We start from the raw sequence: 144,179 nt of genomic DNA, 5'->3' as shown, positions 1-144,179 counted from the left end.
TCTTCGTTCTAACCCTCAATTTCGTCCAGCTCCATCTTCTGCGATTCCCATGGAGATAGGACGTTCCAAATTATCTTCAGAGGAGAGGAAACGAAGAGTAAAGAATAGACTCTGTATCTATTGTGCTGATTCTACGCATATGCTCAGCTCTTGCCCTAAGAGATCGGGAAATGCCAGGCCCTAACTAGTTCTGGAGAGGTGAAGTTAGGGTCCCTGGAGTCCTCTCCATTGTCTATGAAATCTAAAGTCTGCGCTTTCGATGTTACGATTTCCTTTGCTACCAAATCCTTTGAGTCACAGGCATTGATTGATTCCGGAGCAGCAGGAAATTTCATTTCTAAATCACTAGTGAATCAATGGTCCCTACCAGTGATCACTTTAAAAACACCCATTACTGTGACGGCTATAGATGGATCACGCCTCATCAATGGTCTCATCACCCAGAGTACGTCTCCAGTAACCCTTCAGATTGGTGTTCTACACCATGAAGAAATTTCGTTTTTAATTCTTCCAGTTACGACAAGTCCGATTGTCTTAGGCCTTCCATGGCTTCAGTGTCACTCTCCCCAGATTGACTGGCGCACCCCTCAAGTTACGTCTTGGGGGTCTGAATGTCACCATCGTTGCCTCTCTCAAGTTATTCCTCTTAAAGTACAGCAATCTTCCATCTCATCTTCCTCCCCGGGACTCCCTCCTCAGTATGCTTCATATGCCGATGTCTTTGATAAAGCTCAGTCTGAACGTCTTCCTCCTCATCGTTCTTGGGATTGTCCGATCGACCTTCTACCTGGCAAGACTCCTCCCAGGGGTCGGGTCTATCCTCTCTCGTTACCTGAAACTCAAGCCACATCTGAGTACATACAGGAGAATCTCCAGCGTGGGTTCATTCGACCTTCCACCTCTCCCGCTGGAGCTGGGTTCTTCTTCGTCAAAAAGAAGGATGGATCATTACGCCCTTGTATAGATTTTCGTGGACTCAACGCCATTACTATCAAGAATCGGTATCCCATTCCGCTGATCACTGAGCTATTTGATCGCATCAAGGGAGCTCGGATATTTACTAAATTGGATCTTCGTGGTGCCTACAATTTAATTAGAATCCGTTCCGGTGACGAATGGAAGACCGCGTTTAACACCAGAGATGGGCATTACGAATATTTAGTAATGCCCTTCGGGCTGTGCAATGCCCCCGCGGTTTTCCAGGGTTTCATCAATGAGATCTTTCGGGACTTATTATATGTATGTGTCGTTGTCTACCTGGACGACATATTGATCTTCTCACAGGACCTGCCTTCTCATCACCAACATGTGGCAGAGGTCCTCTCCAGACTACGGAAAAACTCGTTGTTCTGTAAATTGGAGAAATGTTCATTCGAGTTACCCCAGATTCCATTCTTGGGGTATATAGTTTCCGGAGTTGGCCTGAAGATGGATCCAGACAAAGTAAATGCTGTACTACATTGGCCTCAGCCAACTACTCTTCGTGCCATCCAGCGTTTTTTAGGTTTTGCCAATTACTATAGACGCTTCATTCAAGACTTTTCATCCATTGCATCTCCCATTGTGGCCCTAACTCGGAAAGGGGCTAATACTAAGCAATGGTCATCTGAGGCTCTCCAAGCCTTTCAAATCCTCAAAGAGTCCTTCTCGTCTGCTCCCATTCTGCGACAGCCTGATGTGACACTCCCCTTCTTCCTAGAAGTAGATGCCTCTAATGTGGGCTTAGGAGCTATTCTCTCCCAACGCTCGGAGCAACAAAAATTACATCCTTGTGCCTTCTACTCTCGGGGTCTTCTGCCCGCAGAGAAAAATTATACTATCGGGGACAAGGAGTTGCTGGCCATCAAAGCTGCATTAGAGGAATGGAGATACTTGTTGGAAGGAGCTCGCCATCCGGTGACGATCTTCACGGATCATAAGAACTTGTCATATTTGCAATCTGCTCAATGCTTGAATCCTCGTCAAGCAAGATGGTCTTTTCTTTTCCCGTTTTGAATTAATTATAACCTTCAAACCAGCCGCTAAGAACAAGAAAGCTGACGCTCTATCTCGAGCTTTTGTGACGTCCTCTGATGTAGAAGAGGTTCCCAACCATGCTATTCTAGATCCCAAATGTATTTCTCTGGCTGCTTCATCCACCAAAATGCTACCATTTGGGAAGACCCTTGTGCCTCCTACTCTGAGGAGGAAAATCCTTTCGTGGTTCCATGCCTCTCGTTTTTCTGGACACGCCGGTGAACACAAGACCTTTGAGATTCTCTCTCGTAGTTACTGGTGGCCTTCAATGAGGAGAGACGTCAAAGAGTTTGTTGCTTCCTGTGATTTATGTTCTCAGTTCAAATCCTCCCGCAGAACTCCAGCAGGGTTGCTGCGACCACTACCCATTCCGTCCAAGCCTTGGACCCATATTAGTATGGATTTCGTTACTGATTTGCCACCAAGTAAGAATCACAATACTATTTGGGTAGTGGTAGACAGATTTTCGAAGATGGCTCATTTCGTCCCTCTGTCCGGTTTACCTTCCTCGTCTACTCTGGCTGAACATTTCATTAAAGAAATCTTCCGCATCCATGGATGTCCATCTGAGATTGTGTCGGATAGAGGAGTACAATTCGTTTCCAGATTCTGGCGGGCCCTTTGTAAAACCTTGGGCATACGATTAGCACTCTCATCTTCTTACCATCCGCAATCTAACGGACAAACGGAACGAGTCAATCAAGATCTTGAGACCTTTATTAGGATGTTCTCTTCAGCCAACCAAGACAACTGGGTAGAATTGCTCCCTTGGGCTGAATTCGCCCATAACAACATGTACCATGAGTCATCATCCAAAACTCCATTCTTTGTGGTCTACGGTCACCATCCGTCTTTTCCGGAATTTCCTGCCCTCCCGCCCACCCAAGTTCCTGCTGTGGAGACTGCTTGTCAGACCTTCAAAAATATCTGGTCTCAGGTCAAAACCTGTTTAAAGAAGACATCTAACAAATATAAGTCTTTCGCAGATAAGAAGAGGCGGGCTATTCCACCACTAAAAATTGGAGATCGTGTCTGGTTATCCACCAAAAATATTCGTTTGAAGGTTCCATCTATGAAATTCGCCCCTCGTTTTATTGGTCCATATAGGATCATTCAAGTTATCAATCCAGTATGTGTTAAACTTCTTCTTCCTAAGAATCTTCGGATCTCCAATGCCTTCCATGTGTCCTTGCTCAAACCTCTCATCATCAACCGTTTCTCGACTCCTCCCTCAGCACCGCAGCCAGTTCAAGTTCATCAGGAGGAGGATTTCGAGATTACTGAGGTATTGGATGCAAAAATTTCGTGAGGAGTCCTCCGTTTCCTCGTTCATTGGAAGGGCTTTGGTCCTGAAGAGCGTTCATGGATCAAAGCTGAAGATCTTAATGCTCCTGCCCTTCTGAAGAAGTTTTATTCCAAAAATCCGGACAAGCCCGGTTCCAGGCGTTCTGTGCCCACCTTTAAAAGGGGGGGTACTGTCACTCACCGGACTGTGAGTGCTTCTTCCCGGACATTTAGGAACCGTGGCCGTCCTCCATCCTGAGGGACTGCGCATGCGCAGCCCTTTCCATACCTCCAGTGTATGTTCCTTTAACTAAATTTGCAGATCAGGCAACCTCCCTATATTAAGCACCTGTGGTCAACACCACGTTGCCTGATCTTGGAGTCTCATCCCCCATGAGTCTCTGAAGGTGTTCCTGTGTTTCCTCGTTTATTCAGCCCAGCTGATTCCTGTGGTTTCCAAACCACTTCTACCTCTGTGGTTTCCAAACCACTTCTACTACTGTGGTTCCCATACCACTTCTACCATCTACTGTATCATCGTGACTGTGAGCTGATTCCTATCCGCTGCCTCCGTGCACTACAGTCTTCTAATCACTTCAACTCTACCATGCATCATTGGGACTGTTAGCTGATGCCTATCCGCTGCCTCCGTGCACTACAGTCTTTCATTCACATCCACTCACCTGTTCATGATTGTGACTGCCAGCTGATTCCTATCCGCTGCCTCCGTGCACTACAGGCTTCAACCTGCAACTCGTCTGTGTTTCATCATCGTGACTGTTTGGCTGATTCCTATCCGCTGCCTCCGTGCACTACAGTCTTCAACCTGCAACTCGTCTGTGTTTCATCATCGTGACTGCTAGCTGATTCCTATCCGCTGCCTCCGTGCACTACAGTCTTCAACCTGCAACCCGTCTGTGTTTCATCGTGACTGTTTGGCTGATTCCTATCCGCTGCCTCTGTGCGCTTCAGTCTTCAGCCCTTGTCAACTCTCCCGTGTTTTCTTAAGTCTGCTGCCACTATTGCTACCCGCTACTCTCCGTGACCAACTGTTCCAGTTCATCTCTGCTCCGGTGTCCCATCGTTACTGCACCTGCTGGTTGCTATTGGCTACCTCCGTGTTCCCGCAGAGACCCGCTGCTGTTACTTCTCAGCGCTACTCATCCATCTACTGCTGATCCGCTCTCCACGCCTTCCTGTGTTCCCTGCTGGTCTACCTACCTGTGCGCTGCACCTGCTAGACCACCTCTTCACCCATCCAGGGACTTTGGATCCTGCCGGCCTCCTGCCCTTCAGGTATCTCTGCACTTCTGTCTGACTGCCTTCTCCTGAACCACGGTATGCATACTTCCCATTGACTGTGCTGTGTATTGCATACCTTGCTGGACTGTGTTGGTTCTCCTCTGGAGTGTACTATCCGCTGAGTCTATTGCCATCATTGACTGTGTCGGTTCTCCTCTGGAGTGTACTATCTGCTGATTCTATTGCCATCATTGACTGTGTTATCTCATGCTGGATTACTTCAAGAGACTTTCTATATTGGCAGTATTGTTCAGTCATTTATACAGTTATATTGTGCATATTACTGTGGATCAAAGTCAAGGTGCCCGTGTATATATTGTGCATATTACTGTGGATCAAAGTCAAGGTGCCCGTGTATATATTGTGTTGCAGTCTCTCCCCGTGCACCTCCTCACATATATATTCAGTGGTACAACTTGCTAGTAGCAGACCACTGACTCCTGTTTACAGTTTCACCCGTTCCAGTATCCTCTCACATAGCAGTGGTACAACTTGCTAACGCAGACCACTGACTCCCCGGATACCTCCACTTGGATTCCATTCCTTCACTCAGACAGCGGTACAACTTGCTATCCGCAGACCGCTGACTCTCATCACCTCCTCGTTTCTGTTGGACATTCCTCCTCACTATAGCAGTGGTACAACTTGCTACCGCAGACCACTGACTACCTTCACGTGTCCTTTGTCCATACAGTTCCTCGTGTATTACTACTTCCATATTGCCAGTGCTGCTAGTCATAGACTTTCCTGAGCATCTCATCATCTGCTATTTCCTGTTCCGTGATCACCCTGCTACCAGAGTACCATATTACCACCTATACTGCTCTGGTAAGCCTATCACCTGGTGATCCCTGGGTAAAGACTCCTAGTGCCCGTGACAGTAAGATCAGGCCATGACAGACCCAGATACGGAACCTACCGCTAAAGAGATGCTGCAGCATCTGGTCAGCCGTGTGGAGCAACAGGATGCTCGCCAACAGCTGTTACTTCAATGTTACCAATCTTTAACCTCCCAAGGAACATCTGGACAGACCGTTACAGCTAATGTTGAAGCTCCTGTGCTTTCCTCCGTTTCCCCAGTGCCATCCCAGGTGTCTACAGTTCCTACGCTACACCTGCCTACTCCGTCAAAATATGACGGGGACCCCAAAACTTGTAGAGGTTTCCTTAACCAATGTTCAGTCCATTTTGAACTTCAACCTCAAAATTTTTCTACCCATCGTTCCAGAGTGGCCTATCTTATCTCATTGTTTTCTGGACAAGCCCTGGCTTGGGCCTCCCCTCTGTGGGAGAGAAACGATCCAATTCTACAAGATAGTGCCAAATTCATTTCCACGTTCCGAAGTGTGTTCGATGAACCAGGTCGTGTGACCTCCGCTGCTTCCAGCATTCTTCGTTTGCGACAAGGCTTCCATACAGTAGGACAGTATGTTATTCAATTTAGGATCTTAGCCTCTGAACTTCAGTGGAACTCTGAAGCATTAGTTGCCGCCTTCTGGCAGGGGCTTTCCGATAAAATTAAGGATGCACTGACTACCCAAGAACTTCCTTCGTCACTAGAAGATTTGATCTCTCTTTGCCATCGTGTAGATATGAGATTTCGTGAAAGAGAGTCTGAGAAAACAACGGCTGTCAAAGCACCTCTTCGTTCTAACCCTCAATTTCGTCCAGCTCCATCTTCTGCGATTCCCATGGAGATAGGACGTTCCAAATTATCTTCAGAGGAGAGGAAACGAAGAGTAAAGAATAGACTCTGTATCTATTGTGCTGATTCTACGCATATGCTCAGCTCTTGCCCTAAGAGATCGGGAAATGCCAGGCCCTAACTAGTTCTGGAGAGGTGAAGTTAGGGTCCCTGGAGTCCTCTCCATTGTCTATGAAATCTAAAGTCTGCGCTTTCGATGTTACGATTTCCTTTGCTACCAAATCCTTTGAGTCACAGGCATTGATTGATTCCGGAGCAGCAGGAAATTTCATTTCTAAATCACTAGTGAATCAATGGTCCCTACCAGTGATCACTTTAAAAACACCCATTACTGTGACGGCTATAGATGGATCACGCCTCATCAATGGTCTCATCACCCAGAGTACGTCTCCAGTAACCCTTCAGATTGGTGTTCTACACCATGAAGAAATTTCGTTTTTAATTCTTCCAGTTACGACAAGTCCGATTGTCTTAGGCCTTCCATGGCTTCAGTGTCACTCTCCCCAGATTGACTGGCGCACCCCTCAAGTTACGTCTTGGGGGTCTGAATGTCACCATCGTTGCCTCTCTCAAGTTATTCCTCTTAAAGTACAGCAATCTTCCATCTCATCTTCCTCCCCGGGACTCCCTCCTCAGTATGCTTCATATGCCGATGTCTTTGATAAAGCTCAGTCTGAACGTCTTCCTCCTCATCGTTCTTGGGATTGTCCGATCGACCTTCTACCTGGCAAGACTCCTCCCAGGGGTCGGGTCTATCCTCTCTCGTTACCTGAAACTCAAGCCACATCTGAGTACATACAGGAGAATCTCCAGCGTGGGTTCATTCGACCTTCCACCTCTCCCGCTGGAGCTGGGTTCTTCTTCGTCAAAAAGAAGGATGGATCATTACGCCCTTGTATAGATTTTCGTGGACTCAACGCCATTACTATCAAGAATCGGTATCCCATTCCGCTGATCACTGAGCTATTTGATCGCATCAAGGGAGCTCGGATATTTACTAAATTGGATCTTCGTGGTGCCTACAATTTAATTAGAATCCGTTCCGGTGACGAATGGAAGACCGCGTTTAACACCAGAGATGGGCATTACGAATATTTAGTAATGCCCTTCGGGCTGTGCAATGCCCCCGCGGTTTTCCAGGGTTTCATCAATGAGATCTTTCGGGACTTATTATATGTATGTGTCGTTGTCTACCTGGACGACATATTGATCTTCTCACAGGACCTGCCTTCTCATCACCAACATGTGGCAGAGGTCCTCTCCAGACTACGGAAAAACTCGTTGTTCTGTAAATTGGAGAAATGTTCATTCGAGTTACCCCAGATTCCATTCTTGGGGTATATAGTTTCCGGAGTTGGCCTGAAGATGGATCCAGACAAAGTAAATGCTGTACTACATTGGCCTCAGCCAACTACTCTTCGTGCCATCCAGCGTTTTTTAGGTTTTGCCAATTACTATAGACGCTTCATTCAAGACTTTTCATCCATTGCATCTCCCATTGTGGCCCTAACTCGGAAAGGGGCTAATACTAAGCAATGGTCATCTGAGGCTCTCCAAGCCTTTCAAATCCTCAAAGAGTCCTTCTCGTCTGCTCCCATTCTGCGACAGCCTGATGTGACACTCCCCTTCTTCCTAGAAGTAGATGCCTCTAATGTGGGCTTAGGAGCTATTCTCTCCCAACGCTCGGAGCAACAAAAATTACATCCTTGTGCCTTCTACTCTCGGGGTCTTCTGCCCGCAGAGAAAAATTATACTATCGGGGACAAGGAGTTGCTGGCCATCAAAGCTGCATTAGAGGAATGGAGATACTTGTTGGAAGGAGCTCGCCATCCGGTGACGATCTTCACGGATCATAAGAACTTGTCATATTTGCAATCTGCTCAATGCTTGAATCCTCGTCAAGCAAGATGGTCTTTTCTTTTCCCGTTTTGAATTAATTATAACCTTCAAACCAGCCGCTAAGAACAAGAAAGCTGACGCTCTATCTCGAGCTTTTGTGACGTCCTCTGATGTAGAAGAGGTTCCCAACCATGCTATTCTAGATCCCAAATGTATTTCTCTGGCTGCTTCATCCACCAAAATGCTACCATTTGGGAAGACCCTTGTGCCTCCTACTCTGAGGAGGAAAATCCTTTCGTGGTTCCATGCCTCTCGTTTTTCTGGACACGCCGGTGAACACAAGACCTTTGAGATTCTCTCTCGTAGTTACTGGTGGCCTTCAATGAGGAGAGACGTCAAAGAGTTTGTTGCTTCCTGTGATTTATGTTCTCAGTTCAAATCCTCCCGCAGAACTCCAGCAGGGTTGCTGCGACCACTACCCATTCCGTCCAAGCCTTGGACCCATATTAGTATGGATTTCGTTACTGATTTGCCACCAAGTAAGAATCACAATACTATTTGGGTAGTGGTAGACAGATTTTCGAAGATGGCTCATTTCGTCCCTCTGTCCGGTTTACCTTCCTCGTCTACTCTGGCTGAACATTTCATTAAAGAAATCTTCCGCATCCATGGATGTCCATCTGAGATTGTGTCGGATAGAGGAGTACAATTCGTTTCCAGATTCTGGCGGGCCCTTTGTAAAACCTTGGGCATACGATTAGCACTCTCATCTTCTTACCATCCGCAATCTAACGGACAAACGGAACGAGTCAATCAAGATCTTGAGACCTTTATTAGGATGTTCTCTTCAGCCAACCAAGACAACTGGGTAGAATTGCTCCCTTGGGCTGAATTCGCCCATAACAACATGTACCATGAGTCATCATCCAAAACTCCATTCTTTGTGGTCTACGGTCACCATCCGTCTTTTCCGGAATTTCCTGCCCTCCCGCCCACCCAAGTTCCTGCTGTGGAGACTGCTTGTCAGACCTTCAAAAATATCTGGTCTCAGGTCAAAACCTGTTTAAAGAAGACATCTAACAAATATAAGTCTTTCGCAGATAAGAAGAGGCGGGCTATTCCACCACTAAAAATTGGAGATCGTGTCTGGTTATCCACCAAAAATATTCGTTTGAAGGTTCCATCTATGAAATTCGCCCCTCGTTTTATTGGTCCATATAGGATCATTCAAGTTATCAATCCAGTATGTGTTAAACTTCTTCTTCCTAAGAATCTTCGGATCTCCAATGCCTTCCATGTGTCCTTGCTCAAACCTCTCATCATCAACCGTTTCTCGACTCCTCCCTCAGCACCGCAGCCAGTTCAAGTTCATCAGGAGGAGGATTTCGAGATTACTGAGGTATTGGATGCAAAAATTTCGTGAGGAGTCCTCCGTTTCCTCGTTCATTGGAAGGGCTTTGGTCCTGAAGAGCGTTCATGGATCAAAGCTGAAGATCTTAATGCTCCTGCCCTTCTGAAGAAGTTTTATTCCAAAAATCCGGACAAGCCCGGTTCCAGGCGTTCTGTGCCCACCTTTAAAAGGGGGGGTACTGTCACTCACCGGACTGTGAGTGCTTCTTCCCGGACATTTAGGAACCGTGGCCGTCCTCCATCCTGAGGGACTGCGCATGCGCAGCCCTTTCCATACCTCCAGTGTATGTTCCTTTAACTAAATTTGCAGATCAGGCAACCTCCCTATATTAAGCACCTGTGGTCAACACCACGTTGCCTGATCTTGGAGTCTCATCCCCCATGAGTCTCTGAAGGTGTTCCTGTGTTTCCTCGTTTATTCAGCCCAGCTGATTCCTGTGGTTTCCAAACCACTTCTACCTCTGTGGTTTCCAAACCACTTCTACTACTGTGGTTCCCATACCACTTCTACCATCTACTGTATCATCGTGACTGTGAGCTGATTCCTATCCGCTGCCTCCGTGCACTACAGTCTTCTAATCACTTCAACTCTACCATGCATCATTGGGACTGTTAGCTGATGCCTATCCGCTGCCTCCGTGCACTACAGTCTTTCATTCACATCCACTCACCTGTTCATGATTGTGACTGCCAGCTGATTCCTATCCGCTGCCTCCGTGCACTACAGGCTTCAACCTGCAACTCGTCTGTGTTTCATCATCGTGACTGTTTGGCTGATTCCTATCCGCTGCCTCCGTGCACTACAGTCTTCAACCTGCAACTCGTCTGTGTTTCATCATCGTGACTGCTAGCTGATTCCTATCCGCTGCCTCCGTGCACTACAGTCTTCAACCTGCAACCCGTCTGTGTTTCATCGTGACTGTTTGGCTGATTCCTATCCGCTGCCTCTGTGCGCTTCAGTCTTCAGCCCTTGTCAACTCTCCCGTGTTTTCTTAAGTCTGCTGCCACTATTGCTACCCGCTACTCTCTGTGACCAACTGTTCCAGTTCATCTCTGCTCCGGTGTCCCATCGTTACTGCACCTGCTGGTTGCTATTGGCTACCTCCGTGTTCCCGCAGAGACCCGCTGCTGTTACTTCTCAGCGCTACTCATCCATCTACTGCTGATCCGCTCTCCACGCCTTCCTGTGTTCCCTGCTGGTCTACCTACCTGTGCGCTGCACCTGCTAGACCACCTCTTCACCCATCCAGGGACTTTGGATCCTGCCGGCCTCCTGCCCTTCAGGTATCTCTGCACTTCTGTCTGACTGCCTTCTCCTGAACCACGGTATGCATACTTCCCATTGACTGTGCTGTGTATTGCATACCTTGCTGGACTGTGTTGGTTCTCCTCTGGAGTGTACTATCTGCTGATTCTATTGCCATCATTGACTGTGTTATCTCATGCTGGATTACTTCAAGAGACTTTCTATATTGGCAGTATTGTTCAGTCATTTATACAGTTATATTGTGCATATTACTGTGGATCAAAGTCAAGGTGCCCGTGTATATATTGTGCATATTACTGTGGATCAAAGTCAAGGTGCCCGTGTATATATTGTGTGGCAGTCTCTCCCCGTGCACCTCCTCACATATATATTCAGTGGTACAACTTGCTAGTAGCAGACCACTGACTCCTGTTTACAGTTTCACCCGTTCCAGTATCCTCTCACATAGCAGTGGTACAACTTGCTAACGCAGACCACTGACTCCCCGGATACCTCCACTTGGATTCCATTCCTTCACTCAGACAGCGGTACAACTTGCTATCCGCAGACCGCTGACTCTCATCACCTCCTCGTTTCTGTTGGACATTCCTCCTTACTATAGCAGTGGTACAACTTGCTACCGCAGACCACTGACTACCTTCACGTGTCCTTTGTCCATACAGTTCCTCGTGTATTACTACTTCCATATTGCCAGTGCTGCTAGTCATAGACTTTCCTGAGCATCTCATCATCTGCTATTTCCTGTTCCGTGATCACCCTGCTACCAGAGTACCATATTACCACCTATACTGCTCTGGTAAGCCTATCACCTGGTGATCCCTGGGTAAAGACTCCTAGTGCCCGTGACACTCAGTCACACTTTTAAAGACATGTTCCAAAGTGGCATCATTAAGTTTGTCCCGAGCAAAGTCCTGCAGAGGAAACAAAATTGGTATTGCGGACCAGTCTATATCCTCACTGACAGGCAGGGTGGGCTCATCTGCGACATCACCGACCAACGCTAGTTTGGACTGTCCATGTTTCCCCGCAGGTGGATGCTTTTGTGGAACTCCTGCTGTGACTTCCAGGATGGCATTACGGTTTGGCGGTTCCCAAAGATCGATGTCCAGATGTTGTGGATTCTTAGGCGTTCCTTTAAGACCGGACTTCCGACCGTTGCATCAGTTGCCGGCATATCCGGCCAGATCCGCTCATTAAACAGTGGGAAGTCTCGCCCCAAAATGAGTGGATATGGGAGTTTAGGTGCTATGGCAGCTACCACCATAACGGTTTTGTCTTTAAGTGTGACTGGTAGTATTGTTCTTTCATACTCCTCTGTCGTGCCATGTACGCAAATAACCTTCACCTTGGGCAACCGAGAAGTTATGGTTTCGGGTAAGGCAGAGCTGGAAACCAATGAGAGTTCACTCCCAGAGTCAACCAAGGCCAGAACAAGGTTTTGGTTGATTAGCACAGTCACCTGGAACAAACAAGGACTTCCTGATGTGGGACTCATGGTAAAACAACTTGGAAAAGCAGGCCCAATATGTGCCACAGAACAGTCCATGGCTTCCTGTAGTTTAGGACACTCTGCCTTAAAGTGGCCTGGCTCACCACGTTCGAAACACTTCAGATTAGACAGCTTTGCACCTGCCCCTCTGTCCGTAGCAGTTTTGCCATTGGGCCCTGTGGCAAGGACTGTCAAACCTGGCTTTTGGTGTGGCAGCGGCTTTGGCACGAATGCAGGTTCTTTAGTCATTTGCTGTAGTGCACAAAACCTTTCTACCACGGTGGCAAGCTCTTCATAAGTTTGTGGGTCTGATTGCAGCACTGTCACACGCCGGTCCCATATCTAGATGCTGGCGTTGTGACTTGCCCTTTAAGAACTATGTTGGTGCTTGCTCTTGCTTCAGAGTCACTACCTTTCCATATGTGTTCCTTGTTATGTTGATTGGGACCTCCTTCCGAAGCCTATTGGTCTCAGAGGACTATTTCAATCTCCCGTGATCAGGGACTCATTGCCTGATCTTCGTGATACTCACACTGCTGTGGGTTCTGGCTGCATATCTGACTTTCTGTTTATCTCCTGGATAAACACATATGTATGGCCCAAATATATGGGACTTTCATTGTTTAGAGTAGGACCATCCTATTAGCAAAAGCGCCTTGGCGTGGCGGATGGCTTAAACATACATTTGCAAATGTGTGCAACAAAGACTTTTGCATTTTTATCTACAGTAGAAATGGCAGATCTGTTGCTGGCTACAGCAGTGTGCTGGGGGAAAAAATGTTGTGTGTATTTTCCTTGCAGGATAACCCCACCCTTTCAAGCACCTGTTATGGCCTATAAATTGATTTGAGCAGCTTCCACTTCTGTATTTACCTCCTGGATATTATCGGTTGCCGAAGTAACCTGTCATCATTTCTCTCCATCGGCTCTGCTGTATGCCAGTTCGTGGTTCATCTACAAGCTAAAGTTATTTGCCATTGTTCATCTGCACACAGAACTATTCGTGAGTTGTCTGCTACACCTGCGCTCATATTGATTGGCTCAAGTACTACTCTACTCGGCTGTCTATGTTGCGGTATTCTATATTGAACTACAATCAAGTTTTCTTGTCATCTGTGGTTCTGTGTCTGGCACGGCTATTATTACTCTGCTGATTATTATTGCTGGACTGTTAATATGAATATATTGCTAAGCCGGGAGCCATTTCCTCAACTCAAGTTGTGTGCATTATCCGCTGTTGTCTATTGGTGATGAACTCACGCTTACCTGTTAACCGGATCATCTGTGACCTGTAGTTCCACGATCAGTTTGGATTTCGCTTATCACGCTGTTACTTCTAGGCAGCACCTTATTGCATGTTACCAGTTATATCCAAGTTCTTGGACAACACATAACGTTTTCATTTCCGCTAATATGAACTATTGTGATACCTATAACCACCTGCTAATGTGAATCATATTATGTTTGGATCAGCCAAGTCTACATACTACTCTCATTGGACTTTCAGCTGTATCAGTGGTTCACCTTCATCTGCTGTGTGTTTCGTGTAGGATCCATGTGTTCTAATTATCATCTCAGTGTTGAACTGTTATATTGCTTATTTCTCATGCTGTTGCCATTGGTTACCAACTGAAGTAACTTCTGTGATTATTGCTGTATTCTATGAACTGCCGTGTGCTCAGCTCTGCTGAGTTGTACATACCTTTTATTACTACTGCTGCTGTACCATCTATTAATATACCAAGTTGCAACACTACCATCATCGTTTGTGTTATTGTTTCCTGTGATGCTCTCAAGTTAAGAACTTTAAATTCCATCATGTTCTGTCTCCACCACCCTCTACTAGCACCATCTAAGTAGAGGCTGGGGATCCATAATTATTCATAGCCGTGACAAGCACCCACCTTTGCAAATCGCGGTTCAGCCCCCGGATGCAGTTATCGATCGCCAGAACTTCAATATTCCGAGAAGGCGAATTCTCCTCAGGCTGCAGCCATTTCTTTTAAATTTTAGAAAGCTCAGCCACTTGCGCTCTGACCGTTTTTTCTTTATCATAGCGCCATTGGTGATAGCGTTGGGCTCAGCCTGGCCCGGAAACCCCAATGTGAGCCAATATCTCAGACTTTAGATACAAATAATCAGAAGCTCGGTCCTCATCTAGATCCATATAAGCTCGCTGAGCTTCCCCAGTCAGATACGGCGCCAGTCTCTCAGCCCAATCTTTAGGAGGCCATTTTGCCCTTTTTGCAAGTCTCTCAAAGGACACCAGATATGCTTCTATGTCATCAGCAGGTGACATTTTCTGCAGAACCGGACCAGGTGGTTCATTTCTGTCATGCCTCACCTGGCTTAACTCTTCTCTTAAGAGCCTTGTGTTTTCCACCTGTGCCTCGGTGCATCTGAGCTTGCTGCTCTTGCTGCGCACCGGCCACATTCACGAGGGTTCTCAGTACTTCCTCCATGTTGATGTCTGCGCGGGTTGGGTAGCGGAAACTTGCTTCCCGGAGTATCCCGCTCCTGACACCACTTGTGGCAAGAGCCCGCTACTGCTGAAGCACACGCGAACAACTTCTTCCTTTTTATGTAGTTTTATTGTCAGGATGGTAAATGTTTTGACACCGTACAGATTTCACAGCAATTCTTGGAGACCCTAAACGTTAGCTAGACATAGACCGGCTCTCTCAAGACCAGCCAGCTTCCCCAGCATTGGTCCCCGTGAACAAATGACACAAGCAAGCTTTTATGCATGAAACTCCTCCCCCAGCCTTAGCTTGATGGGCAGGTGACCCACCCACCTTCCCTTTAAGAGGAAACGCCCATCACTGGCTCTGTTTGCACTAACAGACACACCCTGTCTGTTTGCTGAGAGGAAGGAGCTTTCAAATCATGTAAGTTAACCAAACTTTAAACTATACATAAGTCTTTACCTGGTTTAAACTCAATCTAGGTGCATAACTGCGCCAATGTCTTACTCTGCTTGTATGCTTTATCTGCATCTTGTCAGGTAAATGCCTCCCTTTGTTACAAAAACACACTGGATACAGCTCATCTGTATCCAGTGTGTTTTTCAATACCTCTTGTGAGTGCTTTTGTTACATTTTATTAAATCTTTTATATGCATACCAAAATATCTTCCTTTTTTTTCAATCTTATGCATTTTCGCCATCTGGATGAGGTTGTGACTGTGAAGTCATTGGTGTTGCACATGTTTTAATATTCTCCAGAAGTGGGACACTTCATGATATCTGGTACGCAGATTTAGACGTTTTTTCTATTACGCTTATATGGGTGTCATTTAATTGGTAATCTTGGGATACCAATCCCACACACCCCATAGGATTGTGGGGATTTTGGTGATATTGCCCTCATCAAGAATACTACAGAGTTATACTATGTTTGCTTTTTCCACATTTTTGTACTGATCGGTGGAGATCTGGAGGACTACAAGTACAGCAAAGACTACTCCACTATCTATTAAAAAGACCCATCGTTGTTTTCATCACGGTACGCATGTTATTGCTCTATTCCACGTTGTATATTTGATATATAACTGAGAGGCACCCTGCTTGTTCTTTTGTTGCAATATATATTATATATATATATATATATATATATATATATATATATATATATATATATATATGTATCGTCTCGGTTGACAAGGCTGGATATTGGATCCCTAGGCTCTACTGGGCATTGCTAGACCCACTCACGGGCACAGAGTCTAACAAGCATATTGCCAGCTAAATGCCTCCTTTTGTTACATATCCCTCCCCCTAGTGTCTCCAAGTAGGGGGACGCGGACTTCGCGAGGAGCGCATATTTTCGTGACAACGCATCTGCATTTTTGTGTAGAATCCCAGGCCTATGTTCTACTGAGAACTTGAAAGGTTGTAGTGCCAAGAACCAGCGGGTTACCTTGGCATTTACCTCCCGGTTGTTCTGCATCCATCTTAATGGTGCATGGTCTGTTATTAGGGTGAACTCTCTGCCTAGAAGATAATAACGCAGAGCTTCTGTAGCCCATTTTATGGCGAGACATTCTTTCTCCACAGTGGCATATTTTTGTTCCCTTGGAAGCAACTTACGACTTAGGTACAGGACAGGATTTTCTACTCCATTCTTCTCCTGTGACAAGACTGCACCTAAGCCAACACCAGAAGCATCAGTTTGGAGGAAGAACCTCCGGGTAAAATCTGGTGCTTGTAGAACTGGAGAGCTAACCGAAGATCAGACCAGGCGGTTTCTGCAGAGTCAGACCAGGTTAATCTATCTGGACTTTAGACACAGATAATCAGAAGCCCGTTCCTCATCTAGATCCATATAAGCTCGCTGAGCTTCACCAGTCAGATATGGCGCCAGTCTCTCAGCCCAATCTTTAGGAGGCCATTTTGCCCTTTTTGCAAGTCTCTCGAAAGACACCAGATATGCTTCTACGTCATCAGCTGGTGACATTTTCTGGAGAACAGGACTAGGTGGTTCATTTCTGTCATGCCTCACCTGGCTTAACTCTTCTCTTAAGAGCCTTGTGTTTTCCACCTGTGCCTCAGTGACTTGTAGCATCTGAGCTTGCTGCTGTTGCTGCGCAGCGGCCACATTCACAAGGGTTCTCAGTACTTCCTCCATGTTGACGTCTGCGCGGGTCGGGTAGCGGAAACTTGCTTCCCGGAGCATCCCACTCCTGACACCACTTGTGGCAAGAGCCCGCTACTGCAGAAGCACACGCGTACAACTTCTTCTTTTTTATGGTTCTTTATTGTCAGGATGGTAATAATGTTTTGACACTGTATACTTGCACAGCAATTATGGAGACCCTCACTTACTATACATAGTCCAGCTCTCTGTCCAGATCAGCCAGCTAGCCCAGCGTTGATCTCCCTGAACAATGAAACAAGCAGGGTTTTATACCTGACACTCCTCCCACAGGCCTAGCTTGATGGACAGGTGACACACCCACCTTCTCTTTAAAAGGAAACGCCCATCCCTGGTTCTGTTTAGACTATCAGACCCACCCTGTCTGTTTGCTGAGAGGAAGCAGCTTTTAAAGCATGTAAGTAAACCAATTTTAAACTACACATATGTTTTTACCTGGTTTAATCTCCACCTAGGTACATAACTGTGCCAATGTTTTACTCTACTTCCCTGCTTTCTCTGCATATTGCCAGCTAAATGCCTCCTTTTGTTACTATATATATATATATATATATATATATATGTGAACATATATATACCCATTTAATGTTTCATTTTAACCACATCTTATGCATAATAATCCTTAGCAGATTTACTTTATCTTAATCATGAAAAGTTTCTACTAATTAATTCACAGGATAAAATACATACTCAGCAATACAATGATATTAAATATTAGTAGTTTTAGTATGATTAAAAACGTAATTGATGCACAGCCTTTTTTATTCGCAAGCGCAGAATTATCACAAAATTTAACAACCTTTAGTCTCTTAGATATGTGAATTTCCAGTACCCCTAATACATTTCTGCCAATCTAACAAATCTGTTTTTTTTTATTAAAATTACATTTAACTATATCTGATATACTAAAGCATCCCCTGCATTATCTACTGGCTACTTCTGGTATTGCAGCCACTTTCTATTCAATTATTTGTATTGGAATAATTCTCCAGCTATTTTATTTTTATCATCATCATCATGTTATTTATATAGCTGTACAGAGAACTCATTCAAATCAGTCCCTGCCCCATTGGAGCCAACAGTCTAAATTTCCTAACAAACAGACACACACACACACACACACACACACACACACACAGAGACTAGGTCAACTTTGATAGCAGCCAATTAACCTACCAGTAACACTTGTTTAAAGCTCCTAATAGTATACAGTCCTTATCCCTTCCCCATTGCCAACCAATACTCCATAAGAAACTTTGTTTTCTGATTTTTTCAACTTCTCAATTTCTGTTTGCACATTATCCAAACTATTTTTTATCAAAGGACCCTGCACTTGGAAACTGATTATCATAATGATTAGTGATAGTCATAAAGCCTTGCACAAATCAGTAAAAACATATATTTGTAGCCTCACAGTTCTGCAAAGACAAAACTGATTTTTCTATCTAAACCTATGGACAAACTATTTCTTACACTTCACTGAGGATTTATCTCCCGCAGTACATAAATTGCTCATTATATTTTATATTACTTTTTTTTTTAAGGATTTGACCCCGCAGTACTCAAGTCGAATTTTTTCAAGTTAAATGCATCCCACAGTGTGCAATCAATTGATAATGGCCCTGCAGTTCCGCTATCCAGAAAGTCCTTTAGGCCCCATGTCTGAGAAGATTTAGATTTATTAACTCTTTATATTTTTTCTTAACTCCTCAACACTTATTAATACACACACATACTCAGATAAGCAGTTCACAAAACAGCTTCCCCTGAACTCAGGCAAATATTATTTATATTGTCTACACTCCAATAACAGAAATATATATGATGTACTGTTTAGCAAAGTGGCAGACAGAAGTATATAACACTTGAAACTCTGACTTTTAAATTGTAAAACAGTTACTATAAACAAAAATAATAAAATAAAAGTTCATATTTAAGCAACACAGATTTCAGTGGAAAAAAACACAAAATAACCAGTCTATGGTGTATTATTTTGTTTGTTTTTTTGCAAAAGAATCGGCAATAACTTACCTTCCTTTAAAAAAGAGAAATGTCCATTTTCCACCAAATATTGCAACAATAGAAATCCAAATGTATTTTCCAAAGCAAACTATGTAGATAAATCTCAGCATGTGCCTCCACTTTTGTAATAATTGACTTTTGTCAGCAAAAGAAACTTTAAGGATAAAAAAGTAAAATTGTTTATTTACAAAATAAAAAGCTTGCGCTGTGATAAAATTATCATCAAGCTTCACATTTGAAGCTCTGCTTTCTATACACCAAGAAGACCGTTTTAACAGAGAGGAAATAAACTAGGTTGTATTACAATTCAAATGGCATACTACAATTGGTTGAGAGAGAATATGGGAGTTTATTGATGCTTCAGGTTCCTAAGGATGAATTGGAATGGTTTTAGGAAACTTGGAATGTCTTTGTACACTATTGATTAGGAACATCTGTTCTTCGATTTAACCCTTTTAAGTGCTGCACACATCTCAGCTCACACGAACAGACCAAAAAATACCATATCAAGTAAAACAAGACAAAAGAAATATATTAATATATTTCTTATTAATATATTGGGTTCATCCAAAAATAACTTTGATATATAGCAGGTGCAAAAGATATGCCTCCTAAAAGGCGTATATACGCAAAACTTCTGATATGCATGAGTCTGTAACGTTGACACAAGGAAAGATGAATTCAGGGTTTCATGTTGTTTACACCATCTGCATGTCAGAGAAATCAGTATTTGTCAGATCAGGCAACGTTTTTTCAATCTTTAACTGTCTATTTTTGGTTAGCCTGTGCCCACTGTAGTCTATAGTTTCCTGCTCTTAGCTGACAGGAGTGGAACCCGGTGTGGTCTTTATCTGCAGCAGCCCTTCACCTCAAGGTTCTATATGTTATGCATTCAGAGATGCTACTCTGCATACCACTGTTGTAACACATGGTTATTTGAGTTACTGTTGCCTTCCTGTCAACTTGAACAAGTCTGGCCATTCTCCTTTGACCTCTCTCATTAACAAGGCGTTTTTGCCCACTGAATTGATCCTCATTGGATAGAACTAAAAATTGTACCTTTTGTTCGGCGCTAACAATCAAATGTAGTGAACCCCTCATGGATCTCTTCCACAAAATATACCAATAGGAAACAACAATAAATTCAAAGGAGGAGTTTCTAGAGCTTATGATACAAAGTGTTCCTTTGAATAGTACATAAAAAGGAGTCAAAATCTCACAGTACTGGTGATCAAGGAATTAAGTGTTAGGCACTGTCCACGCATACCTTCTTCTACGTGTGGACGGACGCCCTCTCTCCTGTTCAGGCTGCCGCGCCTTCACTGCCTGACAATGGGATGCACTTTTCCCTGCGCTATCACTGCCCACCTAATTTGATCCCCTATATAAATCTGACTCTGGCAGCCTATTGATGCCAGAGTACTGCGTCCATTCAATACAGCTCCAGTGTTGTTCCTGCATTTTATCTGCTGATTCTGTTTTTGACCTCTGCTACTCTTGATCTCTACCTATTTGGATTCTATTTTGGCTCTACTGATTACCTGGTTTGCCCTCGGATATTACTGACTACTCTTGCTGCTCTGATTTGAGTCATTGATTCCCTGGCTCTGACCTTTGCTGTTCCTGACTACGCATTTGGATTTGGGTTTGGCTCCAATACTCCCATATGGCTTGATCTCGGTTTGTCTGACCATTCTATTCTCCTTGCTGCTTCACCAGTGACTGACATTAAGGGCCGCAACCTGCACGTCTCACTCAGCTAATCCCATACCTACATGCGGTAAACACCTGTGGAGTGTTAAACTTAACGCCTCTTTACTCAGTCGTTTCAACTACTGGTGAGCAGCTGCCATCGATTCCCTTGTGAACGTGACATGAAGACTTTCTGTTTGTACCAAATTCCAAACAGCTTACTGCTTTATAATAGATCTTCTGACTTGTATTCAATATACCATGTTAAAAAAAAAAGAATACAGTCGTACTGTAATATGTAAAAGATTCATACTGTTTTCTTAAAATCCATAACTTGAAAGTGTAAGTGAACTGTGAAAATCAGAAAGTGACTTAATTAATTATTACTAACATAACATAATCAAACATTTTAAACAAGTGTTATAAGTTATAACAATTAAATCTGCTAATAAAGCAGAAATGAGCTAGGGGCTGCAGGTGAAGGTACCCATATATTTATGGCATGTAATTAAATGGTAAACAATGGGGTTTGGGGTGTTTTTATTTTAAGTAAATTGTTTTTAATACTGTGTCATTTTTAGATATTATTACGGAGCTACATGTTTCAGCAGGCCCTAGGTGCCAAGTGATGCAGATGTAGTTCCACATGCTCCAGGATGCTCGGCAGCCACTGGTATGGTGATGCTTGCAGTTTTCTCAGTTGACAGCATGCTCAAGCAGTCAATGGATGCCAGATATCTGATTTTCACTTTACACTATTACACTGGCTCCCTCCATCTCAGGGGTGCTATCGTGAGACCTTGTACCATGCCCAAAGGTATAGTGCTAGTTCATTTGGGAGAAAATAATTTTTTATTTATCTATTTAATTAATTAGTAAATATATGTGCTGATGTTGTCATCATCAGTACATTTTAATACAACAAGTCTTTGGTCCCGCAATAGATTTGCTTTACTTAAATAAGCAAGCCCTATTGTATTGAAAGTGCACATGCACGTCCTGATTTGCCTTTCCAGGCATAAGGGGCTGCAAGTGCATTACTTGCTATGTTAAATATGTCCACATTTTTCTACGCATTTTGCCAAAATGCATTTTAAGCTCCACAGTTGGACGTCCGGCCAACTCTAAATTAGGGCTTTTGTGTTTGAGTAGTTTGATAGCTTTACAGTTGCTTTACCATAAGTATTTGTAAATGTATCAGAACCATGTTTTTATTGTTGATTTATAAAGGCTAGATTTTATTTCTCAGTTATTCTGTTTTATTGGCACTATTTTTGTCTATGTCCTTTCATTAAATAAGAAATTCTCTAAAGTTTATAAAAGCACATTTATTATCCTGCATAATATTAAACACCAATTCAGTGTCACGCTGTGACAACTGTAATTATAAAAGGTTGCATGCCTCCAAATATAATGTATCATTTCCTGTACTTAAGTGTAATTTGCTCCCAGAATTGTCATGTACTGTAATTTTGTTAGTGTAACATATTTGCATATTGAATTAATGAACTGGATTTTTCCTGTATATGATAGCTTATGCAAAAGCAAATAAATAATTTGACTTTGATAAAAAGAAATAGATGGCCATGTGTTATCACCAAATAGAGTGACATTTGTGGTTAAATTACTATTTTATTTTTGTTTCAATCAATATATTATGCAGAACTGTACCTGCATACAGTGTACAGTGGGTAAAATCAGGCTAACAACACGGCAGCACTGAGTTAATTTTTTTAACATTTTGAGCGGGAAGCTAAAGTATTATTTTGTGTCTCTGTTGCTATTATTGCACTGGTGAAGAACAAGAAAAATTGTTTTTTGTTTCCTTAATGAATTTGTTTTTTTCTTTATTTATTTGAATGTGGTGAGTTCAAAAATAACCATTAAAAAATGAATTTGCTAAAGTACTAAAAATACCCCTCTTATATTGTTAAAATTAAGTTACACGAACCTAGAAATGGGCAAATAAAGAGTATCCAAAAATATATTGGTCTATTTGTAATTAAATAAGGTAGTTATACACGGTTCAAGCACAGATAATCCCTCTGTTATTTAGAATTAAAGATACAGGTGTCTGTAATTGCGACTAGTATACACTTCTCATACATCTGTAATGCCTCTCACGTCTCTTCTGATGACCTGAATAATGAAAGTCAATCCATCAGTTTCCATTCCTATAGCTACTTAATCTGCATTGATTAAAGCACAGAGTACTCCCCAATATCCAACTCGGGTCCCTGAGCACCCAACACACAATTATATAATTATATAATCTAAGGAGAGGGCAAAAGAGAGGTTTAAGAATTATTGATAGTGATGACAATATTGTACATGTTTTTTGGTCAAAAGTTAGTCACTATTTACATTTCAATTATTCAGGCCAACAATGCTATAGTCTTCTTACTCCTGTGTTTTGTGGTGGAAACCCATTAGCAGAGTGTTGCTATGAATGTGATACTTTTCACCTGCATATAGAACAAAACATGACTCATGTAAATTTACAAATTCACTAACATTGCTTTATGTAGAACATGTTATGTTACAATTACTAACCAGCTACGTAATATCTATTGAGACAAATCGAATAGTACTCACTGCAAAAATGTCTTAGAAATCCTAAATCCACAAATGTCTCTGCAACAAATCATTCACAAATAGCAGGGATGCAGGAAGAGCACAGCTGCCTCTAAACACAAATTGAATTGCGATTACAGGTGTACATGTCTCATCTTAATTGCTAAGCAAGGAGTACACGTCTCATCGCTTAATGTCCATACCCCTCCTTGCTTGAACTATGGTTGACTGACAGGCAGACACACAGGTGTAGAAAAGATCTGCGAGTGACGTGAGCTCGCCCGCACGTGAGTGTGATTGATTTAGAGGAGAAAATGCAATCCAGCATGTTCGCAAGACAGGAGCTGAGGGTGCTGACCAAGGGCATGGATAGCATGCCCTCTAGTCAGTACATATCCAATGAGGCAAAGCTGCGGGTGTACCAAAGAGTGCGCCGCTACATCTGGCTGCGGCACGGTTGTGCAGCTCCAGCGGTGCTGGAGTGACCTGCGCCATCCCCAGCTTTTGGCAGAACTGTGGGAGGAGCAAGTAAGACGTGAGTTATCTATTAATTTATTAAAATACTGTAATACAAACACTTGCTTTATTTTTATGAATAGTTTGCCAAGGAGGTGCCCTAGCCCAAATATAAATCTGTCTCCAGATTAGAAATGTAACTCCCCCTCCAATACAACATGCTTTGGCTCATGTGTCATTATTTTATGGTGGAACATTCACTTTCCTTACTGATTGAGGCCCAACTCTAGACCAATAAGTCATGTTTGGGATTCAAGCTCCTGGCCCCAGGGCTGGGAGGCTGAAGTGCTAACCATTAAGCCAACGTGCTGACATGAACTATCAGACACTTAGAATATAACAAAGGCAGATGTGGTATCTTGCAAATATATTTGTACAGCATTTTTGGGGACAACGCTCACAGTTGCTCCAAGCTGTTTTTCACATATTACCGGGCCTTACCCACATATCTCCTGTAATATGTCTCCCTAATCTGTCACTATTTACATTATATATTTATCCAGAAAAATACAATATTAATGTATAACTTATATTTGGTTTTAAAAATGTCAGTTCTACATCCCTATGTAACCTAAGGCAAATCTAAGATTTTGTACAGTCCATCTAAAAGTGTTCTGTGTCTCGAATTTTGAAGGTTTGGGGTTTAAAACACCCCATTATTTCTGTTGCTAAATACATGTTTCACAATGTCTTCTCACATTATTATCTGACTTCATGTATGTAACTATGAAACAGGAAGAACATTTTGCAAGAAAATAATGAGTTATTTTATCATAAATAAATAATATATTTTATTATCCAACAGTCCGTCAGAGGCGTGAGGAGGCGGTGGAAGCAGCTACCGTGATGCCTGAGTAGGAGGAGGAGGTGGTGGCGGCAGCTGCCGTGATGCTTGAGGAGGAGGAGGAGGTGGTGGAGGCAGCGCCCGTGATGCCTGAGGAGGAGGTGGTGGAGGCAGCGGAGGAGGAGCAAGAGGAGGTGGTGGAGGCATTGGTTGATGGAAGTATTAACATTAAAGGCTTTACATAATTTTCTCCCATTTAGACATTCATTGTACTGGTAATAAATCCCTGATTTCACACATGTTCAATTAAAGTAGACATACTTATAAATGTCACAAGTTTCCAACATGATGGGCCTACAAAGCATTTTTTGAAAATACACTCTCCACCCCCCTCCTCCCTTTCCTGACCACAACAGAAATGGATATATATAAATCTGCAATCCACCTTCAGTGGCGGAAATTTCCGAGAGAATCAAGTGCTATGTGTCGAAAATTGCCAAGTATGAGAAAAAATCAAGCAAGAGTTGAAATTATTAAATGATTTGTACAGTTGTTTTTGATTTTAATTATTTTACATATGTTTTTCTATTTATAATTTTTCTTGTTAATATAATGCAATCAAACACAATCATTGATGTGTGTGTCTTTATTAATATATTACAATTGCACAACATGTGGCTATTGTCAGGATCTGCCTGCAAGCTTATGCATTACATGCTGCTTTGCCTGGCAGCTCCTGCCTTTTGTCCTTATTATTGTATTGCAGCAGTAACTCTGATTACCAGAGGTGCTGCTATTGTGCCTTTCTTGTTTGCATTAGGGGTTAACCTGTTCACCAATCATCCCATGCACCTGGGTGTGTTCTCATTTCCCCTATGAATACCTGTCTACCCCAGCATTCATTGCTGGTTATTGATGTTACACTCTGTGGTAACTTCCTCCTGCTGTGCTCCTGGCTTTATGCTGCTTGAGATCTCTACTTACATTCTTCTGACCTGTTTCATCTGTGAACCTGGTATTTACCTCTGCATTTCCCTGTACTTGCTGCCTGGAATCTTTCCACACCTCCTGTTTACCTGCAACTGCTGTATACCTGGTAATTATGGCAAGCTCATTATTACATCATCTGTTCAGACTCTTCAGCAATAAACGTGAATGTTTTTTCACCTTATTCTTGGCTCCTTAGCTGTATTCCTGCATTGATTCGTGACAGCTATTAGGCCAATAAATAATGGAGATTATTAAAAAAAACATGAATAACATTTAAGCTAGATTGTTTCGTTACTACTACATCATCATTGCAACATTTATTTATATAGCACCACTAATTCTGCCTCACTGTACAGAGAAGGAAATCTGTGCCAACAGAGATTACAATGTAAAAGCCATAACACAGACAGACTGGGGTCAATTTGTTAGCAGCAAATTAAGCTACTAGTATGTGTTTGGATTTTGCAAGCCAAACCACACTTACATGGGGAGAACACTAACTCCACATAGATAAGGCAATGGGCAGGAATCAAACTCATAACACCAGCACAGGAAGGCAGAGGTGCTACACACTAAGCAACCATGCAGACCCAGTGTTGGCTGCAGTGGTTTTTCTTTACAAGATGGGGACATAACATACAAGCAGGAGATGATGAAAAGAAGGTTGGCAGTTGCTAATTGCATTTCACAAAAAACAACCGGTGCCCTCAACCAACAACAGCCACCCCCCCTCCAAAAGGTAGGCCATTCATAGTAATATCATACACATAAGGTACCCTGGGAGCCCGGATCATTAAGAAAGGTATATGCCAATTGGCAAACCAAATTAACACCTTCCCAAAACCATCTTGCATTGAAGGGGGAGGTAAATGCTAAATATGAGGTAAGATTAAAATTAGAAAAAGAGCAACTTAGAATGTCAGAGTAAACCCACACAAGCATGGAAGAGAACATACAAAGTCCACACAGATAAGGGCATGGTTGGGAATTGAACTTATGAGCCCAGTGCTGTAAGGCAGTAGTGCGAGCGACTAAACCACCAGTGCTGCTCCACTGTGGCCTGCATTGACTTTTGGTAAAGCTGAGTACATAACACATACAAGCCGTAGATGGCGAAAAAACAAGTTTTCAGAACAATGTTGCAGTTTACTCCAAGAAAGTCCCCTCAAAATCAAATCACCCCCCTCTGAGTCTTAGGCAATTCATAGTAATAGATGTCAGCATGCACTTCAAAGTCATTGTCCCAGGTTATATAAACATGTAAGTTTTAAAACGAATAAAAAGGTTACAACAGTACTGCATAATACACTCAGATTGTGTTTTTATATTTGTAAACAAACCCTTTGCACCTCCCACATTTGCCTTTGTGTAACACTTGCTTATCTTTAATTAAGCAGATCTTAAGAAGCTAATCCTAAAACGGACTAATTGCTTAAAATCCATTGCATCTTATTTTCCATTGCGTAAAGGACTGAACGTGGGCGTGTCTTTGAACTTTCTGATCCTTGTTGAATTGCGACTTTCTTATCTACCTGTTTGTTCTTAAAATACTCATCGCAACTTCTGCACAAGATAAGACCAGTAATGAATCAGGCCCTAAGTGAATAATAACTGACTCTTGGGTTAAATAAATTGGACAAATAAGGCATTTGGAATACAATAATCCAATGAACTTTCCTGGCCTGTTTTACGGACTTGCAGTAGATTTAACAAAATTTTAATACTTAACAAGCACAACTTTTTCATTCTTTTTAACCTTCTCTTTAAATTACTATTTCGCCTTCAAAAATACAATTAAAAACATAGGTGGGATCTGTTGTACTTCCATATTTTTTTTTAGAATGAATAAAAGAAAGATTTAATATTTTAATTTTGTCTATATCAGGTTGATTGTAGTGACTAAACAAAATACATTTCTGATATTTTAGTCTGTAATTAGCCTTGCTCTAATACTGAAACCCCTCTAATAACCAAACAGAACAGTAAAATAATTTGAAATAATGAGATATAAAGGTTATTGGTAATAGAGGTTGATCCATGTGTAGATAAATCTACTACCTACATTTAACAGAGTCTCCTGTATATCTGGATCTAGAGAGACTCATAACAAGTCTGCATCAAATGTGCACTGGTGGCATAGTTAAAAAAATACATGGTAAAAAAAAATGACAATAGGGTCTGTATGTGACTGACAATGCAGTGTGCATAGCCACATGTTCAGCATTCACTGTTCACAATTTATGCCAAGGGTCCCATTGTTTTTTCTAAAACCAGACCTGCCCATGCATTGGAGTAGCCATGAGTCATTTTTATTTTAGCAGAAAAAAATATGCCTGCATAAGGTGAAAAGCTGAAGTTGGGGTGCAGGATAATGAATAATTTTAGTTTCATTTGGTTACAGTTGAAGGCAAGGGGTAAGCAGTTTTCCTTCTTGCCGCAGGTGCCAAAATTCTAAGTTACATCTCATTGACCACAGGTTCAAACATATATTGATTGTTCTCTAAACAATGCAATGCCATTGATGACAAACTCATAATCAGAAGATCTGGAGAAATCCCAGCTATGACAATCAATAAGGGCAATTTACAAATCTCAAAGTCTTGTGAACCTGCAAGGCTTGTAGATATATTCCAGTGTGCTTAGTTGTCCTAAAAACACATTTCATGGAGCACGCAAATTATACGGTCAATGTAAAAGGATTCTGCAGCTCCATATGTGGTTTGGCAGATAAACCTGAAAAAGGATGGGAATAGTGAAAACATCTCATCAAACCCCAACCTACTACCACTTTTGATTACCACCTTTATTCAATTAACCTTTTCAATTTCTTTTCTAAAATACTGCTCAATTTAGTTTAATTGATGACTAAACAGGTACTGGAACATCGTTACTGTCTTCATTACATGTGGCATTTTATTTGCTTGAAGATTTTTACTACAAAGGTTAAACTGAATCACTAAATGTGCTTTCATGTGCAACTGGTAAGTGCAAAGTGCACCCCATTATAATTACTGGCACAAGAACTTATCTCTGGCAGAAAAAAAAAAGTGTCACTCATTGCAAAGTATTGCCCTTGTAAATGCACCTTTTTCTTTCCCTTTGCCCGATTTAAATATTCCTGTCCCTCAAATGAAAAATAGAGCAAAAGTAGGCAACTTAGTGTTAGCAAGGAAATCTCTTGATCTACTCATTGGCCAATGCAAGCTTTTGCACCCTTAAGCTAGGTGCACACTACAGAATTTTCCACCAACTTTTTATGCCGATCGATTTTACATGCGATCGATGTTCCGATCGCTTGGTCCATGGACTGCATACACACTAGCCTTGTTTAGGACGATAAAGGGAAGAGCGGACGTCCCTTTAGCGACTTTTTACAGCCATGTTGTCGTGAGCAATGACTGTAATTTTGTACTCACTGTTGTGGATCGGGCGGAAGTTTATACACACTACACAACTGATACGAGATTGGAACTAAAATATTAAACGGTACAACCAACCAAATGAGGCGACAATCATCCATTTGGGCAGACTTTCGACCATCGTGTCACTGCACACAATGACCCGACTTTTGAAAGAGCGGTCGTATGTCGGCTGATTTAGCCGATTATTGGATGAAAACTGTGTATTGTGTACCTAGCTTAACAAACACCGTCACAGGGTCCTAGACCCACAGATTAATGACCTTCACCAGGTCTAAGCGCAAACGTAGGTGCGTGACATTTTTTAAGTTCTGTGCTTAGTAAGATAGCGTTAATCATACTTGCCAACTTTTCCTCGTTGGATTCAGGGAGATCGCTGGGGAGGTGGGTGCTTGACGAATCACATAATTTTGCCCCCGCCCCCTAAACGGTTGTCACAATTTTGACCAATTACAGCAAGGGGAGGGGCTAAGATGATACAATATTTGTCATTAAGCCCCGCCCCCATCATTTATCTATTGCCGGGGTGAGAACCAGGAGGTCGCCCTGCTTTCCTGGGAGGTCTCCCAGAAATGCAGGAGTCTCCTGGACATTCCGGGAGAGTAGGCAACTATGCATTAAAGAAAAGCAGCTAATAAATCTCTAGAGACTGAAGTGTCTTTTGCATTTCTGTCTCCATTATTGAAGTTATGTTGTCTTACCTGTCAGTCTTTGGTTAAATCTTGGTCTCCGTAAAAATGGCCACCTCCATAGTCATCAATACATGGACATAGGACACAATTTCTGAACAGTCATCATGCCACAGATGGCAAAGCCAACCACATCTTGTACTGGCTCAGCATCAGGGAGAATGCCAGACTTTTAAGGGAGTGAGGGAGATCACCCCTATTTCAGGGAGTCTCCCTGACATTCAGGGAGAGTTGGCAAGTATGGCGTTAATGCCTGTAAAAACTTAGCTGCAGTAGCAAACATTATATAAATACACGCAAATTCTAGTGGAAAAATGAACTCTAGATAGATTCTATAGGCCTATATGAGATATAGCAACCATTTCACATGTCAATATACAATAAATAATTCCTTCCTGACGTTCGCCATTGACAAAATAAAGCTAATTGAAAAAAAACACCAGGAAGAGGGGGGGGGGTTTCCGCGCATGCGTGTCGAGCTGGAATGAAGGGTACCGTGACTAGCAATAGGTGACGTCAGCAGCAGGCAGGAACACGGTGGTAGTTTAGTATCAGTAAAGCTGTGCTTAGGCTCCCCGGATCTTCCCAGGGGGGGACACAGCATCTCGTGATCTGCCTATCCTCAGGGCCGTTGTTGGAATGGCGGAGGCGCAGCCATCAGGTAGGTGTAGAGTGGTGGTGCTGCATATCCATGTGAAATGTTGCTTGTTAATTAGGGATCTTGGGAACAGTGGTTCACAGTGTGCAGTTAATGCCATCTACTTCTGGTCAAACCAGTGCTGGGTGTATTATTTGGAGTATTATTGTACGCTCTTAATAGCCTGATTTTGTTCACATTCATCTGCTCAGAGAGCAGCAGTATCTAGTATCACAGCCACAATGCATGTCAGTGTCGTGTCAGCAGATTCTGCGTTTGCTATAGCATCATGACCATGCAGATTGTTTCTCCATAAGACTCCATAGTTTGTGGCATATTGTGAACATTGTTACAGTTTGCTGAAATGTTAGTGGCAATAATGTCAGACAGCTTGTGTTGATTATTGTAAACAAAAAAGTTATACAGCAGTTACTCATGGCAATGAACGTAGCTAAAGTCCATGCTTAGCTTGTCTGAGTCATATGTAAGTGCCAAGGCATGCATGGGAAGATAATCGTTTAAGAGAACATTATGCTTGTTAAAATGCTTGTAACTATCTCAAGGATTAGCTCCTTTTATAAACCGTTTAAATGTATATATGCCTGTACATATTAATAAGACAAAAGAAAAATCATTTATAAGTTTAGATATGTGTTTTCTCATTGTCTCATAACATTACTGTGAAGGGCTTCTCTGAATTATTATTTTCTTTTTATTATCATTAAGGCTAGGATAATACTATAAACTGTGCAGTATATTGAGACTATTATAGCCTTTTTGTATAGAGGAGAGCATAACCAATTAATTGTTTTCAGAAATGAATCATCTTCTACATGGGATAATGGTGTTACTCACCAAGTGTAAGCAAACTACATATACATCCATACACCTGTCATTAAAAATAATTGCTGCTTAGATTTGATATTAATCTTAACCTAGCCAAAAAAGTCACCATTCCAGTTGATGAAATTATAGTCTAGACCAGAGGTGCTCAAACCCAGAGAGCTATTAACAGGTCATGTTTTCAGCATTTTCCTCTATAGAAACAGGTGGTATAATTACTGACCCAGAAAAATAGATAAAAAAAAAAAAAAAGAATCAAGTCACTTAGCATGATTATAGAAGTCATAAAAACATGAACTGTTTGCTCTTGCGGACTGAGTTTGAGCACCTCTGGTCAAGACCCTACGTTTTAAACCTGTTATACATGTACTTCAAGAGTTGGCTAAAGCCACACTACAGGTATTTTATCCAAATATTGTGTTGATCACACATTTGATAAAATATTGCATCAGTGTGTGCTCCCATGATCGTGTTTTATTGTACCAAAGTGCATGGTATTGTTTGGTTTGACTGTTAAAAACTTCCTAAGAATCATGATCAATGATGGAGCAATGTCAGACAAACGTGGAAGTGTGTACATAATCACGACCAACAGTGTAGTCATATAAAGTGTGAAGAGTCAGTATTTTCAGCAGATGGTTATAGATCTGAATGTAAACTGTAGGTGTATTCACACAAATCTACATGCTCCTCAGGACTTTCAGTCATTTGCAGTAATCCTCTGTAGTGTGTACCCAAATTAGGATTCACTAGGTACTTTAGTTTGTTAAATATAACTCTTAATAATGTTACATATATTGAGTAAATAATTAAACAAAGCAAATGAGAATATATTTAAATGTGTAAGGAGTGGCTTAGTATATAAATTTATTGACATTCTGTGGTACTATGAGTAAATTTACAAACATAAGGGGGTACTTTAGTATAAATTTATGGGTAAAACATTTACCATAACCTGGATTACTTGTGTGTATATATATAATCAACACTTATTAACATAGCGCCAGCAAATTCCATATGTGTGTGTGTGTGTGTATATATATATATATATATATATATATATATATATACCCTCGATACCCTCCTTTCTCCCCTTTCCTCCCAGGCCTGCCCCAACCAGGCGGTCTCCCTCTACAATCACACCCTCACCTCTGCTCTGGACGCGGTCGCCCCTGCCCACTCCGTCCACCCCCGCTGCTCCAAACCCCAACCCTGGCACTCCAAATTTACCCGCTTCCTCCAAAAATGCTCCCGTTCCTCCGAACGTCACTGGAGAAAATCCCGCTCCCTGGCTGACTTCCTCCACTTTAAATTCATCCTTTCATCCTACAGCTCTGCCCTCTCACTCGCTAAACAATCTTTCTTTAAATCCCTCATCTCTTCCCAGTCCTCTAACCCCCGCCGCCTCTTTGCCACCTTCAGCACTCTCCTGGCCCCCTCCCCTCCCCCCACCCCCTCCTCCCTGACTGCCTCTGATTTCGCCTCCTTCTTCTCCTCTAAAATCGAGGCCATCCGACTTGAAATCTCCTCCTCCACTCTCTCTTCCACCCCTCCCACTCTTCTGTCCTCCCCCCCCAACCACCTTCCCCTCCACTCCTTCCGTCCCACCACCGGCGAGGAAGTCCACTCTCTCATTTTATCCTCCCCCCCCACTACCTGCCCCCTGGATCCCATCCCCTCCCACCTTCTTCGCTCCCTTTCCCCCACCACCTGCTCCCACCTCGCTCACCTCTTTAATCTCTCCCTCTCCACTGGCATCTTCCCCTCCTCCTTCAAACATGCTCTCGTATCCCCCATTCTTAAGAAACCTAATCTCGACCCCACTTCTCTCTCGAACTATCGCCCCATATCTCTTCTCCCTTTTGCCTCCAAAATTCTTGAGAGGCTCGTCTGCAGCCGTCTCACCTCCTACCTTTCTGAATACTCCCTCCTTGATCCTCTCCAGTCTGGTTTCCGCCCCCTCCACTCCACTGAAACTGCCCTGGCTAAAGTCACCAATGACCTCCTCTCTGCAAAAGCCAGGGGCCACTTCTCCCTTCTCATCCTCCTTGACCTCTCTGCAGCCTTTGACACCGTTGACCACCCCCTCCTCCTTCACACCCTCCAGTCTTTCGGCCTCTCCGGCCCAGTCCTGTCCTGGTTCACCTCTTACCTTACTCACCGTTCCTTCTCTGTCACCACCTCTGGGTCTCTCTCCCCCCCATCCACCCTTCCAGTTGGGGTCCCTCAGGGCTCTGTTCTGGGACCCTTACTCTTCTCTCTATACACCTCCTCCCTGGGTGAACTCATCAGCTCCTTCGGCTTCAGCTACCACCTTTACGCTGACGACACTCAACTATACCTCTCCTCTCCTGATCTCTCTCCCTCCCTCCTCTCTAGGGTGTCCGCCTGCCTCTCTGCCATCTCCTCCTGGATGTCCTCTCGATTCCTCAAACTTAACCTTGCCAAAACTGAGCTCATAGTTTTTCCTCCCTCTCATACCCCATCCCCTTCTGACCTCTCCATCACTGTCGACAATACCTCTATCTCGCCTGTCCCCCAACTTCGCTGCCTTGGTGTCATCCTCGACTCCTCTCTCTCCTTTGGCCCCCACATCCTCTCTCTTGCTAAATCCTGCCGCTTCCAGCTGCGCAACATCGCTCGCATCCGGCCCTTCCTCTCCCAAGATGCCACCAAATGCCTTATCCACTCTCTGATCATCTCCCGCCTGGACTACTGCAACCTCCTCCTCACTGGCCTCCCCCACTCTCATCTCGATCCCCTTCGATCCGTCCTTAACGCTGCAGCTAGGCTTATTTTCCTCTTTCGCCGCTCCTCTTTTGTCTCCCCCCTCTACCTAGCCCTTCACTGGCTCCCATTCCCCTTCAGAATCCTCTTTAAGCTCCTCACACTCACCTACAAGGCCCTCGCCAACTCCACTGCGCCCTACATTTCCACCCTCCTCTCTATTCATGCTCCATCCCGCCCTCTCCGTTCTGCCTCTGACCGTCGCCTCTCTTCCCCCCTTATAACCTCCTCCCACGCGCGTATCCAAGACTTCGCCCGCGCTGCCCCCCTCCACTGGAACAAGCTCCCTCCCTCCATCAGAACTTCCCCTAATCTGTCCAGCTTCAAACGGGCCCTAAAAACCCACCTTTTTCTTAAAGCCTTTCTGTCTCCCACTTAACTTCCTACCTTATCTTCTGCCTCTGTCCCCCTACTCTCCCTCTCTCCCCTGCGTCTCTCTGTCTGTCCACCCCTCCCCTTAGATTGTATGCTCCTCTGAGCAGGGCCATCTCTCCTCCTGTTTCCACCACTTCTAACTCTGCTCTCCAGCTACTTAGCCCTCCTCCTGAAAGGTCCTCCACCCCACGTCCACTTTCGCTCCCTCCTCCCCCCTGGGGGTCTCCCTGTCTTCCGCGCCCCCCTTCTTGGGCCCCGTCGTTTTCGGATCCTCCCTCCCCTTTCCCCGCCCTCTCTAGCTGTGCATTGAGCGTACTGAGTTGCTGTGTTTACTGTACTGTGCTGTCTCCCATTGTATTGTGATTTTGTTTGTCTCTGTACGGCGCTGCGGATGCCTTGTAGCGCCTTATAAATAAATATTAATAATAAATATTAATTAATAATGTGTGTGTATAAAACCCTTGTGTAGGCTATTACGTTTGATGTATTATTTCTGAGAACTCTTAATGCTATGTTAAAGATTCCCATATTCTGTTTTTTTTTTATTTATGTGCATCTGAACTTGAGTATTATTACCCTGCGAGCATTTCGGCACTAGTAAAAGCACGTGAATGGGTATGGGGGTGAAACCTGTTGGTTGCTATGATATTTTATCCACTTCCATTGGCTGTTGGATTGGAAGCAATGGAATAGCAGCATTTTCTGGACTGTCTGCTCTTATAGTTGTGTTCATTGTCATAGGTATGATTAGTCTGAAAGTGCAGTCATTTGCCTCAACAGAATGGAAAGCTATTTTTACTTTGTAACAAACTAAGTATTTAGCATAATATTTTCTGTATGTTGTCAATAGCTTTTAACCCTTGCTGACAACAAAGGCTGATTTTTAACAAAACAGAGAAGAAATAAACCTGAAATTAAAAACACAACCGTAGAATGTAATTTTGATATGGCTCCGTTAAGAACATTTTGCATTGATGATGTAGGTTTGAAAATGAACAGACATATCATCAGCAACGTTTATTTATATAGCGCCAGCATATTCCATAGCATTTTACGATTGGGAACAAACAATGTAATAAAACAATACTGGGTAATACAGACAGACGGTTGGGATAGTCAAGTTCAGCATATGTATGCGTTATTTACTACAGCAAATGCAGTTCTCTAATGAATAACTCATTAATTTAAACTATGTTGGTATTTCTTTTTTAGGGCCAACAAAATACAACCCTGAAGCAGCTGACTTTATTCCTAGAGAGCAACTAAGTCATCACTCTAATTGGAGAAATCATGGAAGACCTGAAATCAACAGAAATTGGAGCAGAAACAGTAACTTGCCCAATTCTCATCAGCATCAGTCACCAAGAGAGAGTAATCCTGACAGCCCATCACAGAAAATGCATACCTATAACAGTTCTTCCAAAAATAACAATGGAAGAGGCCAGCAGGAATCCCCCGAGACCACAAGAAAACCTGTGAAGAACCACAGCTTTCAGAATCAAAGATGGCATCGATCCAGAAGTGAAAGGTCACATACTAGGAACCACCCAAGGCAGCCCCTCTCTGACACATCAGCAAGACCATCTTTTGTTGGAACCACACCACTCGGTGATTGGCGTGTAAGAACAAGAGATCCCAATGATTTATGCTCCTCAGAAAGCGAGAAGGAGCTTGGCAGTGCCGACAGCCGCGGTGCAAAACCAAAGAGATTAACACATGTGTCAGGGGGATCATTGAGGGGACCTCGTGACAGAACAAAGCATTCTTATGAACGGGAGAAACGGGTAGCACCCAAACAAAAAAACGAGGACATGTTTGAGAACATTCCACCGCCAGACATTGTGAAATCAGGGGCACCTAAGGAGGACCATTTTAAATCTAGAATTGATCACCATGATGGGGTTGAACGAAGTGAAGAGAAGCACAGACATTCATGTCTTGGTAACAGGCCTTCACGAGAACCAGATTGGAAAAAGCCTCAGGATGATGTTCAGGCAAGTAAGCAGAATGGAACACAAGGAAGTAAGTCGTTAAGGCCTGACAGAAATCAACCAGTAGCTTTTATATCAAAAGAGAAGAAAACTGATCGGAAAAAAGAACCTCCTCTATCGAACACATATCAAGAGTCAAAATTTCTTGGGCACCACTGGACTACTGATAGTGACAAACATGCAGGAAGGAAGCATCCACCTCAAGACCGTGCTTCTAAATCATCTATGCAGCCAGGGCTCAGCAGGCAGTGGAAGAAACAAAACATACCAAAGAACAAGGAAACACATACAGGTAAGCTGCTTATAAAGAAATTAGAAGAAAATGTATTTTTTTACAAGGTGCAAGTGCTTGGACTTTTTATTTATTTTATTTTTGAAGTTCATAATATGCACCATAAGGTCCAAAAACAGCTGCTGTTGCGTTACACTGCAGGATTGCTTGTCTATTTTGGGTTAAAATAAAACAAAACAATATAAAGGGTCCATACCTTTGTGCAGAACCTATGATTGTTACCTCCCCCCCCCAGCCTTTTTTGCTAAGTGGGATTCATTCGATTCTGACCAGGCCCTATCTATGTGGAGTTTGAATCTTCTCCCATGTGTTTGAATATGTTTCCTCCGAAGGCTCCAGTTTGCTCACACAGTCCAAAAACAGACTGGTAGGTTAATTGGCTTCTGACAAAATGGACCCTAGTGTGTGTGTGTGTGTGTGAGTGATAGGGAATTTAAACTGTAAGCTCCAATGGTGAGCGGACTGTGAATTACATAGTCTCTGTACAATGCTCTGTAATATAATCGTCACTCTATATATAGACAATAATAATAAGATGTTTGAACAAAAAAGGTAGTCATTTATTTAACTATATTGAAATAAACTCCCACATTTTGAAAATCTTAAGTTTATTTTATCCATTTCTATATTTTCAGTCATGTCCAGCAAGTCTGTGTTATAATAAAGGATCTGCCACCTTTTTGACATCTGGGGGTATATTTGTTAAACTGCGGGTTTGAAAAAGTGGAGATGTTGCCTTTAGCATCCAAACAGATTCTAGTTATCATTTATTTAGTACATTCTCCAAAATGACAGCTGGAATCTGATTGGTTGCTATATGCAACATCTCCTCCTCTTTTTCAAACTCGCTATTTAGTAACTATACCCCCTAGTGTAGTGAGAACGTGATTTCATATTCAGGCACGCTAGTGCGTATTTAAGGTGGTGTGTGTGCATAATGTAAAGAAAAGGCAGATTAAGAAAAATATACTTAATCAGTACTGATCATATATCATTTTCAATCTCCTGAACTTCAAAGTGTATGTATTATATATGATCTATTTGTCATTAGAAAATAACGAATCGGTAAATACGGTTTTTTTTTTTTTTATTTGTTTTTTTTTACTAATGGCATATTTAAACACCCATGTTTGATCACTCCATAATCCAGTACCAAACTTGTCTTGACTGAAAAACATCTAATATAACAGAGATATTTGTGGATATCCCAGAGACTACAAGGTTTCAATGATATATTTTGCGAAGTATGTTATCTATTAACATTAAATGCTCATTTTAACATTGCATAGAATAATTAATTTGGCAGGTGCTAGTTATACATATTGTAAAATTAATATTATGGTGTGGTACAATGTAATTGTTGATATCGGGCAATTAGCCCGGTATTGCAATGGGTGCTGTCCAAAACTGGCACTTCACCCAAAATAGCCATGTAGAAATCAATGGGATCATTATTGAGCATATAGGGAAATGCACTCAGAAGATGACAGCTATTGTCTTGTGTGCAGTTGTCCTCTGACTGTTTTAACAGGCCTCTGTGTAAGCTGGATGTGAGCCATACTTAATTTATTTGTTTGACTTTAAATAGCAAGCATTTACTTTAACTCTGTTAATCTTAGTATAGGAGCTGAAATGCACTCTAATATGCTTGTTTTTATTTTACCTTTGTATTTGTCTAATGGACATTGCGATGATACCAGGATGTTAGGATAGGAACCCAGAGGAAAGTCCTGGTATCTAGGGGTTCAGGATCACACAGTCAAAGAAAAGGTGTGGATACAACGGCATCTTTATTACAGCTAACTGCAAACAATAGCTTATATATATCAAACAATAATTTAAACAACACCCAGTGTTCACCAAACTTCAGCCATCACCCAGTAACACCCCAGTGTTCAATAACCCCAAATTGTTTATAACAAATAGGTTTTCTTTACCAGTCCAAGTTATAGGGTAATGATGTTGTCCGTGATTAATAAAATAAGCCAGGCAGAGCAAACAAGTCTGCAAATCCAGAAAAAGCTTGTAATCCAATAGCCACAATACTCCCAGGCAAAATCCTCAGCACACGGGCAGCAGCTGAAATTCCAACGCCAGTAGCTTTTAGAAGCAAAATCACACACACCCAGAAGTCTCTCCTGCAGGCCTTCTTAAAAGGGCAACATTTCCCGTGCGGGGAATCCCTCCCTGTAAGGTTATCCACAGGTTACAGATGCTGGGATTGATTGGGACGTATTAGGGGTATGGAGATGGGATTAGAGAGCTGTCATCCCCTCATGGTTTCCCTCATGCTGTATTCGAGACTAGGGGGTAAATGTACAAGTTGCCGGAAATCGGCGAGTTGACAGCTAAAATTTAAAGCGGCACTGCTTTGTAAAGGGAAGTTTCCCTTTACAAGGCACCGCCGCTTTAAATTTTAGCTGTTAACTCGCCGATTTCCGGCGACTTGTACAACTTGGAGTATGATACATTTACTCCTTGGAGTCTGACACAGTTCCAGGAAGAACAATAGCTGCTCCAACCAATTGCTGATTGACTTAATCCTGGTTAAGTAAGAGAGCCTCCTTGTTTTCACCCCTTCCAGTCATTTGTGATAGAGGGACTCCAGCTGCTTTCAGCTTCCTGTCTGTAAGAGGGGGTGATGCCTTGATTAGGAAACAGTACATCAACCATGTTGTAATCCGATATGATCAGATGAATACATGTATCCCACCTGGCTTAATTTAAGAATAATATGGTTAACTTAAGTCCATTTTACAGGTTTTTATACACACTTAGATTATGTAACAAATAAGGTTAATAAATTAAAGCAACCCAATGTTCAACAAAGCACAAGCAACTTTCATTCTAAGGGGCATATTCAATTCCGATCCGCGGTAACGCGTGTTACCGCGGAAAATGCGCAGTACTGCCGGTAATACGGTATCGCAATAACGCGGATTTTCGTACGCAGCCCTATGGGCTGCGAAAGAAGATCCACGTTATTGCGGTACCGCGGATTAGGTTTGCGGCCGTTCCGGCGCGATCCCGCGAATCGGGATCAGAATTGAATATGCCCCTAAGTGTTTAAAATGACAGATGTGGAAAATGATGGCTGTCAGACCCATCATGTCAGACATAATTAGATATAAATGCACAATAATATGCTTATAATAAAGACTTTTCCTCCATTTTACATATCTAGCTATATTGATATTAGGGTGGTCGGTTGATGACTGGATATATAGTTGGCTGCATTGTTTGACTGAATGTATGATTTTGGCAGTCTTCCTGTGCCCATAATGGCAGTGATTTGCATTCTCTTAGGTCTAAAGTGCCAAATTTGGTTTAAGGCAGCGTATGTATGTGCTGGTGTGTAGAGTATAAGAACAACAACCAGAATTTGGAAATATATATAATTAATATCTATCTGCAGCAGTAATTAGGGCAACGTAGTACCCTTTTGTGGTTACAGCTGCTGATTACCTGTCCATATTGCAGTGCCCTTTGATTGTAGTTCTGAAGTAGCAATTTAATAGCACAAGCTGGTTGGAATACATACAAAGTAGGTCTATTGTATAAGTATAAAAGCAAGTTGCTATGGGAATCGAATAGTGAAACAGTCCTAAAGCTGTTTTATCTTATTCAGGCAATGACAATAGTGAAACATTTAATTGAAAACACTCTTTATTGTGTTACAATTTCACGGTCAAAACCCATCAGCACTGGAAGATGCAGTTCCTTATTATTAGTCTCATGTGATTGATAATACAACTATGAACTCTGTGGCTGGGGAGGTTTGACACTGCTGTTTATCGGAAATGTGTTGGGTACACTCATTGTCTTATATCTTTAAAATAACATGGGCGCTTAATCACCAATTGTGTTAATTATTTTCATTTACCAAGTATTGTTGATAAAATCTGGTTTCTTCTTGTAGTTTCTCCCATTCACAGTGTGATGAGGCTAAATGGAATTAACCAGTTTACAGTATTGGTATCACTTAGGAAATTCTTCACTTGCAAAACAATAACTGGAGATTTAAATAACTCAATGTAATCTGATGTGATTACCCTGAGCCAATGAGATGCTTTTGTTATAAAATGAGTTAATGGTGCATTGTAAATAAGTTCCCTAAATAGTAGTATAATGCAAAGTTGGATGTATCTGTAGTGCTACATTCCTATTATACAATGGGTCCCCTTGGAAAGTTCAGTGGGTCTATTTATGCTCTCTATGTTGACCAGAGTCGCACTGAGGGGTAGAGACCCTGGTTTACAGGATTACCGAGCCATGGGTGAATCCAACTTTGCGTTTCACTATGACTTTGTTAGTGCAAGCCAAAGCTAAATTGTACGTTTATAGGTGATTTCTCCTTCTACTCAGATATCTGTGTAGGTGACAGGTTCATTGAAATAGAGGACCTATCATGTGTGAATATAGTGCACATTTTCCACAAGTTACTTGAAGGACACATTGCCCTTTAAATGACCTGCTCTCCTCCGGGCCAGTGATAAGTGGTGCCATGTTTAGTGATGCTAGCAATGGGCTAGTATCTAAAAATCCATATTGAGATACCGACTAAATGCAAGCACACTGGTCCTGGAGCACATGTGCAGCAGACTAGATGCTCTAACGTGTTTCTGACCTCTTGTGAGAACACCAACTTTGTTAAAATTCAGCTTCCAGTCTAATTTCTGGGTATTGGCCGGGTAGTCAGAAGCCAATTAATCTACCAGTATGTGGTTTGGTTTTTTTGGCTATGGGATTAAACTGGAGCACCCTTTTGAGAATCATGCAAACATGGGGAGAATACACAAATTACGTGCAGATGGTGTTCTGGTCAGAATCAAAGCTATGGCCTCAGTACTGTCAGATTACAATGCTAACTAGTGGGCAAGTGATGATGACTAACCCACATAAAAAGTGCTTAATATCAATTTCTGTGAGAAGGAAAAAGTACATTTACTTTATTTTCCTATGGTAATTATCTAATCTCTTACATATAGCACTGACTTTCAGTTGTCACATGGCAGGTAATAGAAATTCTTTTCTTTTGTCATTTTGTAAAGTAATGTCATCTTTAATAAAACAGATGGGCCTAATTAGTTGTCATGTATGAATTCGGATAAAAGCGCATAATTCTAATATTGCTCATTGATTGCAACTGAATAAAACTGTTTTTTATTAGTGTCTTTTTCTTGGTATAACCAAAGGATAAATGGTGCATCAGTTCTCTATGTTAAAGTTCAGATTTTGGTTATATTACCTCTTTATTTATTTATCATTTATTTTATGTGGATTTTTAGAAAATGTCAAGCAGCATAATATAATTATTTAACAATAGAGTATTTCCCCTGGATTCACTTGCCTCCCCATTTTTGTTTTCTCATAGATATCCAATTCTCACCTCCACATTAGGGCTTGTGCACACGGGAATTGAAAACACTAGTTTAAAGTGTAGACAAATCTTAGTTTTCTCTTTAGCAGAGCGTTAGAAGCACATTCTTAAATGCGTCTCAAACTTCCCTGCATCATATTGTACAAAAGGATGGGTGTCATTCCACATCAGATCACCCCAAAAACCATGCAATATCCACCACCCATCTCAGATTTATTTGAATTTTTTTTAGTTATTTATTTGAAGTACCACAGGTGTTTATTAAGGAATCGCCACACAATTTGGACCCCTAAGGTACCTCTTCCTCCTGAATCCAAAAATCCAAACCAAATTACTTTATCTGCCTCATGTTTTGCATTTGAATTCTATTAAAAAAAAAAACGTGCATTTTTGCCGTAATGCAAAACATGAGGCAGATAAAGTAATTTGGTTTGGATTTTTGGATTCGGGAGGAAGAGGTACCTTAGGGGGTCCAAATTTTGTGGTGATTCCTTAATAAACACCTGCGGTACTTCAAATAAACTGAATAAAGAAGCCACGATTAGTAAATTTATTTAATAAATTAAAAAATCAATATTTAATCAACTAATTGTCAGACAGTCGAGATATTTGGCAGAAATAGTTGTTTTGACATCCTCTCTTAACTAAACAATTTTCGTAGAAATCTGAGATGGGTGGTGGACACCCCTGGTTGAACTGACATGGAATGACCCATGGTTGTTTTGATTAACTGAACTGTATTACCCAATCAGAAAGCCATGTGCTGATGCCAATGCTAGATATTTTGGGCAGATGATTTTTGTTAACTTTTTGTTGTTGTTGAGAATTTATTAAGATTCAGATGCATATACTGTAAGTTTAGTTAGTATACATTGAAAAAGTTATCATGCTCCTATATGTACATTACATGCCAAGGCCCTGTTCTCACAGCATTTTTGAATGACAGATATGTTGTGTTTCAAGATATTTATGATACATCTGACTTTTTCATATTCCTATTTGTTACTTTTTTAATTAATTTCAGTATTTGCTGCAGTGTTTAAACATGCTAAGATCTTGACCACTTGTTTTAAGGCCCTGGATATAAATGTGAATGCTGTTATTGATTGAGCTGTGGGAGCAAGTGATTCATGGCCTACAAATTGTCAACTTAAGTTCTGCTTTTCTTACCAGTGACATCTGAGTTGTAATTACAGTTCTGCTTGCTACAGTGGTTTGCCAAGACCAGCATGGGAAGCATGTGCGTTTAGCACAGCAGAGGGAAGGCATATTAAAGTGCTGGGCAATTTATATAAATCTATGCAGCAGTTGAGAGAACACCAATCAGCAGCACATTCATGTGTTACCAGAGTGTGCTATTTTTACTAATCATGTTGTGAATGTACCTCTGTGTAAGTGATCAGGTCAGGACCCATACACCCTCAGTATGGATTTGTATTAATGGCTATATGCAACACATTGCTAGGTTAGTTGTAATATTTTAGTGTGAACGTTTATTTGAAAGCTTGTGTTAAATAGGGATCGAGAGGTGTACTTTATAAAGATATTGTATTGTAAATTATTAGAACTATATTTTGTATATAGGGGATTGTCCCCAGTGTGCCTGTTGGTCTCCTTTTGAGGCAGTGTTCTGGTAGGAGCTGGGCAATGAAAGGTGCAGGAGCTCTTCAGGTAGAGCTATGCTTGACTAATATGTGAGTCATATTATCATATTAACTGATGTGTGTACGTTAGATCATTCAAAAAATATTTGGTAATACCAAACAAGTATTGCATAATTTTGTTATCTCAAAGGACCACTAAGCAAACAAATCCATTTGTGCAATTCAGGGGTATATTTACTAAACTGCGGATTTGAAAAAGTGGAGATGTTGCCTATAGCAACCAATCAGATTCTAGTTATCATTTATTAAGTACATTCTGCAAAATGACAGCTATAATCTGATTGGTTGCTGTAGGCAACATCTCCACTTTTTCACACCCGCAGTTTAGTAAATATATCCCCCATATGTGTCCGAGCCCTATGATCTAAATGTTGTGCATCCCTAATGGATAGTAGTGAAGTGCTATGCTGTTATTTTCAGCACTTGGGTAATGAATAGTAGTTGAGGTATAGCATGCCATAAATCATCCAGAATGTTTATTGTGGTGTGGACAGAGGCTGAATAGAGGCTCCGCATACCATGACTAAGGGAGCCAATAGCTGTTTATTCTGTGTGTATAGCCTTGTTAAAGGTAAATGGGATATTATACTGGGGCATTACAGATGTTGGCAATATATTTTATATAGCTGAATACACAAATCTACATGTAATGTTCAAAATATACTTTTGGCGAAGTTGCCATCTAACCAAGGTTTGGCATCCTCATGTTTATAAACACTGGTTCATCAAGTTATATGTTTTAAAGCTAATAGTAAAGTAAAATTAGCTTTACTTGTAAGTATAATATATTTTCGCTTTTTAATCGACATTCAATCCTATAAGATAAATAATGGTTACCATTTGTTTTGCAGTGTATTGTGGAGGGGTAGTACAATATTGGTACACTAGGATGCAAAATTATGATAGTGTAGGCCTGTGTCACTACTATGGAACTCGGAAGCATTTCTCTATTTTATAATTGCTTTTAACTAGTTATTATCCAGGTAGATGCTCTTTGTATGGTCCACATCATAGTGAAACAAACAATTATAACAATTTATATAGTTTTCTCTAAACAGCTGTGATTTCCAAACATTTACCTCCTAAACAATAATTTTTTATTTTAGTGTTTTTTATTTTTTATTTTGATTTGCTCATATATTCAGCCAATCTTTTTTACATTTACAGGGTCTCTGATTGAGCAGCTGACTGCGGAGAAGTATGAGTGCATGGTTTGCTGTGAAGTGGTGCGAGTTATGGCCCCGGTCTGGAACTGTCAGAGCTGTTACCATGTTTTTCACCTCAACTGCATCAAAAAATGGGCCAGGTCTCCTGCATCACAAGCTGAAGGTCAGTACTCTATTGATATATAATAATAGATTATATTTCTTATATTATAATTATATTATATATTCATCCTCATTTATCACTACCACTAATTCCGCAGCGCTGTAGAGAGAACTCACTCACATCAGTCTCTGCCCGATTGGAGCTTTGTCTAAATTTCCTAATATACAAACACAGACAGACTAGGGTCAATTTGATAGCAGCCAATTAATCAACTAGTATGTTTTTGTATTGTGGGAGAAAAACAGAGCTCCCGGAGGTAACCCATGCAAACACAGGGAGAACATACAAACACCACAGGAATTGAACTCATGACCCTAGTGCTGTGAGGCAGAAATGCTAACCACTATGCCACCGTGTTGCCTTTGAAATGGAAATATTCACACAATGAATATTTCAAGGACCACTAAACCTATAATATGAATACATTTTTTAAAAGAGCTCCTAATAATAATCTGAAACATATATACATAAAATTTGACATCCCTTGAGAGAACCTTTAATACAGCGATGGTTAACCAGATATAGTTCAAGGGTCGCATATTATCCTTAATTTCAAGAATGAAAACATCATCATCATCATCATCATTTATTTATATAGCTCCACTAATTCCGCAGCGCTGTACAGAGAAATCCTTCACATCAGTCCCTGCCCCATTGGAGCTTACAGTCTAAATTCCCTGACATACACACACAGACACACAGACACACAGACTAGGGTCCATTTGATAGCAGCCAATTAACCTACTAGTATGTTTTGGAGTGTGGGAGGAAACTGGAGCACCCGGAGGAAACCCACGAAAACACGGGGAGAACATACAAACTCCACACAGATAAAGGCCATGGTCGGGAATTGAACTCAGGACCCCAGTGCTGTGAGGCAGAAGTGCTAACCACTTAGCCACCATGTTGCCCAAAAACTAACTTCACACCCTACATCATCCCAAAATGCTACCACATGCCATCCCACTCAGACCTCTTGCGTGCCTCAAAATATCACCATATGCCCTCAGAACCCCACTTGAATAAAACAGCCCACATGCACTCAGATCCCACATATACTCCAAAACCCTCCCGCATTCCCCCCGGACTTCCTCACGTGCCTACAAATACCTTACCAGCCGTATTCTGCAGAGAAAGAATGGAGAGCACTTTACTCTTTCTTCATCCTCTAGATGTGTAGCGTGACCTCCTTGTACAGAGGCCATGTGACGTAGAAACTGGCTACTCCCGTTCTCTTACTGTTTGCTTTATAACAAAGTTTGATCAGGAGTTTCTAGCTAGGGGTTGCAGGCAAAGGATCCCCTGGGCTGCTAGCAGCCAGTGGGCCGTCTGTTGTCCGTCGCTACTTTAATATCTAACATTGTGTTTACATTTGCTGTGCAAATTAGTTCAAGCTATTCTCTGGTATTGTCTATTTTGTCGCAGGTGCTTCAGTGTACTTGGTATTATTAATAGAAAGTCTGTTGCTCTCCAACAATCCAAACAAATAGACCAATTCTGATTTACCTTCTGAATGTTTTGCATACACCTTTTGTGAATGTTATCAGCAGCTCTTTTATAGTTTCTAACTTGTCTTCAGGATAACCGATCATTTAATTGGTTCTCTTATTAGCGTTGTTCTATAAAAGTGACTCCACACACATTGAGCCTCATTTATAGTTAGGCTTAAGGGTTCAAATCTGCACGTGGACAAACCATGTTGCAATGCAACAGCTGAAAGTGTAATTTTTTTTCCTTTCTTTTTTTTCATCCCATCCTTGTTTTGCCAAGGTACAAAATTGTGCATCCAATGTTGTAGGAATCAACATGAGTTTTTTTTAATGGTTTTCTGTTAAATTGTAATAATTAATCTGACAATATTTGTCTCATATTAAGTACAGTAATAGTGCAAATACTGATTATTGTAGTTTTAAAGTTGGCTGAAATGAACTCCATTGGTGGAACTTGGCATTAATGGCTGTTACTTTTGGCCATTCATTGAATGCATTTGAACTTCGGGGGGAAAAAGTATCCCACCTCCACACTCCAACCCGTAATTTTCCAAAATGTGCTGGGGAATGTGAATCAAATAACCATTCTGACATGGCAAAAATAATACAGCTGAAGTAGGTTACTTGAACTATTCCTTATATGTTGTGAAGGGATAACTGCACTAGATACAGTATTAGAGAGTAAATCTAATTATTTATTCAATGTAACTTTTTTTTTTTTCCCTTTTATTGAAATTACTCGTTTTTAATTGATTTTCTTTTTCTTGTAGAATAAAAATTGGTGGCTATAACTGGGTATAATGGCTTTCAATATGTTTAGCCTGAGCTGCGGTCACCGCACCTCGAAAATTTGTCAAAGCAGTGATCATTAATCACTATTTTGAACACGGTAAACATTATCACAAACGCTTGTTGTGTTCATGGTCCATCAAGAGTTTGGGTAATTATCAGCATTACAAATATTGCATACATTATAGAGATTGGTAATCTTTGTTTTTACTGGCATTCAAGCTTCGGTGACATCAGCTCAAGCTTGAATATACTGTGAGCATGTAGAAAGTGCACGTGCCCTTATGGTGACCTTAAACCACAGATGTTGGCACAACACTTTCCACGTTCAGCAAATTAAGCCAGATTCTTGTAGAGGCATTGGAGGCACATTCACAAAATGCTTCCAGGTAATTTTAAAACAGAGCGTAAATACTATAAGTTAACAAATTAATTTTGTGATATTAATTACTGGACACTGCTTTATATGTATAAACATTTTATGTCTGTCTGAGATTTGTGTCCACAAATGTACTGCTCCATTGAGTAGCTCTAGACAAGGAAGAATGTTAAGTTGCTTATACAAACATCCATTGACATTTCACACTGGCTAGGCTGCAGTCTCCTCTATGTTTTAGTCTGATCACTTATTAGTTTATCTGGTAATGTGATGTTGGTCTTCTTTATGACCTGCTGCTTTTCTTTGTCTTTCCTCACGAGAGAAGAGTGGCATACTGTACGTATAACCAGGGAGAATTTGTTAATAGCAGTGCATAGATAATGAGCAGCACCCAGCATGATACGCACATGGATCCAGACTTCTGTATTTACACATGGTTTTTTTTCAGCTTGATGTTTGATGACCTTACAGTACATTAATAATTATAGGACAAAAGGCATTCATGCTTGGCATCCTGTACATTGTAGCATTTTGAAAAATAGCTTTAACAACATGTTTGCAAACTTTGGTCACACAAAATCCAGAGACACAATTTTGTTCGAAAATATGTAAATAGTATCTAGCATTGAGGAAAACTTTTGTGGAAAGACCGTCACAAAATGAAGACTCACTCTCTATTAGAACAGTTACTTTGGCATAAAAATGAATATATACAAAATGCGGGTAGATTTTATATGCATGTGTGTTTTGGTGAATGCGATGGGTGAAGTTTTTATTTTTAATCAGTGTTATATTTCTATATCCTTAATTGGCGATCCTACCATTAAAATACCAACAATAAAAAATAAAAATGTATGCTACAATGTAAATGCTTATAAATTGATGGCTAAAATGAATTCAAAATACGCACACTGTTTAAAGCAGTCAAGTCTAATCTGGGTGTTTATGGATCCCAGTTTGCCATAATTCATATTGGTCTCTGGAAAGAAGTAGGACTGAGTCCAAAGCACTAATAGTTTAGTATTTCAAATGCCATTTTAAGAATAAAATATCAAAATGTGTACTTGGTTACGTTTTGTAGACCTACATTATAGAGGGCCAAATAACATAAGGAATGCAGTATTACGGAAAATAGCATGCATAGTATGCAAAACTATATAATAAGCTACTTAACATGTGATACGACAATAAGACATTTATGTGCTGACTGCAAAAATACACACCACATATAGCGCCATGCCCAGCATATACAGTTTGCGTATGTACTTGAACTAGGCCCCCCCCTTGTCCATTTAATGGGGCCCATCAATAGAAGGGAAATTTTCATCCAATGAAATTGTATACAATAAATATAATATATTTAAAAATGGAACAGCCCGTCGATTACTTAAGCAACTAACATCAAAGCACGATCAGTAACATTATATATATATATATATATATATATATATATATATATATATATATATATATATATATACATACATACATACATACATACATACATACATACATACATACGCTGAATTACAAAGTTGCCTATAATTAGTATATGGGTGCAAGAGGCATCCTCAGTGACTTTGAAAAAACTGTGTTTGACAAGACTGCTCAACTTGCTAATGTTTCACGAATAAAGGGCAGCATGGTGGCTTAGTGGTTAGCACTTCTGCCTTACAGCACTGGGGTCATGAGTTTGATTCCCGACCATGGCCTTATCTGTGAGGAGTTTGTATGTTCTCCCCGTGTTTTCGTGGGTTTCCTCCGGGTGCTCCAGTTTCCTCCCACACTCCAAAACATACTAGTAGGTTAATTGGCTGCTATCAAATGGACCCTAGTCTGAATGTCTGTCTGTGTGTGTGTGTATTAAGGAATTTAGACTGTAAGCCCCAATGGGGCAGGGACTGATGTGAGTGAGTTCTCTGTACAGCGCTGCGGAATTAGTGGCGCTATATAAATAAATGGTGATGATGATGATGATAAAGGTGTCTAAGGTGTTGTTATTATGGAACGCCAATGGGAAGACATTATCAGCAAAGGGCAACCACTAACAGAATTGTGTATTCTAGGAGCAGGATAACAGTGCTTTAATTCAAAGTGCATAGCAAAATAGATGAGCAACTCTAGATCAACGGGAGCAGAAAGTTTAATTTAAAAATGGTCCAGCACGAATTCCACAAATCAGGATATCATAGTTTGGTTGTACTGCATAAACCGCTCGTCACAACTGGCAATGTATGTTTGCCAGTTCAGTGGTACAAAGAGCACTGGAATGGACTACTGAGCAGTGGAGGACTGTGATCTAGTCAGATGATTTATCCTTCACCATATTCTCTCTTCATAGCATAGAAGTGCTAGTGTGGCATCAATTCAGAGAACTTTACTGATGGAAAGAAGTACTCAGGGCTGTAAAGTGTTCTTGTGATTCTGTAATGTGGGGAGCATTTTCCTGGCATTGTTTGGATGTAGTTATTCCCTAAGATGGAAAGGTCAGTGCCTATTGCTACTTAATGGTACTGAGTGCTCATCTTCACCTTATGTTGCAGTATGTCTTTTAGGATGATAAAAGCCCCTATCCTCAGAGCATGTGTTTTCTCTAATGGTTTGACACTGATGTTATCCATGTACCATGGCCTTCTCAGTTGACAGATCTGAACCCAGTTGAGAATTTATGGGATATTCTTGAGTGACGCCTGATACAGTATTTTCCACCACCATCAACCAGGCGTTGTTGCGTGAGCTTCTTGTGGAAGAATGGTACTGCATCCGTCCATCATAACTTCAGACATTAGTAAACTCTGTGCCATAATGCATGCAGGCCATACTGGCTGCAAATTGTGTCCCAACTCCCTATTGATTTTATATTAATGTTTCTATTTTGTTGGCCACTACATGTATTTATAAAATTTAGTAATTTACAAATACCTTCTAAAGGAAGATACATCTAATTTCCTTTTCACCTCAGATGGAAACAGTGGTTGGAGATGCCCCGCCTGTCAAAATGTCTCCTCTCGAGCTCCAAGTATATACACCTGCTTTTGTGGTAAGTATTTTCTAATCTCTTGAGTGGTGAATTATTTGTACATGGTCGCATAGAGTAGCGAGCCTTCTGTGCTTTCCATCAATACCGATTACGTTTTCTGTATATTATAGGTAAAGTAAACAACCCTGAATGGAACAGAAATGAAATTCCTCATAGTTGTGGTGAGCTTTGTGGGAAGAAGCGCTCCGGCCTTGATTGCCCACACACCTGCAATATGTAAGAAGCTTTTCCAAGTCCTATGTAGCAATGACTTCAATCAGCTAATCTTTTATGTGAATGCTTTCTTTAAAGCTGCCAATATGATAGCCCTACAGCTGTGAAGTGCTGTAGACTGTGGAGTACTTTCAAAGAATTATGCTGAAATACCACATAGCCCCAGCTAATGACCAGTATACCATGCAACGCTCATTTATGGTGTCCTGTATACAATGCAGAGCCCCATGATGAGCAATGTTTTTACACTGGTTGCTTATAAAGTAGACCCTTTAGTATACCGGGCAACAGCATGTGGCAGAATTAAAGAGAATGAGGAAAATATGAGGATGTTGCTGTGAGAGGTGTGTAAAGATGGTATAATGAGAGCAGAGGGAAAAAACGAACATAAAAGTCTAAATTAGGAGCAATTTTACATTAGTTGCGAAAATATTTTTGTGCAGATACCAAAGCAATACTTAATTTAGATCCAGTAATGTGTAATACACAGGAAGAATTTAATAGAGGTTTTAACTGCACCAGCCGCCAAACAGATTGGTGGGTCATTAAATCTGTGGGCTGGACCAATGTTCATGAGAATGCATCCTATAAATTCCTAATTAATCTGCTACATTACTGAGACTTTCACTTCATAAAGAATTGCATTATCATGAATATTGTTTCAAAGTGGCTGCATCCACTGTGTAAGATACATGTACACTTCAGGCTAATGTCACTCGAGTGCTTAAACCCAGTGCTTATATTCCGTTTGTCTGCACTCATCGTTGAAAGAGTATATCAGGTGCAGTCTGTCTGGAACTGTATACTTCTCTCCAAATAGCAGGCCGTGTAAATGCAGAGTGTAAGTGCTGGGTTTTCTTGGGTGGAGATACAAAGGCGCTCAAAGCATCTGTGTGTGCCATGAGCCTAGGGAGTGATAGAGTTCTTGTATCTAATAGATTTACATGATCTGAGTTTTAGGAATGTACTCCCTCTCAGTTGTATTGCTATGTGTTTTGAGTTTCCAAGTATGCATCGTATACATAAGCATCAATAGAAATATAATTTTTTTTTGTTTGTTGCATTCAGCCTCTGTCATCCTGGACCTTGCCCTTCCTGCCCTGCCTTTGTGACGAAAACCTGTGAATGTGGAAGAACCAGGTAAATGAGTCAACTGCAATATACTAAACTCGCAGAGAGGCCATAAGTGCAGGTCTTCCTGGGTGAACCAACAGTGAGTTGATATTTTGGTATCTGTAGAAATAACCACCAGGGGAGATATACATTTATTAGTAGATCAAGTGATCTCAAGGAGAAAATTTCTAGTCTGCTGCTTTTTCCTTTAGCAATTCAGGATACTTTCTTTCTTGTTCAATTATCATACAGGTTACATAGGCATTTTTTTTGCAAGGATTCTATTCTAATGTGTGGATATTGAAAAATAATATGTTGTTGCAAAAAAGAAAATCACATGTTTTATTTCCTTTTAGCAAAGTATTAATAGTATAATAAAGTGGTGAGCAAACTAATACAGTTAATAAAATATGTGCATGTGTGGTCCCGTAACACACGTTAACCTTAGTGTTCCGAATAAGTTAATACTATGCGTCATACTTGCCAACTTTTTAAATCTGTACTCCAGGAGATCAGAGTACAGATCAAGTGCCAGAGGATAGGAGGGGGCGTGACGGCGTCATTACGTCACTATAGCCCCGTCCCTACCATAAAATACAAAAAGTCACTGTATTAGCGCGGGAGGGGCATAATGATGTAATGACTATTAAGCCCCACCCCTCTCTGTTCAATGCCGCAAATTGCCGCATTTTACAAAATCCGGGGTTTGCCTACTTGTCCGGTAGAACCCCCCTCCCCGAAATTCGGGAATCTCCCAGAAATTTCGGGAGAGTAGGCAAGTATGCTACACATTTATTTTAAAAAACTGACATCAGTCAATAATATCTGCAGAGATAAACTTTTATAGTGTATAATAAAAACCAAATCTGACAATTCAATGTGATTTTTCCACTGGCCTTTGAAAGTTAGACTTAAACAGGCACAATGCAATTCAGCAGAGAGGTTTCCATCCGCGGAAACTGTTGAGTTAGTTGTTGAGAATGTCTGTTCATATGCGTAAGTAAAAATAAACAACAACTTTGCAGGACACTGGTGCATAAATGCTTGCCTAAATAATCCAGACTCTGCTGTAATAATGTAAGCAGGAATCGTTCAGAGGAAGAAGGAAAATCATGTTTGTACACTGCACATTCCTTCTCTCTGATCTCAGATCTGCTGCTGGCATTCTGTAACACCCCCCTCCTGCTTTGTGCCAGCCAAAGAATTACATTGTGTGCTTCTCTTTTGACCGATCTGCGCTGTAAAGCTGCTGGAGCCCACTGAGCACACAAAAGAGAAAGTGATAGCCGGGGCATAAAGCAGGAAGAGCTGGGAGGTCACAGGTGAAAAGGTCAGAGGATAAAAAAACAAAACGCATATATATACTTTTTCTCTAATCCCTAACTACTAAATTACTAGATCAGCAAATTTAAAACCTACAGATGCTGATGCAGAGTTGGACACAATGGGAGAAAATAGCTCTTTGAGAAAGGAAAAAGAAAACGCAGAAAACTGTTGGATTCCTGCCCGCACGCAGAGTGGTGCGCTTCTCAAGATGCATCCACCTAGCATCCGTATCATATGCGCTTGGTTTACGATAAGTCATCATAATCAACGCAAGTTTGCAGTTGACTTATAGCAGGTGTAAACCATACACCTACAACAGACGTATTTTCATGAACATGCCTTTAGTGTACTCTCTCTGTTTGGATACCCCTTCCCTCTCCCATTCAACCCCTTTGAGCACGGGCAGGCCTAAGTGCCAGAATCGCGCAAGACTCTTTAGGGGTATATATTTGTGCGCCCACTTTCTGGCTATGTGCGGATTGATTACAGGCGAGATACACTGCAAATTGGCATGCATCTCACTCTGCATAAGCTCCACAATCTTACAACACATTGCTAAAATAGTAATTTGCCCCATATTAATAACAATGCTTACGCCAGTATGGGTTTCTTAGTTTGTTAATAAAAATAAATCAAGCATTACTTTATCACTAATCTGTAGTTTCCTTTTATATTTCCTACCCCCATTAGACATGAATAGAAGATCTTTACTATTCATGGGACACATTCAATAGTTCTGCAGTGTGTATGAATCTGTATATCAAAATGCTTTTTTATAGTCATTTTGATTAGTTTATAGAGCGTTCAATATCCATGCTGTCTCCCCCATGTAATAACCATATGGAGAATGTGCATTTGTTTCCCTTGGCATCCTAGCAGTGACATATGACAGTGTAATGAGTAATATGTTGTTGTCGATCCTCTGAGAACAAGTTTATTTAAATTTGAAAATGTCTTATTAGCCCCATATTTACATGCTTCAAGTTTTCAATAACTAGTTTTCTAAAATGAATGTATAAATTGGCTTTATAGACACCTATATACTTAATCCTTGCAAACATAACAGCCCTTGAACAGTACAAATAACTTTGGAGTATGGTATTCTTAAATATGCTTGCTCACTCTCTTGTGTTTGGTATACTCTTTGCAGATGCATCACTCTGCAGAATGTAAAGCTTTCTGCTGTAAAACCCCAACATGTAAAGGAAAGCTTTTGTAAAAATGGTCACAAGGTCACGTTGGCTTCTCCAGTTTGTTTGCTTGTGATAAATGCAAATTAATGTAGCAGGCAGCGTTTGGGAAAAATGCAATGCTCACGAACGCTAGTAACATCAGGATTGGATATAGAGTTAAAAACAATGCTTTCCATTTCCTTGGTTACATGCGTTGTTCTAATATGCACATAGGCCTATATATTATCCATATTGCAGAGTGCTGTTTGCTAAGTATTTTCTATAGGGATGGAAGAGACTGCTACTGTAACTTGTCATATTTAGTTGACACATGTCTGCTGAAATCTCCTTCCACCAGTACAATCCACCTTTCCACTTTTGGACAATCCCTTTTTAAAATAACAGTCCACCCTAACATGTAGCATATAGGGGTGCTCTTTCAAAGAATCCCTGCCTTACCTGACAGGGTGAGCTGGATTATATGACAATCTACTCATTTTGCTGCAATGACACTGCAGCTCACAACTTTTATTACAATCTGTCCAGTGCTCATTAATAGATCTCTATTGTACAGACTGGACTGTTTCAGTCTTCCAGAGCAGTTAGCTCATGGTGTGATCAAGCTCCAGGTTTGAGGTTGTACACCTGGGGTTTTGTATTTGCTACATGGTGGGGAGTCTGTTATATCAAGGGTGGAGTACAAAGCGCTTTTAATATATGCTGTTTTTTACCATATGGCAGAATAAAAGGTAATAACAATTTGCAAACCACCTTATCAGTTGGAGGATATTAATTACAAAAAAACAAATGTGGAGCACCCATTTGTTTAACCCCGTCAAAGGCTTAATACATTCTTAGTACTACAAAACATTCAATACCTATTGTACAATAACAGAATGCTGTTACTAAGTTGAGTTTGTTACCGAGAACAACTCTCTGTTCTTTTTACAGTCAATCTATTCGATGTGGGCTTTCCTCTACTATGCACTGTTCAAATGTTTGTGGGAATCAGTTGAACTGTGGAGAGCACATCTGTAATCAGGTGTGTCATGCTGGGAAGTGCCAGCCTTGCCAGCACAGCATACACCAAGGTAAGAAACGTAGCTTTTCTGTTTGATAAAATTTAATTGGGTTTTTTTTAGTCTGTGCCTGCACAAGATATGAATTTCGTTTCTGATTTCTTTGTTTCATGGACTAGCAAACAAGAAGCCTTTTTACCATTATTTGTAAAATGTTAATTGAAATTATACTATTTTTGTGTCATGCAATTTCTTAAGCTATTAAATAAAAGTTAATCGTTTTAATGCTCAGGATTAGTGTGTGTGTATATATGTGTATGTATAATTAATATATATTTACTGCTTTCCATTGGATGGAAGTATGGTGGTAAGTATTTTTTTGTTTATATTTGTATCTATTGTAGGCTATAAGATCCAGACCAATTCTATTGTAAACCAACTGGTAATAACGTTGAATAATATAGTTTTCATCCTCCATATACTATGCGAGTTACCCAAGAGTTTAGTTGGGGCTAGGAGGATCATTTCAAATGATGAGCAGTTTGATAGAGTTAATGTGTGTGGGAATAGTTTTATCACAGAGCTGGTTTATCCTGGGTGCGGAGGCTGCATATTTTTTGTGGGACTGACCTCTTTAGTGAATTCAGCCCTGTGCTGACCGCCCTAAGTCATTTTGCATGTAGTTAGAAAGTAATTTAAGGCTCCTGTACATTTTCCCCACTACTTCTGTGAGATTGACACTATAGAGTTCACTTGCTGAGCAAAATATCCTTTTACCTTAGAATGTTCTGCCCCAAGCAGGTGGAAAAGATGTCTGTAATTGGGATTCTCTATGAACACTTCATGTCATGTTTAGAAAACACAGTGTGTTAAGCTTTGATTTAAAAGATATATGTGAATAATGTTTTTAGAAGTGACAGCTTATGTAATTATGTTGCTTATTTTAAGATATTAATATAAAAGTGATGTCTATTTTAATATATTTTATACAAATTCCAAAGGACATTAATGGTAACATTGGATAAAATATAAATATTGCATATTTTTGTTCAAAAAATTGTCCGCTTCAAATTAAAATGTTCAAAGATAGCAGGTCAATTAGGGGATAGATGTATAAAACTGTCCTTGTTAGCGGACTTTAGTGTGTATGATGCAGAGCTCACCATACAGGAGAAGTTCCATTTGTTGTCTTCTCTTCCCCATAATCCTTTTAATTTCTCCCAGGGCTCTGTTCTTAATTTTATTAATGTGTGATCTTCTCCAAATACAATAGATTGAGGATATGGTACTGTGGCAAGGATATCAATGCAATATTTAAGGGTGGGGTATGCTATTGGTGGGCATGTACAATTAAAAAGCAAACAAAAAGGTGGCAGTTACAACCCAATGGGTTTACTCATAGCCTACACAGGTGGCTAACTAGTATATACAGTCAACTGTGCTAGTCTCAGTTAAGCAAAGACCATGTTTGAGGTTACAGTACATTTATGACATAATCCATCTGAGTCTATTCTTTTACTTAAATAAAATTTAAGAATGAAAGAAAATGGCAGGTTGCTAAGGTTTACAGTACTGTTTTTCACAGCTATTTGTGCACTAGTTTCTTATGTCTGCATTTGTGTTTTAAACAGTTTACATACATTTGAAAGAGCTGTCATGGATTTGCCAGATGCAAACCTGAACGTTTTGTAACTGACAAATATTGTAATGTAGATACCATCCATAATATCATGAACTCCTGTGCAATATATTTGTTGCCTAGTATTTAATGTGTAATAAGAAAAGGGTCTTCAGCAAATGAATGATTTGTTTTAATATCTCTCAGCATGCTATTGTGGCGGAAGCTCTCGAGATGTGTTGTGCGGGACGGATAAGGATAACTACGATGGATTTGGAAACTTTTCCTGCCAAAAGCTCTGTGACAAGTAAGCTTCATTCATTCTAATGCCTAGTCTTTGCTGTTTCCTGGTCCGTTCTTGCAATCTGCACATGCACGATGCAAATACAAGACACAATACATTGATGATGCAATGGGGTTTATTATAATCCTTTATTGTACAGTGCTGGACATACATTAGTACTTTATAAAGGGCAATATAAATCCTTTCTTAATGCGTTATTTTTATGTCTTTACAAAATATAAGAAGATCCTGCTTGATGTAGTTTGCAATCTAATAGAAATTTGTTAATTTTCCATATTACCATCATATGCTTGATTTGTTTGCCATGCTGATGGTTTCTTTCAGTCTTGGCAATGACACTCTGTGGCTCTACCATATTGTAAACTCTTTCACTGGATACTCGGGACCCCGCAGCTGTTAAGATTTGTATTCAAGAAATTACTATTCTTTAGTGAGGAATTCAATTTTTGCTCGCACTTCTATGGGGCGCGAGGAAACAATTCTAAGGAACATCGCGGCTAATTTAACGCATTATTTTTTTGTATTTACAAAAAAATAACGCCCCCCCCCCACTTAGAGGTAGAGAAGACTATTCACATACAAACTTAAAATGACCTTTTACCCAATTATCCTTCATGGTTCTTGGTATTATACTGTGTACTTCCTAGTTTTGTACAACTAGTCATTTGTATTGAGTCTGAACTCGACTAAATTAGATGTTGCTGAACCTGTGTTGCACTGTGATTTAGTGTATGGCTATTGTGACATCATTCTGCTAAGTGTTGTTTGCCCTCAAGAAAGGGTTAAACAGACATTTATAGATGGTCTTTGATGATTTGTCGCTGATCTATGTCATTGGCATAGCATACACGTGCATTCACACATTCTAAACGTAGATAGTTGTAGTTGGCCCTGCTAAATATAAAGGCAAAGTGCTACAATAAGGGTGTACATAGATACAGTTGCTAGAAATTCACCCCCATTTCACATGTTTTTCTTTTCAGTTACATAGCACACTTGTTGATCACATAACTCTTCACCTCCTTGTTTTAGTAATTGGTAATAGTACCTTTAGCTGCATTTGCTGCTGAGAGTCTATTTAAGTCTCTACCAACTTTGCACGACTGGACACTGCAACTGTCACTCGCTCGATTTCCATCTTGTTGGTTAAAGTGTGTTGATTGATTTGAGGCCTTGATTTTGACTGTGCCCCAGGATATTGTTTTTTGCTGCATATTTTGGGTCATTGACATAGGTCTTTTGCAAGCTGCAGCATGTTTTACACCATGATTTGTCTATATCTTGATCCATCTGTATCACCCTCAATATTGATGCATTTTTCAGTCCCTGAATCAGTGAAACATCCCCATAGCATTATAATCCCACCACCATGTTTCTGAGTAGGCATAGTGTTCTTGGGATGATGTGCAGTGTTATGCTTAGGTCAAACTTGGTGGCTTGTATTGAAGCCAAAAAGTTGGTAGTCCTTAGAATATTCCTCCACTTGTACGTGGGTGTCCATCGTGCTTTCTAGTAAACTTTTATTAGGGTTTTCTCTTGTCGCCATCCTATAAAGTGCAGATTTGTCAAGTCTCCTGGGTTCGTGAATAGTTTCTCCTTTCTTTTCTATGGAAGACATGCAATTGAAACGCTTTGATTGGAGTCTTCATCTTCCTGTGTACAGTTAATTATGTGACCTCTGAAGACAGGGTTTATTTAATACTTGCCTTATCAATTATTGTCCTCGAATTGTAACTAGGATTACATTTGTGTGGTTTTTTTTTTAACATTAGAGTATGAATGACAGACCTTTCCTCACTGTCCAGAGAGACCTTGAGGTTGCGTTCACATGCTTCCTTGTGGGGTGAAAACCTTAAAGTGGGTGGGGCTGTTATGGAACGGTATTGAATTGAGATGTTCTCTTTGCTACCTACAGAGTAAATGCAGTTACGTTCAAATGGGAAGAGAGCACAAATTTTCTTGTCTGAGATTGGGTTTGGATGTATCTCCGGGTTTGTAGATATTGAAATTGCGTGGGGGGAGGTGGTATTTAGTGCATATTTCTTCATAGGATACTCAGGCAGATTCACCCATGCCATGGATGACACTGTCAAACTTGTACGATTTCTACAATTTAGCGAATGTCTGACTGGCACTGAGGAAATAGCGGGTGGTTCCGAAGAGCTTGTCAGATTGGACTTGTAGTGGGACAAATTAAAGCGACAGTTAGCCAAGTCCCACGTTGATAAAGTGAATGAAATACAGGGGCAGGCATACACCGAGGCAGGCCTATGGGTCCTGGGAAGCCAGGGGAGGTAGTCCAGGGGCATGTCTGAAGCCAGGGCATTCTCTATATTGACCCAGGTTAATGTGCCATGAGATGACATGGCTGAGTTGTGTGTCAAGGTAGTTTTGTTAGTATAGTTTATTATACAGGAATTAACAATACAAAAGGGTCATTCCACATCAAATCAACAAAATTTTATACAAAATTCTACCTTACATTCTCTAATTTCAATACAATTTGGTATAATAAATGCTGCCATGGGTGTAAAGAAAACCCCCAAATCTTAGGCTGATATATGCATTGGTTTTGAAGTTATACGCCTTTAAAGTTGCACTTTTTTAATGAAAAACTTGCTTTTGATGTTTTTTTAAATTGTATTTGTCGCTCACCTGATTGAGCTAGAAGTTGGGCAAGTCCTCATTTTGAACCTCTTTTATGGGCTTCCATATGATACAGCATCATGTTTCAATAAAAATTAAAAATATAAAAATTTCAAAATTAAAATTTTCTCAAAAAGCCATATTTAAATTTTTTTGAAAAACATCTCAAAAATTGTTCATATTGGTGTTACTAAATCCCCAAATTGTTTTTCGGGATCATGATGGGATCATCTGCTACAATAGCTTTGTTTTCAGTGATTTATTAAAATTGTATTTATTGAGGCAGTACACATCTGAGAAAATCAACAAAACAATATTTTTTCCAGTTCATTTGATTATAGGAATGCACGTTCCTCTTTTAGGTGTGTTTGGGGACAAGATTTTACAGACAACGCCTGCTCCTACTTCTGCGCAGGTGTGTTAACTTATGTGGAAAGATACTCTTTGTAGAAAGACACTTCAGTTGTGTTGAATAGGCCTGCCTTTTACAGGGACAGGTTAGGTTTGGGTGGGCTTTAATTAGTGAAGAAAAGCTCTTTGGTCACTAATTTAAGCCCATCCAAATCTTACCTGACCCTGGACCTTTTGTATCACATTTGAAAAAGCGGAGTGTTTAATTACAGTAGAGTATCAGACTGGGAGAATGTGTTCTGGGACTAGGAAGGAACAGCAACTTGGAGAAGGGGTGCTGGGAGGGAGAGACCCAGCAGACTGGGAGCAACACTGTACTCACAAGAAGAAGCCTTAGTCACCCAGTCAGGCAGAGAAGAGAAGGCACAGCCCATGAGGCTGCTTCTGATCTCCATGGTCAGAGGAGCATGTGATGAGCTCCACCAATCAGAGCTCAGCACATGCTCCTATCACCTCTACGCAATGTCTCATAGAAATTATTTCCCCAACTCCCTGACAAAAGAATAACGATGGAGGAAAGTGACAGGTACCTAATTGTTTCAAAGCATTTAAAAAGGCTAATTATACTTCTAATAAGAAGGGGTTGAGAACTGTTTCAGAATGGATGTGTAAATTATTTTCTGAAACACCAAAAGTTGCAAAAGTATGTGCCAGCTGCAGAACACAACTTGGGACACTTCAAAAAGATCAATAGGGTCATTGTTCAGTTCTTCAAGATAATGTAGTATCGGCTCCCATTTGCTGACATCAGTGGGTATGGTATGTAACTGCTGTCCATGATAAGAAATGGTGACTTGCATTTATTCTGGAGAAAGATGAAGCTGAAGTGAAAGCGATGTTCCTCCATCCATCTGGTCCATCACCATCTTTATCATACCCAGAGAGGCTGAATGTTTTATGGATTATTATGGGTAGATGTTCTGTGTAAAATGAATCAGTCAACTCCAACAGGTCGAATGTACACACTTTCTGAAATGGAAATACTAAATACAAACAAAGACTTCAGCCAGTTCCAACCCATCACGTAGCATCATCCATCCAAAGCAGAAGCACCGAATGTTAGTGATCTGTAGTAAGCTTTCTTATAATATGTGAAAGACATAAAATTAAAACAAGCAAATGAATTGCGCAGAATAACCGATTCTAAATTTATTGGGAATCTAGCTAATACATATAAAAACATATATCTATAAGAGTGAGTGTTAACTCTCATGTAAATACCATATAAAAGTTGTTAAATATCACGCATAATTGAATATATAACACAATGCGGCATAAACAGAAGGCAATTGAAGCTATAAGTTAATCTTCACAGAAAATACATTGTTAGGTAATTAGACAAGGTAATGAGCATCACACATATCAAATTGGTTAATCAAATGTAGAGATCTGGGTATAAAAGTGTGTACACTTGTTCTCATTTAATGAGAATTATGGATGTAAAAGTTACTCATTTATGAGATAGAGACTGTCCATTTCGTTATAATCCGGATAATGTATTGTTATAGCCAGTTGAAAAATAAAGATAAAAAAGAGAGTGTATCTTTATCATATATTCTTAGAGTTATGGTATAACTCCACTGGAATAAGTGTACAAAATTGGTTCCTTTAGCTGTTCATACGGATCTTATAGTAAATAGATCACAGGTTTCTTAATAGTGCTTTGAAGCTGGAATGGTAAAGATAATGAGAGCCCAATTGGTATATCTTCTTACCGCTATAGCGGCTAATTGAGAGTAAGAATCACCAAATATATCCAGAGAAAATTCATTCAGACTCCGGATTATAACGAAATGGACAGTCTCTATCTCATAAATGAGTAACTTTTACATCCATAATTTTCATTAAATGAGAACAAGTGTACACACTTTTATACCCGGATCTCTACATTTGATTAACCAATTTGATATGTGTGATGCTCACTACGTTGTCTAATTACCTAACAATGTATTTTCTGTGAAGATTAACTTATAGCTTCAATTGCCTTCTGTTTATGCTGCATTGTGTTATATATTCAATTATGCGTGATATTTACCAACTTTTATATGGTATTTACATGAGAGCTAACACTCACTCTTATAGATATATGTTTTTATATGTATTAGCTAGATTCCCAATAAATTTAGAATTGGTTATTCTGCGCAATTCATTTGCTTGTTTTGTTATATATATATATATATATATATGTATATGTATATGTATATGTATATGTATGTATGTATATCTACCTAACACTGTCTCCTTTCTGAATTGCTGCACCTGATACCGAGTTTAATTAACTAGCTGCATATGTTTCTATTAGCGCCAGAGACATAAGTTGTTTAAAGACATAAAATTATCACAAATGTTTGAAATATTTCATTATGTAACATACTGTGTCATTGTACAAAATATACATCAAGAGGATTGTTTAAGGAGATAAATTAAAAGTAATAAACAGATCTAGATAGTTCTCATTTACATTATTGTAACAAACATTCCAAAATGAAAGGTCTTCTAGCAGATGATACCATCATGATCCCAAAATAAAACTGGAGATTTATTAACAGTATGAACAATTTTTGAGATGTTTTTTAAACATTTATAAATATGGCTTTTTGAAAAAAACATTTTTAATTTTTACTGAAACATGATGCTGTGTTCTATCTTGTATGAAAAACCATAAAAAGAGGTTTAAAGTGATACCTTGCCCAACTATCTATCTCAATCTGGTGAGCTACAAATGCAATTTTTAAAAAAATGTTAATAGCAAGTTTTTCATTAAAAAAGTGTAGCTTTAAAGGTGTATAACTTCAAAACCAGTGCACATATCAGGCTAAGATTTGGGGGGTTTCTTTACGCATTTATTTTACCAAATTCCATTACTATCTGAAACGGCCAGTTTGAAACCCTGTGTTTATTTGATGTGAAATGACCCATAACTTTTTTTTTTTTACTGAGCATCAGTTTCTATACATGAACTAGTGTGACAGTATTTGTAGTTTTGGTGTGAATGTTTTTAGAAGAAGTTTTGCGAGCTTAGTTAATTTGGCTAATGTTTGTCAGTATGAATGTTTAATATGCTGTGTTTATTTGTTAATGCCAGGAAATTAAATTGCGGTAAACACGCATGTACAGAGGTCTGCCACCCACAGCCTTGCCAGCCTTGTCCTCGGCTCCCCCAGGTAGTGCGTTTCTGCCCCTGTGGACAAACACCCTTGAGCAAATTACTGGAGTTGGGTTGTGTGGACCGAAAAACCTGCACAGATCCAATACCTTCCTGTGGAAAGACCTGTGGAAAACCCTTGCCTTGTGGTTCTCATGGTAATCAAGCTAGCATTTCCTCTTTCTATTTGTTTTTGTGCATTTTTTAATTGGTTATTTCTGATTGAGCTGTAATGAGGGTGAGAAATGATGACTTTATTGTATTTACAACCAGTTTTTATTTAATTTTTTTTCCCCTGTTTGTCAGATTTCATACATACCTGTGAGAACCTTTGTCATGAAGGAGAGTGTGGCCCTTGTGCTCGCACATCTAATATATCCTGTCGCTGTGGCTTTAAAACAAAGGTATGTTTTCATTTTATGAAAACTCTATATTTTTGAAAGTGTGCTGGACAAAAAGCAATGTAAATACAAATCTGTAAATTTCTGTACTGTTAAGGCTGAAGTCACACAGCAGCACCTGAAAACAGATCTTTGCCAGCTAGTGAAGAATGGCATTGATAAGAGCTGACTGGCTACAGTAGTGATACTGTCAAGTGAAGGGGAAACGGCTTCCCTGTCACATGGGAGTAATTCAACTCTGAGAAGCCTGCATACAGCGTATTTTGTGCTGATTTTTCCCTCTTGTGACTGAATTTTCCTTTCTCTTCGCTGTTTCACCTCTTATGAGCTTTGCTTGTGTCTGGAAAAGGGCAGCATTTTATCATCTTCTGTGTGATGCAGCCCTCACTAACTGGCCCAATCCATTGCGTGATGTTGACTCTTGCTCTTCATGCTGTCATGCGAAGGCCACCCAGGCAGCCATGATGTTGTTTTCTTTTTTTTATTTGCATTTATAATGGTATTCAGGCATTTATCATTCTCTTGACTTATTTTAAAGTAGATAATATGCATTTCAAGTAATTACTTTTTTTGCATTATAAGAATAACAAAGCTGTTTTAGTTAATGCGAAAATGGTAATGTTGCTGTTTTTACCATTTGGTTATTAAGGTAATTACAGATATCTTATGTTTATAATGCTGCTATTTTCGTAGACTACCAGCCTGCATTTGCAGTTGTAGAAATTAAGATCTGAAAGCTTCATAACATCTCATTGTTCTAAGATGATGTAGCCTGTTGTAGAAGCTGTTCATATTTCACTATAATGTGAGGGAATCCATGAATATGGCTTTAGTTTTCTGTGCTCACGTAGTAACCTAGTTCCAGTTGTATTTTCCTCTGTAACATCTAACAATGTCACTATTCCACAGGAAGTCCCCTGTGCACTGATACAAAATGAAGGTAAGAAATTTGGGAGATATTGGGCTAAACCATTTAATAAATTCGATGTTTTATATTGCATATCAATCTATAACTCTGTTGCATGATATTACTTGTGAGGTTGTAATGCTTTGTTGTGATATTCCTGGCAATTATGTCATTGTTGAAAATTTGATGCATACAGTTTTACCTTTAAATTTGTTTGTTCTACCACTTAAGTTTGCTTTACATAGACTAAAAAAAAATATTATTACAATGCCTACCTCAAGACAGTGGCGCATCCAGGGAGGGGCGTTCGGGGCGATCGCCACCCCTAGCAGGGGCTTGCTGCTGACTGCTGCACACCGTGCAGGTCCGTTCAGCATTGACAGTGTGCTGCCCGGCTGCTCTGATTGTGTTTTAAACACAATCAGAGCAGCAGAACAGCACACTGCCAATGCTGAACGGACCTGCACATACTGTGCAGCCTTAGAAATTAGAAAGGGGGAGGGGCCTAACCCCCCCCCCCAAAAAAAAAAAACAACCCCGGGTAGAGCAGTTGCCTAGATCCGCCCCTGCCTCAAGATGCACCATTACAGAAAGGAGGAACATGTATTTTTGCTGCATAATTGTGTCAGGATAAAGAACAAGTGGTTAGTGGTTCCCTCTGTGTGAGTGGAGGATGAGAATAATTGTGAGATTAGTCTCACAGCAGGAGCCAGTTATTGCTTGCTTACTATTGGCACACACGTAAGCATGAGGGGGATTGTGGGAAGAGTGCTGTTGTGCCCTGTAGGGTTAGCATTCTGCACTCAAGAACTACAGAAGGGGTGTGATTAAGCATTTCTTTAAATGTTGTAGGTGGTGGTAGGGTGGTGGCCATGCCCAGGGGGCAGGTCTGTGTCCTATGCATTGGAACTCTGCTTCAGTAGTGTGATTATTGCAATTTTGCATCAAACTAGGGTTAGATTTAATGTTCTTATTTTGAGTCAGTACATGGACATACCAAGGATTAAATTTCTATCTTACCCTTGGCCACTTATGCTGCATATTCCCATCTTAATCATAACACCTACTGCCCAAATCATAACACCCCATTTGTGTAAAAAGTTTTAAAAGTTACCTAGACAAGTAAAAGTAAACAGCCATGAAAATTTATGAATTGAAGTTATAATCCAAAACACAAGTCACAACTACAAACTTTGTAACGTTGCTCCACCTACTCTTCCAATCACTAATAGTTATAACACAATTTATTTTTAGTCAAAATTATTATACACGAAAAATTGTATACAGAAGTATGCAATTTTAAAAATATACTAGACAATAAACAAACAAGTAAGGCTTGTGTACTTGAATCATTATTAAAATAACATGTCAATAAAATGTTACCATAGGCCTTCTGTATATTTGCCTGTGGGTGTAGTTACAGGAAGTCATTGTTATTACATTTTATAGAATATACAATACTCTGCAACACTGTACAGAGAAGCTATAGTAACATGAGTTACCTATTAACAGACAAAATAAACCAGACTGAAACAGTAGGTACTCTATTCCTAAGAGAGCTTACAATATAAATAGAAGAAAAGCTGGAGGATTTGGGCTGAAGGCATGGCGAATCAACAGCTGTGACAGGATGGCCCACCTATGCCACCCTGTCTGTTGTTGCTGGTAACCGGCTGGGCTCACTTTGCCCACCGTTCCCTTACGTTTTCCCAGATACGCCCTCTAACCGCAGTAGGATAGCCTTACAAATGCTGCCACCACTGGACTCTTTACCGGTATCCAGTATCGGGTTTCTTCTGAGTAATTGACGCTGCTAGGTGTTCCTCGTTACTGGTGAACCTGAGCTAGTACCTGAATTCTTCTTATGGATCAGGGTGACTGTGGATGGATTCCCCCCCCTGGCTTATCACACTGACCAGAGCTGCTGGGTAGCGGGCAAAGCTGGGTCCAAATCTCAGAACAGCTGGGAACGGATTAGTAGAGTCTAATCTGTAGGTCACAGGGATAAAGAAGTTTTCAAGCAGGTCTTTGAAGCAAGTGATGTTTATTTGCTCACCCTGGTTGAAGGTACCAGTAGACAGGTCAGATGAAACAAAAAGATCATTTTTCAATACCCAACAATGATTTTTATACAGGTTTGGACACAGCCTCACAGGGTAAGCCAACCCCTTTAGGTCTGAGCTATATTTAGAATCAGGATGCAATATGTTTACCCAAACATGGATTTATATGCAATGCAAATCTATCAATATTTACACCTATCTGTGATATCCTAAAACTTGCTGTGATTTCCTGCATCTTGTTTTAGACACAGGAAATTAAACTTTCCTGTGCCTTCAGGTGCTGGACCCTCACACATCAAAAGGTCTAATTAACATGGGTCCTTTCTTCAGACAGTTGCAGAATACACATTCCCAAAGAAAATTTACAGAACCCCAAACAAGTCATTTCCATACTCCAAAATACACACAAGCTTTCCTCAACAAAGGCTTATTGCATCAGGTATATACCTCAGAAATAATGCATTTCTGCTAGGAAAGTTAAAACAAAAGCAAATTTCCTCCCCTCATCTCAGAATAAAGATATTTCCTATACACACAATATCAAAAATAAGTACATTTGCAATTATATAAATAAGTGCCCTTCGCTATTTTCTTTAAGTAAATGTATACCATAAGTAATCCAGTCACAACAGCTTTCATCGCAGGCTTCACTGAGGAGCGGAGTGTTGAGAGACTTATAGAAAGTTTTTGGAGGGTGAAAGTCAGTCCACTGTAAAAGATAGTGTTCCATAGATGGAGTGAAGCATTAGAGAACGCTTGTTAATGTCACTGGAAGTAGGTTCTGTGCAGATATTTTAGGTTTTCAAAGGGTCTGTACTCTACTATCTACCTGAAACAAAATTTCATGTGTAGTTATATAATCAAATAATATCCATTGAGTTATTTTTATTTACAAAAGCGGCTTGCTTTCATCAGTTCTTCGGCTAAGACAGTACAAGCATTGTACAACCGCATTGTATTAATGTGCATCATGTTAAAGTTTGAATAGTGCTGTTTGCCAACTGGAACATGGAAGCTGCTGAACAGGATTCACCTGCTGATGAGACAAGATGGCCTTTGAGATGTATCTTTCAAGCTCCTCGCTTTTGAGGGAGAGCCAAGCTATGATGCAGGATTCACATATGGCCAGCAGGAAATCAGATTTGGAAAAAAAAAAACACTTTTTTTTTTTTTTTTGTCCATAAAGATCTTTTGGCAGAAATAAGTGTTAAGTTTGTGTCCCACATATTAATGTGCCTCCATATTGATTACCGTCTTGAAAAGTAATAATTTAGCTGTATCACACCATACATTTGTAATTTTTCTATTGAACGTTAGCAATCTTTTGTACCAGATTGTTTGCTTTTTCATTAATTTACCTTTTTTCTGTTTAGGAGATCTTACATTCATTTGTGACAAGCGTTGCAACAAGAAACGTCAGTGCGGGCGACATAAATGTAGTGAAATTTGCTGTGTGGTAAGTTTACTCATTTATTATCAGACCCCAACTACTGTATCTTATTTTTCTGGTCCGGGACACTTAAAGTGGGCTTTGCACTGTGAATTATGAGTTTCTGTTTCTTTGTTACACTATAGTCACTGAAAGTCATTAGAGGGCTCCCCTTTCCTGATCGTGTCATTTTTAGAATTTGGGAGGCATGATCAGGGCAATGTTAGTTTTATGGCTTGTACTTAGTAAAAAAAAAAAAACCTCGCTGACAATTGAATAGCCCCTTAAACTAAGTTAAGTCATTTTAACGTTGTTTTTGTATCATTTTCGAGCGGGTTAACTTTACCTGCATTTCAATTCCATTTTTAATGCTACGTTTTTTTTCATCAAACGGTCCTCTCGCGCTTCAGTAGACGGTCTATTGAAAGTATAGGGTGTGCGAGAGGCAGCTGTGATAAAAGCTATTCAATTGTTTTTTAACGTGGCGGGTAAAACAGGAAAATATGCTGTTTTATCTCGCGCCTCCTTGGGGCTGTTAAAAATAAAAAACCTCTGAAAAGTATTTGAAATCATGTAAAAATGTGGAAAAAAAGTTAAACTTATGTTTATCACTAATGCCTAACTTGTGTAAGTTGATTTTCTTGTGAAAAATAATGAAAAAATAAAATCACAAATTATATTTATGTATGTTTTTGGTACAAATATGTAATGTGTTTCGACATGGTATAGATGATTGTATGGTAAAAAATAGTTCAATTAAAAAATATGCTAAAGAAAGTACTGTAATGTAGAAATTATGAATGTGTAATGCAATCTAATGTATGGAACTGTATACAAAACCCGTGGTATGTATGTATATTATATTATATTATATTCTATTAATCACACTGCCTGAGGTTGACTGTGGTGTTCTTATTTGATGTATTTTTTAAATCAAATCAAGCAATTTTCTTGGAAGAGGAGTTAGTGCCTCTTTTGTATTAGAAGGTCTAATAGTAGGCCAGAGCAAATGTCCCTTTATTTCAGGCCTAGTCTTGTCTTATTCTGGCTCAGCGCTTTGCAGAGGAACCTTTTCCTTACTTTCCCAGAATGAATGGGTATAGGACAGCCATATTTCCACATCATGTTTTGTTAAGGTGTCCTTAGGAGAAAATTGTGCATGAAGTTGCTTGTGTAATTTTGAATACTTTCTGCATTTCAACTGGAAAATTGAAAGTATCAATTTTGACCTGACTTACATATGTTATATTTCTGCACAGGACAAAGAACATAAGTGCTCCTTAATTTGTGGGCATAAACTCAACTGTGGCCTTCACAGGTGTGATGAACCATGCCATCGTGGGAACTGTCAGAACTGTTGGCAAACAAGTAAGGAGTTTCCCTAGCTAATTGTACATTTAGGGGAATCCATTAGCTGAACCTAAATTGAATTCATGTTATCAGCAGTAATTGGATGAAATATGGAACAGTGTTTCTCAACATTCTCGCCAGTTACCTCTAGTGGGTTATAGTTTGAGGAAAATATACCCAATTATATATTTATAATTACTGCTTATGTCAGGTTTATTCATCTAGTATGTTAGAGCTTTGTAAGGAGAGTATGTAGATTTATCTAGAAAATGCCAATTAGTACTTTATAAAGTAGTCCACTTTGGCATTTATGTGGTTTGACCATTTTTTTTTTATAAGCTTGATAAACTTTTTTATTATATCTCAGAATAACTAATAATCACAATACATAAGTCTAGTATATGAAAAAATCTGTAACTTTGTGGTGAGTTTAAAATATTTTATTTATTTTTTTAAGTGCACCTGACTAGCCCAAGTAAATGTGTTACCATACTATAAAAACTTGTTTCTCTGTGTGTACCATTTTTTGAATTGAGTGGAGATAGTAAAAAAAAAAATAAAAAAAATCAGATTTTCTGATTTTTCGCAGTAGCATTAACTATTTCAGGAAATGAGTGTGCTGATCTGATTAGTATCGCTACATTGAAATGGGAATGGAGGTAAGTAGTAAGCCACAAACTGATTGTTCACAAGTGGAAGGAGCTTGATACTCTGTTCTGCTGGTGTATTAGGGGAGATTCCATTCAACGTGATGTGTCCGAATAGTCTGCAGAGACACATCATGTCAATGTTGAGGATGGAATCTCTGCTCATTTTCCCTCACACCCCATAGAGTTGCACGGAAAAATGTGCCGAGATTCCTTACTGTAAATGGCTGGAAATGTTCGCCGCCAGACATTATGGCCAATGTAATCTCCCCCTTCATGTCAGACGCAAACCAAATGGATGCAGGAACTTTGTGGTGTGAAATGTACATTTTATATTACACAAAGTACATACATCCAACCTGTTTGTTTTGCACAAAACACATACAAACGGACTGCGCTAAACTTGAAATTGGAGGAATGAAATGCTTCTGGTTGTCTAATGAGGAGGTCAGCGAACATAATGACTGATGTCATAGACGTACATGTAACAAGGGTACACCTGGGAGTAGTCTTAACTTGCTCATACAGAGATGGGGGGCTTATACAAACATGATGCAAAAGAAGAAAAAATACATAGTTATATAATGTGCAACTCTCTATACTGTAAACTGCACGCTGCAATTATATCTGCAGTCCTGTGAGTGTCATTCGTAATTTAAATAAAAGGATTGTTTTTGTTTTTCAGGTTTTGATGAGCTCACTTGTTATTGTGGGGAGTCTGTGATTTTCCCTCCAGTACCATGTGGCACTAGACCTCCTGAGTGTAAAAACTCCTGCACCAGACAGCATGAGTGTGACCATCCAGGTAGGCACATAAGTATTGTCCCTTGTCAATTTGTGCTGTTTTGCCTCTCATATAATGTTTAACAAGAAAGGTTTGACAAAAGATAGGTGACATTTGTAAATAGTATAAAACGTTGGTTGGTAGTGCTATGTTTATTTATTGTTTGTGGCTATGTAAAGTTGTGAATGTATATATGTTTCTTGCGTGGATTTATACTAACCTAGCAACATACCTAAATATACATTTATTTGGCCAAACTTTTATATTATATAACCTAAATGGTAAAGTTACACACTACACTGAGTATAGTCACAAACCCTCTATATTTTTTTCCTAATAATCCATCAGAATATTATATATATATATATATATATATATATATATATATATATATATATATATATATATATTTATAGAGGGTGTGCACCCACACATGACAACAATTTGCAAAAAAGGAAAAAGAAAATGTGTGTACAGAGGGCACTCCATGGCTTACAAATTTCCCACATTTAAAACATGCATTTCTGCTTTATTGGTGTACATTAAAAATAAAATGTAAAAAGAGTGTTTTTCTGCTATCCAATTGGCTAGCAAAATATTGAACAGGAATTATGATACTAGAAATCCAGAAAAACCCTGTCAAAATAGCAGCTAATTGCTGCCAAACCACGTCACTCACTACTCCTTAAATAACAGTTGACTGGTAACCTATTTTTGCTGTTTATTTATCATATTTTTGTTAAGTTTCTGTTATTTGTTATAATATATGCAATGACCATATGGTAAAGGTACTTTAAACAGTGTGTGTGTGTCATGTCTGTTTGTTTCACAGGGGATTTGCTTTTATGGTTTCCCTCATAAAATCAGATCCGCCCAATTAAATTATCCTTATTATGATTTGGATTTGTTAGTGAATATATTAATCCCAATGCTGCTATACTATGCAGACTAAAGACTATCGTCATGCAGTATTTGTAGCCACCTTTCTGATGTAGATAGGAATTAAAGCAGCTGATTGCTACAGTCTATGTCCTAATGCACACTAGTCTCATTACATAATTATTAACCTGGGTGTTTATTCCCAGCTGCTATGTTAAGCAGATAAAAAGTTATGCAGCGTTTTTAGGCACCTTTTCAAAGCAGACAGGCTGCAGCAGTCAGATGCTTTGTTGCTATGTCTTGATACACATTAGCCTCATAGCATATTTATTACCCGTGATGTCTGTTCACAAGGGGTGAATGAGCTGCTTGAAGTACTTTCCCTGTTATTTGTTTACCAGAGAGGCACACATACTGTATTAGACACTCATTCACTCTTCCTTGGTACAAGCTGCGTTATTCTGACCATATTTTCTAATCAGACAATTTGGTCAGTGTGTATGTGTGTGTATGTATGTATGTATGTATGTATGTATATATATATGTATGTATATATATGTATATATATGTGTGTATATATATATGTATATATATATATATATATATATATGTATATATATGTATATATAATAATGTGTAAAACCGAAAATAGATACAGTAGGAGCTCTACTTAATTCGGTTGAAAGTCTCTCAATATACAGAAAACATTCCACATGTACAGGTGGCTGCCTCACTCACAAAGGACCGGGTGGTAAATCCAGATATATCTAAACGAAAGGAGAAGGGATAGGCAGCTAATAGTGTTTTGCCTACCAAATATATATAGGAACATGCGCACATCAGCATGTCTACTGTGCAGGTCCTATCTGGTATACTTCTTAGAGGTATGGAATCATCTCATAAACCAAGAAAACAGGAAAAAAATTGCATATAGTGTAGTAATATAATATATTATAACCAATGTGGATCCCACCACCACACTGCACACTCCCCTTGTGATTAAGCATACCAGAAGTATAAAAAGACAGCCTTATCTGTGACTCTTATTGCTTGTTCTTCAATAATGTCCTACACTTGTGGGCAAAGCAGAAAAACAACATATGGTGTAGTATGTTCTTACAAAGGCTTTATTACTCAGGTAAAATCACACTCGCATTATAACAAATAAAATATTCTTACCTGTAGATAAGGTGGTACAGCAGAAGCATTCCTTCCGACATTACCACGATGTACAATTGAATCCCAATAATTGTGACATTTAAAATAGGGTTAGCTGTAGGTCAGCTGATACAACAGGAATATTCCTTCCAGCATTATCACAATGGTTTAGATAAGTCTCAATACTGTCCAATAACCTGTTACTGGCTTGTAAACGGTCCACAAACAATCCTTAACGTGGTTCGTCTTTACAGAAAACTTAATCAGGAGATATATGGGCATATAAATCGAGAGTATTTATAGTATCCATCGCCATTTTGCGCATGCATTCCCGGGATACCAGTTCTTACTACGCTAGGGTCAAAGCCCGGAAGTTCGGGAAAGAACTTTATCAACACATCTCATATCGACAATTCTCACGTAAAGAACTGGAAATCCTCCAGTGGCCATTTTTCTTATTGGCATTTGCTCTATACATATATCCACTAGAAAATGGGCAAATAGACATAGAGAACTCCATAGGCCATAGCTTTACCAACATATACTATACAGACATATATGCAGGGGTATATAAAAATATATATAATAAATGTACTCAATGACTGATTCTTATTATACAAACTCCAAGGGGTGCATTACCTTTTAGTTCTAATGTATAAGGAATTTGTATTGCCATCGATATGCTATTAGTTGCTGACAAACTAATATATACAATTATGTCCATAACCATAAATTTGACCATACATGTAACATAAAAAAATAAGCTAAAATCATTAAGGCATATTAGAAAATTATTAAATAATTATCTCACAATCTGAAATGTATATAATAACCTTTGCAACATCCCCTGAAATATCTTATACATCTTACAGTACAATTCATAAAAGTTTGTACAAAGAATTCTTACAATTTCATAGCCCTCATGAGAAGAAAATATTATTTGAGGGCATTGAGAGTGAATTACAAGTAAAGGAAACTTTTTTTATAGTAATTTAAGGATAAAGAAGATTTTAAGGTCAATGAGGTGGTATTGAATTAAAAACTTGACCAAATTGAAAATGAGGTGATAAAGATTAAAGAAAGGATAAGAGATTATGTACTGAAAAAGGTTAAAAACTGGTCAAGTTTCAATACTAATAAGAAATATCAATCTAATTATACCCCTGAGAGGGTTACTCATTCTAGTAGTTCATGGAAAACTGTATGACAGAAACACACCAAGTCCCCTAACTCTATAGGAGATAAACAAGTAAGTTTTGAACATTTGACTATAAATAGGTTCTCAACAGTAGAAAATAATGATTGCAGTGATAGTGAGGATTTTTTATCTTCAGGATTTACACCCCGCAAAAAACTATTACATCGGAAACACACTCTCAGGGAAAATATAAGAGTAGCTTCCCCTTTAAAACGTCTTCTCGTAGAACACTAGGGTCACATGGGAGGGATACGATCCTACAAGAGAAGATGCCTATAATTAACGGTCTATTAGGTAATGGGATTTTTAACCTATCAAGTCATGTTTTATCTAAACAAGAAGTCTGTACTCAGTAAAGGTTTGTCGTTTGCACCTACAACAAAACCGAATAGGTTTCAACTCTATATTGATATTAATAAATATGGGAGAAAGCTCACTTTGAAACAACATTTTGCCAGGAGTGAGAATAGTTCTAAATCTGGTTTAAAAATGCCTTCAAAGTTTTATCCCCTTGAATCTAAATATAGTTATTTAACTATTTTTCAAGAACTAGTCACTCAGGATCTATGTCAACAGGACTATAGAAGTCTGTCTAATAGGAATCTTAGTTAGAAACACAGGCCCTTAGAGGTCTTCAAAGTAATGAAAGCGTGGTCATAATACCAATACTTAATGGTAACTAATCCAATTATTCCAATTTTATTTTTTTTTACCGAAAAATCAAGTCTTGTCAACTCCCCAGGTAGTCCCATTATAGCGGGCATTGAATCTCTTACCTCTCATCTTTCTAAATACGTGGATATATTTCTTAGAAAATATGTGACAAGTTTACCTTCATATCTAAGAAACACTACAAATGTGTTACAAATATTTAAGGAGTTAAAATGGACAGCTGATTATCTATGTGTTACAATAGATGTGCAGTCACTGTATACCTCGATTCAGCATGAAAAAGGTATAGAAGCATGTAAGAAATATCTTGATTCAGACTGTACCCTCACAGAGGCCCATAAAATATTTCTTTGTGACCTCATAAGGTTTATATTAACTCATAATTATTTAAATTTTTTAGATGGCTTAATTAAAAACCTGTGGGACCACTATGGGTACTATATTTGCACCTAGTTTTGCCAACCTACTAATGGGACATTGGGAACAAAAGTATTACTGTATCAGAATCTGTTTTCTGAAAATATCTTATACAAGAGATATATATTGATGGTCTGGAGAGGCGATGCTGACTCATTGCAACAATTTTTGTTATATATAGGTAATAATGAGATAAATTTACAAATATATATATATATATCTATACACACACACACACACACACCGTGTAATTAGTTATGGGTGACATTTGCAAAGCACATTGATAGACATGAAAATTGTTGAAATTGAGATGACCTATGTAGAAATCCGTAGGTATGTCACTTCTCTGCATATGTTTACGTATTTGAGCTACAAGCGCAACCATCAATTAATACACAGATAAAATCACAGTTATGTAAATGTATGTTTTGTCACTTGCTTAATCAATGAATATGTGTATGATTTAAAGGGTGCTGCTAATCTGGTGAGGGGCCCGCACATAGCTGTACACAACCTTGTGTACGTGTCTACATGTAGAACTGTGTGGAGATTGATTAATTCTTAGCAAACTGGTAACAGTCTTTGAAAATTGTTGTCATTTATTTAAAGTTGACATATATGAGGAGATTCAATTCAGCACAATGTTTTCCATGGAGACACATGATGCCGATGTTGAGGCTGTAATGGTTCCTTAACATAATGGCGGTAATGTCCCGCTAATATTTATGTCCAGCGGCACGTGGCGGCCAATTGAATCTCCCCCCATAGTTCGACATTTTAATTTCCGCACCAAAGATGGGAAAATGTCTTTCTAGATTAATACAAATACCCCATGCTAATATATATTTGTTCATCTAATTTTCCTTTTTTTTTTTTTTCTTTTCCAGTTTTTCATTCATGTCACAGTGAAGATAAATGTCCTCCATGTACATATCTTACACAGAAGTGGTGTATGGGAAAACATGAGGTAAGAACCATTTACTTCCAATTAGCTTGTTGGGTCAGTCAGTGGTTTAGATGTGACCTAATAAAGTGCTGGAATGCTAGATGTATGGTGCAATGTAGATTATATGGTACATTGTTCCAATAGAGAAGATAGCCATGATGTCTACTGGCGCAAGAGCTACACTTTTCCAGTAGCAAATAGAGGAGCAATCTATAAATCAAAAATAAGAAAACAACTTTTTTTATGAGTTGTTGTTGTTATTCTTATTTAGGCTCAGGCTTCTAACCCAACAACTTCATTTAAATCTTTTCTAAACCATCCCACCCCAAACACTCTAGCTACTATCTGTGCCCAGGATCTTGTTTCCCATTTCAAGGACAAGATTGATAAGATCTGACTTGAAATCATCTCCCTCGACAAGCAATAGGCTCAATTCCTTTGTAGCAGCCTCTGACGCCCTCTCTTCATTCGATCCCACAAATGAAGAGGATGTTTCTACTGTCTTCTTATCTTCCTACTCAACCTCCTGTCCCCTTGATCCCATACCATCACAAATTGGTAGGTCCCTGTTTCCTGTCCTCATTCCACCACTAACTAAAATCTGTATCTCCCTCTCTCCATTTAAGTACGCAGTGATTTCTCTTATTCTGAGAAAACAAAATTCTGACACACACTCTCTCTCAAATTACTACCCAATCTCTCAACTCCCATGCCCCTCCAAGCTTCTCGAGAGAATTGCCTACACTCGCCTCACATACTTTCTTACAGCAAACAACCTACTGTATTTTCTTCAGTCAGGCTTTTGCTGTCAACACTCCACAGAGACTGTGCTGACTAAGGTTTCCAATCATTTCATCACCGCAAAAACTAAAGGCCATTACTCTCTTCTGATTCTCCTGGATCTCTTTGCAGCATTTCACACTGTTGACCACTCTCTCCTCATACAAACGCTACAATCCTTAGGTCTTGAAGGCACCGTCCTATTTCTGGTTCACATACTACCTATCTAATCGCTCTTTCAGTGTTAATTTCTCTGGATCCACTTCATTTATCAGTTGGAATACCACAAGGCTCAGTCCTAGGTTCTCTGGTTCATATTTGGTTCATATTTGGGGGGCAGAATCAGGGGCTCATTGTGGCTGTCTCTGACGCCCGTTCCACAATATTCCTTTCAACCCCATCCCCTCCCCCCTTCATCTACTATAGTGCTGCTTCAGCAGCGCTAATACAATTAGGGGGTCTGCAGCAGTTTCACAGCTTGGTCCTATTGGGCTGCGGCTGGAGGCGGTGTTTTATTTTGAAGGGAGTTTGTCGGTATCCATTGCCGAGTCTCTCACATTGTGTGGATAATTGGCAGCGATGCTGCATCAGTGGTTCTGGAGTACGGGCAGTGCGCCATGTCTGTTGAAATGGCTCCCCTGACCCACGCTATTTTTAATTGAATCATTAAAAAAAAAATAATAATAATTATACAGAAGTTACATCGGATGTTACACTGCTGTATTTCTGGAGTCAGTGGGGCAGCTGGGATAATAGTACAGGATCACATGTTCCTCTGCATTCAGCGCATACAGGTATGCATGTACCTGTTGTCCTCCAAGATGTTTCCTACTTAAACCCATAGTCAGGTAAGGGTGTGTCCTGCGAGACCCCATTTATTTATTTTTTTATTTTTTTACAGCATCACCTGGCTACATGTGTGCAATTGTGCGCCAGTGCAGTTACTGCATGGCCTTTCATAATTATTTCATAGTAAGTTACAGACATTGGGGGGAAAGAGTGAAGTCCTCCTTTGTGGTACTCGTGCAGCATAGATTGCAACATTATAGTGTGGTATTATCTTTATTTAACTCTGTTAATCCTTATGTAGGATTTGAAATAGTTTGAAGATACTACCATGTGTTTTATGTACTAGTGGCATATATATTTCTAGGTCTTCTATTTCAAATACCAATATCATATATTTCCCAAACTATATATATATATATATATATATATATATATATATATATATATATATATATATATATATATATATATATATATATATATATATATATAATTTTTTTTCATTCAAGTATTTTTCTTTAAAAGCCGATAGCAATATAAATAAAAAGAATTATGCAGTGCATAGTATGGACTGTCCGCTGCTTGGAGCAGGGTATCGAAGGTGCTCTGGTGGCTGCTTCGCTGCCGCCCCACTGCTTCCGCTGTGGGATACCTCCAGGGAACCGGCGTCCCTAGCAGTGGCTTTACAGCTACAGCCGCTGCTTCACTGTGCACACAGAGGTTGGCAAAGGGAGGGTAGAAGACAAAGTGTGCCTCCTGGGTGGCTGTCTTACTAGAGGCAGCCGTCGGCATACTTAGGGGGCTTGGTCCAGTAGCGGTTACACCATGGTGTAAGCCCCTGCTAGGCACAGGATTACTTGAAGGTTCTGTGCTGCAGGACAGCTGCCAAATCAGTGATGGGCCTTTGGGGGGGGGGGCGGGGGGGTAGTGCTTCTTCCCTCTCTCTGCACTTCCTCCTTGGTGGTCTCTCACTCATTGCGTATGCAGACACCAGAATAGAAAGCCAATTTACAGCTCCAGTTTCTCCCTTATTTATTCTGTATCTGTATAGGCTGGGCTGACGTTTGTGTTTAAGTTCACCTGTGCCGTTGAAACTCTAAATGGCTGTCCAGATGGTCAAGCGTGTACGCTTGGTGTGCAGTTTGCCAATCTGGAACCGCAAACTGGGTGGTTCTAGTCGATTCCAGGATACCACTTCGGGTCAGTCAATGTCCAGTGTTGGGACTTGGCTTCAGTAGGCGATTCTTGACAGATATTGATTTTTGCAGTCTCTGCTCTTTGGACTAAGTTCTGCCAGCTGCTGTGGAGCATAAAAAGGGCTTTGAATTCACTTCAGGTTTTTTTTTTATGGGGGTGTTTTGCTTGGTTCTCAGCTTGACACCATCTTCGTTCATGTAATGGAAGATAACAGTACCTCTTCCGGTGGCGAATCTGCAAAACTGTTTTGTTCCAACACTCATGTTCCTTGTATTGGAGTTCTGGCTGTAATAATTCTAAGTTCAAAAGCTCCCACTTACTCTGTTTGGTCTGCTGTTTCGTCTTTCTCCTGCACGGTGTCTTTTTTGTTTTTTAGGTTGCTACAAAATTACAATAATTGTGGATCGACCTTTCTCTGTTTAGGATTAGACCTTGGTAGTAATAGATGGCACCCCAACTGCAAAAGTGGCATCTGTTTTTACGCCGGGTTTTCAAGGGCTGTGGGCCCTGTAAGAATGCAAACTTACATTCACGGTAACGGGACTGCGAGTGGTGTTCAATGTTTTATACAATCTCCAACTTTTGCTGCAGACAATGCAGGTAATAATACTTTCGGACAGTGCCGCAGCGATGCCATACCTAGATACACCAGGGTGCCGCCAAGAGTTTATTTGCCGTGAGATGGATGCACTGGTTTCACAGTGGGCTGCAACTTACATTCGGCCGGTCATTGGAAATTTGTTCATAGAGGGGAAATAATTTTAAATCTGATTTCTCTGCAGGCACTCTTTGTCTATCGGTATCTTGCATCTGAGGGCCTTGATTAACATAAGCATGACCTTTGGTTGATCTAAGGCAGCTTGGTGCACCAACACTCTTCCCATGGCCAAGGAGGGTGCGTCGTGGCAGATTTTGCTATGACTAGATCATTGATCATAAAGTTATGATCAATGATTTAAGGGTTGTCTCAGCATGTGGTACAGGCCATGTTTCGAGTTTACTAAACAGGCTCAGCTTATATGTTCCTTCTGTTAAGAATACATGTATTGTCTGCTGAGGTTGCTTATGTTCATGCAGGACAGATTGCCTGCTGGATTACATTAGTTAACCTTCTGGTCAGGTGTCGCTGCATCTTTAGTTTTTAAATTAGTGTTTACTACTTACAGCATTCCCTATTTGAACTTTTAGCCATGGTGGATTTGAAGTTTCTGATTTGGGAAACAGGTTTTCCTCTTAGTCATCTAATTGACTAGAAGAGTTTCCAAGCTTGCGACAACATTTTTAAAAGTTTCTCTTTTTTTTGTCCATAAAGTTAAGGCAGTGCTTTGACCTAAGCCTTCCTTCCTCCTTAAGGTTGTGTAAAAAGTCTCTTCATCACAGTCTTTGGGCTCATTCCAAGAAGACTGGATTGGTTTTCTAAGCGCCGTTGCAAGGTGCTTTGATTCAGCAACTGTGTCGGGCGGCCACAAGTGTACCTTTTCACTTGTTTTACTCGTGTTTTCATCTGCAGATGCCAGTATGGGCAGAGATGTGCTTAGTACTGTTTTTCTGAGTGTCCCAACCCGTAACTGCAGCTTTTGGATGTCCACGGTGTCCTCCAATTGGTTGTGAGCGAAAATAGGATTTTTATACTTATGTAAAATCCGTTTCTCCTAGTCCATTGAAGAACACTGGGCACCCACCCTTGAAGCTCTGATTCCTCTATTTGTCCCCATTCCTTTAAGGCTTAGTTACACATAAACTGAGGCTTAAGCAGGAAGTGGAGGTATAGAGGGGGAGCACCTAGGGCTAGCTAACAACTTTCTTAATGTGTTGCACACCTATCTTGCATATTTTATATGTCCCCGGTGTCCCCGCAATGGACTAAGACAGGGGTGCCCAACCAGTTGGAGCCTAAGAGCCAAAAATTACCCATAGATACGGCAAAGAGCCAACTTTACCTATTACATATGTGTGCATTAAATATACATAGTATAAACATGCGCATATATAGCGCACTCACATACACTGAAAATATAACATAATTTACAATATCTTGCTAAGTAAAAAATAAGATATTCAACATGCCAAAATGTTGATGATAATCAACTCAGCTCTTACCTTACAGCTGTGTACAGCGGAGGAGGGTTCAAATGATACTTAGGGGTATATTTACGAAGCTGCGGGTTTGAAAAGTCGGGATGTTGCCTATAGCAACCAATCAGATTCTAGCTTTCATTTATTTAGTACTTTCTACAAAATGACAGCTAGAATCTGATTGGTCTCTCCACAGTAGCTTACGCTGCTTCTGTATTCACAATCGCTGTGGAGGGAACTGTTGAAGTGGGGATAAAGAAAGACATGAATAACCAACATGCACCTCAGATCTCTTCACATTCCCACCTGACCTCACCACGTGCCCCTTACAAACACAGCAGCCTCTCCACATGCCATGAGATCTACTCACATTCCACACACATGCCACTCAGCCTCCCCACGTGCCCCACACATCATGCCACTCAGCTCCACAATGTGCCCTATACTTGCTAGTTACTCAGACGCTGGATCCCGCGCAGTGGAAGGAGGGAAAGCAGACTGCACATTCTCCTCCTCGTTCCCTGATTAGATAATAGTGATAATGTGACCTCCCTGCATTATGCAGAGGAGGTCATATGACGCGGCTGCTGTCAGTGAGCTGAGCTGTTGGATCTGTGGCTGTCTGCACCAAGAGCATTCCTGACAGCCACAGAGAATCACAGAGCCGGCTAGAAGCCCCAATTTTAAATTCAAAGAGCCACATCTGGCTCGAGAGCCGTGGGTTCGCCATCCCTGGACTAGGAGAAACGTATTTTACGGAATTATACAAATCCTATTTTCCAGAATACATGTATATCTCACACAAGACACTGCAAAAACTTTAATTCATGCACTCATCATCTCTTATATTGACTATTGCAATTCCTTCGTTACTGGTCTTCCCAAAATCAGACTCAAACCCCTACAATCTATTTTGCATGCAGCAGATTGATTTTCCTTGCAAATTGTTCTTTCTCTGCTTAGCCACACTGTCACTCTCTACATTGGTTGCCTGTTTTTCAACGAATCAATATAAAATTCTTCTACTTACATGCAAGGCCATCAACAAAATTTCGACATACATACATACAGACAAGTCAGTCTCAAAATATCTCCCAACTCAACACCTCCATCTTGCACAAGTTCTGCGTCTCTCTTCCACTCTTATCACGTCCTCCCATTCCCGGTTACAGGACTTTTTTCAGGCTGCACCCACTTTGTGGAATTCCCTCCATCGCACAATAAAACTTTTTTCTCTAGTCTTGAAACCTTCAAGCGGTCTCTGAAAATCCACCTCTTCAGACAAGCTTATAATAATCCTCAACCGCTCTTTTATTCTCCGTAGGTTACCTATTACCACCCTCTACACAGCTAACATAACACGACAACCTCTGTCCAACATAGTTGTGTGACTGAACATACGGCCCACTAAATACTTTTTAACCTTTGCAATCTAGCTGGATAAATATGCAATTTGATGTAGCACTTACCCTTGTGTATCAAACCATTCTCCCATATATTGTAAGCTTCATGCAGGGCCCTCTTACCGCTCTGTATGTATTACCAGTGTTGTTTTAGTACTGTTTGTTCACCTCTAACATGAAGCACTTAGCAAAACATACGTATTTTGTTAGAGAGGGTGGTGAAATCACTAAGTTCAGGTGACCATAGACTAGGATTCTATTTATGTAAACCAATTAGAACTTGCTCCTATCTTAATGTTATAGTTAAGATTAATCTTTAACTTATGTACATCTGAATATCACCACAAGAAGTGATATATCCTACTATAAGCTGCCTTTGACATTCCGCTCATTGCACTCATTAACAGCATAACAATTCTGATCCGTCTAAAATCTAAGCGTGTTTAATAAAAAAAAACTACACCCACTGTTGGGTCTGCCTGGCTTCAGACTCTAATAGGGTTTATCGACGCTCATTTGGTTGCCTAGTCAGGAAATGCATACAAACCCTCATTAAACCATTTTTATGAACAAGATATTGGAGATTAAATATAGACTATGCGAACTTTGTAAATCTTTTCATTTTATTTATTATCTTGATGAGTTCGTAAGACACAATTTTAAATGACAAAATGATCTCCTTTCTGTGAAGCCGCTTAATTGATAACAGCAGGCATATTAGGGTTTATTACCCAAAACAGCATAAAAAATATTAGACCAGTTTATTAATCATACCATTGGAAATTTCATGAACTTTTATAAATATCATGAGCTGTATTTATCAGACATATGAGAAACATCGGGTTATATAAATTATAATTGATATTTGAAACATTATCATCAAAAATATTCCACTATAAGCAGTCTGATAGTCCACGCACTGCATTAAAGAAATTCATTAACAAAATTGATATGCGTGAATCCGAAGATCGAATTTATTAACTAATATAGGACATTTTTAGTCTGTTTTTCTTTTAGATATAAAATGGTTCACTATACCACTGTTACCGTGGCGAGATTATAAGATACATGCTTAATTACCATATGACCTTTCATTGATGAAACCATTTAACTGGCATTAACGTGAATATATAGGATTGACTACCCAAAGAACATACAAGGATAACACGCCATACTATCGGGAACTTTTTCAATTCATACTAATATTATGGATTGTACTTACCAGATCTATGTGGTACATCGAGGTATATCGCTATTTTTTTAGGACCATGGCACAAGGTTGAATAAGGTGGTCTGACATTACTGATTATAATTACGGACGATCTCATTTAAAATAACATTAATCGGTATTCTTCAATACATTTGAATACAAATGCATGCATAAATGTCTAATTCTGTATCATGGGATTTCTGACACAGACCTTTTAGCATTAGAGGAGATTATTGGTATACGATATAAGAACTACTCTGAATGATGGATATTAGTGGCATATCTTAGATGACTGCCTATTTGTATATTTCACGGATTTGTATACTGCAACATAGTTACGGCCATACTGATTTGATACATTCATGTTACAATTGCATCAAGAAATGCAACAAGTATACAATCTTGTATGGATGAGCTACCTGTTCTTTATAGGAGCAGTTCATGTGAATGGAATTCATTATACATTAAATACTTATTAAATTTGAGTATTTAACTTATCATTTTCGACTGTATACCCCTGAGCTTTCACACCTCCTCACTCGCTTTTTAGGTTTTTAATTATTACTATTAAAATAGATTTTATTTGAGTGTCAATTATTTCATATCTAAGACTATGGGCCCTAGAAATATTGTTATTAGGTGTGCCTCCAGCAATTCGTATCTTTTCTTTCCTATTCTATTTGTGTTTGTTCCCAATTGTAAAGTGTTTCGAAATTTGCTGGCACTATATAAATGTATTATTATTGTATTGTAAAGCTGCTGGTCAGTGCAAGCTTACAGATTGCCATTATTTTAGCGAATGAGACCTGTCTTCACTTTCTCTTTACCAGATTTCTACGTTTGGAAGGAACAGTGGAGTTCACAAAATATGTTTAACAGTTATATCTATAAATGCTTGTTTATTGGCTGATGCTTACTACTTTTTGTATGAACATGACCAATACTCTTTATTCAATAACCCTTAAATATTTTTTGTAATTCTTTCATAAATGTTTTCTGGTGAGCATTTTATGTAGCCAATATGTTACATTCTTTATTTGCCAAGTAACAGTAGGTGTGTGACTCTGTCCATAACAAATATGTATTGTGTCTCTTTATGGCATATGGCTTAACGCCTAATAAAATGGTGAGCTAGCACATTCCAGTTAAACACAGATCTGTTGGAAAGAGCTATGTGTGTAATTATCAGAGGAAAGTTAATTATAGTTATTCCTGACTGACCGGAGCAGCAACAAGTCCCTATGAAAAGTAAGTGCATCTGTGCTAATACTAACTCAGCAGCCTTCATGGGTTACCGTATATACTCGAGTATAAGTCGACCCGAATATAAGCCGAGGCACCTAATTTTACCACCAAAAACTGGGAAAACTTATTGACTCGAGTATAAGCCTAGGGTGGGAAATGCAGCAGCTACTGGTAAATGCACAGCCTAAGGTCAGCATCTGTAATCCAGGTGACAGAAGTAACAAAACGCAGGAGACACTTACAGAATGATTTACTGCCACCCAATGAGGTGGTATCTTCTGTCAGTAAGAAAATGATATATATTACATTTTTTAGTGAAGGTGAAAGCTTTCAGTGTAAATCCTACACTTTTACTTGTAGAGATACTTTCACCATGGTGGCCACTGGATAGGAGTGTGCTATCTTAGCATGCAATAGCTGTATGCAAAAGTCTGGCTGAATTACTACCGCATTATAGCAAAGATTAATGGACTAATAAACTAAGCGTCAAATGTTTAATGGTTAACTGCTTCTCCGTCTAGATAAACACTGTAGACCGGCTGCTGTTGAAAAGGCTCACACATCAGATACTTATCAGTTATTTGCACAGTAAACCACGTCTTTGTACTCTAGCAGCTAGACTGGGATAAAAGACAATACTCCAACAGCTTACCGGTACTTGAAGTATTTAGTCTCCAGCCAATAGTCTTGCATCTCTGGCAATGATAATATCCCGATATATTTCTTGGATGACAATGTTTATTAAAGGAGTCTCGCTACCGCCAACGATGCTGATCCCCAGCTCGATGTAAGGGTTGGAGCGGTGAATTTCAATTGTAGCATTGGTTCAGTAAGAGAGAGAGAGATATTTCACCGTTGAACTTACCCCCGCAGTGGAACGCATGTGCGTTCCACTCGCAGGAAGTTTGGCATTTGCGGAACTTCCTGTCTGTGGAACGCACATGCGTTCCACTGCGGAAGTTAGGAGCTGAGGGACCGAAGACCAGGTAAGTTCACCCGTGTATAAGCCGAGGGGGGCTTTTCAGCATAAAAAAATGTGCTGAAAAACTCGGCTTATACACAAGTATATACGGTACATCATTTTAAAATACTTACCATTAAATTTATGGTTTCAGTCTCCAGTTTTGGCATTCAAATCATGCATACTCAAAATTCTCATTGAAGAAAAAAAAAATAGTGGCTGTGTTTTGACATTTTATTATGCATATCACATATGTGATACATGAGAGAAGATTCCAATGACAGAGCTATTTAAAGAAAGCGCAAAGTGGAACTGGGGAGCTTTTAACAAGTCTAAGGTATAGAAATCTATGGAATACACTGCATTTATTTAAACTCTGAATTTTGAGACAGGGTAGCCCTTTTAACACACATAGTTTATTCTGTAAAAGCCACTAGATGCTTTTTATTGGTTTTGAAATGTATAGTCAGACCAGGGATAATGTACTCCTTATGTAAATTAGAAATGTTTGAGATTTTAAGGCATGAAATACACAGGCCAAGTGCTTTCATACAGAATACAAAACTCCAATATAGTAATCTAATTTAAAGGTAGTATAATGTTTATGTAAGAAGTAATTATACAAGTAAAATTTAAAGGGGTTCACACAACATGACTTATGAAAAGCCAGGACTAAATTCTAAGAAAGTAAACCTTTTAATACCCCGTTCACACTACCCTAAAAATTCAGTATGTTGCCGGGGCTCGCCCTGACTGGTCGCCCCATGGCTCAGTGTGAACAGGGGTCCCTGAATCTGATGACCAAGGACTTTTGCAGGTTTATTCCCGGGTCAGTCACTGGTAGCCTGCAGTCTGAACGGTGCGACCCGGGTACAAAGGAGCTGATTGGGGGGATTAGGGATGCTGGAACATGATGTCATTTAAATGCTGCAGAGGACAAGGAGAAAGCATGGCAGATTGGCAAGTAGAAGTTGTTCAGGAGCATCTTGCAATCAGAGGAGAGGAGGAAATTCAGAAGCAAATACCTGGAACTGTAAAGGATGCCACAGCGTATATCAATATTGCTGAAATATTGACTAGCCAGGGGATAAAGCGCACCAATCAGCAGGTAGTGAACAAGTTGAAGGCACCAAGTCAACAATACTCAAAATTGCATTACCACATCTGCCTAAAAACTGGTGCTGGCCATATGGAATGGCCGTTTTATGAGCAGTGTAACATGGTGTTCGGCAACTCTGCCCTGGCTAATCCTGTTGCACTGTCCTCCTCAAGCTGCTGTGATGTTTACAGTCCAACACCTGAAAGCAGTCAATTAAGCGTGCCCTCACTGTTGATTAGTGACGAATTGCAGACAGAAATAGGTGCTTTGGAGTCTTCTGCTGTGAAGAGAAGTCTTCATGAATACGTCTGTAGACAAATTTGTGGAGTCACAACCTTCGCCAGTGACACCATCTTCCCAAGCAAAATAACCATTGCCAGCGGGACAACCTTCTCCAGCGACTGAGACCCGGCCATTGCATTCCAACAGTAAGTTTTATTAACTTAAAAAACTAGATGAAATAAATGAGATTAACATTAAAAAACTTTACGTAAATACATATTAAAACATCAACACCTATATGTTGCAACGTGAAGCTAGTGTGCAGGAGGGAGGCCTCAAGCACATATCAGCTTACAACACTGCTGTTTTATTTTGCAGCAACTTTCATTGTTCCTTGGTGGCCCTAATGTGTTTTGTTTGTTTATCCCATTACTAGTTAAACAATGTTCCGCAACAGAAGAAGAGGCTCACAAAGATGGAACAAGCAACAAAAGCCATGACCACAGTAATACTTGAATAGCTCAAGGAATTGGGTATAGCTATGGAGGTGCGAGAATACGTACGTCGTCTCCAATGCTTGTTTGATAATGAGCGCAGGCTGCAGAACTATTTCCTTATCAGAATAATGGATATACAGGAGCGGATTAGCAGAGAAAACGGAGAATCTAAATTAGCATTCCTTAATCAACTGTTGTCAAGAGTTCAAGGGTCTGCACAGCCTCAACCAAACTCTTCATACCACCTAGTTGGCACTTACCCCTTATATAACAGAGGGCAACAATTTTTTCCCACAGACTCGGGCATGTCACTAAAAACCCCACATCATCCGCAACAAGTTCCTCCACATATCGCTTAGTACCCGGCTGCTCCAAATAACGCTAAGTACCCCCATTACCATCCGCTATAGGTGATGGCACAATATATTGTAAAGTTCTAATGTTTGCTTGTTTGTGACAATTTTAGTTATAATGTTACCTATGTTTACAATGTTTGTATCTGAAGCGCTGAGACAATTGTTTACCTAGCAGTAGTTTTGTTGGCATATGTTTGTTAAAACTGTCTCTATGTACATTTATTGTTTTAAGATATAAAGTACAGACCTTTGTAAACACACATACTTTTTTATTTATATTGGTACATATGACTAAATATGTAACCAACAAAAGGATCATTGAAAGATTTAACAAAAATATTTTTGTTCTAGTTACCCTTTGTCTGCTCTACTCGATTAGTGATAACAGATTGGCTGTGATGGTTGTGCGAATCACTGCTGAGCAGGTATTTGTACGATCACCCTCAGATGTCACTGAATCTACAGAAAGATTAGATAATTCAGACTCATGTATGTTCCACTCAGGTAGCAACTGCTCTTTCTGTATTTCAGAAATATGTAAAATAAAGCAAGCTGCAACTACATGAGGCAGAAGCTTAGTATCAGTCATTTCTCTTCAATAAACACCGCCAACATTCTTTCAGTCGTCCGAAGGCATTTTCTGCCACCATCCAAGCAGAGCTGAGGGTATGGGTGAAGCGAATTTGTTCCGCAGAAAATTACTGGTGCTGGGTGAAGCCCTTCATCAATCATCACCACAAGTGGGTACGGTGCATCCCCGATGTGTACTCTGATCTTCACCCCATTAACTGTCTTGGATTTCTGTGAAGCAATAAAACAGATTCACTTTTTAATAGCGCTGGTACAAGTATGTTCATGTGGTTCTCTGAAATACTTGATTTTATGCTTCACAGAATGCGTGCTCAATTTTATTTTTAACAATTCTTTCTATAGCGCGTTATGCAGTGCTTTACAGAGAATATTGGAACTTTGCAAGATCCACTGGTGTAGTGATTGTTGTCAATCTATAATACCTAGTACAAACCTCCCCACAAAACATATATATATATATATATAGGCTAGCCATATTTTACCTTCAGGACACAAATCGCCTGCATGAATGTATTAGCTTCCTGAGAAAAGTATAAAAAATATAGATACAGTCAAGTCCATAAATATTGGGACATCGACACAATTCTCATTTTGGGCTCTATACACCACTGCAATGAATTTGAAATGAAACTTACAAGATGTGCTTTCTAACTGCAGACTTTCAGCTTTAATTTGAGGGTATTTACATGCAAATCAGGTGAATGGTGTAGGAATTACAACGGTTTCTATATGTACCTCCCACTTTTTAAGGGACCAAAAGTAATGGGACGATTGACTCAAAACCTATTTCATGGACATGTGTGGCCTATTCCCTTATTTCATTATCAATTACGCAGGTAAAAGGTCTGGAGTTTATTCTAGGTGTGACATTTGCATTTGGAATCTGTTGCTGTCGACTCTCAATATGAGATCCAAAGAGCTGTCCGTATCAGGGAAGCAAGCCATCATTAGGCTGAAAAATCAAAACAAACCCATCAGAGAGATAGTAAAAACATTAGGTGTGGCCAAATCAACTGTTTGGAACATTCTTAAAAAGAAAGAAAGTACAGAGAGCTCAACAACACCAGAAGACCACGGAAAACAACTGTGGTGGATGACAGAAGAATTTTTTCCCTGTTGAAGAAAAACCCCTTCACAACAGTTGGCCAAATCAAGAACACTCTCCAGGAGGAAGGTGTATATGTGTCAAAATCAACAATCAAGAGAAGACTTCACAAGAGTGAATATAGAGGGTTCACCACAAGATGTAAACCATTTGTGAGCCACAAAAACAGGAAGACCAGATTAGAGTTTGGCAAACAACATCTAAAAAAAGCCATTATAGTTCTGGAACAGCATCCTATGGACAGATGAGACAAAGATCAACTTGTACCAGAGTGATGGGAAAAGAAGAGTATGGAGAAGGAAAGGTACTGCTCATGATCCAAAACATACCACCTCATCAGTGAAGCATGGTGGTGGTAGTGTCATGGCGTGGGCATGTATGGCTGCAAATGGAACGGTTTCCCTTGTTTTTATTGATGATGTGACTGCTGACAAAAGCAGCAGGATGAATTCTGAAGTGTTTCGGGCAATATTATCTTCTCATATTCAGTCAAATGCTTCAGAACTCATTGGACGGTGCTTCACAGTGCAGATGGACAATGACCCAAAGCATACTGCAAAAGCAGCCAAAGAGTTTTTTTAAGGCTAACAAGTGGAATGTTATGCAATGGCCAAGTCAATCACCTGACCTGAATCCGATTGAGCATGCATTTCACTTGATGAAGACAAAACTGAAGGGAAAATGCCCCAAGAGCAAGCAGGAACTGAAGACATTTGCAGTAGAGCCCTGGCATAGCATCACCATGAATGAAACCCAGCGTCTGGTGATGTCTATGCCTTCCAGACGTCAGGTTGTAATTGACTGCAAAGGATTTGCAACAAAGTATTAAAAAGTGAAAGTTTGATGTAGGATTGTTTAGTTTGTCCCATTACTTTTGGTCCCTTAAAAAGTGGGAGGCACAGATAGAAACTGTTGTAATTCCTACACTGTTCACTTGATTTGGATGTAGATTCCCTCAAATTAAAGCTGAAAGTCTGTAGTTAAAGCACATCTTGTTTGTTTCATTTCAAATCCATTGGGGTGGTGTATAGAGCCCAAAATATGAGAATTGTGTCGATGTCCCAATATTTATGGACTTGACTGTATTTACCGCTCTAGGGAACAACCAGCCATCTTGCTTCTACTCTGCAATCCGGTACAGACCTGAATTGGCCAGAGCTCTGGCGTTATGGGTGTCAAGAAGGCCAGCAAAGAAGCCACTTCTCTCCAGGAAAAACATCAGGGACAGGCTGATATTCTGCAAAAGGTGCAGGTATCTGACTGCTGAGGACTGGGATAAAGTCATTTTGTCTGATGAATCCCCTTTCAGATTGTTTGGGGGCATCTGGAAAAACGCTTGTCTGGAGAAGGAAAGGCGAGCGCTACCATCAATCCTGTGTCATGTCAACAGTAAAGCATCCTGAGACCATTAATGTGTGGGGTTGCTTCTCAACCAATGGAGTGGGCTCACTCACAATTTTGTCTTGGAACATAGCCATGAATAAAGAATGGTAAAAAAACATCCTCTAAGTGCAACATCTCCCAACCATCTGAGAACAGTTTGGTGTAGAACAATGCCTTTTCCACCATGATGGAGAACCTTGCCATAAGGCAAAAGTGATAACTCAGTTGCTTGTTGATCAAAAAATCGACATTTTGGGTCCATGGCCAGAAAACTCCCTAGACCTTAATCCCATTGAGAGCTTGTGGTCAATTCTCAAGAGGCGGGTGGACAAACAAAAACGCACAAATTTTGACAAGCTCCAAGCATTTATTAGGCAAGAATAGGCGGACATCAGTCAATTTGTGGCCCAGAAGTTGATTGACAGCATGCCAGGGCGAATTGCAGAGATCTTCAAAAAGAAGGGTCAACACTGCAATTATTGACTCTTTGCATAAACTTAATGTAGTTACCAATAAAAGCCTTTGACACTTATGAAATGCTTGTAAATTTTGCTTCAGTATACCATAGCAACATCTGACAAAAAGGTCTATAAACGCTGATGCAGCAAACTTTGTGAAAACCAATACGTGTGTGAGTCTCGAAACTGGTCAATGACTGTAGTAATACACAGGTTTGGCTGTGGGGTAATCATAGGGATGTGTGTCTCCTCTATGGCTCCAGCACACTGTGGATATCCGTTGCAGGAATCCTGTGATGGTGTCATCTAGTCGCTCTCCTTGAGGCAAGGAGATTAAGCGATGGTAAAGGGCTTTCAGCAATGACTTCATGCGCTGGAGTGCAAGCCGTGAATTTCCCTTCTCCAAACAAACAGGAGATTGTACGGTATTCGCCAGGGGTAGCATACCACCACAAAACAATCTCTAGTCTCCTACTTGGTGCAATTGTTTTTCTGCAGTTTGTGGTCTGTCTAGAAAGTGCTGGGGTGATGAGGTCCAAAACATACTGAAATGTCCCATGTGAAATTGTGCCATCCACTGCTCGTCCTCAAAAAATTTCCACAGTAGGCCAGAAAGCTTCTCCGTGACTGCGAACTCTGGTCCACATTCTTTGGTTAGTCACCGTGCTGAATCTCAATATGGAGGAAATGCTGGACCTGACCAAAGCGCAAGTAAAGACATTGAGTATTCTCCTTCTTTGCCAATCAAAGCTCCTCTTGGGATGACTGACACTTATTGCCAGAGCAGACCCGGGTTCAGTATGAACGGGGTCGACCCAGGCATTTCCCTGGTCTAATGTGCAGTGTGAACTGGGTCTGATTAGCTGACATGCTCTGTGACAAGGAAATATCCTGGGTTCTAAAACCCGGGATATTGCCTGGGCGGCAATGTGAACAAAGTATACTTTTAACTTGAAAGTTAAAAAATATATATACGGAGGGGCTCCTTCATCTCCTTCTATAAAGTTTGGTTCCCATGTGCTTCATATTATAATCAACCTCCACTCCAGTACTCTGGTGCGGAATGGATTTGATAGGCGAGTATAATCCTTTCTCGTCTGATGCGTGAATCCTCAATCCCCCATCCCTTCCTGGGTTCCCCTCCCATTTCCCTTTTTCTTTCCGCTACCTTACGCCCCCTACACCCTATAGCTTCAAATATTCCATTGACATCTTTAAATACAAAAGAACTGTGCGAGTGTTTTGCGTTCTGTTGTGTGTAAAAATGTGTAATCTGTTACCGATAAACCTTTTGAGACTCTGTAATGCCTTTTCAGTGTAAAAAGATGTTTCCAATAAAAAGTATTTAAAAAAAACTATATATATATATATATATGTATGTATGTATGGAAAGTCCTATTTATGGCCACCGATACGCAGGCAATTTTAGTCCCATATCAGATGCGCTCAATTAGATTGGCAATTGTATCACTATCCGAGCTTGAGGTATGGATCAGTCTTCTCTATTCTAAATTGTCAGTCCATAAAAAAGAAAATGATTATAAAAATTAAGTAAAATATTGTTTTCCATTTTCTTACTCTAACTTCCATGTGTACATAACATAATCTTTAAAGTTGTTAGCCAAAGTTGCTTTACTTGCAGGAATTTGCATTCTGGAGCAGTTCACAAATACACAGAAAAATATTCTAAATATGTATTAAAATATATCTTCATTAATATCAAGAAATGAGGAATGGCAGTTGAAAAAATACAAAAAGTTTATATTAACTTTCTGGTTTCCACTTTTTTCAAGGCAGGGTATTGAAAAATTGATATTTGATGCTACAATAAATCACTTTTTAATTTTTCAAGTCAATGAGTGCATTTATTTACTTTTTTTATGTTATTTTTTTATACAATTTTTAATGTGCACCTAGGCCACTTATTGTTTTGAGTCATTACTTTTGTTTGTTATTTATATTGACCATAATAATGCAGTTTTGGTATGTTAATATTCTTGTACATTTTCTTTACTACACAGCTTAGAAACAATATTCCGTGTCATCTCACGGATATCTCATGTGGCCTGCGTTGCAACCAGCTTTTAAAGTGTGGAATGCACAAATGTAAAAGGATCTGCCACAAAGGCGAGTGCCTCATAGATGAAGACTGTAAACAGCCCTGTAGCCTTCCAAGACCAGACTGTGGGCATCAGTGCTTAGCTTGTTGCCATCCCTCACAGCCATGTCCACCTTCCACTTGCAATGAAATGGTAATTACACTTTAAGTATTACAATAACAGACAAAGTAATCTTGTTGACTTGTTTGGCACATGGTATTTCATGACCACATATGGGGTAGTTGTTACACGGTACGTTATTCCTGTTTATTGAAGTTATACCTGAATATCGAGATATTTGCTCTTAGATAAAAAAAAGTACACACATGTACAAAACTGGCAGAGGACCCTACAAAGCCCATTGGATTGCATTTCTATTACCCAACATTGCATCCCATTTTGCACAGATTTAATTCACAATCTGTTTTGTTCTCTATTTTTATTTTTTGGGGGGGGGGGGGGGATGTTAAATTGGGATTATTTTCAAGTAATATTTAATAATTTTAAATAAACAATTTGTTACCCAGCTGTTTCTTGTGATGTGCAAATAATGTAATACAGTAAGTGTTCTGCAGTTCAGGATTATGTGCTTACCTTATTGTGAGACTACTTCTCATCTAAAGAATTATAGAGAATTCACTAGTAAGTTTTGCAAATTGTAAGACTAAATTGAAATGGTGACACTGTGAACCGTTTGCTGCCATTAGATGCAAAGTTACAGATAGTTTCCTTTCTTACGTGAATATGCGTGATCTCAGGTCATCATTGATGAAATCCATACAGCCATTTGTGTGGGGACTTACTGTTACTTGTCTAACTTACCACATGAGACAACAATAGAGACATCCAGGCTGTGCTAATACCTCTCCTATGCCCATCAGGTAGAACTTCAATGTGAATGTGGGCGTCGGAAAGACAGTGTGGTTTGCTCAATAGCTTCCTCTACTTATCAAAGGTTTGTATTATGCTATTTAATTTTTATGGTATGCTTTTATGTGATGTGATAGTTGCGCTTTCTTTACTTGAGAAAGATGCAGACAGGTTGATCCCCTTACATTGTAATATATACTTGACCATATTTTTCTGAACTGCTATTATAAATAAATCAGAATATTTAAAGTATTTGTCCAATTACAGTAATAACTGCAGCAGTAATTGAGGTTATCCAGATGTTGAACATTTACTGTGGATGAGCTACCCCTGTACTGTAAAGGTGTGCGTTATCTGGATTAATGACTGGTTTAACCCATTCCCATTGAAGTAAATTCTGCAAGTTACCTTGCCTCTCAAATGTGTTGGAAAGAGGAGTAGTGGGTTTGCTGATTATCCCACAATGTTGTGTCCTTTTTTTTTTTTTTTTGTATCTGGTAATACGTTTTTGTATTTGGATTAAAAGGTAACTTATCTCACCCCTCCGCTTTAAGGCAGCAATAACATGCATATTTTTAGACACAACAGCCCGTGTAACACTAGATTGTAATTAGCTTTACAAGTATATGTTAAACAGTCAGGTAATACAATATTAGCAGATGAAGAAACATGGCTGTGCTTGGTATATGTCCTAGACATATAGAAATATGGAGAAAATGTTGCCACAAAATATCCAGTGCAACTTTTTGTATACTCTCCAATGACATAAAAATTCAGACCATGGTTTAAAGTGAAACAGTTTTATTAGTCATCTTCAGTAGTATGTTTAGGTTTATTTTAATACCTCCCTCCATCATGGTATGGTTGTTGAACATCGTTTAGGGCAGGTATGATGAAAATATTTAAGAAAAAAAGGGGTACAACCGCACTAGGTCTCAAACCAAGTATCCTATATATAGATTTATAATTATCGGTATAATATAATCAGTAAATCAGCGGACTCGCTGAGAAGGTGCACCCTGTAACCGGAAATATACTGGTAACAAAAAGGAGGACAGAACAGAGGTTATGGAGCGGGGCACTCTAGGATAAGTGGTTGTGAGAAAATATATTTCATAAAATGAAAATCTTTATTGGTATGTATTAAAATAAAATAATCCTAGCAAAATAAAGCTATGCGAAATATTAAAAGAAAACAAAAACAGTGAAATTAAAAGTTGCAAATCAACTGCAACAATCGCTCTGTGGTCAAATTCTTAAGACTAAAAGATCATGTAATATGATGTAGATACATGAATCAGTGGGCAACTATAGAGTCTTGAGGCAGAAGTACACTTGTAGGACTTATATTAAAATCGTATGTCCCCTAGCTATCATACAGTGGTGAATGCCATAGACTAATGGATTTAATAGTCTCCTTTATTTAGGAGCACCAATCACTGTCCTAGTACAAGTTTCTGAGATGAAAATCTGATGTACATAAATGCTAGATCTAGTATATCTAGATTGTATTATGTGAACACTGCAATTAATAACAGGCTCACTGTCTATTTTAGAGGATTAGAACAATGTGGACCATTGATCTGTACTCTACCCCTAAAAATAGGTACAGTTAACAGTGTAATTGCTTGTATACTAGTCTGACATATTCGGAGACTCGGTCTGATAAAAGGGAGAGAGATTCGTCCGTGAACACTGTAATTAGTGACACACACTGATGGTCTATCAGGGTTGTTGATATATCTCATAAGCCCTCTGATCCTAAATTAGGTAGAAGCGCTAATCGCTATGGTGTCTCCGGAGCCCCACACATTAATTATATCTCCATTGTCATTTGTAAGTTTGTGAGGACCAGACATAAACAGAGCGATTGTTGCAGTTGATTTGCAACTTTTAATTTCACTGTTTTTGTTTTCTTTTAATATTTCGCATAGCTTTATTTTGCTAGGATTATTTTATTTTAATACATACCAATAAAGATTTTCATTTTATGAAATATATTTTCTCACAACCACTTATCCTAGAGTGCCCCGCTCCATAACCTCTGTTCTGTCCTCCTTTTTGTTACCATGATGAAAATGTTTGGAAGCAGATAATTTACAGATGAATCCATGATTTAATTTTCTGTATATTCTAGAATAGCGGCTATATCTATGGCTGCAAAGCTGACAGAAATGCAACTAGGGGATTCAGTGGATATCGGAAAACTTGTCACCAAGAGAGAAATGAAGCAAACCAGGTAAAAACAATATACCTCTTTTTTTATTTTTTATTTTATTTATTAAAAAAGAAAACCACGTGATGAATCACTGTTTTAGCATGATCACATTATATTAGGAAGAAAGAGAAGCACTATCAAATGTAGATGGCCCAATCGATCAACAATCTGTCTTTTCAGTGCTTCAATTGAAGTGTAATTGTGCAGTTAATGTTCAATTGTCCTCAACTAGGATATGAACAAACGAGATGGGAAATACGAATCTAGAACTATATTTGCACATTTCTTCCTCACAGCAGTGCTGTATTGTCTACTGACTGGTAATCAGCCTTTGCACTTATCTGTTTTCCTTTTAATGGGCCCCTAGGTCAGAATTAAAGTTCATGCAATAGGAAAAGTCATCTGTTAATGCTGCACTGCCATTTAAATGACATTCATTATTATTATTGTAGATTTGTAAGGCGCCACAGTGCTCAGCAGCGCAGTAGGGAAAGCAGTACATACATAAAACAGGGACAAGGTAAACAAAATAGCGCAGACAGCAAAACAAAGGGTATGAAGGACTCTGTTCATAAGAGAGCTTGCATTCTAAGTGGATGAGGGAACAGATGAAACAAGAGGAGCAAATGTGGTTCAGAGTGGAGATTGGGATAGTTGTGAAGGTGCAATAGTGTGAATTGTCATCAGAGATAAGGCCTTCTCTAAAAAGAGATGGGATTTTTAAGAGCGTCTAAAGATTTGAAGGCTGTCGGAAAGTCTGATTGGGCGTGGTAGGGAATTCAATAAGTGGGGAGCAGCACAGGAGAATTCTTGTAGGCGGGAGTGAAAGGTGGTTAAAGAGGCAAGGCAAAGAAAGGTCAGTGGTAGATCTAAGAGGGTGGGAGGGAAAGTATTTTGATATGAGATTTCAGATGTATGAAGGGGTAGTGTTGTTGAGGGCTTTGTAGGTAAGGGTGAGTTATTTGAGTGTAGGTATTTGCAAAGTGGTGCAGCAGATGTGGAGCAGTGAGAGACAGAGAGATTAGCTTTACAGCAGAATTTAGGATGGATTGAAGTGTGGATATATGAGTGTCAGGAATGCCAGATAGCACGAGGTTGCAATAGTCAAGATGGGAGATGTTGAGAGAATGGAGAAGAGTTGTGGTAGCATATTGAGTAATAAAAGGGCGTATTCTGGCAATGGTTTTAAGGGAGTTGACAGGACTGGGAGAGAGTCTGGATGTGAGGAATAAAGCAGAGGGCGGGGTCAAGTTTGACAAGGCAGTGGGCTTGGGAGACTGAGGAAATTGTGGCGTTATTGACATTGAGAGAGATTTGAGTGCAGGTGGTTACTCTGGCAGGAGGGATGTTAATGAGCTCTGTTTTGGACATGTTGAGCTTTAGGTAGCATTGGGATATCTATGTGAAGATAGAAGAAATACAGTTGGTTGCACAATATAGTGCAGAAGGAGAGAGGTCAGGGGAAGAACTATGGATTTGGGTGTCAGCTTGAAGGTGGTATTGGAGGCAGAATGAGCGGATTAGTGCCTCAAGAGATATAATGAAAAAAGTAAAGGGCCAAGAACAGAGCCTTGTGGGACCTCAACAATGAGTGAGAGTGGAGGAGAGGATGTGCCAGAGGTAGAAACACAAAAGGAGCAGCAGTTCGATAGGTAGGAAATTAACTAGGTAAGTGTCACAAAAACATATGGAGTGAAGGGTTTTAAAGAGAAGAGTGATCAACAGGCGCAAAAGCAGCAGTGAGGTCCAGGAGAATGAGTATGGAGAAATGACCATTAGACTTTGCAGTAAAGTAGATCATTAATCACTTTTGTGAGAGCAGTTTCAGTGTAATGTTGGTGGCGGAAGCCTGATTTCAGAGAGTCAAGAATGGAATGAGAGGCGAGAAAGTGAGATGGGCGTTTATACTCAAGTAGTTTAGAGGCAAAGAGAGGAGAGAAATAAGGCGGTATTTGGAGAGGGAGGAGAGAGGATGAATCAAGAGATGGTTTCTTTCATATTGATGAGATGAGCGCATGTTTAAAGGAGGATGGAAATGTGCCAGTGGAGATAGACAAGTTGAAGAGGTGAGATAGAGGTGGGCATGCAGTGGAGGAGAAGTTGAGAGGGAATAGGGTTGATGGGACAGGTTGTAGGGTGAGATGATGAGTGTAGAGATTTTGTTTTCAGTTGCTGGAGAGAATGAATTAAGGGTGGAGTGAGTGGAATTTGGCATAAGGAAATATCTTGTTGAATGCTGTCGATTTTGTCTTTGTAATAGGTGGCAAAATCATGGGCTGCAAAGGAGGAAGGGGGAGGAGGTGCAGGTGGGCAGCGAAGTGAATTGAAGGTGGCAAAGAGGTGATGTGGGTTAGAAGACTTGGTGGATATTAGAGATTTGAAAAATGTTGTTTGGCAGTTGAAAGGATGAATCCGGATAGGAACGAGATTTCCTCCAGTGGAGCTCTGCAGTGTGGGAGCACTTTTTCAGGTAGCGGGTCTATTCAGTGTGCCACGGTTGGGGTTTGGATCGTTTGAGACTATGTAGTAGCTGGAGCTACTTTGATGGCAAATGTAAATTTGCAAATATAGAATCTCTAACTGCTCTGTGAGCTGTGATTGCAGGTTCTGATAGATCCTTTCACTCACACCCAAATCCCCACTCCTGTATGCCAAAAAAGTCATACGTCCACATGAGACAATATCTCAGGTAAAACGCCTGCATTGAGCAGTCACTGGGACTCTGAGTAATGAAGGAGATATAGGGGAGGTTTTTACCCCATCTGTCAATGCAACTCTAACATGCAAAATGTATGGAGATTTAAGGCCTGCTCTAGCTAAAAAAAAAAAAAAATTTGGCTTCTTAAATCAAAAAATATTTATAGAATTATTAAAGCAGGTTATGATTACCTGAATATTGATGCTTAATATTGATACTTAATGCCCAAAAGCTAATCAGCACTGGAATCACTCACTTCAATTATTTATTGTGAATTATTCATTCATGTAATAAACGGACAATATGAAAAGGAGATGATTGAAAATAAACAACTTTAAATGTGTTGCAAGATTAAACAAGTTGCTTGCTTAAACATAAACCACACGTATTAATCCTGGAGTAGCCCTTCCATAAATAAACAGCTCCAGTGAAAGCTGGTTGGGTTATTCAGTGTCCCAAGTAATTACCTTGCCAATATGAGCTGCTTCTGATTTTGTAAGCTGGTTGTTACATTCGTGTCCACCTCGGACCAAATAATGTTAACTATAGAGCAGTAATTGACAGATGAGAGAGAGCTTTGCAAACACACATTACCAGTTCTGTGCAAAGGGTCTTTTTTTTTTTTTATCTTGCATATAGAATAAGTGACTATCATCTTGCATATAGAATAAGTGACTATCAAAGCTTCTGTCTCTTTGTGAATGGTTTCTGGACATCTAGTGGAGAAGTATGGTTTCTGAATTTACATTTTGGATGTACACCGTACACATCTATTATGAATTGACCATATTAACAATTTATATGGATGAACTATATTGAAATTAATCATATAAATATGGTTAATTTAAATATAGTTCATCCATATATTTGTATGCATCTTTGATCTTGAAATACTCAGAGCACAGAATTTCAATGAAGTGTTTATTTTAATTCATACTTTGGAATGTTCCATACAAATTTTACTTTATTTGTTAAAAAAATGTATTGAACACCAGGTGATATATTTTTAAATGTTTTAAATCTCTGTGATTTTCTATAGTCTGACAATTAAGTGATTGTTTGATAATCTTGGTTAATTGCTTTCTTGAAATATTTAATGTGTTTACAATTGGAGTCCAAGGGATATATTTACTAAACTACGGGTTTGAAAAGTGTAGATGTTGCCTATAGCAATCATTCAAACTTTAGCCTTTGTGGTTACTCTTCAGAAAATATATATACTCTGTACAATTTACTTCTATAAGGAAGAACCGTTTTAATAGAGGCAAGCATTTTATTAAACTGTCGTGTGCAGTAGTATATAATTAGCACCTGGTTTGTGCAGAAGTTGTTTAACAGTAATTTTATCTTTTAAGTGCTACAGACGTTTTTACACTATGTCAGAAAAACAACATCTTAATGGCGCTCGACAGGCTGTGATGCAAAGGACAACTGCTAGAGATCTGCGGTCCCCCCTAAAAAATATACAACAAAAACCAGAAAGTTGCAGCAATGGACTTTGAATCACACAAATAATGAATATGTGTACTGTGGATAATTCACTAATAAACTCTAAAATATGTTAAAATGCAATATATAAAAATACAAAAATCACATCATGTTAATATATAGACTGGAAATAAAACCTGCACAGATATTGTCCAATATGAGCTCATGCAAAAATTGCGATCAATTCACAAATAAATAATCAATTAATAGTAGATCCTTTTAATGTGGTAATTCACATATTCCGTGTGTTTAAACTATTTGACGTAGTGTCCCAAAGAAATCCGGAGCAAAACATATAATGCATCCAAAAAGGAAACTATTTGTTCATCAACAGTTCATAGACTGCCACACGTGAGTTCCAAAGTGTATAATTCATGAAGAATATAATAATATGATGTCCTCAGCCAATATTATAGGCTAGCAGAAAATATACTGAGCAGTGAAATTGAGCTGCATATATGGAGGTTTCTTACCGGAATCATGAAATACACAGTCCATCTAATCACACAGCTGCGTGTGCATACGAAAGTGTCACTCACGGACCACCGCGATCCTTAGTCACATGACTCCGTCTCTCTCACACATAAGGAAGAACCATTTAAATAGAGGCAACTATTTTATTAAACTGTCCTGCGCAGTAGTAAATCATTAGTAGCTGGTTTGTGCAGAAGTTGTTTAACAGTAATTTTATCTTTTAAGTGCTACAGATGTTCTCACACACTGTACAGCAAATTTCAGTTCCACATCCTTGTCATATTTCCCTGTACTCTATGCAAAAAAAACAACAATGTGTGTGGGTGGGTTGCCTTTTTAATTATTTCTCAAAGCCGAACAAAACCATTTTATTGTGGTTGTCACAGCAATCCATGAAAAATTATTCAGCATAGGCACTTTTAGGCTAATTGTGAAAGGTCAGAACAAGTAGGCGATTTAAGTACTATGAGTAATAGGAAAAAATTGTTGGATATCTGGCCTTGTAAATGAATACCCTTCCACGACTGGCTCTCTGCTGACTTCTTTTTGTTTGCCTTTGATTATAGGCTGCAGTGTGATGAAGAGTGTTTGGCTTTGGAAAGAAACAGGTAAGCAGGTACACATTTGTATCTCTGTTGTGTGATAAGTGTATTTCATGAGGTTGTGAGCAAAGCAACCCTTATCGTTTGACACAATTAATCAACACGCTGTCTGACTAAAGCAGTAGTACATTTTGGAATGAGGCCTCTCCTAATTAATAACAGTTTAATTTAAAAGAAATGACAAAGTAAATTGGCCAATTTCAATAAAAATGACGAATACGAAATGGCAAGGAAGCTGCATTAAAAACATTATTTGGGCTTCTTTACCAGTGATAATATGGTGTTTCTCTTGCCATAATTTGTTTTAATACACAGATGGAATGTGATAGAATTTATTAGTAATTTAAGTGCAGCTTTAGAGAACAGCAATCTAGCTGAATCAAGGATGCTTATTTACTGTTGTAAAAACAAAGTATTTGGCAATGAAGATCTATGAAAATAGGGTGCCTGCGTGGAATCTAGCAATTCATGTTTGATATCCAAGTAAGGGCTGCCATTACTTCTGCCTTTTCAGTGAATCCCATGGCCGTAATTACCCTGACAGTAGTGAAAGCATCGGTCCTCTAGTCTCAGTGGAAGCCCCCTTGTCAACTATATGGTCATGGGTGTAAAAAGCTTGTAAGAAAATGCTTTTTATTGTCTTTTTTAACTTCAATAGTATTTTTATTATTAATTTTTCAAAAATGATGGGGTACAGAAAGAAGAAAGGGATGGGGGGTAAGGAAAGGACACAAAATAAAAAGGGGAAGGATTGAAGGGGTACATAGTGGGGGGAACACATTAAACAATTCTGCTGTTAAACCATATTGAACACATGAGGGAGGGAACCTAATAGGATCCCTTCCAATCCGTGAAAGTTACACTGGTCGAATGGTCACCATGGAACTACTAATAGGGACATTGGGGAACTTCGCTAAGTGTAGGACATGCAGGTAGTAAATCAGAGTCTATTCGGTCTGGACGCGCTCCCTCTCCGTCCGTAACATACACATGCCAGCTGAACCACTTCATTATCGGGGACGAGGTGGCAGTGGAGTAGGGCATCCCCTCTGTCTCCATTTCAAAGCTGAATTGCACCTTGGCCACTACTTTCGATATCAAGGGTATCTGTGGTGACTTCCAACCTTGAGCTAAGGACGCTCTTGCGGCAATCAGAATATGACTAAAGACATATTTAGCATATGATGGAAACTGGGGGGGGTAATGCTGCAGTAACGCAACCTCCGGGGTAGGAGAGAGATTTTGTCTAGTAACCTTATTGGCTAGCTGGAAGATTTGTACCCAGAACGACTGTATATGGGGACAATTCCAGAATATATGCATCAAATCCCCCGGTATATTGCATTGCCGCCGCTTTTTATTGTCTTTGAATATACTTGTGGACATTGACAAAATGCACCATAGAGATGACCTAATTAAAGTAAACAACCCTAATTATTAATGTTTTTTATTATAATTGAAACCTTCCTTTAATTTTATTACTATAGTAGCCTGTGTCTGAACTCTCTCAAGTTCTCCTGTCTGTGTTACACACAGGTGCCCTTCCACCCCCCCCCCCACACACACACACACACACACACACACACACACACACAATTCAAGATTAAGTGATTTACACAATGGCAAAATGACATATGCTTTTCATACATATATGCTTCATGCTGTGTTTTATTAGCTCTTGTAGCAGCTGCTTGACACTAGTATTCCTAAATCCTCTCTGATCCCAGTTGTATCCCATTTAATGTATATGTAGTGCAGTTATTACAACAGCCTAAATGCATTAACATTTTTTTACATTGAACCTCGTCTGTTATTTATCTTGCCCAACATATTCTGTAGAGACGTAATGTCATGCTTTGATAATAACCCTAGTCCAGGTTTTGCATTTGCATTAAAAAAGCAAGCACAAAGTGGATGTGAAAAAACATAGAAACCTCATGCGTTTCAAATGCATCCTTGCATGTGGCATTGGTCTTTCCCATTTATTTCAATAGACCATTCATTTCAGTGGTGTATCCAGCATGTATAAACTCTGTTGAAATGAATGAGCTATTGAAATAAAAGGGAGAAGCAAATTCACTAAATAAATCTAAAACAATCATGTACCAACCCCTAAAATTTATTGACAGCCTAGGGTGATTCTCTCTAAACAGGAGGACAACAGGATTTGGTTCACCAGCTACAGTGGAAATCGTCAGCAGGCTAGACTGGTCACACTCATACCCCATTCATACTGCACCAAAAACATGTTTTTTTGCTGGGGCAAGCCCAGACGCCCCAGGTCTATGAATGGTCCCTGATCTAATTCCTGGGTCATCAGACCTGGGAATTAAACCCGGGTCTTTTGGTGGGGTAATTCCCAGGTCTTCCCCAGGAAGACTGCACTATGAATGGTGCGACCCGGGTTTTTCAACCCGGGTCTCACCAGACACAATGTTAAAGTAACAAAACAAACAAAAAAAAAACATCACGTGAGGTGTCAATCACAGCTCCTCTTGTGAGGTTGCCATGGAGACCCCGTGCAGACCCGTGTTCAGTATGAACGCGGTCTACCCGGGAATTTGACTCTGGAGGAGCCTCTGCCCCCTATTAAAGTAATTCTATCATTTTCAAATAAGCATTGCCCAAGCGATTGTGTTGTGTTTCCAAGGCACAAACTAATTTATTTTAGCAGATGCAAAATTTAACAATTCAATACATGATTATAATACAGTACAGCCAATACCAAAAGATACATACATACCGCGCTCGCTAAGCTGCGCTCCCACTGGTACCAGAGGACAGTATTTCACTCCAGAATACTGTGGTCAGAAAGACTCGAGCCAGTGGGAGTACAGCTATATAATATACACTCAGAGAGTGTTACAGAGAGAACAATGCAGATGACGTGGCTTGCTTCTATAGGTCCAGACTTCAGGTGGGTCCAGTGTAAACAGGTCATAGGCTAGTTCAAACAACCCCCTCTAAGGCTGAGGGTCAACATTCCAGATGATTCTCCCGCCCAGAAAACAGTTTTTAAGCTAGTCTATTTACACATTACAGTCAGTATAACTTTAAGTATTTATTCCCTAACATCACTAACTAGAGTATGCAATGTGCGATCTCTTCGGCGAAAGATATCAGACATGACACATTTCCTATAACCTGAACCTTAAATAACACTAAAGTGTACATATCATAATATATAAACTAATAATAAACTAAATACTATCTGCTCATAAATCACTGTGGATTGGAATCATTATAAATATGAAATATATAAATAACTAAATTTTGTAGTGCGAGTGTGCGCGTGCGTATTTTACCGCGTGATCGCACATGCCATGTAAAGCGTGGCATACTGAGTGCAATTGCACAATAAAACAATATTAACCAATATACGTTCGTTCATCCAATTATACGACTTCGACACCCCCTTTGTACCCCAGCAATATCCAGGGTTCAAATACCCGGAATATTGCCTGGGTCGCAGTGTGAAAGCGGTATAACAAGTAAACCTACAATATGGGGTCTTGTCATCGTGTGAACTGGTGCCAGCCAGCAGGACAGTGCAGGGTTAAAGCCTCCATGTGGAAAATGGCGCAAAAAAAAAAAAAAAGAAAGAAATCAAAGTCCCCTCCAGGCCTGGGCTAAAAATGCTCAGGCTGTTCCCAGCTTCCCTGACCTGTAGGTGCCAGTGTAATGGGGGAGAGTTGGGACCCCTAAAGTGGCAGCTTTGCCATCCCAATATATATCATTGTAACAGGTCCCTAAACACCTTCCCATTCTATAAATACAGTACACACAATTTTTTTTTTTTAAATAAATTCCTCGTTACCACTGTTCAGTACTTTATTACACCTGCATAATCCATTTGTAATTCTTGCAAGTTTTTAATCCAGTGATTATCTTGCAGTTTATAATCTGGGGAGAAATTCTCTAATTTCTAATTCAATAGGGAAAACCAAATCAGATTATCTTTTTTTAATCCCTGAGAGATGAAAAAAAATAAAAAAAAATACATAACTAACAACGATAATTGCTCCTCTCTCTGAGCCTGCCACAAAAAACGTGAACTCAATTGACCTGGATTTCCTAAACTACACAACCAATCCATTTTGCACTCTAGCCATAATGTGATTGGTTCACTGTAAAAAGGAGTCCTAGGTTGTGTTTTAATCATACTTTAATCACATATAAATTGAGATTAATTGAATTGCTAATAATGTTGAGGAAATAAACATTAATCAGTGCTGTGTAGTTCCATTACATACGTTGATTACACATTCTTTTCCATAGCTCATTCATTTCATTGTAGTTTCTACATTTAACGCAGAAATACAATAAAATTAATTGATTGTGGGAATGAATGCTAGCTATTGGAATCGGTAGAAAAAATACAGCGCAACTTGTTAAACTGCTGTGCCATGCTTTACACTTGCTGGAATGTAACAGGCAGTGTCCGAAATAATGTGCTGCAACTTCACACAACGGATATGGACGCATTGAATTGAATAGGTTTTACTTCACTATACGGTTGCATGCTTTTCACTTGTGTATATATAAAGTTAAGTCAGTCATAGCGCTTAACCCTCTGCTTCCTCTCTCTCAGCCAGTTATCTTACTCATGTTCATATGTATCTTCTAGCACCAGTGGTTTTATCTGTACAAATCTGTTCTGTGGATTTGTATGAAATGATTTAGAAAAATGCAAATCAATTATATGGACTGCATTGCCAAGATCCACTTTAAAATGTACGGCCTGAATAAATGTGGAAAATATTTTATCTATAGCTAAACATAGCTTTTTTAACACATGTGGTTTCATGGCATCTCCGCCAAGTGTTTCTAAATAATAATTTCCTTTTCAATCCTCCATGGCAGCCATCGCAATGGATAAGTTCACTTTCTAGTTTAGGTAGAGAAGGGCGAAACCAAAAAACGTGCCCCCAGACAATATATAATATAGCGCCTCTTCTTCCCCATGTATTTTCCTATCTCTAGTTAAGTATGTTAGGTAGTGTTTTTAATTTTTCTGTAGTGTAGGGGCTTAACAATTTTGTGGATCCCAGCGACGCACCATCTGTGGTGTAAGCAATGGACTGGTCTGGCTACCCAAGGAATGCCAGTTTGCTACCTTCTGTTTTGTATGGCATAATTAAAATGGCACACGCCAGTGCGCTAGCATTGGTGTTTTATGCACACGGACCAGCGATGAATAGAATTAGCTTTTAGTGTTTCCTGTTCCTGGAGGAAAGAGTGTTATTACCCTCACTGGATTACTGTGTACAGCAGTCGGATACCTTGTGAAAGAGGGATCTGTGTGTTATGCAAGGTATAAAGATGGCAAGGTCGAAGATGAGTTTTCAATTTGAAGATAGTTACTCTCAATCAGAGTCTGATTCTTCAGGGAATTTAGAAAATGAGAGATTCAAGAAACACCTAGGATGTTTAATCTAGAATGTGTTCATTTTGCTGAAACACGTATACAAGTGTATGGGATGAATGAAGAAACAACTTTCACGGCTGCTCTGAAATCTCCTTTTGACGTTCACAGTAAAAATGGTAGCATTTTCCAAGTACATCAGGTTGTGTAACAAATCTTTCCTGCCATTGGAGGACACTGTGACCATGGGGTATAGCAGGTGTACCTGGAGTTAGGGCACTTTAATAGTTAAAACTGTTCAGTGTGTAACACCTCCCCTATATAGCCCCTTCATCTAAAGCTAACGTCGGCTTAATTTGAGTGTTTTGCAGTAGGGTGTGTTTTGACTGGGTTGAGGTGTACTAGCCTCCAGTTTTGCAAAACATGCAGTTCTTCTTGGGAAGAGAGCGACTCAAAGGTGGAATCACAGGCTCAGGAAGTCCACCTGTTTATTGGTGGCCTGGAGGAGCCAGCCTGAGTTAAGTCACTAGCAACTTTCATAGCAGCACTCACTCTGATAATGTCTCAATTCAAAGAGATAGGTGAATATTTTCTTTATTGTAATTCACCATTAATTCCACATTGACAGCCTGTACCAACCACTAGTGTGGCTTTCCAGGCTGGTCTGGTGGTCTGATTAGCTGAGGCTGCTTAGTATCTGGCAAAGGCTTCTTCCTTGTTGGAATGCTTTTAGTGCCCCCATAGGAGGAATAGAGGAAAACAACATATTCCTGAGACTTTTTTTTACCTATTCCCTTTGACTCAGATCTTCAGCTGAAGAAGGGGAGTTGTTCTCCTACATTTTCAGCCCCCTTTAGAACCTTGGGATATAATTTTGGTGCCCGGGGCTCTTACTAGAGTGCCTTTGGAAGCAGTTGATCTCCGTTATATTACCTGGAAGGTTGAGTTTGTCTTTTGGGGAATTATTGTGTGAAGCATCCTTGAACATCATTGCTTTTTTGGTAAGGTTGATGGCATTCAAATTAGTAGCTAGGAGAGCTCTGGATATGCCCTTGGGTAGCAGGTGCTCAATCAAAAAATAGTCCAGCCAATATCCCATTGAAGGGTCTCTGCTCTTTGGAGAGAAAGTAGACACTATAATACAGTAGTCGAATGGAGTTAAATGTAACCACTTGACACAGGATCAAAATCCACTTGTCCATGTCCATCCAAAACTTCAAAGAGGTGAGATGTAGGGCAGGAAGAAAATACACTAGGCGACATGTTCCAATTAAATCCTAGCAGTGTTGGAGCATTCAGACTCAAGGATCAGATGACTTCATAAATACTATTACTGGGATCATTCCCATTTCACACCAAAAGGGGACAAAATCATACAATATGGATGACACTAAAGATGGTGTTCCTAGTGGTGTTTACCCCTGCCTGTAGAGTTGGAGACTTACAAACTTTGTGATGCATGGAACCTTTTCTGAATATCTATGCAGATCAAGTGGTACTTGGAGCCAATCCACCATTTCTGTCAAGAGTAGTATCTACATTCCAAATTAATCAAGAGGTCATACTGCCATCATTTTGTCCACAACCTGTTTAAGAAAAGGAAAAAATGGCTACACTTATTGGACTTGCATACATGAGGAATGGGTGTAAGGTGCCTGAGATACTGAAAGCCCACTCAACACAAGCGGTAGCAACATTTTGGCCAAGAAGGGCTCAGGCTTCCACACCAGAACTTTGCAAAGCAGCCAGATGGACAACTATCCAGACTTTCGTTAGTCACTATCACCTGGATGTCTTCTCTTCTATTGACTCTCAGGTTGGGAGATATGTTTTCCACACAGCCAGTGAATAAATACTTGAATATGCAACATATTTGTTTGGTCTGTTTTTAGTAGTCCTTCCTGCTATTGATTTGGTACATCACATTGTGTTGGCTGCAATGGAGGATTATAGAAAAAATGGTAAATTCTAGTTCCTGTTCCTTTTCCTCAAAATATTCCATGGCAGCCCAGTTTCCCACCCATGTTTTGGTATGTTTATATTTTTCAGAGACAACTTGGGAAGTTATTCAATAATGCAGAGTCAGAGGAGGAGCTGCATTCTATACTGTCTGGAACTTACCCATTACTCATTGTGATGGCTACCATGGAGTATTTAGAGGAATGGAATTAGCTGTAACTGTAATTTGCTATTTTTTGTAGTTTCTTTTTGTTGCCCTGGGATGTGTTACTGCTCTGTTGTGCTCTCTGTATTGGAAAATCCTGTATCCATAGAACTGCATTGTGGCAAATCCCTAGGTAGTAAAGTTGCAGGAGGGCATGTGCAAAGCAATATAGGTGGAAAACATTTTTACTTGAGCTTTGTCAAGACCTGATATTATGTTTCAAGTTTTGAGTGTGTATTAAAGTAGTAATAATTAGTTTCTCCTTCCCAATAACAAAGAGTGCTAAGATGACCAGTGCATTTCTATAAAAGTTGTTTTGTACTTTGCTAGTACTATTGTAAATCTTCTTACAGGTGTCTAGCAGAGGCTTTGAACATTTCTGAGAATTCAGATCCTTTTAATGTTCGTTCTGGGTACAAGTACAGTGACAGTTTGAAAGACGATGCCAGGTTTGTAAAGATAAAATATCTGCTGTGTTTTGTTCAGATGGCATGCATTGACATTACCAGCACATGAACATTAAGTACCATCATTTTTTTTTATAAAATTAATTATTTAATGGTAGGTTAAATCACTCCATATGTAAGGATTGACATCACATTCATTGTATTTGTAATGTGTTGTTTTTACGTGAGACCTGCTTAAAAACATTTTTTTTTTTTAAAGACCATTTTATGTATTTTAATTCAACACCAATGCATGAACAACTTTTACAATTAAGAGAACTCATTGTGATGGTTTCTTTCATAATTGGAGAAACCTTAAGTGTTTAGTTTTTGCGGGTCTATGCAGCTATTAGTTGTTTGTGTTTCGCAGGCAAACTATTGTGATTTCAGAAATGAGGTCAGCTGTCATGTTTTGCAAACAATAGTGGTTCAGTACAAAGTAACAACAATAGTTTCATTCTGAAACTATTGAAATTTTAATGTTAATAAATCTTGTTTCTAATTGATGTTCTTTCAATCTGCAGAAGAGATTTGAAGTTTGTCACTGAAATCGAGAGAGAAATAAAAGCACTTGTGGATGCTGTCAACAAGGTTGGTTGATCTCTGCTTGTTTATTCCCTTGTTTAACATGTAGCGCTTATTTCTTTTCCTGTATTGCATGATCCCGTGACATCCTTCTGCAAAAGATGTGCTGGATTCCCACATAACTGTGCTTCGCATATTACTTATTAAACAAGTGGAAAGTGGAAAAAAATCAGTTTATTTAAGTTCTGTAAACTCTCTTTTCTTCAGTTGCATTGGCATACTTACTGGTGAGTCAATATAAGCTAGGAAGCCTCCCCATTGGCTCGATCGTCCCTGTAGGTCCTGCCAAGTAATGCATACTTGGTCTTACAGTGCAATTGAGCCAGCTATCTGGTATATGCCCATTGGTGGGTTTGTCACAAGCCAAAAAAACCTGTTGGTAATTCTTGAGACTGTTGTAGTTCTTTCTTCTTTTTTTGTTCCATCGGGGTTCTCTGGTCATTCAGTACTCAATGTTTATTTGAGCATTTTGTTCAATTTGTTCAAAAGTGTATTTATAGTCTATTCAAACAACTATAGTGAAAGGTAACAAATTGTTTTAGTCTTTTGAGTATTTAAAATTTTTCTTCCCTTTCCCTAATTTTTCGTTTCTGCAATATTTCTCCACAAATTTTACATCAATGCAAAGTATGTATTTCCCTTCTTAATTCCCCCTATCCACTTTTCTTTGTCAGACGGCAGATTGATCCCCCTCACTGGTAAGCTAGAATGTAGCTCCTGACATCTCCGATGGTGTATATCTAGGAGGCAGACTTTAGAAGTGATGAGGATGTTGGACATTATAGTAGCCTTTAAATGTTTATCTATTTATTATGCAACAGTTTTGCTAAGTTGTTACACCATTTAAAGGGTGATTTTATTAAAACAGTGTTTGAAGCAGGGCATAAGAGACATTTTCAATTTTTTTTTGTTTGTTTTTTTAAACTTGCAGCAGAACTTAAATTGAAATTTAAAAGCTCTAAATAATGATACATAGAAATTGTTAAATATTTTCAGGGAAAGCAGACCAAAAAAAGCCACTGTTTTCCACCAATGAACAGAGACCATCGGAAAATGATCCATGATCTGGCAGAGGTTTATGGTGTTGAGAGTGTGAGCTATGACAGTGAGCCCAAGCGCAATGTCGTAATTACTGCTGTAAAGTAAGTTTTATTTACATGGATGGTTAAAATTATATTTTAACATATTTTGGACTGAGCACTGTGTTGTCACACGAAAGTGAAAGAAGGCAAAATGACAATAAGGGAATAGAGACATTTGCTTTTCCTTCATAGGCTATCCCCCAATCAATCGGTTGCATATTTGAAGTCAAATTGTTAGTGAAAGCAGAGCAGTTGATGGTAAAAATGGAGGTTTAGGGGTGGCCCACTTGTTGCGTCTTTTTGCGTCTTTTTGCCAGAACACAGGATAACCAGATCTGAGTTCTGTTTTGTCCACCCACATGGGTATTTATATAACTGGACAAATTCTATTATTCAACGGTTAATAGCCAGGTCATGTAAAGCAACCAGAGGTCTCCATTAATGTGGGCAACCAATCGCCACACAGTCATCAGCCGTTCAGACACACCATTATAGTACTGTATCTTTAAGGTATTGAGTTATTTCTCCAAACAAAATAATGATCGTGAGAAACCAGGTTATTAGGGAATTGAGAACACTTATTTGCCTTTAACGTACTTTCACTGTGAAATTGTTTTAATAAATCTATCTGTACAACAATCTTTTCCAGAGGCAAATCTTTGTGCCCAAATATTTCCCTCATGACTGTAATTGAAAGAGAGATCCAGACAAGACCTCCTCCACCAATCGCCCACTACAGACATAAGTCTGAAAGGTAAGAGGCAGCATCAGATGGTCACCACACAAGTAGTGTTTCAAACATCTGAAAAACAAAACCATTATATTAAAGCTCGCCATACACTGACTGATCTGGTCCCATAGCCCAACTACCAAGCCGTGATCTAGGTATGTGGGATTTCACGATACAAGTACATATACTTGTGTTGCTAAATCTCAAATAACTGGTGTTCGGAAGTCGTCTCAGTGGCTTAACCTGACAGGACAAAGTTAGTGCTTTACAAAGGTGACCCTGTACATAGATGCGGTCATCATCCCACCACACTTGCCAACTATTCCAGTCAGTATCTGGTAGATTGGCAATCTTTTTGAGCTTGTGCGCACAGCAGTTTTCGATGAATTGAGTCTAAAACGGTCTTATTGGCTATCAAATTGATATTATTTATGGCACCTTTAGTCCACCCTGTTGTTTTCTTTAGAGGGCAGATAGCTGGGAAGTGGGGCTCTACGTGCGAGTGGTACTGGGCTTACTACAGAAGCCACAGTGTCACCAGGTAACTGCAGCTGTTCAGTGGAATAAGAAAAGGGGCAGGCCTGCCCCAAAATAATGTAGAATTCAGGGAAGGGGGCTGTTAAGGTTTCAGAATAATCTTTTAAGGAATCAAGGAATATGCATATCCATTGGCATCAATAGAAAGGACTGCAAAACTTTAGACGCCCACTGTAAATTTTTAGGCTCTCCTGCTTCCTTGCCCTTTTTTTTTTTATTTATTTTTATACCAGAAAATCATTCATACAAATGTCCTGTGGCTTAATGGTTTTCTTGAACATTGTTATTTCAGAAATGGAGGAAGCAGTGGCGCACAGAAAGCACTGTGGGATGAACCTGTAATAGACTACTTTGACGTGCAAGACTAGTCTGATATCTGCAGTACATCACAATGATTAAATGGGTTTGTAAATCTGCTTCTGGGGCTTCAAAGCTGCAAAATCTTTACATCAAGCCAATGTCCTGTTACACTGTCACAAAACACTGTTGGTATATTGGTACACAGCAACATGACTTCTGGTCCCAAATAAACTTTCACCAATATAAAAAAGAAAAAAAAGAGTAAGCTCTCCTTCTCATGAATTAGCTGCACTAGCCATTCCAACAATGCAATATGTATAATCTTGGTGCCTGATTTTTTTAGACAATTGATTTGGATAACAAGAAAGTGTTCTAGATTTGTTGAGAATAGATGTAATCATTGCTTGACAATGAAGGTCATTTGCCTCAGTGTCAAACTGAAGCTGCTGAAAATGCCACAGCTACCTGAAAACCCTTTTAATTGCTGCAGAATTCACCTTTTTACCTCATGACAAAAACTCTAGATTATTCTTACATCTTTATGTAGAACTGCAACATTAATGACCCTAACAGTTTTCATAGGGATTTTGTGTCAAATTCATGAGAATAGCACAGAGGTCTCAAAAGTTGTTTTTATTGTGGGGAAAAATGTAAAGAGCATCAGGGAGTTCACATTGTTCTGAGTGAATTGTGCTTGCAGTGCATTAAGTTGTTAAGCTTCTTTTCAGTATGATTGTGTTTCTTGGGAGTATGTAAAGTATAGGAAAAAGCCTGCAGGTACATTTAATAATGCTCACAGTGCTTTTAGGTTCACTTAAGGCTTTTTACTATATGCACACACAAAATATTCAATTCAGAACATTTAGAGCCTGATTTACAAGGAAATGTTAATGTGCAATGTCTAAAGGAATAATACGTTTTGCTGCTGATTATTACTACAAAATGACTCATTTGAAGGTCATTACAGTGCAGTTATTTTATTTTTTCGAGCACTATAAAGTGGGGGAGGGTTATTTACAGATCATCTCGCTTAAGTTAAAGAATGTTGTTCAGATTTTCACTTTAAAATAATAATTATCAGTACCAAGTGCTAATTTGGTATGTTTGTACTTGCCTAGGACAGGAAACGACTGACAGATGTTTTTCACAGTGGTCCATCCACACACGTGTGTGTGCCTAAAATACATATACGAGTGCAGCTGCCGAACTCAGGCAGACTTGTTTGCCCAACAAAACATAGCCCTTTATATTTATGGTATATGAGGTTTATTTTCTATCCAAGCACTTCATGTTGAGTCTGAAAGGTCATATCATTTTAATCCCGTTTCTTCTTGTTATAATCGCCCCTTCCAGCACCTGAGGCCGTCTAAAATCTAGACTGCGAGCATATTTGCTTCAAATATAAACTCCTGCAGCAGTATTTTGCCTATGTGACTAATTTGCTATATAGACAACTGGCATATGCAGGAGTGTACATTCAAATTCAAGACTTTCCCTGGAACATCAACTGCCAAATATCTCAATTGTCTGACAATTAGTTAATTAAATAATTAATATATCGCGGCTTCTTTATCCAGTTTATTCAAAGTATCATGGGTGTTTATTAAGGAATCACCACAAAATTTGTACCCCTAAGGTAACTTTCACCCAAATCCAAACCAAATTACTTTATCTGCCTTATGTTTTACTTTACGGCAAAAACACACGTTTTTCGAATAGAATTAAAAATGCTAGGTTCAATTGACATTAGGGATCCCATTTTTTGGGGGTGTTTAAAAAAGGTATACATTACTACCACAAAAAAATCAGCAGGGTACTCTGTTTCACAGTGGAGAAAAAAAATAATGAAGTTGATGCTTGATTACTGTTGTACAGTATACATAATTAACACAAGAAACCATGAAATTTAAACCTTTAACATAGCTTTAGTCCTTAACTGAAGTTGAGTCAACAATCATTATTTTTCCCTTGTTTGGAACTTCTTGTAACGGTCTGTAATTTTCCTTAAAATTTCAGCAGAAAATGTATACTGCCTTCCAGTACTTCTTTGGACAGTAGGCACTACTTCCGTTACACAGAGAACGTGAATAAAATGGACAAAACAATTATCTCTTAAAGGCCAGGACAGCACATTTGTTGATTGGTTTCGTTTCATGAAGTGAACCAGCACATCTTGTTTCTCCTCATTACATTGAATGATATACCCAATGTACCAGATGTTATCATACACTGCTGCTATGTATGTTCCAGGTTGCAGACCACTTTTGTCTACATTTTTTGTGACACTGGTCATAGTGACACTAACTCTGGTTCATCATGTCTTTATGTCGTCTGATGACAATCGATATATGTGTAGCTCATCATTACTAATAGGCAAAAATCTGTGATGAGAACGTGTTCCTGCCACAGTGTTTGCTGTTTCTAGACGGCTATACAGCTTGGTTTTGCAGTTTTGTATTTCGTTTTGTGACATGTAAAAAACTTTATACCATGTACATTTTCATTTGCCCAGGTCCGAAGGTGTCAAGATGTGATGGGTTTCCACTGCTTGCAGACTGGTGCGTGTGGCTAGACGTTTAACTGTCCCTTCAATGCCATCACATGGGCTCTTACCATGAGATGTGGCAAAAAATTTAATTCTGCTTGAATGTTGAAGTCATACTTATGGAAGCATAAGTTAAAAAGGATTTTGCAGTTCTTGTATTGTGCACTAGCACCATCACTAAAGTAGTAAACATACTCCAATTTTGACAATGGTTTCACTAATTGTTTCATAACTACCGTAATGAAGACGTGCACAGTTATAGCTACATGGTCACGGGTATGGCTAATAACACACAGGCTCACACAGTTTGAAGTGTCACAATCATCTTGCCTAAAATATACAACAAGCTTACAGTCACCATGTTCTTTGGTCCACTTCAGTGACATAACTTTTAAGCTTTTTCTGGCTCCTTTTTGTGAGACAAGAAAGGATTGCAGCATGTTTTCTGAAATTGTTTATATCTTAGCAGCAGAGGCTTTTCATGATGGTAGCAGACTGAGGTTTCAGGATCATTTGGTCACTGCATTTGAAACTTCAATTATCAGAATCAATAGTTATTTTTCTTCATCTGTAAAGTGGTCTCCGCTATGTAATCCAATGTTTTTTGAGTAGATAGTAATATGGCAGTCTGTATTTAAAAGACTACCAAATGAGCAGCTGCCATGATTGACTCTTTCTGTGTCTTCCTCTCTCTTTCTCTGGAAAGGTCATACTTGCCTACTGTCCCGGACTTCCCAGGAGGCTCACGAATTTCGGGGAGACCTCCCGGAAGAGTAGGCAAAGCTGCTGCATTCGCTAAAATTCATGTCGTTGAATGGAGGGGGTGGGGCTTAATTGTCATTAAGCCCCAACCCCCGCTATTCAATATGGTGCTATGGTGACACGACAGTAATCATGCCCCCCTCCCTACCCCTTGTCACATGACTTCTCCCCCGGATCTTCCGGGGGAGAAATCTTAAGTTGACGTGTATGGGAAAGGTTCAGTTTTGGTCTCTCTAAATGGAATCCCCTTCCCATCAGTTTCTGTTTTTCATTTCCTGTGTGGGAGTTTTATCCCATTGCCTCAGTTTAGTTCACTTTTTTGGTATGGTTTTTAAACAATGTGTAAATTATGTATGCGGTACAACAGTAATCAACGTCATTTTTTTTTTTTCTCCACTATGAAACCGAGTAACCTGCTGATTTTTTTGTGGTGATTTATACCTTTTTTAAACACCCCCAAAAAAATGGGATCCCTAATGGCGATTGAACCTAGCGTTTTTAATTCTATTAAAAAAACGTGCAATTTTTTCCGTAGTAAAACATGAGGCAGATAAAGTAATTTGCTTTGGATTCGGAAGGAAGAGTTACCGTAGGGGTCCAAATTTTGTGGTGATTCCTTAATAAACACCTGCGATATTTCAAATAAACTAAAGAAGCCGCGATTAGTAAATTATTTAATTCATTGAAAAATCATTATTTTTTAAATCAGGTAAAATTTTATTGTATTTTTTCCTTTAAACAACAAAAAAAAGCCCAACACAGTAGGCTATCCCCCCAACTATACCCCATACAGTGTTACAAGCATTGTCAAGTATTTTTACAACATGCAATTAGAAAAAACAAAAAACATTAACATTCACATTTCCAAGTAAAGATATATACATTTTTTTTTTTTTCCAGATATAGTGAAATAATGTTACAGCTTTGGTAATACAAGATACAGTCATTGATCTTAATAACATAATAGGTGGCTGGATGTCTGTCCCAAGCTTCAATCAGGAGAGTTCCACTTCCCTCAATCCCTCCGTGACATACGGGGATATCCTCCATCTATACCATATTCTTTCATACTTATCCACCAAATTCCTGCTAGTATACATGAACCTTTCATGGCCAACTGTATCGTTAACAAGTTCAATCCAGCTATTCAATGTTGGAGCTTCTGGTGCCATCCATTTCCTAGCTATCACTACCTTTGCCAGCATGAGTAACGTATTGATAAGCAATCTAATGAGTCTACGAGTTTTTTTGTTCAGGCCTAAACCGAATATACAGAGCCTTGGACTCAGGGCAATCACTCCCACCTCCAATCTTTTAATACAGTCCTCCACTTCTCCCCAAAAGGATGAAACCAGCGGACACTCCCAAAGCATATGCCAGAAGCCCCCCTCCTCGCTCCTACATTTGGGACACAACACTTTCTGACCACCACTGAACTTAGAAAGCCGAAGAGGGGTGAGATATGCTCTGTGTAACAGAAAAAATTGAACTTGGCGAAATCTAATTGATGTGATGACCTCCTTTGGGCTACATAACACCATACCCCATGCTTTATCACTAAGACGCCCCAGGTCCCCCTCCCACCTGCATCGCAGCTCCGGCAAGCCCCCTTCGCCAGATCCTTCCACCAAAATTGAGTACAAAAAAGAGATTTTCCGCCTCTGGCCCAACCTTGACAGTTGCACCCAGGAATCTGCGTTAAAGCTCGGGGTAGCTTCCCGAAACTGCGAGGCCAGAGCATGTCTTAATTGCAAATATCTATAAAAGTAACCCCTAGGTAGTTCATGTAGTGTCTGAAGTTGTTCAAATGAATATAATATACCGTTCTCATACAATTGTCCAATGTGTGTTATATTGTAGTTCCGCCAAGCTCCAGCCCCCTCCATCTTAATCAGTTCTCCAAAATCCAAATTGTCCCATAGTGGAGTGCATGGATCTAGATCCAATCCCCCTCCAATCTGGGACGACAATCTCCAAACCTTCATGGCCTGTATTAATAAAGGGGGGTCCCTCCCAACTTTTCTTCCGGCCAGAAGAAACTGCACACGTGTATGACTAGATCCTGTCTCAGAAACCAAAAAATCATGCAAGTCTAGACCCAGCCTTGACCTAAACCAAATTTCAATATGTGCTAACTGGGAGGAAAAATAATAAAGCCGTAGATTCGGCAAAGCCAAGCCCCCCGATCCTCGAGAACGATATAAAGTAGTGAGTTTAACTTTTGCCCTCCTGCCCGCCCATATCAAAGAGGCCATAAGACGTTCTATGTAACGGAATGTACTATGGGGGATATAGACCGGCGACTGCTGCAAAACATACAGAAACTTTGGTTGAACTATCATTTTGACCAGATTAATTCTACCTGTGACCGACAGTGGCAGCTGCTTCCACACCCCAACTCGGCTCTTAAGATAATCAATCTGAGGTTGAACATTACGCTGAATATACTGACCCATATCACTAGAAATCCAGATACCAAGATATTTAAATACCGGAGTCCATTTAAGAGAAGTCTGCAGAACTTGGCCCGTAGGGCAGGTTCCCCTGATCGGAGTTACGCTAGATTTATCCCAGTTAATCAAAAGTCCCGAGTATCTACCGAACACCGAAACCACATGGAGTAGATTTGGCAACGATTTATCAGGATATGACAAAAAAAGTAGCATATCATCTGCATAAAGGGCAATCTTGTCCGTCCTGCAGCCCATCCTTAAACCAGTAATATCTGGCTGCATTCTTACCACACATGCCAATGGCTCTATGGCAAGGGCAAACAGAGCAGGAGACAGGGGACATCCCTGTCTGGTACCTCTGCCCATAACAAACTGGCGGGACATAAAGCCATTTACACAGACTCTAGCTGTAGGACAAGAATACAAAAGTCTAATCCACTGAATAAAAAATGGTCCAAACCCAAATTTCAAAAGCACCGCCCACAGGTACCTCCACTCCACAGAGTCAAAGGCCCTAGCAGCATCCAAGGACACCACCACCGCCTCCTCCTCCGCAGGATGAGGCAACTGTAAATGACAAAAAAGCCTTCGCAGATTTATGGCCGTAGATTTTCCTGGCATAAAACCGGTTTGATCAGGATGCACTATTTCACTAATCACCCGGTTCAACCGTGTCGCCAAAATTTTTGCTAAAATCTTAATATCCGTTGCCAGTAACGATATCGGTCTGTATGATTCTGGAAACAAGGGATCCTTTCCCGTTTTAGGGATAAGAACTATAATGGCTTCAGACATAGACGGAGACACACACCCCTGATCTCTAAAACTTGTAAACATGTCCTTCAGGCGAGGCACAAAAAACCCCAAATGTTTCTTATACAGTTCTATGGGTATCCCATCTATGCCCGAAGCCCTACCGTTTGGGAACGATGATATTGCAGCTACAATCTCCTCATCAGAAATTGACAATTCCAAACTTTCTCTACCATCTATACTCAGTTCGGGTATGGAAACAGCCGCCAGAAACGTATCTAAATCAGAGTCTGAGTACTCAGCTCTTGACGTATAAGCCTCTTTGAAATACGTATAGAAAACATCACTAATCTCTTCAGTCACGGTATGTACGACACCCAAAGTATCAGTAATCCCCGCCACTACAGTCGCCGCCCTTTCAGACCTAGCTAAATAAGCTAAAAACCTACCACACTTATCCGCTTCAAAGTATTGTGTATGTTTAGCAAATAACAACTTACGCCTTGATTTATCTAGCAAATAATCCGACCACTCTCTCTGTACTGTTAACCAAGCCATCCTATCAGAAACCGCATGAGAAGAGAGATATACTTCCTCCAACCGCACAACCTCTTTTTCCAATCTATCGCCTTTCAGCCTAGATTCTCTCTTGAAACAGTTGATGCTTCTAATTAAAGAGCCTCTTAGAAAAATCATTATTTAATCAATTAATTGTCAGACAGTCGAGATATTTGGCAGAAATAGTTGTTTTGACATCCTCAACTAAAAATCTGTAGAAATCTGAGATGAGTGGTGGACAACCCTGGTTGAACTGACATGGAATGACCCAGTAGGACAAATGAGTCTGTTATTAACTCCTTATTTTTCATGTGCTAACGTGCATTGTCTGTATAATAGATTGTATTGGTAAATGCGACACAAAAGAGCATAGAAAAACTGTTAAAATCACATCACGAAGGTGCACATTAGATTTCTATTTTTAGCGATTTTCCCAGAGTGTGAGAAGAGCCCTAAATGTTTACCACATTTCTCCAGGTTGTCCCACTTTATCATACTGCAGACAGCCAGTGTTTTTACTATTTATTACTTTTTTTAGGAGTTTATTTTCCATTTGCTTCAACGAGAACAGCAAAATTATGGCATAAAAAGAATAATAATGTTGGTTTATCTTAGCCATAAAATATAAACAGGTAAATTATTGCTGAATTTCTGTGATTTTGTCATAGACATGCACTGTTTTTTTTGGGCTTTTTTCCCCTATAGTTACTAAGCAAGCCCTGCTAAATGATTTGAGGATAATGCCAGGGGCAGTGTATGGATAGACATGAGATTTGCTTTTTTTAAATGTAATGTCGTGTTTAAGGAGGTTTTAGACATTGTTATCCAGATTAATAGAATACCCATATTCTCACTGCTCTTCCCCTTCCAGTTACACAATTGATTATGCATTACTGTTCATTCACCCTGTGAGTGTAGCCTCAAAAGTGCACTATGTATCCTTAATGTCAAGTGGGCACCATAGTAGAATGTTGAATATACCATTGACATGTGCATAGCTAGCTTATACTTCAGTTCTGAAAAAGTTAAACAGCAGCTAATGTAAAAAGCACATTGGACAAATCTGATAGTCAATGTTCTTTCTACATGAAAAATATATAGAAGTTTATGAGATTCATTTGATGGATGTTTTGTAGTATGTATTACTTGTCAATTACAGCAGCTCAGCTGCTTTATTTAAATCTAGAACTGTTCTCGGCACCAAGCTTGAGTAGGACTCAAAGATGCTGAAATGACAAGTTTCCTATAGGCTGACTTTCTATTTGGTTGTTAGGACAACAGCCAGTGGTAACACAAGATTTCAGGGCAAAATTACTACATAAAAATGTGATTTTCTTTTTAGGTACGTGTGTGTAGTCTTCTTTGTGTCTGCAAACTGCCTGAGCTGAAACCTTTAACATCTTTTCTCTGCTAGCTGCAATATATGTAGGACAAGTCCTCTGATTATCTTTCATGCTATAAAACTCTTTCTTTCTGTAATCATTTGGGCTGTAATGAAGTGGTGGCAGGAAGTAGATTAGAGAGGATACATTAGGATGTCTGCCTCTTACTATTTGTAATCATTTACTGCACTCCATTTACGATAAGGAGTGCAGTATTCCTTAAATACACTTTTTTTTTTTTTTTTTTAATGAACACTGCAGCAATGACATCAGAAATCACCGATTTATAAGGGCGGAAATGGCTTATAAAGTATTTACAGAAATTTATACATATTCTATGCAAAAGTTTGGGCAGTCTTGGTCAAGTTGCAATTTTCTGTGAATTTTGAACAATAAAACATTAACATACTATCTTCTGGGTACGTTTTTAAACATGATATATCGCCTCACATTTTGAAGCAAAATCACTATTTGCTGAATGTAACAGATTGAAAGACAAAACAGTGAATGTGCAGATGTTTCTGTACCTTGTCCATCAGTCCCTTGTGGCAGAAAACACAGCTTTTGAGCATTTCTTGAAGCCATATAGCAGTTTTTATATCTTTATATTCTCGCTTTACAGAGTTTTCACTTTTTTTTTTTTTTTTTTTTTCTTCTTCCGTGCAGAACTCCTCTAGAAATATTCTCGTGTGCCCTGCAAGTTTGAGATCTCCCCACATATTAAAATAATATCTGAAGGCCATACCAAAACGTTAATCTTTTGTTCTTGTAAATACTTCATGGTGGTTTTTTAGGTTTGTTTTGCTGAAATATCCAGCCTCTTCTGAGCTTCAATTTCTTCACCAACGCTGACATTTTCTTGAATTCTTCTTCTTTATATAGTGCCAGTATATTATGCAGATTTTTACAGCGAATATTTTAATCATTCAAATCAGTCCCTGCCTCACTGGAGCTTACAGGTTATATTCTCTACCACACAAACACGCACACTGGGGTCTATTTTGTTAGAAGCTAGTTGTATGTATATGGACTGCGGGACACAGCTCACACAAACATTGAACATAAAACATTCACACAGATAATGTCTCATAATAGAACCTATGACACCAGTGCTGTGAGGCAGAAATGCTATCCAGCGTGCCTTTCTCTTTAATACTTTCTTTGTTTTGCTGTGGCTCTGGCTCTGGCAACCACACAACCCCAACACATTTTAGATCTACCCCCTGCTCAACTATTGGCAATGTGTTCTTTTCTTCAAATGCTTCACATGTTTCCTCATCATTGTTTAGTGCCACAAATTCCACAGCGCTGTACAGAGAAGTACTGTTAATGTTTGCCCCTGCACTTAGAGGTCTCCGTAGTAAATCCTTTGGCTATCCGACTTTTCTCTCCACCCTGTTTTTGTAGCATTTTATTGTTTGTTAATTTAAGTAATAGTAATAAACTTTGGCATAAGCCTACACTCATGTTTTCTAATTGCTGTGGCTGAATTAATAGCGTTATGGAACTTCTAGTTTCCATCAACAATCCTGGAGTCAGCCGACAAGCCAAGATGTAGAAGAGGGAGGCATTGGAATACATGGGGTTTCAAGGGGCTGTGGATGAGGGGGAAGAGATGGGACAGTTGAGTGCATGCAGAAGAATGATCTGAGCAGTGCATTGGTGGTAGAAATAGGGCATGGCATGAGGGAACACGGGAACGTAGGGGTTTTTTTTGGTTTGTTTTTTTCGCTCTGGTAAATTCAGCAAATGGTAATTTTAAATTTACATGTGCAAAAAATATCTCCTCTCCAAGTTTGTACCCTGCAGTGGTTGTGTTAACGTATTTTCACTTCTACAAATCTATAAAAAGATTGTCACAAAAGGAACACAAAATACCGCTTTCTGTGGGTCATAATCAGTAGTGGATTTGTAGCTTATGGCTTTAAGACTCGCATATATATTGTGAAATGCTTTTATGGTCTGCAGCAAGAACAATTTAATTTCAGTAAAGAAAATCACTTTGCAGTCTGTTAATGGGAGAACTAATTATCACTTATTTCAGGTTAAATGCAGTAGTGGTATAAATAAACATTACCTCTTGTTTTCTTGATGCATGGTTTATGGTAATGGAAAATGAATTGACCCCTACATAGCTGGAGGCTGTTTGCACTATAATGTTTTGAGCAATTATTGTTTTTTCATTTTGTTATTTTGGCAAGGAGTTCTTTTTTTTGTTTTTCTTCTGAGTAACCAAGCATTTTTTTTTTTTTCAGAGGAGACAAGGCTTTAATTTAGTGAAATATTAGATTTAAATATATTTTTATGTTTTAGATATTAGATATGGACAAATAGACATAAAGTTCAAAACATTATACTTTTCATAAATTCTTCCCATAGTTACTATTAGCCTCTGAAAATCGAGGTCGATATAGGGCTAGGAGCAATGGTATCATATTTTTTTTTTTTCTCCTACTGAACTAAAAACATAAAAATTATATTATACCCAATTCTATTTTATTTCTTTATACACTGTGAAAATGATCATATTGCTTCATCTCTTCAGCAGCTTAAATAGCTAGGATGTTGGAGAAGGGAGGAACTTTCTAGTAAAAGTTTGCTTTTGTGATTAAACCTTTACAGCGATTGCTGAGATAATGAATCATATGACCGAGAACCAGAGGAGGACTGGCAAATTTTAGCCTGGGGGACAACACTTGACTCAGCAGCCTATTAGGAACATTTTAAAGGAAAAGAAATGCACGTGACCCAGTTAAAGGTAGCCCACTATGGGACCAGTCCAGGGGGACAAGTGCTCCCCAGCCCAGCTTGGCCTTGCACAGCTTTGTCCAGATCCCCCTTCTAAGAATGCCAGATTCCTTCTGCCACCCTTATAAAGCAGGACGGAATATAGGCCAGTCTTCTCACACTATATTTAAGAAATGCACAATTCAATTGAACACACTGGTCTGCTAATGTAGACTTTCCAAAGACTGTTGTCTACCACAGGTTTTCATGATCTCCTTATATGTGGTAGGTGTACCAAACCATGATTGTACCAACTTTTGCAGTTCTTTTGAGAACATTTTCAGTCCCTGGATATATTTGTATCGGCAAAAGCACAGTGATAAGGGTATTAGTAGTTTGTGAGTGCAGAAAATGACTGCAAATGAAGTGTTTTTGCAGGCTGTTATAAGTGAATAGTGAAACTTCCTGTCTCAGTGTATGCTGCAAACACAGTGCTTTATGTATAGGTTGGGCAATATAAATGTTTTCCAAATCATATCCATGCAACTGTGAATTCTGCTGCTTATTGTGGTTTTTATTAAATATTACTGTGTTACGTAACTGGAGGTTTAACATTATCCCTCTCTGATAAACAAAAGCTTTCTAAATATTTTACAAATATTTTTCAACTGATGGTGCCAGATGGCTTACAATCTGTAATAAAGACTAGTGTTACAAGTGAATTGGTGTGTGTTTTTATTTCTATTTAAATTAATGTTATCCCTACACGTAGTGGTAAAGAGGGCTACTCATGCAGGCTTTGGTTACATACAAGTTACTTTATATAAAGGGGTACTAGTAGCATTCAAAAAATGTTTGTTGCCTATCATTGCATGTGATATTTGAGATGAAGTTGTGATCATGGGGGGGTACTTATTTCCTGTATACCGCAGAACAGTCAGAATGCCCTTTGAAGGACGTTGCATTATTTGTTGGAATGAAAGATAATGGAGAGCAGTAGCTTTAATGTAAATATTATAAACTTTGCTGAAAGTTGCAAATATTCGCTAAAGCCATAACTAAACCTAATATATAAACTCAGTCATACCCCATTCATACTGCACCAAAATCCCGGGCTTTTGCCGGGGCGAGCTCAAACGACCCTGGTCTTGGTGCAGTATGAATGGTACAAGTCAAAAATCCCGGGTCTAAAAATCCGGGTCTTCAACCCGGGATTTATCGAGGGGTAATTCCCGGGTCGGACCCGGGTTGCCTGCACTATGAATGGTGCAAAACTGTTTGGTACTTCCTTCCATGTTGTCACAAGTAGCCAGTAGGCTATAAAAGCAGATATGACCGGTAAATTGTCCTAAGTGATTTCCCTATTACTGAGTGTCAATGTATCATCACTGTGTGTGTGTGTGTGTATATATACAGACCAGCAACTAATATTGAGAATAGCCCATTCTTCGAGTCTTTTTTTTTTATTTACTTTTTGTTAAATGTCATTACACTCTTCTCTCTGACATATATAAACTATATTTATAATTTACATAATCTTCAACACTATTACATTATATTTAGCCAGAGTCGAACATTCTTTCCTACAGGTTTTTTAATATCAATCCATTAAAGGTACTCTCCACATAAAACAGCCAATGGTGAGTATATAGTGAAATAATTGTTCCTGGCACAAGTTGGCAGGATTTCAAATAGTTTAACCTGAAGCTAGCTGGTGCCTTCTGCTGTGTGGGAAAAGCTGCTGGGAATGCAAAGTTCCGTCAAGTTCCTTAGGCTTGTGAGATGAGCACTCTCCTTTCCTTATGTACTTCCCAAGGGTCCTTGTTTAAGCAGCTATATCGCTAAAGAGGCAGTTATGTTTAGTCATTAGAATTTGTTAGGGGAAATAGATATCTTAATTTCTAAAATCTGATCTAGACAGACCAAATTAATTAATGTGTGGCTCAATAGGAGGGTATGGAAAAAGTGGTAAGACATGGAATTACTGGTAAGATATGAGACTATGTCCAAAGTAACTAGTGAACCTAGTTAAGACTTCTTATGCGTTGATAAAGAAAGGAGCCAGGTCCCTCAGTAATATAATTTCTTTTTTTCCAAAATGAGGCCCCTAGTCAAGATGTATTTTTGAGATGCTGCACAACATGGTAGTGTTGGATCTAAAATCTCATCCAAGTTTGCGTGTGGTAAGTATATCTGGAAGCGCTTCAATGAGCTGGAGAGAATAGACACAGACCAAGTTCTGTATACAAGGAATATTCTGTTTATTGATGTCAAGATACAAGTCTTTAAAGCCTACTGAATATATGAATCCTATGTCATAAGCATACAATAGTCTATGGGATGCGCTGCTGATTAACTATCACGTGTTCTTGAGCTGTTTACTTTCTCCCCCTTCTCAGGACAGATGTGTCAATTATTCTTATCCCAAGGGGGGCTGGAGGTTTATCTCCTGTCCGCCATTTCCAAAGTCATGGGTACAGCTCCCACATTACAAGCTGAAAATGAAACTACCTATTCACAAATCTAGCTACATTCTTTTTGTTTGAGCTATCTTGCTATTCATAACATAAGGGGAGGCACCATTGACTTTAAATGATTACCACAATCATTTATATGAAAATGGGAACAAATATAATTAATGGAGCAATTTATACTGTTTATTACTTTTAGGGGGGCAATTTATTTTTAATAACTTTATTTATAGAGTACCAGCACACAATGTATGCATACAATATAGAAAGCCAAAGTAAGCCAAAATAGGTAAAGGTATAAATGTCTGGAGCGGCCTGTGAAGCAGCCCCAAGGCAAGTAAAGTGCACATTTAGTTAGGAGGTCAGAACTGTATCAACATATTATATACCAAACTATTGAATGGTAAATCAGAGTGTGAGGTCTATCTTTGTATTGTAACGAAGAAGACATGGGACTCAAGGTGGCCAGCACTCCTCTAATTGAGGAAAGCTGTATCCACATATGGCTTCAGTTAGACAGGTTATAAGAAGAGGGATGAAGTGTCCTGAGGATGAGAGCAGTTATCGCGTATATTGGGATTATTATAAATAAACCAGTTGCACTATATTTGGGAGAATTTGTGGGATTCCCCGTGTTTGCGGGGGATTCCTCCGGGTGCTCCGGTTTCCTCCCACACTCCAAAAACATACTGATAGGTTAATTGGCTGCTAACAAATTGACCCTAGTCTGTCTCTGTCTGTGTGTAGGGAATTTAGACTGTAAGCCTCAATGGGGCAGGGACTGATGTGAGTTCTCTGTACAGCGCTGCGGAATTAGTGGCGCTATATAAATAAATGGTGATGATGATTTATTGTTTAGGTATGCTGAAATTTTTTCCATCGATGCCAGGAACTATATTCTATTGAAGAGGTGTTGTCTAGTGGCTAAGAACTAGAGATGAGCGGGCTCGGATATCTGAAATCCGAGCCCACCCGAACGTTGCCGATCCGAGCCATATCCGGGTATTCCCGCCAATTGCAAAACTGAAACCGAGGCTCTGAGTCATAATCCCGCTGTCGGATCTCGCGATACTCGGATCCTATAAATTCCCTGCTAGCCGCCGCCATCTTCACTCGGGCATTGATCAGAGTAGAGGGAGGTTGTGTTAGGTGGTCCTCTGTCCTGCTATATCTCGTGCTGTGCCGGGCCGGGCCGTGCCCTACCAGAACCCTCAAGCGAATCCAAAACACGAGACACCAAAAGTGGCCGGTGCACATCCCTACTAAGAACTGGAAAGAGTCAGAACCCCCCATCTAGACATCTGGCTGCATTTAGTATTTGTGTGGACTGCTTTACTGCATATTTATAAAAAACCTCCAGTGGAGATCCCAAAAGGAAGCACCAGGGACATTTAGTAATTTGAACCTGTTTAACATCACTAATTAAAGCAGCCACATCAACCCAGAACAATGCAATTTTGGGCAGGACCACCAGATGTGGGGGAATAATCCCCATTCGCCACATCCCCACCAACATAGGTCAGATGTGGTCCCGTACATTGTTTTCAACCTAGTTGGGACAAGGTACCACCTAAAATAGAATTTGTAAGCATTTTCTTTCATGAGAGGAGGAGCTATTGGTCCTCTATTATTGTTGACCAGGTGTCCTCATCTGGTGGTCCACCCAAATCAGTCTCCCATTTAAGTTTGTGGGTTGGATAGAGGTAACAAAAAGGTTATACAAGTTCAAGCTCACTAATAGGAGTTGTAAAGATGTAGATCGTGTTGGCAAAAACGGAACCTGAGCGATATATCGCATTTGTCCATGAAGATTTCAGCCTGTCGAATAAGGGAAGATATTTCATATAATCCCTTGTGATGATGTATTCAAATGGCCTAATAGTGCCACCACTGCAGTATTACACCTAACTCCAGATATATTAATCCAACACAGCTGCATGTGTGTGTATCTGTATCACAGTCCAAACACAACAATGAAATATGAGTTCCTTCATCCGACTTGTCAGTCCAGCATATGTAGAGCCATCTCGAAAACTGCACCTGATGATAGTGGAACATATGACAGTCCGTGCAGATACTGAATGAGTACCCGGGGTCTCAATAGCCAAAACAAGATATATCCTGTGTATTACACAAGCTTGACGCATTTCTCAGCTATACAGCCGTTTCTTCAGAAGTTGATTGAACTTGAGAAATAGCAGAGGTATTTAAGTAATTCCATGGGTGTCCAATTACCCTGTTAATTGCAATTAGTCTAGGGTGGTCACATGACCTTACTGCGATGATTATCCGGAGAAAAGGATTTTTCCATAGCCTTTCTTATTGGACAATCTGGGGTTAATTAATTACTGGGCTCTGTCCACAAAATAAGTCATAACCATATACATAAATACATAGGATAATTCAATACTACCAACAATATATCCAATAGTAAAGATCCATGTTCCTCGTATACATTATTAGATTAAAAAAAAACATGTATGGGTAATGTATATAAAAATAAAATAAAATTAAATAAAAATATATTAAATAAATAAACATCCATGGCAATCAAAGCCAATATTAAATCAAAAGTGATAAATTAACTGGATTTCTCATCCAACAATCTCGAGGAGTTCCCCATCCAGGAGCCAACCCCACCTGACTCTGTTTAACTTCAGAAGGCACACTCATACAGAGTTCTAAAGCCAAACAGCAGGAATATAATAATGTCACTAGTAGAGGGTGTGATAGGTTCAATCTTCTATGCAGGCGTGAAGCCTACTGGATTTTCAGGCTAAAGATCTTATCACCACATGGTCTTAATGATTGCATAGAGCAGGGTTTCCCAAACCCAGTCCTCAGGGCTCCCCACCAGTGCAGGTTTTCCATATCTCCTTGCTGGAGCACAGGTGTATTCATTACTGACTGACACATTGTAACAGATCCACAGGTGGTCCTAATTATGTCACATGTGATCCAGAAAACCTGCACTGTTAGGGAGCCCTGAGGACTGGGTTTGGGAAACCCTGGCATAGAGCTTAATAACTTTTGAATAATTGTATGGGTTTTTCTTTGTATGTGCATGTATGTCTATTGACCCCCTTTGTGTAGGAGGTTAGTGGACATATTCAACACATATACATCTTATGGTGCCAGGCTGTGTTGACAATATTATTTTCAATTATTCCATCATTAATCTTATGAAACTGCTTGTCAAATATAGGAACATTAAGGTTGAATCTATTCAATCAGAGATCAAAAAAATTCAAGAATCCCTTCTAACATTTGAGTCAACTGAAGGTTTCCAAAAAAGAGGCAATAAGATCAATAAAAGAATCATTGATTTTGAAAATTGCTTGATAATTTGGAAGGATATGAAATTGAAGCGGAACAGAGATGACTATGATAGAGATAGAGAGAGTAATATATGAACAAGTAACAGGTAGCAGAAAGCTTGGTCCCGTAAACCCGCGTGTTGTAAGTCAGAACAATTGACGGCCATGTTGGAAGAGGGCTTCAGTACCTGCAGAACAAGGAACAATAATACACACGCAAAAAACACAACATGGGTAACTTATACTGTGAATACAGGGTTGAGTCCAAAAACTGCGTTTGCTCTGGTGAACTAGTATGTCTCCCCTGAGACACTTAGAAAACTAGTCCCAAGGTACTCATTGTTTTTTTACAAGACACAAAAGAAACACAAAGACAAGATTTTGAGCGTAAGCGTAGAACACTAAAAGCGGTTCAGGTGATGCTTGTCTTGGATGTGACTGTACGCCAAACTGATCTTGGCATCCTCTGGAAGGGCCTACAGCTTTACCTCACAGTTGTCCCTGTAGGAGATGAAGAGGTGGGTATCAGTACATTCAGCAGAAGCAACCAAGCATCTTCGAGGGATTTAGCTGACAGCACCCGGCCATTTTTCTGAACTTGGAGGGAGAAGGGAAATCCCCACCTGTATTTAATGTCATTTTCATGCAGGGCCTGGGTCACATCTTTCAGTTCCCTACGCTTCGTTAAGGTGGTGGAAGCTAGGTCTTGAAATCTGAGTATCCATCTATCTGATATTGTTTTATAGTAATGCAGATGGAGGATATCATCTCTCGGAGTGTTGGGAGCGGAGGCGTAGAGCCTGGTGTGCTCTATTGAAGAGAAACATGTCATCAGAAGTAGAAGGGGCCAACATACGGAAGAGGAAGAGAAGATAGCCCTCCATTTGTGGCCCTTAAATAGTTTCTGGAATGTTTCTGATTCTGTGGTTGTTGTGTCGGCCTCTGTTTTCAGCATCCTCATGTTTATCTGTGAGAGCTAGGAGGCTACTATGTATTTGTGTGAACTCTTGGTCTGTGGATTGTTGAAGTTGAATCACCTCCTCTTGTGATCTCTCTAGCATGTCAACACGGGTGCACAGATCTGCAATTTTTGAGGGAAGATCAGACATGGCCTTGGTGACTTCCTCCTTAATGGTTTCTTTGATGTTTTTCATTTCAGAGAGGGTAGCAATGTCCGCTTTAGTAGAGTGAGCAGAGGGATCCTCCAGTTCAGACTCCGGTTATGAGTCGCTGCTGTGGGCAGAATTTGAAGATGGCCCCTAGACAGAGTAGGATGAATTGATGTCAAATATTTGACCAAGGATTGTGAGTTGATCTTTTTGTTCTTAGGCATTCTTGTAGGATACAAAAGCAGAGTAAGGATGCAGAGAATGAGATTGGTATATAGGTAATGTTCCAACGACGGGAGGTCCATTCACCAGACCAAAGGGTAATTTTATAGCCATATAACAGAGTGTCCCATGATACGGGCAAGGTACGAGTAGCAAAGCATGTTTATGGGTTGCGGTGACAGTTGGAATTATCAGCACAAGACACTGTGATAACTGCCAGTAACAGGTTCAGTAGAATTGTATATGACCAATTGCCTATGTGGTCTGTGCTTGTGAACAATCAGAGTTGGTCCGGAAAAACACAAAGTACTGTGAGCTTGAATTCTGGTTGGTGTTTTGTAAGAATTCATTTCTTCAAAGATAATGTCTTGATATGAGACAACAATCTGTGTAATATATTTAACGGACACAAGATGGCATTGTATTCCTAAAAAATTACTTAACACAATCTAGTATACCGAGTGGACACCAAGTGGCGCTGTCCTCCTGGTAAAAGAATTAGGGATGCTGCAATTTGTGAAATGATCCTAAGATGGCGCACCTTCACACATGGCCCTTCTCTGCCCTGCAGCGTCACACATGGCCCTTCTCTGCCCTGCAGCGTCACACATGCCCCCCTCTCTGCCCTGCAGCTTCACACATGTGTACCCATCTCTGCCCTGCACCTTCACACATGCCCCCCTCTCTGCCCTGCACCTTCACACATGTACCCATCTCTGCCCTGCACCTTCACACATGCCCCCCTCTCTGCCCTGCAGCGTCACACATGCCCTCCTCTCTGCCCTGCACCTTCACACATGTACCCATCTGTGCCCTGCACCTTCACACATACCCCCCTCTCTGCCCTGCAGTGTCACACATGCCCTCCTCTCTGCCCTGCAGCGTCACACATACCCCCCTCTCTGCCCTGCAGCATCACACGTGCCCCCCTCTCTGCCCTGCAGCTTCACACGTGCCCCCTCTCTGCCCTGCAGCTTCACACGTGCCCCCTCTCTGCCCTGCAGCTTCACACGTGCCCCCTCTCTGCCCTGCAGCTTCACACGTGCCCCCCTCTCTGCCCTGCAGCTTCACACGTGCCCCCCTCTCTGCCCTGCAGCTTCACACATGTACCCATCTCTGCCCTGCAGCTTCACACATGTACCCATCTCTGCCCTGCACCTTCACACATGCCCCCCTCTCTGCCCTGCAGTGTCACAACTGTACCCATCTCTGCCCTGCAGCATTACACATGCCCCCTTTCTGCCCTGCAGTGTCACACATGCCCCCCTTTCTGCCCTGCAGTGTCACACATGCCCCCCTTTCTGCCCTGCAGCATCACACATGCCCCCCTCTCTGCCCTGCAGCTTCACACATGTGTACCCATCTCTGCCCTGCACCTTCACACATGCCCCCCTCTCTGCACTGCACCTTCACACATGCCCCTCTCTATGCCCTGCAGCTTCACACATGTACCCATCTCTGCCCTGCACCTTCACACATGGCCCTTCTCTGCCCTGCAGCGTCACACATGGCCCTTCTCTGCCCCGCAGCGTCACACATGCCCCCCTCTCTGCCCTGCAGCGTCACACATGCCCCCCTCTCTGCCCTGCAGCTTCACACATGCCCCCCTCTCTGCCCTGCAGATTCACACATGTACCCATCTCTGCCCTGCACCTTCACACATGTACCCATCTCTGCCCTGCACCTTCACACATGCCCCCCTCTCTGCCCTGCAGTGTCACACCTGTACCCATCTCTGCCCTGCAGCGTCACACATGCCCCCCTTTCTGCCCTGCAGTGTCACACATGCCCCCCTTTCTGCCCTGCAGTGTCACACATGCCCCCCTTTCTGCCCTGCAGCGTCACACATGCCCCCCTCTCTACCCTGCAGCTTCACACATGTGTACCCATCTCTGCCCTGCACCTTCACACATGCCCCCCTCTCTGCCCTGCACCTTCACACATGCCCCCCTCTATGCCCTGCAGCTTCACATATGTACCCATCTCTGCCCTGCACCTTCACACATGCCCCCCTCTCTGCCCTGCACCTTCACACATGCCCCCCTCTATGCCCTGCAGCTTCACACATGTACCCATCTCTGCCCTGCACCTTCACACATGGCCCTTCTCTGCCCTGCAGCGTCACACATGGCCCTTCTCTGCCCTGCAGCGTCACACCTGCCCCCCTCTCTGCCCTGCAGCTTCACACATGTGTACCCTTCTCTGCCCTGCACCTTCACACATGCCCCCCTCTCTGCCCTGCAGATTCACACATGTACCCATCTCTGCCCTGCACCTTCACACATGTACCCATCTCTGCCCTGCACCTTCACACATGCCCCCCTCTCTGCCCTACAGTGTCACACCTGTACCCATCTCTGCCCTGCAGCGTCACACATGCCCTCCTCTCTGCCCTGCAGTGTCACACCTGTACCCATCTCTTCCCTGCAGCGTCACACATGCCCCCCTTTCTGCCCTGCAGTGTCACACATGCCCCCCTTTCTGCCCTGCAGTGTCACACATGCCCCCCTTTCTGCCCTGCAGCGTCACACATGCCCCCCTCTCTGCCCTGCAGCTTCACACATGTGTACCCATCTCTGCCCTGCACCTTCACACATGCTGCCCTCTCTGCCCTGCACCTTCACACATGCCCCCCTCTCTGCCCTGCACCTTCACACATGTACCCATCTCTGCCCTGCACCTTCACACATGCCCCCCTCTCTGCCCTGCACCTTCACACATGGCCCCCCTCTATGCCCTGCAGCTTCACACATGTACCCATCTCTGCCCTGCACCTTCACACATGGCCCTTCTCTGCCCTGCAGCTTCACACATGGCCCTTCTCTGCCCTGCAGCGTCACACATGCCCCCCTCTCTGCCCTGCAGCTTCACACATGTGTACCCATCTCTGCCCCGCACCTTTACACATGCCCCCCTCTCTGCCCTGCAGCTTCACACATGTACCCATCTCTGCCCTGCACCTTCACACATGTACCCATCTCTGCCCTGCACCTTCACACATGCCCCCCTCTCTGCCCTGCAGTGTCACACCTGTACCAATCTCTGCCCTGCAGCTTCACACATGTACCCATCTCTGCCCTGCACCTTCACACATGTACCCATCTCTGCCCTGCACCTTCACACATGCCCCCCTCTCTGCCCTGCAGTGTCACACCTGTACCAATCTCTGCCCTGCAGCATCACACATGCCCCCCTTTCTGCCCTGCAGTGTCACACATGCCCCCCTTTCTGCCCTGCACCTTCACACATGCTCCCCTCTATGCCCTGCAGCTTCACACATGTACCCATCTCTGCCCTGCACCTTCACACATGGCCCTTCTCTGCCCTGCACCTTCACACATGGCCCTTCTCTGCCCTGCAGCGTCACACATGCCTCCCTCTCTGCCCTGCAGCTTTACACATGTGTACCCATCTCTGCCCTGCACCTTCACACATGCCCCCCTCTCTGCCCTGCAGCTTCACACATGTACCCATCTCTGCCCTGCACCTTCACACATGCCCCCCTCTCTGCCCTGCACCTTCACACATGCCCCCCTCTCTGCCCTGCACCTTCACACATGTACCCATCTCTGCCCTGCACCTTCACACATGCCCATCTCTCTGCCCTGCAGCGTCACACATGCCCCCCTCTCTGCCCTGCAGCTTCACACATGTGCCCATCTCTGCCCTGCACCTTCACACGTGCCCCCCTCTCTGCCCTGCAGTGTCACACGTGCCCCCCTCTCTGCCCTGCAGCTTCACACATGTACCCATCTCTGCCCTGCACCTTCACACGTGCCCCCCTCTCTGCCCTGCAGTGTCACACCTGTACCCATCTCTGCCCTGCAGCGTCACACATGCCCCCCTTTCTGCCCTGCAGCGTCACACATGCCCCCCTCTCTGCCCTGCAGCTTCACACATGTGTACTCATTTCTGCCCTGTACCTTCACACATGCCCCCCTCTCTGCCCTGCACCTTCACACATGTACACATCTCTGCCCTGCACCTTCACACATGCCCCCCTCTCTGCCCTGCACCTTCACACATGTACCCATCTCTGCCCTGCACCTTCACACATGCCCATCTCTCTGCCCTGCAGCATCACACATGCCCCCCTCTCTGCCCTGCAGCTTCACACATGTGCCCATCTCTGCCCTGCACCTTCACACGTGCCCCCCTCTCTGCCCTGCAGTGTCACACGTGCCCCCTCTCTGCCCTGCAGCTTCACACATGTACCCATCTCTGCCCTGCACCTTCACACGTGCCCCCCTCTCTGCCCTGCAGTGTCACACCTGTACCCATCTCTGCCCTGCAGCGTCACACATGCCCCCCTTTCTGCCCTGCAGCGTCACACATGCCCCCCTCTCTGCCCTGCAGCTTCACACATGTGTACTCATTTCTGCCCTGTACCTTCACACATGCCCCCCTCTCTGCCCTGCAGCTTCACACATGCCCATCTCTCTGCCCTGCAGCGTCACACATGCCCCCCTCTCTGCCCTGCAGCTTCACACATGTGCCCATCTCTGCCCTGCACCTTCACACGTGCCCCCCTCTCTGCCCTGCAGTGTCACACCTGTACCCATCTCTGCCCTGCAGCGTCACACATGCCCCCCTTTCTGCCCTGCAGCGTCACACATGCCCCCCTCTCTGCCCTGCAGCTTCACACATGTGTACTCATTTCTGCCCTGTACCTTCACACATGCCCCCCTCTCTGCCCTGCAGCTTCACACATGTACACATCTCTGCCCTGCAGCTTCACACATGTACACATCTCTGCCCTGCACCTTCACACATGCCCCCCTCTCTGCCCTGCACCTTCACACATGTACCCATCTCTGCCCTGCACCTTCACACATGCCCATCTCTCTGCCCTGCAGCGTCACACATGCCCTCCTCTCTGCCCTGCAGCATCACACATGCCCCCCTCTCTGCCCTGCAGCATCACACATGCCCCCTTCTCTGCCCTGCAGCATCACACATGCCCCCCTCTCTGCCCTGCAGCGTCACACATGCAGTGTTAAACCGAGCCTACAAGGTTAGGGCTGTCTGAGAACACGGCAATGAATAAGGACACTCTCAGTCCAAGCTCAATTACCGCCTCCTCACTTTGCTCTTACCAAGGCACGGGGGGCTACAGGCACTTGAGACCAGGAACAGTCCTGCCTCAAGTACCTCGCACACCACTCGGTGAGGGCCTGACCGAAAGGGGGAATCGAGCGTGATACTCACGGGACACTCCTACTTCCGATCCTGCTCTCCTGCACCTCCCCGACACCTGCGGATGACAAGGAACACACAGCCTCCCTCTGCACTGTCAGTGAGACTAAAGGTGTGCACCCACAACACTTAAACTGACTACAACAGCGACCCGACCCTAACAACGCTCTAATGGTCGGCAGCGCAACTAAGTCAAACAACTATGACTAACTACCACTACGGGGAACACCAGCCGGTGCTCATGGACTATACCGGAGGGCGGTTCCTAACCCCCTCACCCAGGTCTAACCAAGGAGACTGTCTCCTTACTATAGGGTCACCCACGGACCCTAAGGACCGGCTGCACCAGGCCCGACTGAGGCTCGCTGGAACAGCACACTAACCCGCGGGCCGACTGCCGCACAGAACAGCCGATCAAAACTGAACCGCCCGACTGCCTGTACTCGGGTTTCGAACACGTATCCTTACACCCGGAACCACAGGATAACCTGCACGGAACTCGGGCTTGGGGACCCTCAACCAGAACCACGGCCGCCCCTGGAACTGCCTCAAGGTGTGCTGCACTGCCACAGACTCACCCAGTCACCCCCTCTGGGAACCAGCGTGACCCCAGGGACCCAAGGGACGGGAAAGCTACGTATGTTCTTCCCTGACTATGTGTAAGCTGGTAACCTCACTTGTCCCCCACAGCACGGGTTAGTACAGGAAAACACAGGAAACAAGAGTCTACCTTTAATGGGGGCCTGACGTCTTGCCCCTGGACACAATTATGTAGCACACCCAAAGATACAGTAATACAGCCAATACTCGCCGTACAGACAGAATACAGTAAGACAGTACTTTGTACGCTACTCACCAGAGCACACAGCTACTAGCCAACCAGCCGGTTGCTACAGCACCCACAGGAGCCTCCGCTCTACTGTACCTCCTAACTCCGTGTGCTCACCTCACACAGGACCGCTCCTACACTCAGAAGGCTCTCACGCCTCTGTCACACCACTAGGGCCTTATGCCCTACACACCATGGGCCTCTGCCCAGCTATACACAGAGCCTTGTGCTCTGTTTACGGGCCTTAGCCCCCTCTCTAACTTAGGGCTCTGAGCCCACTAACTAGGGCCTTGTGCCCTGCTACCTAGGGGGCACTAGCCCCTGCCTACTCAGGCCTTCCTATCTAACTAAGGGCCTTGTGCCCTTCCACAGCTTATGGGCTATAAGCCCCTACTTAGGCCCTGTGGCCTTCCTATGGCCTCTAGGCCACTACCTGCCTAAGGGCCTTGTGCACCTGGGGCTCTGAGCCCCCCTGCCTTACTAGCTAACAGGGCCTTGTGCCCTTTGACCACTATTATGGCCTACTGGCCCACTACTCAACAAGGGCCTATTGCCCAGTTCCCTGGGCCTTGTGCCCCTAATACAATGTCCCCACGGGCCCTGTGCACGACCGTGGCCACGGGCCTTGTGCCCGACTTTAGTAGGGTGCTGCGGGCGTGGACCCGGGAGAGATGTAGCCCGGCAAGCGCCTTACCTGCTGCTGTCTTCGGGGAGCTTCTCCTGGACTCCTTCCCCTTCTGCCGCTGCTTCCATGCTCTGCCGCCGGCTTCTGGTCTTGATCACGCCGGTCTTCAGGCAGCAGAAGCGCTCTTAGCCCTGACAAGGGCTCTCTGCCTCCACTACTGGTCTCCGCTGCTTTCTGTTCTTCCTGTCTTGATCCCGCAGCTCTCCGCAACACGTCCTTCCTCCTGTCTCTCCGCCGACGGACTAAAGATGGCGGCGACTCGCTGATGTCATCACGTAGCGTAGACGCGACGCTACGTGATGACGTGGCGGGTCCTGATTGGCCCGCCGCCGCTGTGGGGTTTCTAATGGCCGGGAGGTGAGCCCTGATTGCCTCACCGTCCCAGTGGAACCAAGAGGACCGTCGGAACCGGGTAAGCCCCTCACACCTGCACTGACATCCATACAGTTCTATCAGCCCATCTTCACTGTGTACCATGTGACCGTTGTGGTCACATGACCCTGTGACCTGGGAAGGTACCTAAGCTGAAGGGGATTTAGCCGCTACCATGGAGACAGCCTTTGCGGTCTGTGCAGGGGCTGTCACATCGCAGAGTACTCACTACAGCCGGATCATTCATTCACAGAATATTATATTATGTGAATGAATGATCCGGCTGCAGTGAGTACTCTGCGATGTGACAGCCTCTGCACAGACTGCAAAGGCTGTCTCCATCGCATTACCACTGGACCACCAGGCGGCCCAAAATACTGTTATTCTGTCCGGCCCCGGTGCCATCTGCCCCCCTGCCCCCGGGGCAGCCCGCCCCTGCATCTGCCCCCCGGGCCAGCAGCCCCTGATTGTATGGTACATGCTTTTTGGCTTAAGAAGAAACTCCAATGTATGAGCTGCAGAGTTTTATGAAAAGCAAAGCAATCAGACAATGGGGCGCTCAGAAGTTGTTACTACGGCACCCACCTACAAGGAGCCTACACTTCGCCAGCCGAACACCCAGGTCTCTCCTTGTAGGGGCTTTATCTTCTCCACAAGACAAACGGCAGCAGGAGGGATCTGGAGTCAAATCAGCATCCACTAGAACCGCTGCAGGCAGCAGGGGATCCATGCAACATAGACTTCCAGGACATCCGTTGCTCGTGTAGGTGAGTAAGGGTATGCACCATAGGGAGGCTGTCAGGGCACCACCAGCACTGGAGCAGGTCTGTTCGGAGCGGCAGTCTCAGCACCTCTTCACTCCTCGGGCCCCCCCAAGTAGCATAATATATAAAAGGATCCGAGTAGTTGGGTGAGCACAGGCTCCGGGCAGCAGGGTGCCAGCAGTCTGGTTTTCACACTCAAATCCGCGGTGGTATAGAGAGAGGCAGATTGCTAGCCTCCCAAATCAGAAAACTCCAAAATGACCCCAGCCAGGGATAGAGTGGAGGCTCTGCTACCAGATGGTGTGGTATACACTAGAGATGAGCGCACTCGGATTTCTGAAATCCGAGCCCACCCGAACGTTGCCGATCCGAGTCGGATCCGAGACAGATCCGGGTATTGGCGCCAAATTCAAATCTGAAACTGAGGCTCTGACTCATAATCCCGTTGTCGGATCTCGCGATACTCGGATCCTATAAATTCCCCGCTAGTCGCCGCCATCTTCACTCGGGCATTGATCAGGGTAGAGGGAGGGTGTGTTAGGTGGTCCTCTGTCCTGGTAGATCTCGTGCTGTGCTGTTTAGTTCTGTGCTGTGCTGTTTAGTTCTGTGCTGTGCTGTGCTGTGTTCTGCAGTATCAGTCCAGTGGTGCTGTGTGCTGTGCTCTGTCCTTCTGAGGTCAGTGGTGCTGCTGGGTCCTGTGCTGTGTCCTGTTCAGTCCAGTGGTGCTGTGTCCTGTGCTCTGTGCTTCTAAGGGCATAGTTATTTCCCCAATATTCCCCTGTGTTTAAAAAAATAAAAAAAGTTATTTAAAAAAATACCAAAAACTAATTTAATTTTTTTTAATTACCACAAAATTTGCACAACCAATCCTGCAGTATAAGCCCATTGGTACTGCAATATTACCAAGTTCACACATTCAGCAGTAAAAGTCCAGTGGTACTGCAATATTACAAAGTTCACACATTCTGCAGTATCAGTCCAGTGGTGCTGTGTCCTGTGCTCTGTCCTGCTGAGTTCCGTAGTGCTGCTGGGTTCTGTGCCGTGTCCTGTTCAGTCCAGTGGTGCTGTGTCCTGTGCTCTGTGCTTCTAAGGGCATAGTTATTTCCCCATTATTCCCAAGTTTTTAAAAAGTAAAAAAAAATTAAAAATTAAAAATTAAAAAAAATATATATAATTATAACCAAATTTGCAAAACCAATCCAGCAGTATAAGTCCATTGGTACTGCAATATTACCAAGTTCACACATTCTGCAGTATCTTGTGCTACATATAATGGAGACCAAAAATTTGGAGGATAAAGTAGGGAAAGATCAAGACCCACTTCCTCCTAATGCTGAAGCTGCTGCCACTAGTCATGACATAGACGATGAAATGCCATCAACGTCGTCTTCCAAGCCCGATGCCCAATCTCGTAGTACTGGGCATGTAAAATCCAAAAAGCCCAAGTTAAGAAAAAGTAGCAAAAAGAGAAACTTAAAATCATCTGAGGAGAAACGTAAAGTTGCCAATATGCCATTTACGACACGGAGTGGCAAGGAACGGCTTAGGCCCTGGCCCGTGTTCATGACTAGTGGTTCAGCTTCACCCACGGATCTTAGCCCTCCTCCTCCTCCCCCCCCCTACAAAAAATTGAAGAGAGTTATACTGTCAGCAACAAAACAGCAAACTCTGCCTTCTAAAGAGAAATTATCACAAATCCACAAGGCGAGTCCAAGGATGTTGGTGGCTGTCAAGCCTGACCTTCCCATCACTGTACGGGAAGAGGTGGCTCGGGAGGAGGCTATTGATGATGTAGCTGGCGCTGTGGAGGAACTTGATGATGAGGATGGTGATGTGGTTATTGTAAATGAGGCACCAGGGGGGGAAACAGCTGATGTCCATGGGATGAAAAAGCCCATCGTCATGCCTGGTCAGAAGACCAAAAAATGCACCTTTTCGGTCTGGAGTTATTTTTATCCAAATCCAGACAACCAATGTATGGCCATATGTAGCTTATGTAAAGCTCAAATAAGCAGAGGTAAGGATCTTGCCCACCTAGGAACATCCTCCCTTATACGTCACCTGAATAACCTTCATAGTTCAGTGGTTAGTTCAGGAACTGGGGCTAGGACCCTCATCGGTACAGGGACACCTAAATCCCGTGGTCCAGTTGGATACACACCAGCAACACCCTCCTCGTCAACTTCCTCCACAATCTCCATCAGATTCAGTCCTGCAGCCCAAGTCAGCAGCCAGACTGAGTCCTCCTCAATACGGGATTCATCCGAGGAATCCTGCAGCGGTACGCCTACTACTGCCACTGCTGCTGTTGCTGCTGTTAGTCGGTCATCTTCCCAGAGGGGAAGTCGTAAGACCGCTAAGTCTTTCACAAAACAATTGACCGTCCAACAGTCGTTTGCCATGACCACAAAATACGATAGTAGTCACCCTATTGCAAAGCGTATAACTGCGGTTGTAACTGCAATGTTGGTGTTAGACGTGCGCCCGGTGTCCGCCATCAGTGGAGTGGGATTTAGAGGGTTGATAGAGGTATTGTGTCCCCGGTACCAAATCCCGTCGAGATTCCACTTCACTAGGCAGGCGATACCAAAAATGTACAGAGAAGTACGATCAAGTGTCCTCAGTGCTCTAAAAAATGCGGTTGTACCCACTGTCCACTTAACCACGGACATGTGGACAAGTGGTTCTGGGCAAACGAAGGACTATATGACTGTGACAGCCCACTGGGTAGATGCATCCCCTTCCGCAGCAACAGCAACAGCTGCATCAGTAGCAGCAACTACAAAATGGCTGCTCGTGCAAAGGCAGGCAACATTGTGTATTACAGGCTTTAATAAGAGGCACAACGCTGACAACATATTAGAGAAAATGAGGGAAATTATCTCCCAGTGGCTTACCCCACTTAGACTCTCATGGGGATTTGTGGTGTCAGACAATGCCAGTAACATTGTGCGGGCATTAAATATGGGCAATTTCCAGCACGTCCCATGTTTTGCCCACACCATTAATTTGGTGGTGCAGCATTACCTCAAGAGTGACAGGGGTGTGCAGGAGATGCTAGCGGTGGCGCGCAAAATTGCTGGACACTTTCGGCATTCAGCCAGTGCCTACCGCAGACTAGAGGCACATCAAAAAAGCATGAACCTGCCCTGCCATCACCTCAAACAAGAGGTTGTGACGCGCTGGAACTCCACCCTCTATATGCTGCAGAGGATGGAGGAGCAGCAAAAGGCCATTCAGGCCTACACAGCCACCTACGACATAGGCAAAGGAGTGGGGATGCGCCTCAGTCAAGCGCAGTGGAGACTGATTTCCGTGTTGTGCAAGGTTCTGCAGCCATTTGAACTTGCCACACGAGAAGTCAGTTCCGACACTGCCAGCTTGAGTCAGGTCATTCCCCTGATCAGGCTGTTGCAGAAGCAGCTGGAGAAAGTGAGGGAGGAGCTGGTGTAAGCCATTGCGATTACACCAAGCATGTAGCTCTTGTGGATGTAGCCCTTCGTACGCTTTGCCAGGATCCGAGGGTGGTCACTCTTTTAAAGTCAGAGGAATACATTCTGGCCACCGTGCTCGATCCTCGGTTTAAAGCGTATGTTGTGTCTCTGTTTCCGGCGGACACAAGTCTACAGCGGTGCAAAGACCTGCTGGTCAGGAGATTGTCCTCTGAAGAGGACCGTGACATGCCAACAGCTCCACCCTCATTTTCTTCCACATCTATGGCTGCAAGGAAAAAGCTCAGTTTTCCCAAAAGAGACACTGGCGGGGATGCTGATAACATCTGGTCCGGACTGAAGGAGCTGCCAACCATTGCAGACATGTCTACTCTCGCTGCATTGGATGCTGTCACAATAGAAAAAATTGTTGATGATTACTTTGCTGACACCATCCAAGTAGACATGTCAGACAGTCCATATTGTTACTGGCAGGAAAAAAAGGCAGTTTGGAAGCCCCTGTACAAACTGGCTCTATTTTACCTGAGTTGTCCCCCCTCCAGTGTGTACTCGGAAAGAGTTTTTAGTGCAGCGGGGAACCTGGTCAGTGAGCGGCGAAGGAGGTTGCTTCCTCACAACGTTGAAAAAATGATGTTTATAAAAATGAATAATCAATTCCTCAATGAAGTACAGCACTGCCCTCCAGATACTACAGAGGGACCTGTGGTTGTGGAGTCCAGCGGGGACGAATTGATAATGTGTGATGAGGAGGAAGTACACACTGTAGGGGGAGAGGAATCAGAGGTTGAGGATGAGGATGACATCTTGCCTCAGTAGAGCCTGTTTAGTCTGTACAGGGAGAGATGAATAGCTTTTTTGGTGTGGGGGCCCAAACAAACCAATCATTTCAGCCAAAGTTGTTTGGTAGGCCCTGTCGCTGAAATGATTGGTTTGTTAAAGTGTGCATGTCCTATTTCAACAACATAAGGGTGGGTGTGAGGGCCCAAGGACAATTCCATCTTGGAACTTTTTTTTTTGCATTATATGACCAATCAACAGTCGTTTGCCATGTTCAAAAAGTAAAACCAAATTTAAACAAATTCAAGAA

At 40.8% G+C, this 144,179-nt stretch overlaps 1 protein-coding gene across 2 annotated transcripts; it reads left to right on the top strand.

Annotated features, from left to right (window-relative positions):
* The first annotated feature begins 30,137 nt into the window (after nt 1-30,137).
* On the top strand, nt 30,138-125,397 carry NFX1 (nuclear transcription factor, X-box binding 1). 2 transcript variants are annotated; one of them, XM_075212883.1, is made up of 25 exons: nt 30,138-30,312; nt 35,506-36,576; nt 44,788-44,949; nt 50,570-50,647; nt 50,758-50,863; nt 51,929-52,000; nt 55,423-55,562; nt 57,316-57,415; nt 63,555-63,772; nt 63,921-64,018; nt 64,925-64,955; nt 68,359-68,441; nt 69,674-69,782; nt 71,097-71,216; nt 76,407-76,486; nt 93,859-94,089; nt 94,818-94,891; nt 96,944-97,045; nt 102,251-102,292; nt 110,169-110,264; nt 110,786-110,852; nt 111,843-111,988; nt 112,578-112,682; nt 113,488-113,598; nt 124,571-125,397. In XM_075212883.1, the coding sequence occupies exons 1-24, from the start codon at nt 30,291-30,293 to the stop codon at nt 113,561-113,563; spliced, it is 3,429 nt and encodes a 1,142-aa protein (XP_075068984.1). In that variant the 5' UTR covers nt 30,138-30,290; the 3' UTR covers nt 113,564-113,598; nt 124,571-125,397. The 2 variants fall into 2 exon arrangements, with proteins under 2 accessions (XP_075068984.1, XP_075068983.1); XM_075212882.1 differs by having other exon boundaries at nt 116,008-125,397.
* The last annotated feature ends 18,782 nt before the right edge of the window (nt 125,398-144,179 follow it).

This window comes from Mixophyes fleayi, chromosome 5 (genome assembly GCF_038048845.1).
Source record: "Mixophyes fleayi isolate aMixFle1 chromosome 5, aMixFle1.hap1, whole genome shotgun sequence".
In the NCBI taxonomy this organism is placed as follows: domain Eukaryota; kingdom Metazoa; phylum Chordata; class Amphibia; order Anura; family Limnodynastidae; genus Mixophyes; species Mixophyes fleayi.
Note: the sequence above shows the minus strand (reverse complement) of the source record. Positions and strands in the feature narration are given on the sequence as shown.

What these genes read in the sequence shown, in the direction of transcription:
- NFX1 (XM_075212883.1), top strand. Translation starts at nt 30,291, where the DNA reads ATGGCGGAGGCGCAGCCATCAG. An exon ending in TCAGAACTGTTGGCAAACAA is followed by an intron (nt 69,783 to 71,096) that starts GTAAGGAGTTTC and finishes TTTGTTTTTCAG; the next exon opens with GTTTTGATGAGCTCACTTGT. An exon ending in GCATGAGTGTGACCATCCAG is followed by an intron (nt 71,217 to 76,406) that starts GTAGGCACATAA and finishes TTTCTTTTCCAG; the next exon opens with TTTTTCATTCATGTCACAGT.